Source organism: Tursiops truncatus, chromosome 19 (assembly GCF_011762595.2).
Source record: "Tursiops truncatus isolate mTurTru1 chromosome 19, mTurTru1.mat.Y, whole genome shotgun sequence".
NCBI classification, from domain to species: Eukaryota; Metazoa; Chordata; class Mammalia; order Artiodactyla; family Delphinidae; genus Tursiops; species Tursiops truncatus.
The window spans coordinates 47,730,102-47,872,704 of record NC_047052.1 but is presented as its reverse complement, the minus strand read 5'-3'; the positions used below and the strand labels follow the sequence as shown (position 1 = coordinate 47,872,704).

General features: G+C 46.3%; 6 protein-coding genes and 1 pseudogene across 31 annotated transcripts in view; 4 read left to right on the top strand and 3 right to left on the bottom strand.

Annotated features, from left to right (window-relative positions):
- ZNF404 (zinc finger protein 404) overlaps positions 1 to 9,367 on the top strand; it is a 24,612-nt gene extending 15,245 nt beyond the window's left edge. For 7 of the 8 annotated variants that reach the window (XM_033846392.2, XM_073795969.1, XM_073795971.1 and 4 more), the window contains one exon: positions 4,120 to 9,367. In XM_033846392.2, coding sequence (XP_033702283.1) covers positions 4,120 to 5,642 — 1,523 coding nt within the window. In that variant the 3' untranslated portion in view covers positions 5,643 to 9,367. Of the gene's footprint in view, positions 1 to 3,290; positions 3,377 to 4,119 lie in introns of those variants that run through there. The other variant, XM_073795973.1, reaches the window with a different exon arrangement.
- A 13,125-nt stretch (positions 9,368 to 22,492) lies between these two features.
- Positions 22,493 to 110,673, bottom strand: ZNF283 (zinc finger protein 283). Of its 12 annotated transcripts, none has more exons than XM_073795961.1 (8): positions 110,545 to 110,673; positions 108,322 to 108,467; positions 46,139 to 47,212; positions 45,586 to 45,896; positions 42,447 to 42,513; positions 42,050 to 42,137; positions 39,771 to 39,897; positions 22,493 to 29,384 (listed from the first exon to the last, which is right to left on the bottom strand). In XM_073795961.1, exons 5-8 carry the CDS (start codon positions 42,476 to 42,478, stop codon positions 27,682 to 27,684), a joined length of 1,950 nt encoding a protein of 649 aa, XP_073652062.1. In that variant the 5' UTR covers positions 42,479 to 42,513; positions 45,586 to 45,896; positions 46,139 to 47,212; positions 108,322 to 108,467; positions 110,545 to 110,673; the 3' UTR covers positions 22,493 to 27,681. The 12 variants fall into 12 exon arrangements, with proteins under 12 accessions (XP_073652062.1, XP_073652063.1, XP_073652065.1 ...); XM_073795962.1 differs by lacking the exon at positions 110,545 to 110,673 and adding an exon at positions 110,399 to 110,529; XM_073795964.1 differs by lacking the exon at positions 110,545 to 110,673 and adding an exon at positions 110,329 to 110,429.
- On the top strand, positions 67,310 to 69,383 carry LYPD5 (LY6/PLAUR domain containing 5). Its single transcript, XM_033846396.2, is given in 6 exon segments — positions 67,310 to 67,463; positions 68,007 to 68,183; positions 68,412 to 68,558; positions 68,806 to 68,944; positions 68,946 to 68,985; positions 68,987 to 69,383. Coding segments are annotated over 6 exon segments (645 nt in total). The 5' UTR covers positions 67,310 to 67,399; the 3' UTR covers positions 69,065 to 69,383.
- KCNN4 (potassium calcium-activated channel subfamily N member 4) lies at positions 81,529 to 96,906 on the top strand. Of its 7 annotated transcripts, none has more exons than XM_073795978.1 (12): positions 81,539 to 82,133; positions 85,026 to 85,121; positions 86,377 to 86,807; positions 88,858 to 88,993; positions 91,528 to 91,638; positions 91,798 to 91,916; positions 92,234 to 92,303; positions 93,479 to 93,646; positions 93,958 to 94,404; positions 95,256 to 95,354; positions 95,430 to 95,662; positions 96,766 to 96,906. In XM_073795978.1, the coding sequence occupies exons 1-8, from the start codon at positions 81,975 to 81,977 to the stop codon at positions 93,641 to 93,643; spliced, it is 1,287 nt and encodes a 428-aa protein (XP_073652079.1). In that variant the 5' UTR covers positions 81,539 to 81,974; the 3' UTR covers positions 93,644 to 93,646; positions 93,958 to 94,404; positions 95,256 to 95,354; positions 95,430 to 95,662; positions 96,766 to 96,906. The 7 variants fall into 7 exon arrangements, with proteins under 7 accessions (XP_073652081.1, XP_073652080.1, XP_073652079.1 ...); XM_073795977.1 differs by lacking the exon at positions 95,256 to 95,354 and adding an exon at positions 95,055 to 95,208; XM_073795976.1 differs by having other exon boundaries at positions 95,055 to 95,354.
- SMG9 (SMG9 nonsense mediated mRNA decay factor) lies at positions 110,613 to 129,806 on the top strand. 2 transcript variants are annotated; one of them, XM_033846394.2, is made up of 14 exons: positions 110,613 to 110,741; positions 113,402 to 113,557; positions 115,796 to 115,870; positions 115,959 to 116,223; positions 116,301 to 116,398; positions 117,902 to 118,014; positions 120,218 to 120,329; positions 123,350 to 123,445; positions 123,848 to 123,933; positions 126,595 to 126,701; positions 127,414 to 127,521; positions 127,693 to 127,821; positions 128,135 to 128,279; positions 129,290 to 129,806. In XM_033846394.2, the coding sequence occupies exons 2-14, from the start codon at positions 113,408 to 113,410 to the stop codon at positions 129,366 to 129,368; spliced, it is 1,563 nt and encodes a 520-aa protein (XP_033702285.1). In that variant the 5' UTR covers positions 110,613 to 110,741; positions 113,402 to 113,407; the 3' UTR covers positions 129,369 to 129,806. The 2 variants fall into 2 exon arrangements, with proteins under 2 accessions (XP_033702285.1, XP_073652075.1); XM_073795974.1 differs by lacking the exon at positions 110,613 to 110,741 and adding an exon at positions 115,135 to 115,169 and having other exon boundaries at positions 113,428 to 113,557.
- Positions 129,807 to 131,866: 2,060 nt separating this feature from the next.
- Positions 131,867 to 135,098, bottom strand: LOC101318658 (interferon-inducible GTPase 5-like; annotated as a pseudogene).
- A 2,098-nt stretch (positions 135,099 to 137,196) lies between these two features.
- On the bottom strand, positions 137,197 to 140,618 carry LOC101318359 (interferon-inducible GTPase 5). Its single transcript, XM_019932910.3, is given in 6 exon segments — positions 137,197 to 137,535; positions 137,537 to 137,554; positions 137,556 to 137,793; positions 137,795 to 138,425; positions 138,428 to 138,710; positions 140,562 to 140,618. Coding segments are annotated over 5 exon segments (1,350 nt in total). The 5' UTR covers positions 138,618 to 138,710; positions 140,562 to 140,618; the 3' UTR covers positions 137,197 to 137,262.
- Between the last annotated feature and the right edge of the window lie 1,985 nt (positions 140,619 to 142,603).

Sequence of the window (142,603 nt, the reverse complement as noted above, 5' to 3'; positions counted from 1 at the left end):
AATCTGCTATCTGGAATATCCACTTTTTCTACTGTATATTTTATGCTCTGTGCTAAGAAACTAGCGAAATTTCCATATTCTCAAAGGACTATTTTGGGCTTTGTTAGATTGAAATAAGCACCTTCATTCAGCACCTAAATCTTTTTTAAAATTTTATTTATTTATTTATGGCTGCATTGGGTCTTCGTTGCTGCATGTGGGCTTTTTCTAGTTGTGGCGAGCAGGGGCTACTCTTCGTTGCAGTACGCAGGCTTCTCATTGTGGTGGCTTCTCTTGTGGAGCATGAGCTCTAGGTGCACGGGCTTCAGTAGTTGTGGCACGCGGGCTCAGTAGTTGTGGCTCACAGGCTCTAGAGTGCAGGCTCAGTAGTTGTGGCGCATGGGCTTAGTTGCTTCGCAGCATGACAGCACCTAAATCTTCTCTGTCCTTCATTTACCTTCCTACCTCCTTCTGATCCATGCTGCAGTTGCTTTTTCTAAATGACCAAAGGATTGAATTCTGGGAATTTTCTGCATAACTACTGGCAAAGAAAACAAATGTCAAATTGTGTGTATTTTCATAATGTCAATAAATATTCTATTTTAATTGCCAATCCACCTACATGGAGAACAGGTAACATAGAGTCCTGGTTTTCTCTTTATTACAGATGAGACTTTGTAATTTTTACAGTGGTAGGATGAGTCAAGATCATTATCTTTTTGAGTATTTTCTGTTATAGCAGTGAGAATGTTGGCTTTCAGTAATTTGATAGATTCTACTCAGAAGTGTCTTTGTTCAGTTTTTGGACAATACTTGACCGTTCTCTCCAGTTATACCTACGTTAGATCTTTTGAGAACTTCTCTCTCTAGAAATTCACTTTGATTGTCTTTTATAACTTCCAGTTACCTGTTGCAATTCTTTTATTTACTGTCTTTTTATTACTATTTTTTATGTTTTAATTATTTATTCTTATTTATTTATTTTTGCCTGTGTCAGGTCTTAGTTTCAGCATGTGGGATCTTTCATTGCAGCATGCGGGCTCTTCATTGAGGCGAGCAGGCTTCACCCTAGTTGTGGTGTGTGGGCTCCAGAGTGAGCAGGCTCAGTAGTTGCAGCATGTGGGCTTAGTTGCCCCTCGGCATGTGGGATCTTAGATCCCTGACCAGGGATCAAACCCATGTCCTCTGCATTGGAAGGCAGATTCTTAACCACTGGACCACCAGAGAAGTCCCTGTTTTTTTTTAAATTTAATTTATTTTATTTTTCTTATGTTGGCTGCATCGGGTCTTAGTTGCGTGCAGGCTCTTCGTTGTGGCGTGCGGGCTTCTCTCTAGTTGTGGTGTGCAAGTTTTCTCTTCTCTAGTTGTGTCACATGGGCTCCAGGGCGCATGGGCTCTGTAGTTTGCGGCACCTGGGCTCTCTCTTTGAGGCATGTGAGCTCAGTAGTTGTGGTGTGCAGGATTAGTTGCCCCGCGGCATGTGGGGTCTTAGTTCCGCAACCAGGTATCGAATCCACATCCTCTGCATTGGAAGGTGGATTCTTTACCATTGGACCATCAGGGAAGTCCCTCATCTGTTTTTTAAACTCTTCCATCAGTAGTTATTTTGGAATTCTTGTATGCCTTCATTGTTTGGTATCATCTGTGGGTCTACTTCTATTGTTTCTGTTTTTTCCTCTTGTTATTTGTCATATGGTAATGCCTCTCCAAGTTACTAGTAATAGTGATCGTGTGCTGGACATTGTGTACAAAAGAACTGAAGAGATTCTAGATAGTGGTATCTTCCGCCAGAGAGAACTTAACATTTTCCTCTCTGGGTCTGATAGAATAGCAGATATTAAGCTGGGTCAGTGCTGGTTTTCAGTTTGGTAATACTCAACTACCTCTTTTTTATCACTGTGCTCAGAATCAGTGAGTTTCTCTAGGGGAAAAGCGGTGGTAGATCTTCACGGCTAATTCACCACTCCTTTAATGGCTCTTATCTGTTTGGATTTTAAATTTACTCTCCCAATGGATCTTTTATTTCCAGAAGAAATGCTGACAATTAATAAGCTAACCATCCATTTGGTAAGTTAGGAAGAGCACAACAGACTTAAAGAAAGTGGAAGAAAGGAAATAATAAAGGAAAGAACAGAAATTAATGAAATAAAAACTGAACATATAAAAGAGCAAGTCAAAACTATAAATTTGGTTATTTCAAAGAATTAATAAAATTGGTGCAACTCTCTCAACGTGAATCTATGTAAGAAAAAAGGGGGCCTCATTACAAATCCTGAAACCTTGAAAATATGATGCTAATTTTGATAAACATTATGCCAAAAACTGAAAAATCGAATGAAATAAATTATTAGAAAATTTTAATCTACAAAACAAACACTCAAGAAAAAAATTGAAAATATGAAAACTCTCACAGGCACTAAAGAAACTGCATCAGTCATCAAGAGCCTTCCCACAAATTGGAAGATTCAGGCCTGGATGGTTTGTCATTAAAGTGCAAAAGTTTGAACATGTAAGAATTTGGGGGAAATTTTCCCCATGACCTCTTATATGTGGATTCTGACAAAGGATAAAGCTACAGAAAAGTAAGAGATGACTAGAAAATAGCTACTTGAAAATACAGAGTATATTTATAATAGCTCTCTAAATATCCTTGTCTACTAATTCTATTATCTGTGTCACTCCTTGCTCTGTTTCTTTTTCTTGATTTTTCTCCTAGGAAGGGTTATATTTTCCTACTATTTTGCATGCCTGATAATTTTTGTATTAGGTGCCAGACATTGCAACGTTTACTGTGTTGGAATGCTGGATTGGGGGACTTTGTTCTGGGATTCAGTAAATGGGACTTGTTGATCCTTTCATGGTTTGCTTTTAAGCTCTATTAAGCTGGGTCCAGAACAGCTTTTAGTCTAGGGCTAATTTGGCCCCGCTACTGAGGCAATAAAGTGTGAGAGATTAGAGTCAGAGAGAGATAGTTGGTAACTGTTGCATAATTTTCAGAAACTAGATCATTATTTTACTCAGTTGCCTTCTCCACTGACCTTGATTTTTATCCTTACTTACCTTGATTTTCATCCAAGTTACCTTTTTTAATTCACTATTTTATTCTACAGTTCATTATTTAATACTTACCTTGTGGTAGAACTTGTTTTTCAGTGGTAGTTGAAAGAAGTTTTGAATTCATACTTGAGCTTTAGAATAAGAAAATAAATAGTAAGACAAATGAGACAATAAATATGTACGAGAGAAAAGCATCATGAAGACAAAGAATTAGATGTTGGAATATAGAATAAAGGATATGAATTTACTTACAGTTAGCAGAGCCAGCCTTTCTGAGGAAGTGATTTGTAACACCTGAAGACAATCATTTAGAGAAGCCACCTAAGAGGATTCCTGCAAGGTAAAGCATCCGTGTGAAGCCACAGGCAATGGGAAAAGTTGCAGTATGTTCTAGTAGCTGAAAAGATGCAGTGTGGTCAGATATAGGGGAAAAGATGTCAAGGGCTTGAAATGAATTTGTAGAAGTAAGACAGAGTCTTCTTATTTATGGTTATGTGCTTGGGTTTCACTCTAAGATAAAGACAGACCATTGAAAAAATTACATAGAGAGCCATCTGGTAGAGAATATTAAAAATGTAGATGACCAGGACCTACTCACAGATTCTGATTCACTCAGTCTCAGTGGATATCTAAAGGGTAGTATATACATACATCACGCCCTCTTTGAACCATTATTATAAAACTTCTTACTACACCCCTCCAGGTTGGCACACACAGTTTTGAGGACATTAGCCTGCTGTTGCCCCCTGTGCCTGGCAAAGCAAATAAAGCTATTCTTTTCTGCTTCAACTCTCTCAAAAGAGAAGGGTTGTATATGTAAGAAATTCCTGTGGAAATACTGATCCACAACTAAATATGAGAACTACTGATTTTTCTCTTTGCCTATTCACAAACTTTACATTCTCATGTTAGCTTTAATAATTTTCTGAGCCCTTCTTGCCTTTAAAAAATTTCATCACATTTTTTAGAATTTTATGACCCTTTTACTTCTAATGGATATACTTGTCAATTTATTATTATTCTTACTATATTTCCCCTTGTACAAGAAAAATAGCATTTGTTTGTTCTCTCATTTTCTTTCAGACATTGATTTCACAAGTGAGAGCAACAAATTATCTTCAGAAAAAAGCAGTTATGAAGTAACTTCATACCATCGGGAGACAATGAATAGAAGTAAAACCTTCAACGTTATGGCGTTTATTTTCAGAAATGACTCACAGAACAGAACTAAATTTGAAAGACAACAGAAACCTAAAATGGGATATTTTAATCACATGATATTCAGGAAACATATATCCCTTCCTCTACATCAAAGACTTCACACTAAAGAGAAGTCATATGAATGTAAGGAATGTAGAAGGGGCTTTAGGAAATATTCACACCTTATTGAACATCTGAGAGACCATAGTGGTGTAAGACCCTATGAATGTAAGGAATGTGGAAAGGTCTTTATAGTTCTCCAGCATTTTATTAGACATAAAAAAAGTCACACTGATTTGAAACCCTTTGAATGTAATGGATGTGAGAAGGCCTTTAGGTTTTATTCCCAGCTTATTCAACATCAAATAATTCACACTGGTGTGAAACCCTATGAATGTAAGCAATGTGGGAAGGCCTTTAGACGTCATTCTCACCTTACTGAACATCAGAAAATTCATATTGGTTTGAAACCCTACAAATGTAAGGAATGTGGGGAAACTTTTAGGTTGTACCGACATATGTGTCTCCATCAGAAAATTCATCATGGTGTGAAACCCTATATTTGTAAGGAATGTGGAAGGGCCTTTGGTCATCGTTCAAGTCTCTATCAGCATAAGAAAATTCATTCTGGTGAGAAACCATATAAATGTAAACAATGTGGAAAGGCCTTTGTTCGCAGTTATCTACTTATTGAACATCAGAGAAGTCATACTGGTGAGAAGCCTCATGAATGTAAGGAATGTGGAAAAGCCTTTAGTAGGGGCTCAAGCCTTCTTAAACATAAGAGAATTCATAGTAGCGAGAAACTCTATGATTGTAAGGAATGTGGAAAGGCCTTCTGTAGAGGCTCTCAACTTACACAGCATCAGAGAATTCATACTGGCGAGAAGCCCCATGAATGCAAAGAATGTGGGAAGACTTTTAAGCTCCACTCTTACCTTATTCAACATCAGATCATTCACAGTGATTTGAAACCATATGAATGTAAACAATGTGGGAAAGCCTTCAGTCGTGTTGGAGACCTTAAAACACATCAGTCAATTCATGCCGGGGAGAAACCTTATGAATGTAAGGAATGTGGAAAAACCTTTAGACTTAATTCTCAACTAATTTATCATCAGACAATCCATACTGGTTTGAAACCATATATATGTAAAGAATGTAAGAAGGCCTTCCGTTCTATCTCAGGTCTTTCTCAACATAAGAGAATTCATACTGGTGAAAAACCTTATGAATGTAAAGAATGTGGTAAGGCCTTTAATCGTAGCGATCGACTTGCTCAACATCAGAGAATTCATACTGGTGTGAAGCCACATAAATGTAAGGAATGTGGGAAAGCCTTTACTCGTTGCTATCAACTAACTCAACATCAAAGATTTCACATTGGCGAGAAAGTCTTAATGTAATGAGAGTCAGAAAGCCTTTAGCCATGACACATCCTTTAACATTTATCACTATTCTACCACCTAACGATATGGTAAAGATTAAATTATTTAACATAAAATATGATTGTTTGGAAGGGCATCTGGCACAGAGTATTTGCTTACTAAATCTTGTATCATTCTTTAATGATAATTACTAGTATTACTATAAATAAATTCATGTGGAAGGAAGACCCTGTGAGCATATTTTAAAAATCTATCATCACTCATCCATATTTCATTTCAGATAATTAATTCTGGACAAAATCCAATAGAATGTTTTAAACAAGAAACTTTTTTATTCAAAGCTCATCCCCCTGAAGATTAATAACGGTAAGAAACCCTATGCTTCTGAATATTCAGAATATAGCTGTTGAAAAATTGGAAAGTGGTTTGAAGAAATTTTTTTATAATAATTTCTATAATACAGATAACATACAATCCACATTCCCTACAACTCATGGAAATTAGAGATTAACAATGGGTAGCCAAAAGACAGATGTTGACTTGGAGAAGGTTTCCTCAAGTATTTGAAAAATGTTAAATTTACATAAAAGGTACAACAATGGTACAATGAAGGTTTATTTACCCTCCACCTATATTTAGTATCTCTCTCTCATGAAAATGTATATATACAGATTCACATATATTATAGATTTTATATATATATAATTTTGCTGTGCCTTCTGAGTGAATGTTTTAGGTATCACTTCACCTCTAAAAAAAATCAACATACAACTCAAAAATACAACTGCTAGATTTAAAGATTATCTTCTACATGACCACTAAGCCACTGTCACCTAAAAAACAACAGTAGACCTATAATATTCTGTAATATTCATCCCATTTACAGAATTCTCCAATTTTTTAAAGAATGTCTTTTGAAAGTGCTGGCTTTTTTTTTTTTAAGCCTAAAACCAAACTAAGGTCACATATTTTATATGATTATGGCTATTGAGTCTCTTTTGGTCAAACACTTATCCTCTACCTGTTTTGTGACAAACTTTTTGAAGACTCAGGAGAAGTAACCATATAATGTTGCACATTCTGTATTTGTACTAATTTTTCTCTGAGTGGGCTTAAGTTGTTTCTCTATCCCTCGCATTTATTCTGAACTGGATGTTATGTCTAGAGGCTTGATTAGGTTTCAGATTAAACATTTTTGACATGATAACTTCATAGATAATATTGTGTACTCAATATTGTAAAATAACAGGTGGCACATAGTGAAGCTATGTTTGATCTCTTGATTCATGTATTGACCACCAGCTCTCTCCATTGTATCAGTACTAGTTTTTTGGGGATTTTTTTGTTTTTTGCAATTAAGAAGTAGCCCACAGAAAGTCACATCACCATTCCACTTGGAAATTTAAACAGTCTTGAGTATTTTTAAAGAAATTAAGACCAAAAAAAACACCATCATCTTTCATATTTACCCACATATTTACCTTTTCACATGATCTTCATTCCTTCCCAATGATCTAAATTTCTATCTGGTATCATTTCCCTTCAGCTTGAAGAACTTAATTTAGCACTTCTTGGAGTATATGTCTGCTGGTGGTGAATTTTCATTGTTTCTTTTACTGAAATGCTTTGTTCCTGAAGGATTTTTTTTTCTTGCTATAGAATCCTGGGTTTTGTTTTATATATTTTTTAAAAAGATATTATATCACTGACTGCTGGCCTCTATAGGTTATGAGAAGTCATTTGAATTATTTTTCCTCTGTGTGTAATGTGTCATTTCCCTCTTTGTGCTTTCAAGATTTTCTTATTACCTTTAGTTTTCAGCTGTTTGAGCATGATGTCCCTTGGTATAGTTTTCTTTGTGTTAATCCTTTTTGGGGTTCTCTGAGCCTCTGAAATCTGTACACTCATGCCTTTCACTAAATTTCAGAAAACTTTGGCCATTATATCTTCAGATATTTTTTCTGCCCTTACTTCTCCTTCTGGGGTTCCAAGTAGTCATATGTTAAATCTTTTAATATTGTCCTACAGGTCACTGGCTCTGTTATTTATCTTCAGCCTTTTTTTTTTTTTTTCAGTTTTTCAGATTGGATAATTTCTATTGCTCACTTACTCTTTTTTCTGTCCTCTCAATTCTGCTGTTAAGCTTATCTATCAAATGTTTATTTTCAGATATTGCATTTTTCAATTCTAGAATTTTTCTTTAGTACTTTTTTATAGTTTCTGTTTCTTTACTAAGATTTCCTACTTCTTCATTGCAAGCATATTTTTACAGTACTTTTGATTACAGTGAATTTTTTCTATGTTGATTCATCTAGAAAATATGTAAAATTATTTTCATTAACTTATTAAAAGTTTCAGTTTCAACAAATGTTCCTACCCTTTTAGCTAGGTCACAAGAAACGCTTTTCCTTTCCTTGGAGTTTCAGGTTTTGTTTGTTCATATGCAGCATGATATGGTAAGAAAACATAAATCACATTGTCATTTGGGGAGATTTTGATTATGAAATACTTGGCAAGTATTTCTCTTAAGTCTCAAAGTTCAAAGTATGGTAAATCTTTGTAAAACTCTGTCATCATTCAACCAATGCGCATTGGCAAAAAACATAAATAAATTCATTGTTTCCTCTTTCAACAGTTCCATAAAGTAATAATGATTCATAATATTTATGTGTATATTCTAAACCATTACTTTTCATACTGTGAAGAAAGCAATTAGGAAGACATTAGTCTCTTGCCTTAAAATTCCAAGGAATCCACATTTTTAGTGTAACATTGTCGGAGCACTATCCATTGTGATAGAAATTATTTTTTTTCATACCTAGTGGGAACTGTTTTTTGACATATATAAAAAATTCAAAAATATCTGTGCTATGAATCTGATTTTTTAGGCTGCAAATTCACAAAATTTCCTTTTGATTTGGAAGCCTTTTGTGATACAATGTACCCAGAGTATTAAATGGGCAGTATCTCATATTGTACAACTCATCTGAAACTAAAGAAGAATATGTGTAGCTTTACAAATTTTAAGTTAATTGATTTTTGATATTGTTAGAAAGAACTTGTATTCTAAGGGCAGTTGTTGGGTGGCTTAATTGAAGATTCTTTTCACTTTTTATAAAATATAATTTTTAGTCTTTGCTCATAAAATCATAATAAAATTTCCACAATTAAACTAATCATTTATCTTGCTATCTCTCCATCTAAAAGTTGATTCCTTTTTTTGGGCAAGACCCAAAGCCATTTTATAGCTAGACAGAGTTATAAGCTCAGATTATGTTTAAAATTTATTTAAAGTTTTCATTGCACACTTAATTCAGATTTTAGGCAACTAATTTCATCTATTCCTATTTGCTTATCAAGAGGAAATTTCTCATCAAACTTACTAGTATTTGCTGAAAATGTCTCACAATATTTTCCACTTCATTAACTTAAATGTTCTTTTTTTCCATAATCAAACAGCTTTTTTGATTTGCTCTGTCACAGCAAATTGCAATTGTCATTCATCATGAAATTCACAGTATATCTTCTTCCAGTCTCTTATTTTTAACTATTCTGGCCATAGTACTTAATCCACTTGATTCTGCATCAGTAGTATGCTTTCATTTAAAATTTTTTAAATGTCACTTATTTTTTAAAACTAGAATGCTAATTTAAATTAAAGTAAGTTACCAATTATTTCCTTCATATCAGTGTAACTCATGTTGTCTTCATAAAATATTCAAATAAATACATCAATTTCTTGACACCAACTAGATCAGTGATGTGTTTATGTGTGATATTAGACACAACATATACATACAACATGCACAGTATAATACAAAAATCTATGCAGTGCAGTGACTAAAGTGAAATGCAGTCTTACCAAAACAAAGTTGTCAGTGATGGGAAAATATCTGGCACTGCTTCCGTTTTTAAATTTAGATAAAATTTAAAGGTCAGTTCTTCAGTCACACTAACCTTGTGTCTTACAAAGTTCAATCTGGTGGTAATACAGAATATATTAGACATAGTGTGGGAACGAGAGAAAAATACTGAATGCAAGGTGTCTGCAGTATTATTAGTTATTGCAATAATCCAGATTGGACATAAGGAAGATCCACTACAGCTGTGATGGTAGGAAAATGTCAAATATTTTTCATATGTTAAGTAGAATCAGCAGGACATAGTGATCAATAGGATGGGAGAGACCAAAAATTCCAGAAAGATCTTAAACACTGTAAGCCCACTGTATACCTGTAAGCCCACATTTCAGTTATCTAATTCCAGCCTGCTAGATATTTTGTACCAGTACTGGTGTCCAGGAAGTTGGGTTCCATCATTGGTATTTTAATTAGGGGCCAAGTCTGCTAATTATTCCCAATATTCATCTCCCTTTCTTCCAATAATAATAGAACCATCTCTTTTTTATTTGCTCATTTGGAGCCACTTAGGATCATGATTGTTTTTCTCCAATTTATTGGTCCATGGATTTTCAATTATGGCCAATTGGAGATAACTGGAATTGTGTGGCAGTTTGGGGAACTTTCCTTAAATGTGCCTGGTTCATCCCCTTTGCTTTCTTCCTCCATGCCTCCATTCTGCTGCCTGGATTTGAATAAGATGCACTGGAGGGCTTTGGAGCAGACCCATAAAGCCAGGGTTAAACTTCCAACCTCCAGAATTTTATGTGACATAGAAAATTTTTCCTGGTTGAACCACTGTCCTTCTGGGTCTATCTGTCTTACTCACAGCCAAACATAATCTTTGCTTATACACCCAGGTTGCTATACACTAAAATAGTCATCAAATCCCCCTATCTCATCTCAATCAAAAGCAGAGCAAAGATTTCCCGTGAATGTACCCTAAGTACTCATCCCCACCTCATCAAAAATTCAGAGTACCTGCAAGAGGGAGATACTTATATTTTCCTTCTAGGACATGTTTTTCTGGTAGGATGAGAAAAATGCTAAATGACATTTTGAAAGGTAGCATGAACTTTAGAAAAAAAGGTATTGGGGATGCTATTTGAGATTATCCCTGGGGGAAGAAGAGCAGCCAAGTTAATTTACAGAACATTGTAAGATAAGAGCCTTAGTAAGATAAACGCTCCTAAGCTTGAGAAACATAAACAATGAGCATTGGCAGAAGTCGAATTATCAAACCACACTATCCTTGGCTTTTAAAACTGAAGTAACTGATTGTTTCCCCATGCCTGTCTTTGGGAAACTGAAATAGAGCAGTGCTTTAAGGCAGGTAGAGAAAGGGGAGTTACATCCATCAGTGAACAGTCTTGTTTTGTATCTCCTAACTGACCAATTTACAATAATTCCATTCTGAAATTAGGACTTATTAAGTTTGGACTCCTACCTCCAATCTTGGGAACTCTAGGTTCTTTCAAAAATGAAGATAGAACTCTAGCCTATTAGATGCCATATTCTGATTCATTCAGTTCACAGCTTTTCTTACAAAAGGTAGAATTGAAACTAGACTGACAGAGAAGTCTGAGGATTGAGGTCTAGCCTAAGATGTCCACCCTTGACCTGTTTTGAGCTGAATTCCTGACATAAAAACCAGATATAAGACTTATATCCCTGGCACTGTAAGGATGAAGGCTTCTGCTCTAAGGCCTGGGATAAATACTCCTGTGAACTTCCAGACCCAAATTAGCCCCTGTAGACATATGATTGGCCCTTCTTCCACCCAGCCCAGAAATAAATACTTCAATTCCTTCCTCCACCAGCCTACCATCTACTAAATTTGCACAAGTTCCAATCACACCCTCTGACACTGTGATTTCACTTCCTATCAGCATGTGGGGACCAAGGACCTTCTTTTATCCTACAGATAGCCCTTCTCTGGGGTCACACAGACAAATCTGAAATGTATTTACCTTCAAAGATCTGCCTGTTGGTTTAGAAATGTAGACCAATAAAAAGATACTCATAACATATTGCAACTAAGAGCTAATGAAAGGGGGCCGAGGCAGGTAGGCACCAAAACAGAGTCTAGCAGGACCTCATGAAATAATATGGAGGCTTCTATTTGGGGCAAACTAGGTAACCTGAAAAATCTTACAAAATACTTAGAAATGCTCACTCAGTAAAATAGAGAAATTATTATTTCAAATGCTGATAGTCTATCAAATGCTTAGATAGCTGAGTATCTAAGAATATTAAAGAAATGTGCACTGGGGAAAACTGAAAAAGGAAACTGAAAAGTCAGCTCTGATGAGATGTTACAAAATGAATGGCCCTGGAGAGGAAAATGAGGCCAGAAGCACAAGGAGAGACAAATTTATACACATAGTGGACGATTTAACATATCTCTCAGTAAGTGATAGCCCAGGCAGACAAAAATTGCAAGCTAAACATATTGATCTAATGAGCATATTGTAAAAGCCATGCACTTAACATGCACTGAATACAAGCTGAAACTCATGTGGGTTTTTTTTTTTAATGGACAAAGTTTGAAACATCCTGACTTCAAAACTTATACTGCAAAGGTATCGTAATCAAAACTGTGTTACTGACATAAAGACAGACATACAGGTCAATGGAATAGAATTGAGAGCCCGTAAATAAACTCATACATTTATTGTCAATTGATTTTGACAAGGGGCTAAGACCATTCAATGGGGAAAGAAGAGTCTCTTCAACTAATAGTGCTGGGAAAACTGGTTATCTATATGCAAAAGAATGAAGTTGGACCCTTACCTCAGACCATATTCAAAAATTAACTCAAAATGGATCAAAGACCTAAAAGTAAGAGTTAATACTGTAACACTCTTAGAAGAAAACACAAGGGGAAAGCTTCATGACATTGGATTTGGCAATGATTTCTTGGACATGACACCAAAAGCATAGGAAACAAAAGACAAAAATAGATCAACTGGACTTCAAAATTAAATACCTTTGTGCATCAAAGGTAACTATAAGTATAGTAAAAAGGCAACCCTCAAAAAGGGAGAAAATTTTCAAATTATTTATCAGGCAAGAGATTAACATCCAAAATATAAAAACAATTTCTACACTTCAACAATGACAAAAAACCTAATTGTAAAATGATCAAATGAATAGACATTTCTTCCACGAAGATACACAAGTGGCCAATAAGAACATGAAAAGATGATCAACATCATTAATCACTGGGGAAATGCAAATCAAAATCACAATTAGATACCACTTCACGCCCATTATGATGACTATAATTAAAAAATAAATGAGAAAATAACAAGCACTGGTGAGGATGTGGAGAAATTAGAACTCTTGTGCATTGCTGATAGGAATGTAAAATGGTGCAGCTGCTGTGGAAAACAATATGGTGATTCCTCAAAACTTTAAATTACCAGGTAATCCAACAATTACACTTTTAGGTATATACCCAAAACAACTGAAAGCACGGACTTGAACAGATGTTTGTACTCCAATGTTCATAGCAACATTATATCACAATAGCCAAAGGTGGAAAAAACCCAAATGTATACAATAGATGAGTGCATAAACAAACTGTGGTTTATACATATTATGAAATATTATTTAGCCCTAAAAAAGAAGTAACATTTTGATACATGCTAAAACATGGAAACCTTGAAAGCATTAGGCTAAGTGAAATAAACCAGACACAAAATGTCAAATATTGTATGATTCCACTTACATGAGGTACATAGACCAGTCAAATTCAGAGACAGAAAGTAGAATAGTGGTTACCAGAGGTTTGGGGGAACAGAAGCTGGAGTGATGGGGAGTTATAGTTTAATAGGTACAGAGTTTCCGTTTGGGATGATGCAAAAGTTCTGGGGGTGGATAGTGGTAGTGTGAATGTGCTTAGTGCTACTGAGTTGTACACTTAAAAATGGTTAAAATGGTAAACATTATGATACATATTTTACCACAATGAGAAAACAATGAAAGAAACATAGACTACCAATATATTTATAAAATATAAATGAAAGCTTTCAGAATCCTGGGTGTGGCTGCATAACATCCAAGTAGAAAACATAAAGTAAATAATAAACAAACTTATCTACGAAAATAGTAAAGCTCCTGTTTTAATATCCCCTTGAGCAAAGTTAAAGCAAATTAAGTGGAAAATTTTTGTTCCAAATATGAGAAACAAACTATTGGACTGAATAATGTTTTTATATAACAATATACAGATGAATACACCAATGTGAAGAAGAATGAGCCAAGGATAGAAATGGAGATTTAATAAAAGAGGAATTAAAAATGTACATGAAAACATATGTAACTTATGAAAACTAAATACAAACGTTATAAGATATGCCATATTGGCCTTAAAACTAGCAAGTTTTTATAAAAATAATGTTCACTGTACCTTAATTTTGATGTACTATTAGTTCCTAATTCATTTTGGTGGTAAATAATTCATATACAACTTTTCTAGAGAGTACTTTATATCCTTATTTAAAATAAGCATGTTTTTTGAATTTTATTTATTTTTTATACAGCAAATTCTTATTAGTTATATATTTTATACATATAAGTGTATATATGTCAATCCCAATCTCCCAATTCATCACACCACCACCACCACCCCTGCCACTTTTCCCCCTTGGTGTCTGTACGTTTGTTCTCTACGTCTGTGTCTCTATTTCTGCCCTGCAAACCGGTTCATCTCTACCATTTTTCTAGGTTCCACATATATGCGTTATATATATATGATATTTGTTTTTCTCTTTCTGACTTACTGCACTCTGTATGACAGTCTCTAGATCCATCCACGTCTCTACAAATGACCCAATTTTGTTCCTTTTTATGGCTGAGTAATATTCCATTGTATATATGTACCACATCTTCTTTATCCATTTGTCTGTCGATGGGCATTTAGGTTGCTTCAATATCCTGGCTATTGTAAATAGTGCTGCAATGAACATTGGGGTGCATATGTCTTTTCGAATTATGGTTTTCTCTGGGTATATGCCGAGTAGTGGGATTTCTGGGTCATATGGTAATTCTATTTTTAGTTTAAGGAACCTCCATACTGTTCTCCATAGTGGCTGCATCAATTTACATTCCCACCAACAGTGCAAGAGGGTTCCCTTTTCTCCACACCCTCTCCAGTATTTGCTGTTTGTAGATTTTCTGATGATGCCCATTCTAACTGGTGTGAGGTGATACCTCATTGTAGTTTTGATTTGCATTTCTCTAATAATTAGTGATGTTGAGCAGCTTTTCATGTGCTTCTTGGCCACCTGTATGTCTTCTTTGGAGAAATGTCTATTTAGGTCTTCTGCCCATTTTTTTCATTAGGTTGTTTTTTTAATATTGAGCTGCATGAGCTGTTTATATATTTTGGAGATTAATCCTTTGTCCGTTGATTCGTTTGCAGATATTTTCTCCCATTCTGAGGGTTATTTTTTCTTCTTGATTGTACTTTGCTTTGCAAAAGCTTTTAAGTTTCATTAGATCCCATTTGTTTGTTTTTATTTCCATTACTCTAGGAGGTGGATCAAAAAAGATCTTGCTGTGATTTATATAAAAGAGTGTTCTTCCTATGTTTTCCTCTCAGAGTTTTATAGTGTCCGATCTTACATTTAGGTCTCTAATCCATTTTGAGTTTATTTTTGTGTATGGTGTTAGGGAGTGTTCTAATTTCATTCTTTTACATGTAGCTGTCCAGTTTTCACAGCACCACTTATTGAAGAGACTGTCTTTTCTCCATTGTATATCCTTGCCTTTGTCATAGATTAGTTGACCATAGCTGTGTGGGTTTATCTCTGGGGTTTCTATACTGTTCCATTGATCTATATTTCTGTTTTTGTGCCAGTACCACATTGTCTTTTTTTTTTTGCAGTACGCGGGCCTCTCACTGTTGTGGCCTCTCCCGTTGCGGAGCACAGGCTCCGGACGCGCAGGCTCAGAGGCCATGGCTCATGGGCCTAGCCACTCTGTGGCATGTGGGATCTTCCCGGACCGGGGCACGAACCCGTGTCCCCTGCATTGGCAGGCGGACTCTCAACCACTGCACCACCAGGGAAGCCCTTCACATTGTCTTGAAACTGTAGCTTTGTAGTATAGTCTGAAGTCAGGGAGTCTAATTCCTCCAGCTCCATTCTTTTCCCTCAAGACTGCTTTGGCTATTTGGGGTCTTTTGTGTCTCCATACAAATTTTAAGATTTTTTGTTCTAGTTCTGTCAAAAATACCACTGGTAATTTGATAGGGATTGCAATGAATCTGTAGATTGCTTTGGGCAGTTTAGTCATTTTCACAATATTGATTCTTCCAATCCAAGAACATGGTATATCTCTCCATCTGTTTGTGTCATCTTTGCTTTCTTTCATCAGTGTCTCATAGTTTTCTGAGTACAGGTCTTTTACCTCCTTAGGTAGGTTTATTCCTAGGTATTTTATTCTTTTTGTTAAAAGTAAGCATGTTTTTAAATCCAGCAATCCATCTATAGGAATGTATCTCATGGTAATCGTTAAACTTAAGAGAGAAAATAGTATATTTCTATGGGATTATTTATATTAACAAAGTTTGGAAATGATCAACAATCACAATTATGTATAGGCAGATAAAGTATTGTGTTTCAAAAAATGGAAAACTTGGTAGGCATTAATAATTATGTACAGATATAATGACTGATAGTCACAAGATTTTTTTAAATTGATTTTTTATTGAATGGTTCTTTAAATTCTACAGTGCTTTACAATTTTCAAAAGTTTCACAGACATAATTTCATGCAATCCCATAATAACCCTTTTTTCCCCTACCCCTATATTGCCCCTCCCCCCTTCCCTCTCCTCACTTATAACCACTAGTTTGTTCTCCTTTTCTGTGAGTCTGCTTCATTTTTGTTTTGCTCACTAGTTTGCTGTATTTTTTAGATTCCCCATATAAGTGACATCATACAGTATTTGCTTTCTCTGTATGACTATTTCACTTAGCATAATGCCCTCCAAGTCCATCCATATTGCTGCAAATGGCAAAATTTCATTCTTTTCTATGGCTGAGTCATATTCCATTATATATGTGTGTGTGTGTGTGTGTGTGTGTGTGTGTGTGTGTATATATATGTATATATATATATATATATATACATATATATATCACATCTTCTTTAACAATTCATCTGTTTATGGACACTTAGGTTGCTTCCATACCTTGGCAATTGTAAATAACGCTGCTACGAACTTTGAGGTGCATGTATCTTTCCGAATTAGTGTTTTTGTTGTTTTTTGTTTTGGATATATACCCAGGAATGAAATTGCTGGGTCATATGGTAGTCCTATTTTTAGATTTTTGAGAAATTTCCATACTGTTTTCCACAGTGGCTGCACCAATTTATATTTCCACCAACAGTGTATGAGGGTTCCCTTTTCTCCACATCCTCACCATCATGTGGTTTTTTTTGATGATAGCCATTCTGACCAGTGTGAGGTAGTATATCATTGTGGTTTTCATTTGCATTTTCCCAATGATTAGTGATGATGAGCGTCTTCTCATGTGCCAGCTTGCCATCTATATTTTCTGTTTGGAAAAAATGTCTATTCACTTCTTCTGCCTAGTTTTTAATCATTTTTTTAATGATGAGTTATATGAGCTGTTACATATATGTTACATATTAACCCTTTATTGGTCATATCATTTGCAAATATGACCCATTCAGTAGGTTGTCTTTTCTTTTTATCAATGGTTTCCTTTGCTGTGCAAAAGCTTTTAAGTTTAATTAGGTCCCATTTGTTTATTTTTGCTTCCATTTCCTTTGCTTTAGGAGACGGATCCAAAAAAAGATTATGCAGCAATTTATGTCAAAGAGTGTTCTGCCTCTGTTTTCCTCTAGGAGTTTTATAGTACCCAGTCTTGCATTTTGGTCTTTAATCCATTTTGAGTTAGTTTTTGTAGCTGGTGTTAGATAATGTTTTGATTTCATTCTTTTACATGTAGCTGTCCAATTTTCCCAGCACCAATATTGAAGAGACTGTCTTTTCTCCTGATATTCACAAGATTTTGAGAAAATAAACAGATTACATACAAAAATGCAATGTCTCTGCAATTTTGTAAAAATTATAGATATGCCCTAAAATACCAATGTCTAATATAAACACAGTATTTGTAAAGGTACATTTGATATTAGACACTAATTCTGACTGGTTTATAAAACCTTTGAAATTCAGGCATCTTTGCTCTTAAGTAGATAATAATTTCTTCTTCAATATTTATATAATACAGAGTAATTAAGCCCTGAAGGCACTGAAACACAACCTTCTCAGACCAAATCCATGTCATCCTACTTAGAAGGTGGGGAATCTTGGACAAGTTGTTTCACTTGCATAAGCTTTAGTTTTCTTTATTGGTATAGTGGCAATATTACTTACTACCACACACATAGGGTTTTGTTTCTAGATTTAAATTAGATAATTATACGAATCTTTTAGTTCTGTGCCTCACACATGAAAAGCATAAACATAATATTTTCAGTCGCCCTCCTTGGCATGTTTTCGCTGGAGTAAAACAGGCAGGGATTGTTGGGTGGGACACCAACAGAATGTTCTGCTCTAGCTCCTATTATATGAAAGCTGTGATGGGTAATTTTATGGGTCAACTTGACTGGGCCATGGGTGCCCAGATATTTGGTTAAACTCTATCTCGTATGTCTCTGAGGGTGTTTTGGATGAGATTAACATTTGAAATCAGTGGACTGAGTAAAGCAGATTGTCCTCCCTGATGTGGGTTTCACCCAATCCGTTGAAGGCCTGAATAGAATAAAAAGACTGAGCGAAGAGAATTCTTCCTCTCTGTCTCTGAGCTGCAACATCAGTCTTCTGCTGCTTTCACACTCACACTCCAACTGGAACATACACCATCGGCTCTCCTGGTCTTCAGGCCTTCAAACTTAGACTGGGACTATGCTATCCTGGGTCTCCAGTTTGTCAGCTGCAGAACTTGGGACTTTTTGGCCTCCATAACTTATAACATTGGGTTGGCCAAAATGTTCATTCAGGTGTAAGGAAAAAGTGAACAAACTTTTTGGACAACCCAATAACTATCTATTTATATATCTATCTATATGGTTATATATGGTCTATATATAGGTAGATATATGTATGTATATATTATCTATATCACCTATTGGTTCTGTTTCTCTGCAGAACCCAGCCTAATGAAGAGCAAAAGAAAGAAATCTCAGCTATGCTGGGGCTCAGACATCCACTGTATGTGACCTACAGAAGTTGTCTGAGGGAACTCTTAAGGGAGGGGACCCAGGCAAATGACACTTAAATCAGAACTAAGCTTTAAGGGAAGGGGAGATGAAGTGCACAACCAGGAATGATGCTTCTGCACCTCTGACCCTCTTCCAGTTCCTCTTAAAGTCTCCAAGCACTTTCCCTTCTTGGTGTTGGTTTGAAAACTCAGAGAAGTCCCCAGGTTAAATTCAAAACTGGCCCCCATACATGGAGGGCAAGGAGAGACCAATAGAAGAAGCAGAACACTCCGGATTGGTAGGTGGCAGTGTTAATAAGCAAGGGCACTTACATAGGAGGCTTGTCTTGAGCTGCTTTAAGTGAGTAAATCTCTACACCCACCTGCCAGAATCTTAGAAGTTTATATAGTGGCTGTATCTGGGTTCAGTCACATATACTGTCCAGATGGTCTCAACAACACATTAGCACCTCAAGGATGCATGCTTGGAATGACTCCTAGTGTGAGAACATTGGGCAGAATGTACATTCCAAGGAAGGGAGTAGGGAGGAGTCTCCAATTGCCAGGATCCAGTTTGCAGGTCAACCAGCGGTCACTTCCTCCTGATGACCTCTTCCAACAGCCTCCATCTTTTAAAAGGTTGTTGGTGGGATTCTGTATGGCCTTTTGTTAGAGCATCTCCCCGTCCAGCATTGTGGTCCAGATAATAGTCATTCAAAGGTGTTCCCTGTTTCGAGACAACCCCACGAAGTAAGAATACCCATTTGCCTGCCCATACCTTTTATTTCTTTGTCAAATTGTGCTCACATGGTGGGGGTCACATATTCAGGAAGTCTGTATGAAGAAGAAATCTCCTTAACTTGGGATATTAAAAAGCATCTTAATGTAGAGTTCTGTCACATTTTCTCCTTTTTCTCCTGTAATTTTCTCCACAATTATTCATAAACTGACATACTGTTGACTTTAATCATTCTGCCACGTCATCATAAGACTCACTTTAAACCATATTAATATAGAATAATTTGCTGAATTTTTCACTATTTTTAAAAGAAATAAATATAAATTTATAAATTCGTATAGCAACTATAAGCATGGTTATAGGAAAGGTTTATATTTTTCTATTGACTAATGTCATGGAGGTAAATTATCATCTTTGAAATTATTAACTACTGCTCAGTTACCCTGTAATGGTTGTGCTGATGCACAGGGATGCCAGCTATGTTGTTAAGAGTCTGGTAGCTTATAGCGGTTTTCCACAATTCTTCCTTTACTAGGTGCCCTTGTCATGGCTCACCCCTGCTGTTAATATTGGACTCGTCCATTTGACTTGTCTAATCAACAGAATGTGGGCTGATCAGGATGGGTGTATAGACTTTAAAGATGCTTTGGCTCAGCCTTTTGTGCTTCTGCCGTGCACCATGAAAAGAACATACCTAAGAACCTGCTGGCCAAAATGAGACATCAGAAACAGAAGGGGAGAATAACCTTTTTAACCGCATGAGTTATTTCAAAAAGCACCCCTTCTAAGAAAGCAACTGGAAGTTTTCCACCAGGTGAAAGAGTAGAAAACTAGAAATTCAATATAGGAGAGAAGTGAAAAGAATCTCTGTAGTGATGGTGGTGGAGGAGATTACAGTATCTCTTGTGCACCAGGCACAGAGGGCAACCAGCCCAGAGTGGATCATATTTTAAAATTGTGGCCAAAGACGATGCAGACCTTTTCCTCCACAGGAAACACTCAGGTATACCGAAAGTAAATTGAATTAAAAATCTGACTGGTGAAATCCGTAGTAATGGTATATGACTGACACTGAATTATGAGGTATTAAAGAAATATTTTCAAATCTTGAATGTCTACTCTGAGGCAATATAGTCTGCTATTTATATAGAATATCTCCCCAAGAATACAGAAGCTGAAAAATGAGGTTGTCTCTAAAGAGCATCATTGTGTAGCTTGGGGAAAGGGGAAAGAATAAGACTTTTGTTTCTTTTGAATTTAGCACTGTGTGTGTGTTATAAAAATGAACTGGGTAAATATATCCCCCAAATTCCAGTTACACCTTTGTTTTATTTCCACATTATAAAATTTGGCCTTCTTTAGTTTTGAAGCTAACAGAATTCCAGGAGTTAAATTTGAAAGAGTAGCCTCCTCTGACTCTGGGAGAAAAAATACCTTACAAAGATGGACCAATAATATTTCCCCTGTCCCCAACAGCTACAAAAAATCAGATAATAAAAAGCTCCTAGTAAATGTTCTCACTAATAAAATAGACTTTAATACTTCAGATTTTTTGTTGTCTTTTTGAAATAAACATTAACCTCTCAAGAGTCTGTAATTATGTTTGGTGGTCTTAATCATACATACATTTAATTTAAATTGTCATGTTTTATGAAATGTACACATGTGTAAAATTTTTGTTAAAATAAAGGATCTGGTTTATTCTGGTGTTTCTTTCATTATATATACATGCATGAAAAGTTAATGAAATGCATGGGTCTGCTAGATTTCTTATTTAAATAAAACATTCAAGAGTCTGTGACCAATTTAAAGTAACATTAGTGATTATGTCAGAAACTACCCATGACCCATTTTAGCAATTAAGAGCAGACGTACACTGTTGGCTAATGGGAAATGTTTCCTTGCTCCTAAGAGAGAGAACAGAAAATGATCTCTCCTATTTTTACCTCTGGATGTTGTCATGGCTGTGTAGAATGTCCCAAAACCTGTCAGCCGTCATGGTAGCAGCCAACACTGGGGAATACAAAGTGGAAAACGAAAGAGAATCTGAGTCTCTGAATATTTCATTTTCCTAATGAATCAAAAATCTCTGGAGCTGGTTCTCCCTTTTAAAGCCTGTTATATGACTCAACATACTTTCTCATTTCTTCAGCCAGGTTGGTATTTTAATTTCTGATTAGTATATCCTAACTGTAACAAACAACTAAAGGACATGGTTCATACTGGGAGCTGGAGATGCAGAGACAAAGCTGATTCCATCACAGCCATCAACCAGCTGTCTGGTGGGGGATGAACACACACACAGAATGGCCTAGGTGTTAAATGCTGTCCTACAAATTGTACAGATACTTTGTGAAACTAGACAAACCTAATGCATCCAATGATGTATGAGCAAGGAGAGATACTGCAAAAATATTCAAATAGCCAATAAACAATAAGAAAATTGGAAATGTGAACCACAATCGTCACAATCAGATGCCACTATATACCTACCAGAGTAGCAGAAAATATATATATATCTTAAACTGACGATGCCAAGTATTGTCAAGGATACAAACACACACTGCTGGTGGGAGTGCCAGTTGGTATATCTGTTTGGAAATCTATTTAGGAGAACTAAACTTACTAAAGCTGAACACAGGCATACGCATAACCAAACCGAAGCAATTTCACTTCCAGTATATAGAGAAAGAAATGTGTACATGTATGCTCTGAAAGACATGGACAAGTTTGGTCATAACAGTCCTATAAGGAGCTCTGACTTCCCAACACAGCATACCCAAGAACATATAATGAAGGATTTTCAATGAGAGGCAGTGTTGGAATGATGCTTTTGTGGATCTCGGCTATGAAGGTTCTTTAGAGGAACTGTGCTGGGCACTCAGAGAAATTGTTGTGTCCTAAGTAGAAATTTGAAAACAAGCAAATCAACAGATGAAACTAGAAGAGCGATTAAGGGTTTCCAAGTCAAAACAAAACAAGCCAATACAGTCCCGCAATTTTAAAGAACAGGTAATCACAATACAAAACATACAAAAATACATTTTAAAAGACAATTATCAGTCTCACTCATGAGATGTAAAAATTCTAAATAAAATAGTAGCAAATGAAATCAAGCAGTGCATATAAAAGAGACACGCGCGCGCACACATACACACATCAGTGGCTAACCTGGGTATATCCAGGGATGGGAAGAAGTCAAAAGGTCTGTCAGTATAAATTATCACATTAACATATTAAATACTACACCACTGCAGAAAGGGATAATGAAATGGCATTTGATAAAACTCAGGAGCCATGCCTACTTAGGTACAAAAGGATTTTTACTCACAAATTAAGAGAAAACGTTAGAAGGCAACTAACTGTTTGAGAGCATGATGCTGTCATCCTGTCAGCTAACAATCAGACTTGGTGACTGAAATTTCCAACTTTACAAACTCTCTTTTAGTTATGGCAGCATTTCCCAATGCAGTTTCACATCCCTAAGATGTTAATAAGTCGTGAGAATTGGTATTTCCATAGTACAGTTTGAGATATACCAATTTAAACAAAGTTGAACAGTTTTCTTCACTTGTCTTTTGATGAACTGATAAGGTGCTTTTGGTCATTCCCTAAGGGGGATTTAGAAGATGCTGCTTCATAAGCTTCTTTAACCAGAGAATTCCCCTTGTTTTTCAAGTATTTTTAAGTACTGGTGATCTTTGAGACAATTTCAGAAATGCTTGGTGGGACGAGGCACAATCTCCACATCTCCTAGTTAACATGCAACTATGGCACCCAGGAGGAGTAAAATACTGACTGGTAATGCTTTACTCTATTAAAACACTCAGAAGTATTCTCCTTTGTGTTACATTGGATGATTAAAATTGCAATTATGTGGAATAATGCTGTCAACCACTAGCCAGTAAACGACTGTACAGTGATATCGCGGATGGCCTACCTGCACAAAATGGACATAGAGGTAGGGTGCAGATTAAAACAATGACCAAGATGAACCACAGACATTTCTCAATGCAGTTTTGATGTAACTGATATTTGGAAATAGGTAATTTTTAAAGGGTTGAATTCTGTGAGTATATAAACACACTTCTATTTCATCATAACTAATATGCTTTGATGCTAGCACCAAATCATGACAGCCACCCAGATGAAAGTGAATGTGAGAAGCCACCAACTTTGAGATGCCTTCTGATTTCTAAATATTAAAATTCATCTTAGAATTAAGTCGCTGTGTGTGATTTCCTGCTCTAAGAGTCATACAGGTCTAAGAAACTATCAGAATGAATTACAGTTGTGCTGATTCCATTTTTTGTCAGTTAGCTTATATTTCCATTTAAACCAGAAACTTTTGGGTCTGGATATCCCATATATTTTCTATTGCACAATCTTACATCTTACATGTGGATTCTGCTTGCTGATATTTTATTTTTTTTTTATTTTTTATTTTTTTCGGTACGCGGGGCTCTCACTGCTGTGGCCTCTCCCGTTGCGGAGCACAGGCTCCGGACGCGCAGGCTCAGCGGCCACGACTCACGGGCCCAGGCGCTCCGCAGCATGTGGGATCCTCCCGGACCGGGGCACGAACCCATATCCCTTGCATCGATAGGCGGACTCTCAACCACTGCGCCACCAGGGAAGCCCTGCTTGCTGATATTTTAATTAGAATTTTTACATTTACCTAAATTCAGTTAATCTAGCTTTTGCTTTTTAGAGGGTATCTCCATTTAGTTTTGTTACTGGATTTATGTTGTCCAGGTAAGATGAGTTAGTAAAATTTTTAGCTATTTTCATCTTGAACTTTTTACCTAAGGAGATGACAATTTCCAAGTGTTTTTTTCTAAAAGGGAGATCCTGGACCAATTTTTTCAGCCTTTTCCTTTGTTTATTCGTCCAAATAGGTTTAAATATATTGTACTGCCTTAAATTAAAAAAAACTCCATATCTATAATTATATCTCCTTTCTTATTCATGATTCTACAATGTTGCCAATTTTCTTGATTTTTCCTTGTTCAGATTTATCAAAGTCTAGTTGAGGTTAGTGGATTTTTCACAGAGGAATAATGATCAAGGACTACTGCTTTAATTCCTAATCATTAATCTCAAATTTTAGCTATATTGATTGCTTCTGTATTTTGGTTTAGGATTTGTTATTTTTCTAGCTTCTTAGTTCAGTGTGACAGGAACCATGTAGATACTGGGGGAAACAAGGTATAGTTCTGGCCCTCCATCTGGGCCAGATGCATCTTGGTTCCTCCAAGACATATTAACAATGGTATTACTTTTCCACTGAGTAGAGCTTCAGGGACATCCTGCAAGCTCCAATATACAATCATTTCATTATCATTGTTCTCTGCAAAAACTCTAATTGTTTCAATTTTCTCTTTGATTCAGAACTTATACATACATATGATTATACATTCCCAAAAGTAGCTGACCAAGGTTCACTAATCCTACTAGTTGTATAATGGATCTTTATAATGGAGAACTCTAGCAGTCACCATCTTTTTTAAAAAAATTATTATTTATTTTATTTTATTTTTGGCTGTGTTGGGTCTTCGTTGCTGCATGCGGGCTTTCTTTAGTTGCAGGGAACAAGGGCTACTCTTCGTTGCAGTGTGCAGGCTTCTCATTGCGATGGCTTCTCTTGTTGCGAAGCATGGGCTTTAGGCACATGGACTTCAGTAGTTGCAGCGCATGGACTCAGTAGTTGTGGCTTGTGGGCTCTAGAGCGCAGGCTCAGTAGTTGTGGCGCATGGGCTTAGTTGCTCTGTGGCATGTGGGATCTTCCTGGACCAGGGATCGAACCCATGTCCCCTGCATTGGCAGACAGATTCTTAACCACTGCGCCACTGGGGAAGTCCAGCAATCACCATCTTAATGATCAAACGTAGCATTGGTGATAGTGGGGAAAATGGATATTAATTGCTTATGATGTCTTTCAATAAAATTACATGTCACCTCCTATGAACTGTTCTGGTGGAAAATGTTTAATCCTGTAACTCTAACTTGATTTTACGAGAGATATGAAGGATAGAGGTACAAATTAAATTTCACTATGAGAGAACAAACAAAATCTAGAATGTATGGCATTCTATAAAATAGCTTTCCTGAAATCTTCAAAAAGTCTGTTCAAGACTAAAATCTAGAGACATGACAACCAAATGCCATGCGTGAATATATATTCAGAAAGCAAAAATGGCCAAATGTTTAGAATTCTTGATTCCATGTAGAGAGTAGATGGATGTTCATTATACTGTCCTTTACATTTTTCTGAATGTCTAAAAAATGATCATAATAAACTTTTGGTAAAGAATTCCAAAATGGACAGTTTTCTTTTTGTTCTCTTTAATTTCTAATTTACCTCGAAAAGTGAGTGGAGAATTTTAATTACTACTTGTCTGTTGGGATTCATTACAGCAAACTGCTTCACATTTCTCTCTGATTCTTCTCCAGGCATAATCCCAACATCTTAACACTTACTAAATCCAAAATGTTTCTTTTTAGTCTTAATTTTTGATGCAGCTTAAGGGATAAATTATGAGTAAAAATTCTCTCAAATTCTTTACATTTTACTAGGTCTTTTATCCAGAATGCACTATCTGAAATTCAAATGGATGAGTGGTTATGGGTACTTTTCTTAATTAATTATACGAAATGGGCATTCCTCTCCTAAGACTTCGCCAGTAATAATATTTATGATGATGATAATAAGAATAGTATGTATTGAGCACAGGCTACATACTAAATACTCTTCCAAGGATTTGACCCATACTACATCCATCCAATCTCTACAACAGCACTATTACAGAGCTACCATCACGAGCATTTTAAACATGATGCCCAGAGGGGATAAGCAGTTTGCCCAACATCCCACAAGTAATAAGGAGGTAGAATGGTGATAAAAATAAGCATGGTTGGGCTTCCCTGGTGGCGCAGTGGTTGAGAGTCCGCCTGCCGATGCAGGGGACACGGGTTCATGCCCCGGTCCAGGAAGATCCCACATGCCGCGGAGCGGCTAGGTCCGTGAACCATGGCCGCTGAGCCTGCGCATCCGGAGCCTGTGCTCTGCGACGGGGTGGGGGTGGGGGCGCGACAGTGAGAGGCCCGTGTACTGAGAAATTAAAAAAAGTATGGCTTCTGCCATAGATAAGGTGTTTCCTACATGTGTGATATTAACAGGGTTATTCTCTAGGAAGAGTTTGCTGAAGTTTAACAAAGACTGAATAGTGTTGGAAAGCTTCTATACATTCACTAAATCAACATATCTGGTATAAATTCTCTATGCTCTTACGCGCAGAAGGAAATTGTGATTCCCACATTAGCCAAATCTTCCTATGGAATGAATATTCTGCTACTTTAACCAGGGAGGTAACAAGGGAGGGATTTCTTGTTCTAATTAAGTCACATTGCGACTTGTCTCATGTTTTAAGAAGTGTGAATGCTGTCTCTCAAATTATCTAGGAAAGGATAAACTTTTTGTTTTTAATTTCCAATCATTCATCGACTGATACTTTTGTAAAATATAATGATGTTATGGCAATATCAAATTGCTATAAAAGTTTCCAGACACTTACTCTCACTTTCTGCATTTATCTCATGATTGACAGGTAACAGTTCTGTGGACTGGCAAAAAGTCTCTGGCCAATAGTTTGAGTAGCAGTTGTCTAAAAGCCTTCCTACAATTTTAATTCAAAGGATTTCTCATTTGGATGAATTCCCTGATGTATTCTAAGATGTTTACCATGTCTACAAGTCTTCCCACATTCCTTAAATTCACAGGATTTCACAGCAGTATGAATTCTCTGATATGCAGGGCAAGAACCAAATTAAATTTAGATCCTTCCCTTAAAGAGTAATGAGCATAATTTTTCCAATGTTTATGAGACATTGCACCATGAATTAAAGATCTTTACACATTCCCTACATTTAAATGGCTTCACATCAGTATAGATGTTCAATAAGATTATACAGAAGTCTAAAGGACTTTTCATATTCCTCATGTTCAAAATATTTCTCACTAGTATGAATTTTCTGGTATCAAGTGAATTGTCCATACACAGGTAAGGCTTTTGCACATTCCCTACATTAACAAGGTTTCTCAAGAGTAAGACTTCTCCTCATGTTAAGTAAGTTGTCTGTACACACACAAAAATATGTTCTTTCACATCTCTTCAATCATAAAGTTTCACCAGTATCAATTGTCTTATTTGAGTAAGCTGTCCATATAAAGACTTCCCCACATTCTTTATATTTGTAGGGTTTATCATTATTATTAGTTCTTTCATGTTGAACATAGCTTGAGCCACAAGTAAATGTCTTTCCAAATTCCTTACATTGATAAGGTTTCTTGCCAGTATGAAATCTCTGATGAACATGAAGTTGATAGCCACTACCAAAGGCCTTCCCACAGTCTTTACATTCATAGCATTTCTCACCAGTATGAACCCGCTCATGTTTAACAAGGCTTGAACCCCAACTAAAGGCCTTCCCACATTCCTTACATTTAAAAGGTTTCTCACCAGTATGGATTTTCTGATGTTGAGTAAGGTGATAGCCACGACTAAAGGCCTTTCCACATTCTTTACATTCATAGGGTTTCTCACCAGTATGGATTCTCTCATGTTGAACCAGACTTGAGCCACAATTAAAAGTCTTCCCACATTCCTTACATTCATAGGGTTTCTTGCCAGTATGAAATATCTGATGTCGAGTAAGTTGATAGCCACTACCAAAGGCCTTTCCACATTCTTTACATTCATAGGATTTCTCACCAGTATGGATTCTCTCATGTTTAACAAGGCTTGAACCCCAACTAAAGGCCCTCCCACAATCTTTACATTCAAAGGGTTTCTCACCAGTATGGATTTTCTGATGTTGAGTAAGGTGATAGCCTCGACTAAAGGCCTTTCCACATTCTTTACATTCATAGGGTTTCTCACCAGTATGGATTCTCCCATGTTGAACCAGACTTGAGCCACAATTAAAGGACTTCCCACATTCCTTACATTCATAGGGTTTCTTGCCAGTATGAAATATCTGATGTCGAGTAAGTTGATAGCCCCAACAAAAAGCCTTTCCACATATTTTACATACATAAGGTTTCTTACCAGTGTGGATTTTATGATGCTGAGTAAGTTGATAGCCACGACTGAAGGCCTTCCCACATTCTTTACATTTATAAGGTTTCTCACCTGTATGAATTATCTCATGTTTAGCAAGGCTTGAGCCCCAAAAAAAGGCCTTTCCACATTCTTTACATTCATAAGATTTCACACCAATATGAATTTTCTGATGTTGAGTAAGGTGATAGCCACGACTGAAGGCCTTCCCACATTCTTTACATTCATAGGGCTTCTCGCCAGTATGAATTCTCTCATGTTTAACAAGGCTTGATCCCCAACTAAAGGTCTTCCCACATTCCTTACATTCATAAGGTTTCTCACCAGTATGAAATCTCTGATGCACAGTGAGTTGATAGGCACTTAAAAAGTCTTTCCCACATTCTTTACATTCAAAATGTTTTTCAGCCATATGAATTCTCTCATGTTGAACAAGTTTTGAGCCATGACTACAAGCCTTCCCACATTCCTTACAAACGTAGGGTTTCTCTTGATTATGAATTTTTTGATGTGCAGTAAGAGATTTATGTTTTCTGTAAGTGGGCACTTTTTCATAGCTGATTATCATTTGATTGAAGTATCCCTCTTGATGTCCCTGGAGGCCCTCAAATCTTCTCTTACACTTCCAATTATTTTTGAAAAGGAATGCCTCAAAGCCAAGGGTTTTACTTCTTTCCTTTATCTCCTGTTGGGGAAAATTTATTTCAAAAATGTCCTTTTTTGCAAATGTATTTTTGGTCTCATATGTTGACTCCAACTCTGAAAGAAAACAAGAAAACCACACATTTTATTGCCTTTACCAGAAAAAAGCCCTTTATAGTAGAAATAAAGACAAATTGAAAAGAATACCCATAAGTGAACTCAATCAGGAGACTTACTGAATTCCTAAGCACAAGCCTCTCCCCTGTCCAACAACAAACTCAGCTTTGATTTTTCAGTTCTTGTGATATTAATGTTCTGATATGACAGTTTTCTGGAGGATTCCACAAAGATCACTTTAACAAGTCCCTCATCTTCCTGTGTAAATGATCTCTTAAACCAAAATGTGCCCTTCCACTAGTCAAGTCACTGGGCAAAGGATATTAGGATCTGAGTTCAGGGCTGCTCAGGTGACTGGAATTTGTGGTTCAAGATTTATCAGAGAAAGAAGTCATGCAAAGAAGTTCCGGGAATCTATACAGGGATTCTCCCTTGGATCTGTAACCGAATGTCGTTATGCATCCACAAGATGCCTCTCCACAATGTGACTGGGGTACTCTCAGAGATTCTAGAGGTTGTACACTGGAATGCCAACCCAACCTGAATGGAAAGACCTCAGTGAACACCCTCAAGCATTTATCTGATGCCTCTCAAAGGCCATATACTGAAAGTAAGAACCACACCCTGGAGAAGTAGTTCTCAAATTTTTTGGTCTCAGTATCTCTTATACTCTTAAATATTGGTAAATCCCTTGCTTGCACATGCATAAGTATATTTGAAATACAAAATATACAAATCTAGTATTTTTGCCTATTGGTGATTGTATAATATTTTGGTTGAGCTATTAAATGGTGGATGAGTACTGTGGATGTGATTGTGGGAAGTAATTTTAATCATGAATTAAACTGCACTAACTATTGCTCTTTTATTTAACAATGTCTTATTGCTTTGTATACATTTACATTTGGGTGTAAAGACTGTGTGTATATCCAAAAGGAAGCCACAGTATTTAAATTGACCAACCTAATATTACAACTACTTTGAGATGACCAAATGTCAACTAAAAGGAGTACAGTTTTGTACAACTTAGCATCAACAAATAGGTCAACAAATTTGAATTGGGGGCTTCCCTGGTGGCGCAGTGGTTGAGAGTCCGCCTGCCGATGCAGGGGACACGGGTTCGTGCCCCGGTCTGGGAGGATCCCACATGCCGCGGAGCGGCTGGGCCCGTGAGCCATCGTCACTAAGCCTGCGCGTCCAGAGCCTGTGCTCCGCAACGGGATAGGCCACAACAGTGAGAGGCCCGCATACAGGAAAAAAAAAAAAATTCAATTGGGCTTGTATTATAATTACCTGGACTTGAATGTTAAGTGTTATGCTTAACAGTGTTAGTAAATGAATACAGGTTTAACTTCTTTTTAGATGTTTAAAAAAAAAGCACTGAGAACACAAAAGAGGTTTTGTTTATGTGGGTTATATCTTTTGATATTTACCACATTAGAAATTAAAATAGAAATTTAAAGATTTATTAATTATTTTAAAGTGACAATAAATCATTAAATGTTAACAAATAATATTAAATAATTAAATTTTCCCAAACAAAAAAATTAATGAATTATTGTTTTAATCTTCTGCAAATCTCTTTAATATCTGGTATAACAGACGACAACTGGATTCTCACATCTGCTTTTGCATTCAATCTGTAACAATGCTATTTTGGTTGAAGGATATGAAGAAAATCCAGCCTCTCACAGATGTGTAATTGTAAAATGGCAGAATAGTCTATGAACCTGTTCAGGTAATTTTGGGTGTTATTCTTTGATACTACAGTAAAAATTGAGACGTGGTGGTTTCTTAAAGATTAGTTCCAATGTGGAATATGCAACCATACCGGTGAACTTTTCATACTACATTACATTAAAATCCATTGCACTTTGGATGATTTTTTATCCATGCATAATTTTGTACTATGTACTGGTTATCTGAAAAACAGTGGTTCACTGAGCTATGCAGATCTTTGAAATGTTGACATATTTCATTACATGATATCAAAAAATCACGTTAATAATATCACCTCACCAGAAATTTTTTTATTTATTGGGAAGCTGTAAATCTCAAAATAATAGATATAAGCTTCATACAATTCTAATTTTTACTTAAAATTTTGAATTTTATCATTGGCAACAAATACTTTCAGTTGTTCTTAAAGTGACAGGCTCATTTACAAGAAAATGTTTTCCAAATACCCAAGCCTAAAGAACCATAGTTTGTCTCATTCTTCCAAGGGAAAAAAAACCAAAACCAAAACCAAAACTGTGTTCCATGAAAAAAGCAGCTAGTTTAACTCACAATTCAAACATCGGCACAGGTGGTTTCCCTCAAGGCAACCACTGCACCTTAGTATACAGCAAAAGAGCTTAATGGAGACTTCCCATTTCATCATACAGAATATTCTAAAAATGTATCCTCAAGGATCAAGATTTAATAAAATGAAGCCCCAGAGCAGGGTACTAAAGGTCAACCAGCATGAGGAGGGTTTCAGTATAAAAGGGTTGTCCTATGTCAGGAGTCAGAATGCAAGCAGAGTAAGGACAAGTGTCTGTGTGTGAGTGACCTGGTATGGGTTGTCACAGCCCAAGTGGGATGAGACAGGCAATCACATGATCAAGGTGGTGGTGGTGGTGTTGATAATGGAAGACTGGTTACACATAGAGAGTTTGATCAGATAAGTACAGTTGTCCCTTGGGATCCTTGGGGGATTGGTTCCAGAACCCACCTCAGAACCCATACCTGAGGATGCTAAGTCCCATAATCGGCCCTCCTTTTCCACAGATGCAGAACACATAGAAATGAAGGGTCAACTGTATACTTATTGAAAAATAATCTGCATATAAGTGGACCTGCATAGTTCAAACCCATGTAGTTCAAGGGTTGACAATAAATACATTAAGGATAATAGAACCCAGGTTTTTCACTGTCAGAAAAGGGAGTTAGAAATATGGAAAGTGAATAAGCTGAAATGAAACCTGTAGTGTTGAAATGGAATTGGAGATATCTGTATGAACTCATGGTTTCAATCTATAGATGTAAATGTGTGTGCATGTATATGTATGTATGCATATAAACATATTCCCTACTCTGTCCACTGAGAGGGCCTAGGGACAGCCATCCCCCAGCAGCAATGAGCAAATCTAGTACCCAGATTCTGGCTTCTAAATAGCATTCTCAACTAAAAGGAACCAGGACACCTTGAAGAAATGGCTGACTTTAGGGCTGGAGCAGGGAAAGTGCAAGATGAGCCTGGAACATGGTGTGGGGAAGAAAATAAGGAGGTGCTCTAAGTGTGATGGAGACATGCCAAAGGACACAGAAACCACTGCTGAGAGAATTCCCACTGGTCAAATCCAGGACCAGCTTCAAAATAAAAAATGGGAAGAACAGATTACAACCCACTGACTAGAAATCCAACATATGAGTAAGTTTAAAGTTTGAAGAGGAATACAATACTTAATAGTCTCAAAGTTCCTCCTCACAAAAGGCTCATTAAAGGAAAAAGATTAACTTCACAGGGAGGAGGCCCGTGGACACTACCATAATCACCTGCTCAAAGTAAGCATCATCAATAATGACAAATCATTTGCTCCACCTGACAGAATGCAAGGAGAACACACCATCAGTTCTGTGATACTCCTGCCAAAGATGCATAATCCAAATCTAATCACGAGGAAAGAGCAGACAAACCCAAACTGAAGAACACTGTACAAAATAACAGGGCTGGAATCTTCAGAAGTAACAAGAAATAGGTATTTTGATATGGAATGCATTAAATCTGTAGATTGCTTTGGGTAGTATGGTCATGTTAACGATATTAATTCTTGTAATCCAAGAGCATGGGATATCTTTCCATTTCTTTGAATCATTTTTAATTTCCTTTATCAATGTTTTATAGTTTTCAGCATATAGGTCTTTCACCTCCTTGGTTAAGTTTATTCCTAGGTACTTTATTTTGGACATGAGTTTAAATGGAATTTTTTTTTTTTTTTTTACTTTCTGGTATTTCACTGTTAGTATAAAGAAATGCAACATTTTCTGTATACTAATCTTGCATCCTGCTACCTTGCTGAATTTATTTTTTAGTTCTGATAGTTTTTGTGTGAAGTCTTTATGGTTCTTTATATGGAGTATCGTGTCATTTGCAAATAGTGACAATTTTACCTCTTCCCTTCCAATTTGGATACCTTTTATTTCTTTTTCTTGTCTGAATTCTGTGGCTAGGACTTCCAATACTTTGTTGAATAGAAGTGGTGGGAGTGGGCATCCTTGTCTGGTTCCTGAAGTTAGTGAGAAGGCTTTTCACCACTGAATACTATTGATATGTTGGCTGTGGGTCTGTTGTAAATGGCTTTTATTATGTTGAGATATGTTCCCTCTATACCCACTTTAGTGAGAGTTTTTATCAAGAACGGATGTTGAATTTTATCAAATCCTTTTTCTGTGTCTATTGAGATGATCATGTGGTTTTCCTCTTTTTTTTGGTTAATGTGGTGTATGTATCACAGTGATTGATTTGCATATGTTGAACCAGCCTTGCGACCCTGGAACGAATCCAACTGACCATGGAGTATGATCCTTTTTATATATTGTTGGATTCAGTTTGCTAATATTTTGTTGAGAATTTTTGCATCTATATTCATCAGTGATATTGGCCTGTAATCTTCTTTTTTTGTAGTGTCTTTGTCCGGTTTTCGTATCAAGGTGATGACGGCTTTATAGAATGAATTTGGAAGCATTCCCTCTTCAATCTTTTGGAGTAGTTTGAGAAGGATAGGTAGAAGTTCTTCTTTGTATGTTTGGTATAATCCCCCAGAGAAGCCATCCAGTCCTGGACTTTTTGTTTGCATGGAGTTTTTTTAAATTACAGATCCTACTTCATTTCTAGTGATCAGTCTCTTCAAGTTATCTGCTTCTTCTTGATTCAGTTTTGGCAGGCTGTATGTTTCTAGAAACTTGTCCATTTCTTCTAGGTTGTCCAATTTGTTGGCATATAACTGTTCATAGTATTCTCTTATGATTTTTTGTATTTTCATGGTATTGGTTGTTGTTTCTCCTCTTTCATTTCTTATTTCATTTATTTGGGTTGTATCTCTTTTCTTCTTGGTGAGCCTGGCAAGAGGTTTGTTGATTTTGTTTATCTTTTCAAAAAAACAGCTCCTGGTTTTATTGACCTTTTCTATTGTTGCTTTGATCTCTTTTTTATTTATTTCCTCTCTGATCTTTATTGTGTCCTTCCTCTTGTTGACTTTGGGTTTTGTTTGTTCTTCTTTTTCTAATTCTTTTAGGTGGTGGGTTAGGTTGTTTATTTGAAATTTTTCTTATATCTTGAGGAAAGCCTGTATCACTGTGAACTTCTTAGAACTGCTTTGGTGTATCCCATTCATTTGTAAGTTGTGTTTTCATTGTTGTTTGTCTCAGTTTTCACAGAATTAGAACAAATAATCCTAAAATTTATACAGAACCACAAAAGACCCAGAATTGAAAAAGTAATCCTGAGAGGAAAAACAGCTGGAGGCATAACTCTTCCAGACTTCAGACAATATTACAAAGCTACAATAATCAAAACAGCATGGTATTAGCACAAAAACAGACATATTGATCAATGCAACAGAATAGAGAGCCCAGAAATAAACCCATACATCTACGGTCAATTAATCTACGACAAAGTAGACAAGACATACAATGAAAAAAAGTCTCTTCAACAGTGGTGTTGGGAAAGCTGAACAGCTACATGTAAATCAATGAAATCAGAACACTCCCTCACACCATATACAAAATGGCTTAAAGACGTAAATATTAAGACATGACACCATAAAACTCCTAGAAGAGAAACAGGCAAAACATTCCTGGACATAAATCGTAGAAATATTTTCTTAGACCAGTCTCCCAAGGCAAGAGAAATAAAAGCAAAAATAAACAAATGGGACCTAATCAAACTTAAAAGCTTTTGCATAACAAAATAAATCAACAAAATGAAAAGACAACATACAGAGTGGGAGAAAATATTTGCAAATGATGCGACCAACAGGGGTTAATTTCCAAAATATACAAACAGCTCAAACAAATCAGTATTAAAAAAAAAACACAACCCCATCAAAAAATAGGCAGAAGACCTAAATAGACATTTTTCCAAAGAAGACATACAGATGGCCAACAGGCACATGAAAGGATGCTCAACATCAGTAAGTATTAGAGAAATGCAAGCCAAAACTGCAATGAGGTATCACCTCACACTGGTCAGAATGGCCACCCTCAAAAAGTCTACAAATAATAAATGCTGGAGAGGGTGTGGAGAAAAGGGAACCCTCATACAGTGTTGGTAGGAATATAAATTGGTGCACTCACTATGGAAAACAGTATGGAGGTTTCTTAAAAAACTAAAAATAGAGCTACCATATGATCCAGTAATCCCATTCCTGGGCATATATTCCAAAAAGATGAAAACTCCAATTCAGAAAGATACATGCACCCCAATGTTTATAGTGGTACTATTTACAATAGCCAAGGCATGGAAACAACCCAAGTGCCCATCAATAGACAATTCGTTTTAAAAGATGTGGTGTATATACACAATGGAATATTACTCAGCCATAAAAAAGAAAGAAATATTGCCATTTGCAGCAACATGGATAGACCTAGAGAATATCATACTAAGTGAAGTAAGTCAGAGAAAGACAAATATTATATGATATCACTTATATGTGGAATCTAAGAAATAGTACAAATGCATCTATATACAAAACAGAAGCAGACTCACAGACATTGAAAACTTATGGTTACCAAAGGGGAAAGTGGGGGGGGGATAAATTAGGAATATAGGATTAACAGATACAAACTACTATACACAGAATAAACAGCAAGGATTCACTGTACAGCATAAGGAACTATATTCAATACCTTGTAATAACCTATAATGGAATATAATCTAAAAATATATATATTCTTAAGACAAAACCCCCAAAACTGTATACTGTCTAGCCCTTGCCTATCTCCGTGACCCAAATTCTTAGCACATGCTCCTTTACTAACTCTACCCTGGCCTTCTTAGAGTTCCTCCAATAAAGTTCCTTACCAACCTTAGGGCCTTTGCCATTCACTGTGATTGATATATTCCGCCCCCAGGTATTCATATAACTTGATCCCAGGCTTCATGTCTCTATTCAAGAAAGCTTTCCCTGACCATCTTATCTGAATTGGCCCTTTCAATTCTCATCATTTTCTATTCTCTTACGCTGTTTGCCTCTCCTGAACAACATGTTTCATTACATGATACTATTTATCTACTTGTTTACTTATTTTATGTTTCTCCTCAACTACATAAAGTGCATGAGAATAAGCAACTTATCAATCTTGTTCCTGATTGTATTAATAGTGCCCAGTACAATGCCTGGCAAGGAGTAGGCACTCCAAATGTTTGAAGAATTTATGAATGAATATGTATATTCATTCACATACACACACAAATGCAAAAGAGCTGGAAAGCACCTGCATCCAACATGTAAGTAAAATGGTTCCATTGGGAACAAAAAAGAACACCTTCCTCACTGAAATGGGGGGGAATTATAAGAAGAAAAACAAGGAGCCTGGGAAATGAGATGAAGATGAAGTTCCTTTTGTAGCTCAAACTGAGATCTCTATCTCCTCCCAGGCCTTGGTCCTTCATAAGGAGTTTCCAAATACCATCCCAGCTGTTCCCCCTTCTCCTCCTCTGTGACCTGTGAGGTCGTTCCTGCACTGATGGTTCCCTCCTGCCTTTGCCTTCCTGTAATGCAACTTCTTGTACCCCACCCACCCCTCAACTACCCAGGGCTCTTCTCCTTGCTCCAATAATGTCATCATATCTGGCTTAGAAATGGAGTGTGTGTTTGCAAGAAAAGAAATGCCAAATGGTGTAAGGGTTTTGTTGTGTGTTTTTTTTTAATTATAAGGGCAAAACATTTGGTTAAATTTGCAATAAAGTAAAGGTAAAAATAATATTGATGAAGACTTCAGAGAAGAGAAGGATGGTGGGAATGAAGAACATGAGATCATATAAGTAGGAAAATGATCTTGTTTTAGACTCATTCAGGTTCTATCTCTTTAGAGCAAACAGAACACAGTGGTTAAGAACACAGATTCTGGAGCCAGACTTCCTAGGTTCAGTTGTTGCCACTGCATCCCCACCAGCTGTGTGACCTTGGGAGGGCACTTAAACTGTATGTGCCTCAGTAATCTCATCTATAAAAAGGGTTAAAAATAGTACCTACCTCACGGGGATCCTGTAAAAGTTAAATAACTTCATGTATTTGCTCTGCTTAGAACAGGGCCTGGTTTATAGTAAGCACAATGTTAACTATTATCATTATTATTGTTACTGTTGTTATTTTGCTTAAGTGGAAACAAGTTTTGTGAGACATTTCTAGGATTTAACTTAGTGTAGGATTTAACTTTGTAAAGTGCAAAGTTCACAGACTGTAACTTTCAACTTCAAATATGTTGGAAGTAAAGGAACGTATTCACTTAGTATGAATTTCTGTTCATTCAATCCACTGCTACATAAATTGGAGAGGCTCTTTTGAAAGCCAGAGTATGTCAGGATCCTGTTTCTAGCTGTACTCCCCATACATGGGTCAGAATATAACAAAGAGCAGCAATTCTTTAGTATGCATAAAAATCACCTGGGGATCTTGTGTAAATGTAGCTTCTGTTCTGCAGCTCTGGGGTAGGACTCGACGAGCTGCATTTCTAACAAGCCCCGGGGACTTCCCTGCTGGTGCAGTGGTTAAGAATCCACCTGCCGAATAAAGATGCAGACTTAGAGAACAGACTTGAGGACATGGGGCCAGGGTGGGAGTAGGGGGCTGGGGGCTGGGATGAAGTGAGAGAGTAGCACTGACATATACACACTTCTAAATGTAAAATGGATGGCTAGTGGGAAGCTGCTGCACAGCACAGGGAGATCAGCTCCATGCTTTGTGACGACCTAGAGGGGTGGGACAGGGAGGATGGGAGGGAGGTTCAAGAGGGAGGGGATATGTATACTTATAGCTGATTCACTTTGCTGTACAACAGAAACTAACGCAACATTGTAAGGCAATCATAGTCCAATAAAGCTATGAAAAAAAAAAAAAATCCGCCTGCCAGTGCAGGGGCACGGGTTCGATCTCTGGTCCAGGAAGATCCCACATGCTGCGGAGCAACTAAGCCAGTGTGCCACAACTACTGAGCCTGTGCTCTAGAGCCCACAAGCCACAACTACCGAGCCCACATGCCACAACTACTGAAGTCCATGCGCCTAGAGCCCGTGCTCCACAACAAGAGAAGCCACTGCAAGGAGAAGCCCAAGCACCACAATGAAGAGTAGCCCCCTCTTGACGCAACTAGAGAAAGCCCGCACGCAGCAACAAAGACCCAATGCAGCCAAAAATTAATTAATTAATTAAAAAAAAAAAAGTTACTCTAACAAGCCTCAGAAGAAGCTGATGATAGATATTTGTGTAATGCTTAACAATAAAAAAATTAAAACCCCACATAAAGCAAATCATGGCTTCTAACCACTAAGAGAACAATCCACATTCTTCCCCAAAACCAACAATGCTGCCTGTCACCTGGATCCTGCCTGTCTCCCTGACTCACTTCTTGGTACCCTCTCCTTCACTAACTCTGCTCTGGCCTTTCTATGGTTCCTAATACAAAAGAACCACACTTTCAGGACTTCCCTGGTGGCGCAGTGGCTAAGAATCCGTCTGCCAATGCAGGGGACACGGGTTCGATCCCTGGTCCAGGAAGATCCCACATGCCGCAGAGCGACTAAGCCCGCACACCACAACTACTGAGCCCACGTGCCACAACTACTGAAGCCTGCGTGCCTAGAGCCCCTGCTCCACAACAAGAGAAGCCACCGCAATAAGAAGCCCCTGCACCTCAACGAAGAGTAACCCTCCCTGGCCGCAGGCAGCTAGAGAAAGCCCACGTGCAGCAATGAATACCCAACGCGGCCAAAAGATAAGTAAATAGAAAATAAATAAATTTATTTTAAAAAAAAGAACCACACTTTGAGTAGCAAGGACACAGATCATCTATAGAAATGTTGAAGCTAAACACAGTATGAAATCTGGTTTCTTTGACGGTGGTTATGAAATAAAGACCCCATAATGCAAATCCAGCTCTTTGGTCATTAAAGAAGAGAGGCCATTACAGAAAGGGCCAGAGGAAGGTTGAAGCTTACTGAGGGATGGGATGATCGAGGTGCTCAATGAACCCATTTCTAAGCCAACAAATACCAAAACATTCCTTTGAGAACACGGAGGAGAAATTCACCTGGTTTCTTCAAAGACAGCCCTGTAATTCCTAGTGCAGAAAGCTGATGTTCCAGAAAGGAGATTCTAAACTATTTCAGGCAGATGAACTTACCCAGTGAGACCAAGTTGCTATAGTTCTCCAACATCACATCCACGTACAAGTCTCTCTGAGCAGGGTCCAGGAATTCCCACTCCTCCTGAGAGAAGTCAATGGCCACATCCCTGAATGTCACCAAGCCCTAAAACCAAAAACCCACACATTACTTGTGAAATTAAAGAAATTTAGAAACTATTTCCAAGAGGAAAAAAGAGGAGTACGAAGTATAAACTATAAGAAGAGGAAAATATAACGATCCAGTCGGCTGGAAGCCTGTGAGACGTATGGGGAGGGAAAAGTAAAGAAATTAGTATGACTAAAGCAGAGTGTCTACATGTTCTAAAAGAAACCTATTACAGCAGAACTTCCTGGATACTGTGAGGTAACTCAGCTATCCAGATCTGTCTGATAATGCATAAAATAATGTTTCTCTTCTATTAAATAAAAATAGTGTTGGGGGAAGGGGATGGGGGCATTTATGGGTGTCTATACATACATACAACCTGCTAAGTGCCTGCTTCATAAATTCTTATTTATTTATTTATTTATTTATGGCTGCGTTGGGTCTTCGTTGCTGTGCGCGCTTTCTCTAGTTGCGGCGAGCGGGGGCTACTCTTCGTTGTGGTGCGCGGGTTCTAGGCGCGCGGGCTTCAGCAGTTATGGCTCGTGGACTCTAGAGTGCAGGCTCAGTTGTTGTGGCACACGGGCTTAGTTGCTCCGCGGCATGTGGGATCTTCCTGGACCAGGGCTCGAACCCATGTCCCCTGCATTGGCAGGCGGATTCTTAACCAGTGTGTCACCAGGGAAGTCTCATAAATTCTTTATAAATGTGAACTGCTACACCATCTTTTCCCTTTAAGAAATACCAAAAACACATAAAAACTTTTTTTCCAAATGTTCTACAAAATCTCTTATTTTAGAAAAATGATTTCAATTAAGGATTATCATTAAGCCTCAAGTGAAGCATGCGGTGAGATTATATCATCAGCATTTTTTCTTACTATGATGAATCGAATATGTAAAATGTTTTTATTACCTGCAATTCAGTTCATCATGTGGATATATGAGATTAATGACTATTATACATTCAGGTTGAACAAAACTTCCAAGATTTTCTTAATTCTAGGAGTCTATTATCAGCCAGTACTTAAGAATCTGGATCATCTTTTTACATGGTAACATCAACCACCTGCTGCTTAACACATTCCTTGTTCCCGAGTTGGAGGATATTGATAGAGTATATCAGACACAACACAGATGTCACATCCTGGTCAATAACTAAACAGACTTTGACACTGGTGTTTACTGATAAGGGAGTCCCTGGAAAGAACCACTCACTCCCCGCTCTAATCCTAAAAGCTTGCAAAGCATGTGATCTCATACAAACTGAGGCTATGACGAAGAAATCCCATATTCCATCTTGTCTTTCTGGAAAACTCAGGTCTGTGAAGAAGTTCCACGTCTTCCTGTGTGGTCCAAAGGGACCCTGATCACTAACTCATCACACCGCAGACCTGTCTTGGGAATGAGAAATTCTGATAAGGGAAATGGGGCAGCCCTGGCCGAACAAAGATGGAAGTAATAACAAAAGGCAAGACCCAAGACAGCCTGCCATGGATACGTCCCAGTCAAACACCAAAGCTCTTCCAGATAATACACAGACTACTGAAACTGTTCTCGTGGGTGGCCATCCAGCTGGCTAAGGGCAGAGTATCCTGACCGACTTCTTTCCTAGCTGTATCTTAGCCTGAAAAAGAAAAACAATTGGGGAACTTCAGCCATTTTTTTCTAGATAGGACATGAACTAATCAGCATCTTAGCTTGAAAAAGAGAAACTGTTGTTTTCCAAATGTCTGCAGTCTTTCATTCTCTCCTCTTTCCTTCTTCTATGAAATCCTCTTTGTGCCTTTGAAAGATGAACTCAATCTACTGTTGGTTTTCCTTGTATACAAATAGAAGCGAGCTGATTGTTCTCTATATTTCTTTACATTATTCTTTGACAGACACTCAAATATTTCCCTTAAAGGACTCCATTCCTTCACTGCTCTTGATGGAAGACTGAATCGCAGGAGATGTTGAGTAATGTGCTCAGTGAATATGATGGCACTGATTGGAAAAGGCACAGAGGGAGGACGCTGGGCTCTTTGGCATCATCCTTTACTGGAACAGAAGGAACCGAGAAGCAGGTTCAGGCATGGGGTTCTGTTAAGTAAAAAGCTTTAGGGTTAATTCAGGAAAAGATTCACATGACCTAAAAATCACAACACTTCAAGGAGAGAGAAATACCAACTTACGTCAGTCATGGTTCTAGAATTGCAGGAACTAATTAATGCTCCATAGGGTTCCTCTACTGGTGAAGCACAGAGTCCAGAAAAGCCAGAGCTGCAGAAGGAAAAAGAAGCTTTAGATCAGGTGTGCTTAAGTGATCCTGTCCTGCCTTAAGCAAATGAATAAAAATACATCAAAATATTAGAGATGATTAACTCTACAGGATATAATTTTAACTTCCTTCTCTATACATTCCCTGGATTGCTGAATTTTTTGCAACACACCCGCATTAACTCCATAATCAGAAAAATAAAGATATTTCCAAAAGTAGAAAACTGAGTAACAGGGAATTCAGTCATTAGGAAAACTGAACAAACAGGCCCAACACTGAAAATCGGTGGGTCTGAAACAAATGACACCTACCAGCTCTTCAACATCTTGTAGCTGTAGCTCATCACTACAGTGAGACACTTTCACTGTCAAGATTCTCCTGTGAATGAACACAAATTATGTAAGTCCCCTTCAAAGTCGCAGCAAGGAAATATATGCATATAAACAGAACAATATTTGGCACAGAGTAGATACTTAACAAGTGTGGCTACACCTCTCTAATTCTTCACTGAATGGTCAATTTAAAACATTTGGATACAATCCTTGAAAAATGTCTTTCAAAACTCTCTCTTATTGGATGGGATCCATATATAACTCATAATATTCTTAAGTATTTTTGTCCATAACTATAACTATTGCTTGATATTTTATCATTTACATTTTCCCTTCTTTTGATTCTTTATAAACATAATGTTTATTAGGTGCATATTATTCCATCAAACGGTATACTGCATTTACTTAACTGTTTCCATGTCATTGGATTCTAAATTTGTAAAAGTTCCTTCCAAGCTATTATAATCTTATTCCAGACAAATGGAACTAGATCTTTTTGGGGTCATGCATACTCGGTAATCTCATGAAATTAGGGACACTCTGCCCACTTAGAAATTAATTTACAAATATTTACAAAAATTCTGTCTCTATTTCAAGGGATCTGTGATCACCTGGATGCTTATAAATGGAATAAGAAGACCTCAGGTTAAGATTTCCTGTTCTAGACCATTTGAGCCCCTGGTAACTTTTTCAAACTTGCAAGCACCCACCACAATCATTTTATCTCTCTTCATATTTTGATCTATAAAAAGTTGATGTGGAATGATCCAGAATCACCACATAACAGCAAATCTTAATATTTACTAAGCCTGTATCATGGGGCAGGCACTGTTCTATGGAGCTTTACACATATGAACTCAACTTACATCATTATAACTCCATTAGGTAGGTATTACTTTGTTCCAATTTTGTAGACATGGCACAGAGAGCCTGAGTCGTTTATTTACACTCACACAGCAAGTAACAGGTAGAGCTGGATCCAGATGCTCTAGATCCAGAGCCTTACTCTTAACCACAGCACAGTTACTACCTCTCAGAACCTGCACAGAATTGGACCTGAAATAACTCATGTTTGGCAATGCTACAGATTTCTACCTAAAAATTATCTGAAAGTCTCTGCCCTTGTGGGTACAAACTGCAAACCACTACTGTAATAGGGAAGAACCTTTATGTTCTATTACAAGTTAATCACTAAAGATATGTTGCCTATAAGCTTAAATTATACATAATGGCCCATCACTGGGAACCCTACCTAAACCCCCCAGGTAATGAGCATTAAGCTAAAATACCTTTGTTTAGCTCACAGGAAACATCCTGACCAGATTCACCTACGAATGCCCACAGGGAGGAAAAAATGAACACATCCCCTCCAGAGGCTGACAGGAACCAGGAAATGTTTGACTTCACTCCCTCCCCTTTCAGTATAAAAGAAGCCTGAATTCTAATTCAGGCCAGATGCTTCTTTGGGACATGAGCCCACCGTCTTCTCAGTCTGCTGGCTTTCTGAATAAAGTCGCTATTCCTTGCCCCAACAACTTGTCTCTCGATTTATCGGCCTGTCCTGGGGCAAGTAGTTTGAGCTTGGACTTGGCAACACCATGCTCAAACCTCAATCACATTCCCACCCCTGAAAGCCTCACAACATTGTAATTTACTACCTGAAATAACCAATCCCCTCCTACCTTGCCTTGCTTTGACAACCATGACTGTGGAACAGATAAAAAATAATTTGTATTCGATACCACCTAAATGCTAATCTCCTCAAGTAATCATAGTCTAAAATAAAGCCCTAACATCCCACCTCCAGCCCACCTTTTGGAGGTGGTGTGCTTCTATACCATCAGAATGCTTAGGGACTTCCCTGGCAGTCCAGTGTTAAGACTCCGCCCTTCCACTGCACGGGGGAGGGGCAGGTTCCATCCCTGGTCGGCAAACTAGGATCCCGCGTGCCACGCGGTCGGGCCAAAAAAAAAAAAAAAAATTGCTTAGAAAGGGAAAATGTACTGGAGGATTTGAACAATTTGCCATATGAACGGATGGCTACTGACTGAGGAAAAGGACAATAGGGGGCCTCTGGGAAGAGGGAGGTACCAGCATGATGGGTCATTCACCAGAAGAAAGACCCAAGATAGACACTACTAGTCAAGTGTCTTGAAAAATAGTCAAGATATTTCTGGTCAAGGAAAGCAAATAGCGCCATGATCTAAAAACAAAAGTAACTATGAATAAAAAAGAAACACAAATTCACCTGAACCTTAATTTCTAAATATGCAACAATTCTGTCCTTCTCAGGGTCCTTCTCAGAAACCCAGCAGCAACTAGGGTTGGGGGGGGTGGGCGTTAGGGACAGCAGGAGCGGGTGGGGAGAAATCACGAGACACCAGTATTTCTTGGAACACAGACAAACCTAACTAAAACCAAAACAAAATAAAACACTCCCCAGGGCCACATCTGCCTTCATCCACACATACACAAACGGAATTCAAAGGGAAACTGGAATTGAGTTGACAGCAGTTCTTGGGGACAGAGGTCTGTTGGTAGTGGAGCTGAAACAGGTAGCCGGTCCCCCAAGGAGGTGATTTTTCTAGGAATCCTACCTGTGGGACCTCCCCAATCATGTCTTTCCAGGAGCCTGTCACGAGGACACGTCCAGATGTCAAATTTTCATCCCAAGACTAGATCTGTACTTTCTTACTGGAAACGTACATTCTAGGGCTTAGTCCTGGAATTCTTTTCCTGCGGTCACTTAACTCTGGCAGCCCCTAAGAGAGTCTAGAAGGAACCTAGAGCATCCCGCCCAAGCAAACCACACCTACAAACAAGGTCACGCACTTCATGACCCCGTCACACATTCCCAATAGCACACACCGTTAGGGAGACACACCCCGGCCCTGTCACGCCGTCTGTCACACACCATCCTTCTCAGCCTCTCGTTCGCACACAGGCTTGAGGCTCCGGACACGACTCGCCCTGTCCGCTGCCCGGGCCTTCTCACCTCGAGTGCCTCCCAGTGTCACCCCCACACGCACTGCTGGTTCCGACAAGGCTCTGGCGAAGTCCGCTGAGCCCTCCCACCCTCACCCGGCGCTGATCACTTCCTCGAACGCGACCAACTCACCGCGCAGAGTCCAAAAATCTCGAAGACACCGTAAAGGGACCCAGAAACGGAGGTTAGTTTGGGCCCAGAGGCTCATGGGAAATAAGAGCAGGAACATCCTCTGAGGCTCGGAGCCCGACGCTTCCAGGCGCTCTCCGCAGGCAATCTCGCCCTGCCCCGAGAGGTCCTGTGCCCTGAGACTTCTGGGAAATGTAGTCCGCGGCAGACGAATCCCCAGAAGCTGGGAACCTGGACCTTCAGAATGCTCCCAGCATGCAACTCGGCTCCGCCTATCAGAGACGCCTTTTCCAAAGCGCACCCGAATCTCTGGTCTTAGGTGGAAGGAATAGTTCGAGTCTTGGTCGAGCCTAGTGGCTCAGTAGTCTTTAGCATGGCTCTGGGCGAATTAAGAGGTTCCCAGCGAAGGCTGAGGAACGCATTCTGGAGTCCAGAGCGGGGGCGGGGGGGGGTGGGGAGAGGGAGGGGGAGCGTGACCAGGGACTTAGGCCTCAGTGAGCGGGGGCATCCTGGGTAAAGTCCGTGAGAATGACCCTGAGCGGGGTCACGAGCTTACCTGGGCACGAGAGACTGGAGCAGGGTCTGGCAGTTGAAAAGATGAATGTGCCTTGCTTTGGGTGCGCTTGTGGGTCCAATTCGGTGTCTGGAACCCTGTGTAGACTTGTTTATTTTCATGGGATAGTCTCTGCAAATGTGAATCTTTGTTTCCTTAGGTGTAAGGCGGTTTGTATCAGAGGTTATATGCTACTGTTGGAAAGCAACAATGAGTGGTCGTGAATGGATATTGTGACCATGGAGACTTGTGAGAAGGTCTCTGTAGGACTGAGAGACTTGAGGAGGTCTGTGTCTTTATGTATTTGTGTTAATGTCAGTAACCGAAGATGACAATATTTGTAAGATGTTTTTTCTGATAGGCTTTTCTTTTGTGTGCATACCATGGTAATTGTGAAAGTGGAACACTGTCCAGCTGGGATTGAAAAACAGTACAGTGTTATCTAGCTTGGCATGTTAGTTTGATTATCTGACTACCAACCACTATATGTGCCTGGAAATTGTGACTGTGTTTTGATAGTGAGTGACAATAAACCAGTTTTGTTACGTATAAAGTAGAATAGTGTTATTACATCTTCTTGGAGAATCAAATTTAATATGCAGAAAAAGACTTGGAATTTATCTGCCAAAAGATTTGGACGTTTTATGATGAATCAAAGATGTTTTGGGAAAGACTGCAAATCAGCATAACTTTCAAAAAGAAAGAAGAAATCAAAGTAACAGCCAGTCTTGGAGTGGCTGAGGTAGGCTTCCAATCTTCATGATGTTAAGAGAACTTGAGCAAATAACTTTGAAAACCCTGGATTAAAGAAATAACTTCCCACGGGTAGAGGCAGATAGATTAGAGCAGAGCCCAGAATTAGGTAATCAGATGTCCTAGCTTATAGGTCAGACAATGCAAGGAACCTGTTTGCGACTACATAATTATAGTCAATCAGAAAACTACTTGTTTTATTTTTAAGAGTGATCATTGCATTTTAAAATATTCTAAATATACAAAACCAGGTTTCCATTTCCTAGGCAGGGCCTGTTGCAGTTGGCAGTTTTGTAGCTTCCTCTGGCAGACTTTTTTTCTGATCTGAAATGGTAGGTAAAAACAGTTAATGGATATAGTATTAGGGAAGAAGGTAAAATTCCGTTCCTATTACAAGTTCAGAATAAAGTCGCAAGTGTTCCTGAAAAAAAAGCATTTTTTAATATCTTTATTGGAGTATAATTGCTTTACAATGTTGTGTTAGTTTCTGTTGTACAACAAAGTGAATCAGCTATAAGGATACATATATCCCCATATCCCCTCCCTCTCGAGCCTCCCTCCCATCCTCCCTATCCCACCCCTCTAGGTCGTCACAAAGCACCGAGCTGATCTCCCTGTGCTATGCAGCTGCTTCCCACTAGCCATCCATTTTACATTTGGTAGTGTATATATGTCAATGCTACTGTCTCACTTCATCCCAGCTTCCCCTTCCCCCGACTGTGTCCTCAAGTCCATTCTCTACGTCTGTGTCTTTATCCCTGCCCTGCCACTAGATTCATCAGTACCGCTTTTTTAGATTCCATATATGTGCATTAGCATACGGTATTTGTTTTTCTCTTTCTGACTTACTTCGCTCTGTATGACAAACCCTAGGTCCATCCACCTCACTACAAATAACTCAATCTCGTTTCTTTTTATGGCTGAGTAATATTCCATTGTATATATGTGCCAAAAAAGGATTTTCTTTTCTAACCTTTTTTCCAAGTCTCTCTTTTGCTTCACCCTAATTGGCTTCATCACAGCTAAAAATCCTTAAAACAATTTCTCTGTCGTCAAAATCAATAGCATTGGGTAACAGGCTGAGAGGCTGTTTGCAGAGCTAGTTGAAGATGAATGTCAGAGGACTTGGATCTCAGCAAAAGGACAGTATTCCAGTTACTGAACTTTCAGCAAGTGGACCTTTTGAAAGTCATGATCTTCTTCAAAAAGGTTTTTCTTGTGTGAAAAATGAACTTTTGCCCAGTCATCCTCTTGAATTATCAGGAAAAAAATTCCAGATCGACCAAGATAAAATGAACTTTTCCACACTGAGAAACATCCACGGTCTATTTGCTCCACTAAAACTACAAACGGAATTCAAGGCAGTGCAGCAGGTTCAGCATCTTCCATTTCTTCCAAGCTCAAACCTTTCATTGGATATTTTGAGGGGTAATGATGAAACTACTGGATTTGAAGGTATTCTTTTTTTTTTTTTTGCGGTACGCGGGCCTCTCACTGTTGTGGCCTCTCCCGTTGTGGAGCACAGGCTCCGGACACGCAGGCTTAGCGGCCATGGCTCACGGGCCCAGCCGCTCCGTGGCATGTGGGATCCTCCCGGACCGGGGCACGAACCCGTGTCCCCTGCATCGGCAGGTGGACCCTCAACCACTGCGCCACCAGGGAAGCCCCTGAAGGTATTCTTAATGACCCATCAAAAAGTGAATTAATGGGAGAACCGCATTTGATGGTTGAATATAAACTCGGTTTACTGTAATACAGTGTGCTGTTCATGGAAATAGATGGGTTGCATCTTGTTTAGAGTTGTCTTTTTACTATAATTTGACATGCACAACATTAGAAGTACTGACACATGAGAAAAATCAATAGCATTGCTTTCACTAATATCATTGCAGTAACAAATCTGGAAATGAAACATGCCCATCAGAAGTAGGATGTTTAATTAGGTGTGGAGTACCTATACAGTGGGATAGTGCACAGCAGTGAAAATGACTGAATTTAACAAATACGATAAACAAAGAGTTATGGATATATACATACAGTATAATTCCATTCATAAAACTTTAAAAAGAGGCGAAACAAATGATATTTTCTGTGTAAGTGGTACATAATAAAAAACAAGAGGACTTCCCTGTTGGTTCAGTGGTTAAGAATCCGCCTGCCAATGCAGGGGACACAGGTTCAAGCCCTGGCCCAGGAAGATCCTACATGCTGCGGAGCAACTAAGCCTGTGCACCACAACTACTGAGCCTGCACTCTAGAGCCCACGAGCCACAACTACTGAAGCCTGTGTGCCCAGAGCCCATGCTCTGCAACAAGAGAAGCCACCACAATGAGAAGCCTGCGCACTGCAACAAGAGTAGCCCCCACTCGCTGCAACTAGAGAAAGCCCAAGTGCAGCAACGAAGACCCAATGCAGCCAAAAATAAATTAATTAATTTTTAAAAAAAGGATATGATAAAATTCAGGAATGTGGTAGCTACAGGAAGGCAGGATGATGAAGAGATAAGTTGGCAAAAGGATTCAAAGTTATTTTGTGTATTCTGTTTCTTAACTGGATTGTATTTACACACTTGTATACTTTTAAAATATATTTATTTTTATAAAGAATTTATCTGTGATGAAATTTTAAAGTTTTTTATATAGAAATTGAAGGCAACCATGTGTATTTGGATATGTATGACTGTATGAAGATGAAGAAAGTTATGAGATATGTATGCCAGATTTTAAACAATGCTCTACACAAGGGGAGTGTGGAAGCTTGTGAAGGTATGTGCAGAGGAGAAACTTACAGGTAAGTGATGTGAAAAAAAATGCCTGTTAAAAGTGTAAAATACATACATCTCTGTTATTTACATGTATATGTGTTAGAAGATACTAAGAAATACTAAGAATCATTATAACAAGGTAGTAAACTTTCAGGTGTTTTCACTTGGTATTTTTGTGCCTTGCTTGAACTTTTGACAAAGTCTATTTTGTATAATATAAGTATGGCCACCCTTGTTTTCATTTACAATTTGCATGGTATGTCTATTTCCACACTTTCACTTTCAGGCTCTGTGTGTCTTTAAATCTGAAGTGAGTCTCTTGTAGACAAAATATAGCTGGATTTTGTTTCTTTTTTCATTCATTCAGCCATTCTGTCTTTTGATGGAGAAGTTTAATCCATTTACATCTAAAGTAATAATTAACAGGCAAGGACTTACTATTGTCATTTGTTAATTGTTTTCTGTTTGTCTTATAGCTTTTTTGTCACTCTTTTCCCTTGCTGTCTTCCTTTCTGTTTCATTGATTTTTTTTTCTGTGTGTGTGTGTGGTGATGTGCTTTGATTCCTTTCTCATTTTCTTTTGTGTACCTTCTATAGGCATTTTCTTTGTGGTTAACATGGGACTTAAACAAAACATCTTAAAACAAGCTGTATTGACTGATAACAACATCATATACAAATGCTCAGCACTTTTATTTCTCCCCTCACACATATTTTATGTTATTGATGTCACAAATTATGTCTTCATATTGTGTATCTACTAACATATTTTTGTAGTTATTATTTTTACTTCTGTATTTTAATCTCTATTCCAGAATTAAATGTGATTTATGTACCACCATTATAATATCACAGAATTCTGTATTTGTCTGTACATTTACCTTTTCCAGTGAGCCTTTTCCTTTCATATTCTTTCATGTTGCTGTTTGGCATCATTTCCACTTGAAGAACTTCCTTTAGCATTTCTTGTAAGGCAGGTCTAGTGGTGATGAACTCCCTCAGCGTATTATCCCACTCCCTCTGGCCCGCAAGACACCTGCTGAGAAATCTGCTGAGAGTCTTATAGGGGTCCCCTTGTACATGACGAATTGCTTTTCTCTTGTTGCTTTCAAAATTCTTTGTCTTTGACTTTTGACAATTTGATTACAATGTGTCTCACTGTGGATTACTTTGGATTCATCCTATTTTGTCTCTATACGGCTTCACTTTTTAACATAAATTTATTTCTTTATTTTTGGCTGTGTTGGGTCTTCATTGCGGTGTGCAGACTTCTCATTGCAGTGGTTTCTCTTGTTGTGGAGCAGGGCTCTAGGCATGCGGGCTTCAGTAGTTGTGGCGCAGGGGCTCAGTTGCTCTGCAGCATGTGGGATCCTCCCAGACCAGGGCTCAAACCCATGTCCCCTGCATTGGCAGGCAGATTCTTAACCACTGCCCCACCAGGGAAGCCCCTATATGGCTTCTTGAATCTGGATGGCATACATTTTCCCAGATTTGGGAAGTTTGGGGCCATTATTTCCTTTCTTTCTTTCTTTCTTTTTTAAATCAAGGTAACATTGGTTTATAACATTATATGTTTCATGTGTACAACATTATATTTCTACTTCTGTATACACTAAGGCATGCCTACCACCAAAAATGTAGCTTCCATCCCTGACTCTACAGTTGACCCCCTCTTGGGAAGCCAAGATATCGAGTAATATCCTCTGAACTGAGAAGGAACTTTGAGGCTGAAATATGAAGCAGGCCACTCCATAAAGTGCAATTATGAAGATTATTATGGGTAACTTACATACAGGCGGGAAAGATCTGCTGGATGGATGATCCAGAAGCATTCGCAGCTGCACTCCATGTCATCGAAAAGGGCACAGGGGAGTTCAAAGGGGCCGAAGCTAAAAATAGAATCTGACTACCAAGTAAGAAGCATACCCACACTGACAAGAACTGGGGATTTTTCCTATCTCTGGGGGTCTCGTGACCATTGACCATCTGCACCAGCAAAGGCATTCTTCCAGTTTTCGTATCAGATGAAGGCAAGGGCAAAAATTGATAGGGAACTTATCTGGCTTGGGTGCATTCCTTGTGAGTAGGCTAAAGTTCAGTCACTCAGAAAAGGGAGAGGGTAGGACTGTGGGCCTGAGATGGAGTTGACAAAATGGAGTCAGTGTGGTGAAGCCACACACTCCCTTTAACCATTTCACCTTCCCGCACCCACCCCCTATTCCTTCCGCTCTGGCAACCACCACTCTATTCTCTATATCTAAACATTTGGTTTGATTTGGTTTGTTCATTTGTTTTTTGTTTCTTTTTCTATATCTCACATATGAGCGAAACCATATATTATTTGGTTTTCTCTGATTTATTTCATTTAGCATAACACCCTCAAGGTCCATCCATGTTGTTGCAAATGGCAGGATTTCACCTTTTATGGCTGAATAATATTCCTGTGTGTTTGTGTGTGTATCTCCCACATGTTCTTTATCCATTCATCTGTTGATGGGCACTTAGGTTGTTTCCATATCCTGGCTATTAATAATAATACTAAGATGAACATAGGGGTGCATATATCATCTTCAATTAGTGTTTTTATGTTCTTTGGACAAATACCCAGAAGTGGAATAGCTGGATCATATGGTTGCTCTATTCTTAATTTTTTGAGGAATCTCCCATCCTTTTTTCCAAAGTGGCTGCACCAATTTACATTCCCACCAACAGTGTAGGAGGGTTCCCTTTTCTCCAACACTTGTTATTTCTTGTCTTTTTGATAATAGCCTTTCTAACACGTGTGAGATGATGTCTCATTATGGTTTTCATTTGCATTTCCCTAATAATTAGTGATGTTGAACATCTTTTCATGTGCCTGTTGGCCATCTGTATGTCTTCTTTGGAAAAATGTCTCTTCAGCTCCTCTGCCCATTTTTAAGTTGGATTGTTTAGGGTTTTTTTTTTTGTTGTTGTTGTTGAGTTGTATTAGCTTTAATTATTGGCCATGTGATTGAATTTGATCTGTAGCCTCCCCACCCCCGCCAAGGTAGAACCGATATCACATGGTTCAAATCCCCAACCCTGTAATCACACAGTTGGTCTTTCCAGCATGACTAGCCCCTATTCTGAAGCTATTGAGGGGTTCCCTGTGAATCACCTTATTAGCATAAACTCCAGTGTGATCTAAGGGACTTATGAATAACAAAGACATTCTTATTACTCAGGAAATTCCAAGGATTTGGAGTCTCCCTCCCAGGAACCAGGCACAAAGGCCAGTCTACTTCTTTATCATTCAACACTGCTGCAAAGAAGACACAAATAGGTTGAAATTAAGAGGACAGAAAAAGATATACCATACAAAAAGCAACCAAAATAGAGCTGAAGAGGTTAACAAATTAATAGATCTATCAAAGGATCAAAATAAACCGTTAAGTGAAAGGCCCAAATATAATGGAAAACTAATATCTGGGAAGTACATTATTTAATATAGTAGGAGAAAGATGGTTTATTCAATAAACAGAGTTAAGTAAATGGACTAACAGTATGTGTGTGGGAGTAATTATATACCAATTTTATTTTATATATATATACACACGTGTGCACACACACATTTACAATGCATGGAATAATTAAATGACTCAGTGAAAATCAGGTAAATATATACTTAAATTCTGATATAGGCATGGATTTTCTAAGCATAACACCAAAGATAAAAACACTAAAATACTGAGAGGTTTGACTTGATAATTATTTGTAAATATCCAAAAAAAATGCCTGAATGGCAATAGTTATATTTTTAAAAATTGAATTGGGACAGAAAGTTTAATGTATATGATTGACAAACAGATGATAATTTTAACACAGTGTGCCTGCTTCACTCAGTATTGTTTTTTTGTGTGTGTGTGTGTATTTTTTTTTGTTTTTTTTTGTTTTTTAAAATAAATTTATTTATTTATTCTTGGCTGCGTTGGGTCTTCGTTGCTGCACACGGGCTTTCTCTAGTTGCGGCGAGCGGGGGCTACTCTTCATTGCGGTGTGCAGGCTTCTCATTGTGGTGGATTCTCTTGTTGCGGAGCACAGGCTCTAGGCGCACAGACTTCAGTAGTTGTGGTACACGGGCTCAGTAGTTGTGGCTCGCGGGCTCTAGAGTGCAGGCTCAGTAGTTGTGGCGCACGTGCTTAGTTGCTCTATGGCATGTGGGATCTTCCCAGACCAGGGCTTGAACCCGTGTCCCCTGTATTGGCAACCGGTTTCTTAACCACTGTTCCACCAGGGAAGCCCCAAGATCATCTATTTTGTAAAGAAATGGGATCATGCTATACATATTGTTCTGCTATTTCCCCTTTTCACTTGAACACAATTCCTCTACTTCATTTTATGTCAGGTATAGAGATTTAACTCCTTCTTTTTAATGTTGAATTATTATCTAACTGTCCACTAGTCACACTGGCTAACAAGCATTTGAAATGTGACTAGTTTGACTAAGGAACTACATATTAAAATTTTATTTAATTGTAATGATTTTAAATAGCCACAAATAGCTACCATGTTGTTCAGCATAGACTAACAATTCCTCAAAGGATAAACATTGAGGTTAATTTCAGTTCTTCAGTATTACAGACACGGCTTCAGTAAGCATTACTGTATCCACATCTTTTTCTTTCAAGTCAGCATTTTTGTAAGCTAGAATCTTATATGTAAAAATGCTGGTTGATTAAGGGTTTGCTTTCAGACATTGTGATAGATACTACCCAACTCAACTGTAAAAAGACTGTAGTCATTACCAACAGCTACCTATGAGCGTTCTCATTCCCCCACATTCTCAACAATACTGTATACTATCAACATTTGTTTTTGATATTTGTTAAGTGAAAACATGGTAAGTCATAAGTTTCCATTATCAATTAATTGCCTCAGCTCACAATGATAAGCTTAACCAAAAGACGGTGCTGGAGGGACATTGCAGGACGAGGAGGTAGGACTTTGGGAAGCTTCCCCATCCCCAGATCAACAAAACAATAAATCAGGCCCTCATTTGTAGTAACTGCCAATTCCCATGGTGTAAACAGTCCTGTCACCGCCAGTTTCTAGCTGCCAATGTGGTATCACTGAAGGTGGAGTTGGGAAGAGATGTACAGTGATACACCACGATATAATTATTTCCGCCCTACAGACACAATTGACATAATCTCAATAGCATAGATAATAGTTAGGAAGTGATGTGTTGGGTATTTATTACCTTAGTTTTCTAAATGCATTTATTGTAAGTCTACGTAACTTTTAAATACAATCAGCCCTCCATATCATGGGTTCAGCATCCGTGGATTCAACCGTTAATCAAAAATATTTAAAAAATCCCAAAAAGTTCCAAAAAGCAAAACTTGAATTTGCTTCATGACAGCAACTATTTACATAGTATTAGGTATTAGGTACGTAATACCTAATACAAGTAATCTACAGATGACTTAATATATAGAGAAGGATATGCACAGGTCACATGCAAGTACTATGGCATTTTATAAAAGGGACTCCGGCATCCTCAGCACTATCCACAGTGAGTCCTGGAAGCAAACACCAGCAGATACTGGGGGACTACTGTAATGGTTGTGTTAACACGTCTCAATTTTTCTGAGAATCTAACCGTAGGGACCGGCTCCTGAACACTGCTACATCCATCTACAGCCATTCAGTCTGTCCCACGACTGTCACAGTAACACAGAGTCACACACACACACACACACACACACACCCCACCTGCTGTGTCCCCAGTGCGGGTCCAGGAGCTGGCGCACCTCAGGGACCATCAGCCTACACTGGGCCTTCCGGAGCGCAAAGATGTTCAGGCACAAACGTGGTCAGGTAAGTACTACCGCTGCGGACTCACCCTAGACTCCCACGCCCAAGACGTCACTCACACACGGCAGGCGCGAGCCGGCGCTTGCGCGCTGCGAGCACCGACTACAACTCCCAGAAACCTCCGGGGCGGAGACGCCCTCCGGCCCTTGGGTTTCCGATGTCTCCTGCTTTTCTGGCTCTGGACTACATTTCCCACAGGCCACTGGGCCCCAATGACCGTCGGTCTCGGAAGTCCACCTAGAGCTTCCTCGTGGTTCTTGGGCTGCGCGTGTGAGCAGGTTCAGTGTAAAGAGAAATCATTGCGGGGCGTGGAGGGGAGGGCTTTGAGAACTCCGACCCTAGCCGGCGGTGGGAATGGACGGAGGGAAACGCTCCAGGTAAACGCGAGCTGTGACGGAGGTGATGGTGTGACAGACAAGAGGGGAGGGGTCGTCAAAACAGGTGAGGGTGTCTCCAGGCTGCGTGTGATGGAGAGTCAAGTATGCGACAGCGCTGGAGTGTGCTTCAGTGACGGTGAGGGACAGACGTGGTGTAGGGGTTGTGTGTGAACACTGCGCGTGGTAGAGCCAAGGATACGTCACGCTGTGTGAAAGGTGATATTGCATTTGCATGATTGTTCACGTGACGGGGCTGAGATATCCTGTGACAGATGGAATGGTGTGTGTGTGTGTGTGTGTGTGTGTGTGTAAGTGGGCATCTGTGCACACGAAATGGCCAGTGTATGTCTCTGTGACTGCATGTAAAATACGTTGTATACGTTTATCTGGTGACCATGACGGAGCTGGAGTGTTTCTCCGCGGCCGTGTGACAGACTATACGTGTGTGTGCACCAGAGAGAAGAGAGATTGCAGTTTGTGTATGACAGGATCAGGATGAATGTGTGGCTGTGGTGGAAGTGTGTTTTTGTGTCTATCATGACAGGGCGAGGGTATGAATGTGTTGTGTGGTTGTGACAGGTCTGGGGTGTATCAGTGATTGTGTGATACGTGTGTATGTATGACCATCTATGCATGTGCGTCAGCATATATTTCTGTCACTATGTGTTACAGGCATTGTGTATGTTTGTTGGGTGGGTTGTTTTTTTGAGTGGGTTTTTTTTTTTTTGCGGTACGCGGGCCTCTCACTGCTGTGGCCTCTCCCGGTGCGGAGCACAGGCTCCGGGCGCGCAGGCTCAGCGGCCATGGCTCACGGGCCCAGCCGCTCCGCGGCATGTGGGATCTTCCCGGACCGGGGCACGAACCCGTGTCCCCCGCACTGGCAGGCGGACTCTCAACCACTGCGCCACCAGGGAAGCCCGAGTGGGTTCTTTAGTATGATGTTTTCTTCTTCTTTTTAAAAAAACACACACTCAATCCAAAGAAATAAGTTCATTTCTATTATTAGTTTTCTATGAGTTTTCATTATTATTATGAATTTCTGTTGATTATTTATCAAATGTCTTTTCTGTGTCTACAAATATGACCGTAAATTTTTCCTCTTTATTTTGATAACACGGTAGAATACATGTTTTTGGTACATGGTAGAATACATAGATTTTTAAAATGTTAAACCAACCTTACATTTTTGGAAGAAACCAACTAGGGCATGACATAAGATTTTTTTTCTAAGTTGCTGTCTACCTCTTTTAATATTTTGTTAGTACCTTGATTTATACTGCCAGCATGTTCTGGGAAACTCAGGCTGAGAAATGAGTGTAAAATTGATCCTGGGCTTGGAATACCAGGGTGCTTGGAGAAATCATCAAGGAAATTCTCTGGAGGATTGTAACTTCCATTCATGCATTGAAGAGTTTTTACAGATAAACCCAAAGTTAACATAAGGAAACAAGCCACCATGTATTACAGTAGCAAAAACAGCAAACAACATAAATAGAATGCCAAGAAATTAAGGTATGAATTTTATTGGGTACAGATAAAGGTATGAACTCTGTTGGGTACTTATGACATAAGTTCAAAGGAAGAGGAAACTAAAAAGGATGAAAATTATAGGCTTTGTCTATCTTGGGAAGTTAGAAAACAAAGAATAAAAGAATGGATAAGAGAAAATGAGTCAAAGCAAATTATAAGCATAAATTAATGAAGTAGAAAACACTGATGCAACAGAGAGGCTAAACGCCAACCACTGCTTATTTAAAGTGAGTATTTGAAGTGATGCACTTCTGAGGTGATTAATTAATAAAACAGAGAAAAGGCACAAATAAATAATATTAAGAAGGGAAAAGACTACACAAAAATAGAAGACTTTTTAATTAGAATAAATTTGAAAACAGATGGGAATTCCCTGGTGGTCCAATGGTTAGGACTCAGCACTCTCACTGCTAAGAGTCAGCGTTCCATCCCTGATCGGGAACTAAGATCCCTCAAGCTGCACAGCATGGCCAACAACAACAACAACAAAATAGATGACATAACCAATTTCCTAGAAAGATACAACTTAAAGAATTGACAAGAAGAAATAGAGGGATTTCCCTGGTGGTCCAGTGGCTAAGACTCCGCGCTCCCAATGCAGGGGGCCAGGTTCGATCCCTGGTCAAGGAACTAGATCCCTCATGCATGCCACAACTAAAACCTGGTGCAGCCAAATAAATAAATAAATACAGATTTTTAAAAAGAAGAAGAAATAGAAACTTTTAATAGGCAATTAATCATTAATGATATAGTATCCGTAGTTTAGGCTCTAAACTCTAATCATAACTAGACTCAGATAATTGTGTAGAAGAATTTAATTAGGGAAGGGTTCAGACACATCTTATGTGCTATTTCATTCATATCCTCTCAGCCTCACCTGTGCCTGGGGCCTTGGGAAAATTGTTTCTCTTGATTCACTGATGCGGCAATCATCCCTGCATGAACTCTGGCCAATTCCACATGGGCACAACCCAGTGCCTGACCTCATGCCGGCACTGGGCACCTCTTGCCTCAAGCCACCTAGGCCCATCTGGTTGTGCTTTTATCTTGATCACACAAATAAAATCGATTCTCCAAAGGGTTTTAATAGATGTTGTGGCTCAAACCTGTAACTTCTTTGTGGGTAAAAGTTCATGTTTGTAAATATTTCTCTTAGTTGGCCCTGTGGGTCTTCCCGTGTTCTTCACTATTGTTGCAGTTATTGTGTGAATGGGAGATGAATGACCAAGTTTCAAATCATTTAGCCCTTTAAAAATAGCCTGAAGAACCTAAGTGTCCATCAACAGATAAGATGGATAAAGAAGATGTGGTATATATACAAGGGAATATTACTCAGTCATAAAAAAAGAATGAAATAATGCCATTTGTAGCAATATGGATGGACCTAGAGATTATCATACTAAATGAAATGTCAGAGGAAGACAAATATCATATGGCATCACTTATATGTGGAATCTAAAAAATGATGCAAATGAACTTCTTTACAAAACAGAAATACACTCACATAGAACACAAACTTATGGTTACCAAAGGGGAAAAGGCAGGGGGAGGGAGGGATAAATTAGGAGATTGGGATTAACAGATATACACTACTATGCATAAAATAGCTAGACAGCAAGGACTTACTGTATAGCATGGGGAACTATATTCAGTATCTTGTAATAACCTATAGTGGAAAAGAATCCGTAAAAGAATATATATATTTGAATCACTTTAATGTATACCTGAAACTAACACAACATTGTAAATCAACTCTACTTCAATTTTTTAAAAAAATAGCCTGCCGAGAGGGAAGAGGAGAGTCACATCAGGGAAAGATCCTTTGCTTACTACATGATTTATATTTATAAGTGAAGCAAAATGATATCTTCCATTTGCTTTTATTGGTTCAACAGTGATAGTTAAATAGAACAAAAGTAACACAAGTTATTCCCCTCCTTCTATCCACACGGTTAATGCCCTTCCACACTGATTCTGGGCAAGCCTTGTGACTTGCTGGCCAGTGACATTAGCAAATATAACTTGAGCAGAGGCATGAAAAGCACTTCCTTATTGGAGGTTGCCCTTTCTCTCTGCCCTTTGGAAACATGTCATTTCCATGTGAAAAGTGTCCAGTCTAGCCTGCTGGAAGATGAGAGGCCATATGGAGGAGAACTGAGGCCTGACTGATAGCCAGCCGACTACCAGTCTTGTGAGTGAGACCATCCTAGCTCATCCAGCCCATCAGCTGACCATAGAAACATAAGAGAGCCCAACAGAGATTGGTCAAGTCAGCCCATACCAGAAGAACAACCCAGGAGAAACAGAGGATCAGGAGATAAATAAAGGGCTTGTTGTTAACCCTTTTTGTTTGTTGTTTGTTGTGCAGCAGAAGCTAACTGATGCAGAAACGTAGATAGAATAAGCAAATGTTAATATAGTTGACCCTTGAACGATGCAGGGGTTGGGATGCCAACCCCACACACAGTCGAAAATCCATGTATAACTTTTGACTCCCCCCAAACTTAACTACTAATAACCTACTGTTGACCAGATGCCTTACCAATAACAAACATTCAGTTAACAGGTAATTTGTATGTTATATGTATTATACTGTATTCTTACAATAAAGTATGCTGGAGAAAAGAAAATGTTATTAAGAAAATCATAAGGAAGAGAAAATACATTACAGTATTGTACTATATTTATCGGTACCATAAGTTTACTTGTCAGTTTACAAGATGAATGGTCTGTCAGTACCTACATCAATATTGTCTTATATGATACAAAGCACTGTAGATGTTATATGTATTACTAACACTAGACATCAAAAATAAAAAGATAATGTGAAAAAGCAATTCATATTTATTTACAGGTATAACATTATCATGCATTGATCACAAAGAAGCAGCAATATTGCTTTATGGTAGCCTAGAGTAATTGATACAATTGTTTTATGGTAGCCTAGCCTATATACTAATGAATGAATCATTATAAAATTTTTATGGCATACAGTATTACAGTCATATTCATAATACAGTATTGAGAACATTGTTACTTTAAAAAAAAAACACCTATGATGATAGGCTGATACACAGTTTCCCCAGTTATAAGAGAGAGAGGCATACTGTACAATACTGTAATTCTTTGAAAGCAAAGTTATAAAACAGTGAGAAAACTAACACATTATTGATTTTATAATATCACTCACCTTATGCCTATGTAAGGATAGACTAGTATCTACATATATTTGTGCATCCATGGCATACCTAACTTTAATTTTTTTCAATATTTCTAGGCTACATGGTTCATCGGTTAGTTTTTTCAAACTGTTGCAAATCTCCAAACTTTTTTTCCAATAAATTTTGAAAAAAATCCAAGTATAAGTGGACCTGCACAGTTCAAATCCATGTCGTTCAAGGGTCAACTGTACTTTAGATCTAGATGATAGGTATATGCATCATATCTGAACTAATTTTCAACACTTTTGCACCTGAAATTTCTCACAATAAAATTTAGGAAAATACTCTTTATTTTCATGATATTATGATTCTCTACCATTTCATATCATCTTTTTATTTCAAAGCTAATCAACTAAGCATTGCTTATATTAAGTTGATTCAAAATATTTACCTCTTGCCTCTAATTTAGATCTTTGTTCCTCAAAAAAGAGAATATTTAATAGTTCGTTATGAACATATTTTAGAAACTACACAGGGACTTCCCTGGTGGCGCAGTGGTTTAAAATCCACCTGCCAATGCAGGGGACACAGGTTCTATCCCTGGTCCGGGAGGATCCCACATGCCACAAAGCAACTAAGCCCATGTGCCACAACTACCGAGCCTGCGCTCTCGAGCCCACGAGCCACAACTACTGAAGCTCTCACGCCTAGAGCCTGCACTCCGCAACAAGAGAAGCCACCACAGTGAGAAGCCCGTGCACCACGATGAATAGTAGCCCCCGCTCACCACAACTAGAGAAAGCCCACATGCAGCAACGAAGACCCAACACAGCCAAAAATAAATAAAATTTAAATTAATTAATTAATTAAAAAGAAAACAATTATTGCTGGATGGACAGAGTCCCAGACTACACTGATCCTTACATGCGAGCACTTTGGGGAATTTTGTCCAGTAGGTGATATATACTAAGACAGGGATGCACACATTTAGTAAACTGCTTAAACCAAATCTGGGGGGAAAGTTATTTAAGAGGCCAGGTCTTTGTAAATGTGCATGGAAATGGAAAAGTGCGTGGAAGCTTACAGAATACAACAAAAGATCCTTGAAAAATTTCCAAGGCATTCTGTAATAGGGAAGAACAAATCTGACTCCATATTGGATGTGTTTCTTTTCCTTTAACCTTTGTATTCTATTGCTTTTGCTTCAAAGTAATCACTAAAGGGATGTCGCCTGTAGCTTAAAGTATACATAATGGCCCATCTCCTGGAACCCTGCCTCCCGTGTCTGAGTGTTAAGCTAAAATACCTTTGTTTAAGCTCACAGGAAACATCCTGACCAGGCCCTGACCTGTGAATGGCTGCAGGAAAGAAGAACCAGGAACTATTTGCAACACCTTATCACCTTTTTCACTTTACCTCCTCACCTCCCCCTCTTTGTTCTATAGAAGAAACTAGCATCCAAACCTGGGCAAGATGGTTCTTTAGGACGCTAGTCCACCACCTACTCAGTATGCTGGCTTTCTGAAAAAAGTCGCTATTCCTGGCCCCAGCAACTTGTCTCTCCATTTATTGGTCTGTCCTGCAGCAAGCAGTATGAGCTTGGACTTGGTAACCATTGGACTGACCCATGTAGACGCTCAAACACCGGGCAGTTGAGGACATCCACACGGAGGCTCCTGTAGGTGGTTGGGGCTGGGCAGAGACTCTAGGTAACACCCCCGATCTGCCTCCTTTCTCTCTTCTTGAAGGAGCAAATCCTTGTGCTGCCCATCCTTTAAACTGGATAGTGAATAATGCAGCAAAAATTTCTATACCACTGAATTTTAAAATATCATTCAAGCACTCTACAGCTACTCTTCAGCTTCTAATAAATGTTGGAATATATTGAAAATACATGTATCGCAAATAAATTTGAAACTATTCAATATGCAAATATGTTGATTTGGTGACATCATATGACTAAGAATTCAACTCGAGGTAGTGGTTAAACACCCTTTTAGAAATTGTACGTTACGTTCCTGAAGATTGCATCTTAGAACATAAGCCAAAGTTACACTTTGAAAATCACCAACTTTTAAATGTTGTTTTAAGGAAAATTAGTATTTTGAGAAAATAATGAAGGCATCCAATTCAATGCCCTTAAGAGCACCAAAGGGGGTAAGAATAACATAGGATTAGTAGATATGTTAAAAATTGTTGAGTCTGGGTGGTGGGTATGCTATTCTCTGTATGCTTGTGTGTGTTTGAAAATTTCTACAGTAAAAAGTTTTAAAAATAGCTCTTTAATGGCTACCACAGAGCATCCTCCATTTTCTCCAATCTCTCAAATAATTAATCACTTAATTACAAAGCTTAATTACTGAAACGTGATTACAAAAAAAAAAAAAGAATTTCTGGGTTCATAGGGAGCTTGGAGTTCATGCTCTGTGGATGGATGCAAGAGCCCTGCCAAAATCTCTAGACCTAGATCACTGGGTCTCCATTGGATTACCTGGATGAAATAAAATTTATATTTATGGCAAGACAAGAAAAATTTAAACATAAAATTATTTTCTACCAGTTTGGGCCTCTGCCTTTCCCTTTAGTGTGTATTGTACATCTGCATTGAACAGACTTCCTTAGGGGATAATGTTCCTTCTTAATCTTGTAAGGGATCACAGTAACCCACTACTTGCTTTGTACATACAGATCTGGATTGTATAAACTGTCAATACATCATTTGTTGGATAACTCTTTGCCTCAAAAGCTTATATAACTGTGCTTTGACCTCTAATGGGCAGAACAGTCCTCAGAGCTTTCTGAAAGACTGTCTCCCAGGTTATAATCCTCAGGTTGGCTCGAATAAAATTTTCCATTTCTTTCTTAGATTGACCATTGATTTTTTTTTCATCGACAGCCTCCTGCAGTGGGGAGCTTCCCACCTGATACCTCACAGCCTCCAAAGGTACCTGAAGGCTACCAGAGTTCAAATCACACGGGCACAGCTGCACGCTCGCACAGTCACTTACACTCACACACACACACACAACACACACACACACACAGGCTCACACCCTAAATGGGCTGGTCAGCCAACTCTTCAAGCCTCAGTCTCTGAAACTGTGAATACCTCCAATGCCCCCACCTTCCACAGGGGCCTCAGAAAACCCAGCCTCCTTTCCTGGCCAGTCTCTACTCTCCAGGGGTCGTTAGCTCCACCCTCTCCCTGAAGGGCTAGCCCCTGACAGAGAGGCAGGAACAGGAGAAACAGGAAAAATAATTTGGATACAAAACAGGTTCAGGGAAGTGAGGCCTGTTGGGAGGAGCAGGGTTTTGGCAAAACGAGGGTGAGTCCAGAACCCTAGTGAGTGTCCACAGTTCCTGGGTGTTTGCTGTCAAAGAAAAATCGCACCGAACAAAGTTAAACAGGCACAGGAGACTTTATTCAAGACTATGGCAATAAGAGAGAGAGACTGAACTCAACTCCACTGAAACAAAAGGTGGGAGGGGTTTTCAGCTGGATAAGCTAGTGGGAAAATGCCAGAGACGGAGGGGAGGTTGGTGCATGGGATGGTCCAGCACCCTGACTTACTCCTGAGTTTACAAATGTTTTTCTCTGTAATTAGGCATCTGTGTTTGCTAACTGCCACTTATTCAAGTTCGGCTCCTACCCTCCCACAGAGCCTGAGGGTCAGGGGTGCTATCTTCCTTGATGATGACATTTTGGAGGGGTGGCTCCCAGGTCCCCTGAGAAAGACATTCCTGGGCTGTAAAACTGGCAAGAGGCTGGGAGAAAATTTACCTACATTTCAAAGGGACAGAGAAGGAATCGGCAATGACAAGTTTTCTAAAGTAAATGCTCTAAGGAAAGGGAGATTGGGGGCGTGAAGTCAGGAAGAAGTCCGTGTCAAGTTTAGTCAAGCTCAGGAGACCGTTAAGTCGTGGTCACCGCTATTGTGTCCCCTCTGCCCATTCATCTGGGGGTTCGTGACCCTAGGTCTCTGCACATGCCTGGTGCCCACCCTGCATGGCACGGTGAGTAGGTGTGATCCCAGCAGGCAGTGCCTCCAAGCGCAAGAAGCAAGGCAGATCAGGAGATGCCAACTTGGCATCAGCTCCCACTACCCTCGATAGCATCCATCTGGAAGTTCCCATCTCCCTGGTGTCTGAGTGTCCACATGGGTTTGGCTGAATCCTCAGGGGACAGTGTATCCCTCCAGTTGTCTGCCTGTGTCTCTATCTCCTCCGATGTTTTAAAATTCATTCATTTCAAAGTCTAATAAAAAATGTATTAAACACCTTCTGTGGGCATGTCCTGTTCATCAAGTCTGCGTTTGTCTGTGTGTCTACATCTGCGTCTGTCCACCCCGGATGTGTCTGTCTTTTTGCATCCCATGTGTAACTGCCTCTCTGGGAGTCTCTATCTCCCTGTCAGTTTGTTTCTAAGTTCCTCGATTCACTCATTCCTACAACATCACAAACATCCCCTGAGGCCTCTGAGGAGTTCACAGCCTGATGCAGTGACAGACACTAGCCCAACCCAGGGTGACCAAGGCTGGGAGACGGAGGTATTTGAGGCTGAACGTGGGTGGATGATTGTAGGCGGGCGTGGCAGGTCAGAGAAGTCTTCAAGGAGGAGGTGATGTTTGTGTCTCTGGGTCTGGAGACGTGGGCCCATATAGATGGTATGTGTTGGGATAGAGGAAGAGAAGAGAAATCAAGAGGCCGTGAGTGCCAACCTCAGACTAGAACACAGTGTTGGGGAACAGGGTAGAAAGAGAGCCTGCAAAACACGAATCCCCCCAAAGTTAAGGGTTACAGGCCCCTAGCTCCCTCCTCCCTCAGATCCAGGAGTCCAGGCCCCATCATGATTATCTAGGAGGAAACGAGCCCAAGCAAGGGAGGGCGGGGGTGGAGGAATGCCTGCCGGCCTGGGGCTTTGCTGGGAGAACCAGCCACGCAGAAATCAGAGCAGGAGCTGTCCTCGGTGTCTCCACTCAGGTCCACAACCTGGCAATGGGGGGCCCCAGAGCCACCCTGCTGTGCCTCTTTGGGGCTGTCCTCTGTCTCACAGGTATTCAGACTTTTGAGTCCAGTGGTAAGAGGGCAGTTGGGTGGGAGATAGCTGGACTCTTCTGGGTCTGAGGGAGCAGAGAGTGAGGGGCGGATTCCAGGGACTCAGGGAGGAGCGAACTAGGGGCCCTGATTCCTGGGTCTGAGGGAGAAGGGGCTGGGGGTCCGGACTCCTGCGTCTTGGTTGGGAGAGGCCTGGAGACTGTGTCCTCTCCAGTTCTCTTCCCCTCCTCTGTTCTTTCCATATCACTCATTTCCTCCAGCGTCTCTGTTCCACTACTCCAGCCTTTCTCATCCTCTTTGCCCATGTCCTCATTCAAAGGTACCTCTGGGGAGCCATGGGGGCTCTTTCCAGAACTGGCAGGAAACCTTGGCCTCATCCTCAGGCAACCCCTTCCCCTAGTTTGCGTAAGGACAGGGACATAGTCATATCAGGACTGAAGTGGCTACAAAGGCAGGGAATTTGAGAGGTGGGAAGGAGGTTATGCCTGCATATAACAACTTTGTGTGTGTGTGTGCACGCATGCACGTGCACACGCTCGTCCACGGAAGAGAGTTCGATTTCTCTGTGTGTCCATGTGTCAGGGTGTCCTGTGGGTCTCTGTGCTTGTGTGTGTTTATCTGTACCAGGTTTTGATGTCTGGGTGTTTGAACAAATGCTTTTATGGGTCTGTTTATCTCTGAGCCTCACTTTCTTTTTAAAAGAGATGTGTGTATAATTTTGCATCTCTGTTTTTCTTTGTGTTTGTGCATCTCTATGACTGGTGGGCCTGTATTTCTCTCTGTGTATGTGTGTTTGGGTATTTTGATGTGTATCTGTCTCTCTGTGTATCTGTTGTGTGTCTCTATGTATCTTGCATCTGAATACGATTTTAAATTGTTTGTTTTTGTAGCCCTCTTTTTTGTCTATCTCTAACTTCGCCTGATTTCAGGGTCTCATTTTATTTGTATGTCTGTGATTCTTGGGTCTGTATTTGTCTCTCTCTGGGTATGACTTCCTGTGTTCCTGGGTCTGTGTGTTGTGATTATTTCTGTATCCACACAGTTTTCTGTCTGTGAGTGTGATTTTGCATGTGTGAGATCCTGTGCCTTGGTTTCCGGGGTTTCTATTGGAGGGTCTGGGTGGTACTCGTTTTGCTTGTAAATGTAGAACTCAGTGTGAATGCATTCAGGATACTCTGTGAATATTTGTGAGATCTGCATGAGCCTGTGTCAATTTTGTTATTTTGTGTTTACGTCAGTGTTTAAGTGTTCTGTGTGTGTGTGTACCTGTATTGCTAGGGGCTGGCTCTGCGTGCATTTGTAGCATGAGATTGTACATCCCAGTGCCTATACTGGAGTGTTTGTTTTCCATCAGTGACCTTTTAGTGCTACTGGATATCATGAGTATAGTTGGGAAAGGGATAGGCAGGACAGGAGTGAATCACTTCCTCCTTTATCAAAATCTTGGAGGGCTTCCTGGAAGAGGATGGAGATTTGGAAGAGCCTGGGGAAAAAAAACCTGGACTGGCAGGTGCAGATGCCATTGCTGTGCCAAGAGGTAGACACAGCCATGACCAGCCACAGCAGCAGCCCCTGCTTCTTTCAAGGCAACAAGGCCTGTCTCCCCTCAGAGCAGAAGAGCCTGGCCCATGTGGCTGTCATATGCAGGGTGGAGCCTGATTCCTTGCACAGGCTCATCCTTGGCCTGTTCCACTCACTCCACCCCTGCTCCTCTCCCCAGGGTCCCAAGCCCTGCAATGCTACAGCTTTCAACACTTCTACTTCGGGCCCTTTGACCTCAGTGGCATGAAATTCCTCAATGTCTCCTGTCTCCTCGGATGCTCCGAGGCTGTCTTATCCCTGAACACTGGTGAGGGGCAGGAAACACACAAAAAAAGGGCGGGAGCGGGGGACAAGGACAAGGATGAAAGATTAGACGGGGTGGGGGGGATGGGGGTGGAGGAGCAGACAAGGGGTTGGGAAGGAACTGGGTAGAAGAGGGGAGGGAAGGTCAGGATAGAGATGCAGAAGTGGAGGCTGGAGAAGGGGTAGGACGAAGGAGGGGATGGGGGGGCAGGAGGTGGGAGGAGGAGACAGTGGGGGGCCAGGAAGAGGAGGTGGGAGAGGGGCAGAAAAGCGGAAGAGGGGAAGGAGAGAAAAGGAAGAGGAGGAAAGGGTTGGTGATGAGAGGAGAGGGGGAGGCGGTGTAGAGGGAAGCAGAGTTTGACAGGGAGCGAGGGACTAAAGAGAAGGGCAGGGCTGGAGGGAGAAGCCAGGTTGAGTGAGAAGCGAGAAGACAGAGGAGCAAGAGACTTGAGACTAGAGGGAGAGAGGTGGAGAGGAGGGAGCGTGGGAGAGGAGGAGAAGGGCTGAGGGGGAGGCAGCGCGCCAGACCCCATCCCCTCGCTCCCAGGGTACCGCGCCTCAATGACCATGGTACAGAAGGGCTGCTGGACAGGCCCGGCTACGGGCCAGATGCAGTGGAATGACAAGGCGCTGCCGCCTAACTACTCGGTGGTGCGCGGCTGAGGGACCGACCTTTGCAACGCGAACTTCCAGACCCACGACTCCCTCGCCAACCTGGGCCGAGGTATGCGAGGGGCGGGGCTGGGTGTGGGGCGGGACTGTACGGGGCTGGGAGGGGCCCCGGCCCGCGCGCGCGCCCGGGGAGGGGTGTGGTCTCCGTTGGGCTCCTCCTCCCGGCGCGCTGGGATTCCAGCGCCCCAGTCGGGCCAGACGGGAGCCCTGGCGCAATGCACAACCCGCACGACCGTACCGAGGACCGTTACCTGAGTGTGCGTCCACGCTCTCTTGCCAGCGCCCAACCCGCCGACGCTCAGCGGCCCCAAGTGCTACTCCTGAGTGGGGATCCACCCGGAGGACTGCACCCCGGAGAAGTTCCGGCGGGTCCAGTGTCACCAGGACCAAAGCATCTGCTTCCAGGGCAATGGCAGCATGACCTTTGGTGAGAGGCTGGGAGGGTGAGAGGGCCTGGGCAAGGGGTGTGGAGGCAGGGCAGGGCTGACAGGGAGACACGGCCCTGGTCTAAAGAAGGAGGCATGGTCCTGGACTGAGGGAGGAGGCATGGCTCTGGTCTAAGGAGGGGACTGGAAGTAAGTCTGAGGACCCAGTCATGGCTGTGATCTCTGAGGTGGAGGTTCAGGTGCAGCTGCCTCCCTCGGTTCTGACCCTCCTCACTGCCCGCCTCCCAGGCAATTTCTCAGTCCCTGTGTACATCAGAACCTGCCACCGGCCCTCCTGCACCACCCGGGGCACCACCAGCCCGTGGACAAACATCGACCTCCAGGGCTCCTGCTGTGAGGGGCACCTCTGCAACAAGGACTCCATCAGCCTTCACCAGCGCCTCGGGCACCGTCCCTCCTGGGGTGCCCCCCCACCGTCATAGTCCTTCTCCTCATGGCTACCCTGCTGGCTAGCACTCTGGGAGGACCCCTCGGGCTCTCCTCATAGCCCCTCCAGCCCCTTCCTGAGCAGGATGCTGGGGGCAGGGCACACGCGCCCTCTTCTCACTGCTTCAGTTCCTGGAATGTGGAAAATAAGAGCTGCACTCCCGTGTCTCTCTCTCTCTCTCTCTCTCTCTCTCTCTCTCTCCCCCTCCCTCCCGCTTCCCTACTAACGCCCAGCCCTTACCTGGTCAGCAGGCCTGGGAGAAATTGGGCAAGGTCCCTAGCATCCCAGGGTGGGGAGAAACAGCCACATCCCACCCCGCATGCAGAGCAAACCTGATCATAGATCCTGCTTGCTGAGCACCAACCAGGCCCAGGCTCACCACAACCCCATTTCCTGGTTGTGGGTTTCCTGGTCCTAGGCTCTCCCTCCAGAGCCTGGAGCCAGGCTGCATGGGTTCGAATTCCAGCTTCAGCATTTTGCCTGTGGGTGACCTTGGGCAAGTTACTTAATCTCACTGAGACTATGTTTCCTAACTTGTCAGGCAGAGGTGAAAATAAAACCTACAGTAATGACAAGGTCCTACTTCACAGTGGTTGTGGGCGGGATTTAATGAATTCCCTCTCTTTGTCATCTTGATCTGTGATCATCTGTTTGAATATTTAGTCATTTAAAAATACTCATTCAACACCTACTTATTGCTGTCTGCTAACTGCAGTGCACGAGAAATATCTGGTTTGGGTAAGAGGGAAAAGGCAGTAAAAAAGTAGAATGGGGGCTTCCCTAGTGGCGCAGTGGTTGAGAGTCTGCCTGCCGATGCAGGGGACACGGGTTCGTGCCCCAGTCCGGGAAGATCCCACATGCCGCGGAGCGGCTGGGCCCGTGAGCCATGGCCGCTGAGCCTGCGCGTCCGGAGCCTGTGCTCTGCAACGGGAGAGGCCACAACAGTGAGACGCCCGCGTACCGCAAAAAAAAAAAAAAAGTAGAATGGATGCTATTGATAAAATTTTAATTTATGAAGGAACCTTCCTACACTGTTGGTGGGAATGTAAAATGGTGCAGCCACTATGGAGAACAAAAACTAAAAACAGAACTACCATATGGCCCAGCAATCCCACTCCTGGGCATATACCCAGAGAAAACCATAATTCAAAAAGATACATGCACCCCAATGTTCACTGCAGCACTATTTGCAGTAGCCAAGACATGGAATAGACCTAAATGTCCATCAACAGATGAATGAATAAAGAAGATGTGGTATATACATACAATGGAATACTACTCAGCCATAAAAAAAGAATGAAATAATGCCATTTGCAGCAACATGGGATGACCTAGAGATTATCATACTAAGTGAAGTAAGTCAAACAGAGAAAGACAAATATATAATATGGCTTATATGTGGAATCTAAAAAAAAATGATACAAATGAACTTATATACAAAACAGAAATAGACCCACAGACGTAGAAAACAAACTTATGATTACCAAAGGGGAAAGGTGGGGGAAGGGATAAATCCTAATTTAACATATATACACTACTATATATAAAATAGATAACCAACAAGGTCCTACTGTATAGCACAGGGAAGTATATTCAATATCTTGTAATAAACTATGATGGAAAAGAATGTGAAAAAGAATATATAAATATTATATATATATCCTATATATATATAATGATGTGTGTGTGTGTATATATATATATATATATATACACACATCATTTTGCCATACACCTGAAGCTAACGCAACATTGTAAATCAACCATACTTCAATTAAAAAAATTAATTAGGACTTCCCTGGTGGTGCAGTGGTTGAGAATCTGCCTGCTAATGCAGGGGACACGGGTTCGAGCCCTGGTCTGGGAGGATCCCACATGCCGCGGAGCAACTAGGCCCGTGAGCCACAACTACTGAGCCTGTGCATCTGGAGCCTGTGCTCCGCAACGGGAGAGGCCGCGATAGTGAGAGGTCCACGCACCGCGGTGAAGAGTGGCCCTCGCTTGCCACACCTAGAGAAAGCCCTCGCGCAGAAACGAAGACCCAACACAGCCAAAAATAAATAAATACATTAATTAATTTCTTAAAAAGTCCCTTTAAAAAAAATTAATTTATGAACATCAGGACCACCACCGATAATCTTTATATAAAATAATAAAGGGAAAGAACAGGCAGGATTAAAAGATATGGATAGACAAATATATGAAAAGATAAAAATAAAGGGAGAAAGGAGGGAAGGAAGCAAAGAAGCAAGGAAAGGAAGAAGGAAAAAAAAAAGCAAAGAAGAAAATATGCATATCTAATACAGTTTGCATTTCTGTAACTGGTCACAAGGCCATAGTTGAAATGTTTAATTTCCTTCTTCCGTTACTCATTCCAAGTGTCCTTTGCCCTCAGCTGGCTGGTGTTATTTATCAAGTTAGGCAACCGAAACCCTCATTCCTGAAAGGTCTAAATCCTTAGTGGTCCTGCATGTTTTTGAGGGGGTTACATATACTATGGAACATGAAATCTCTAAGGAGTGCTCCAGAGAATGCCTTGGGTTCCAGACACGGCCTTCCTTGGATCCACTCTGCAGGAGGAACCCAATTTCCCCTTAGTAATTGAGATCAGTCATCCCAGCAAATAATCTTCTTCTTTGCCCATTGGTTCAGTGGAGTGAGGAGCCCTAAAAGGCCAGGTGAACGTCTCACCTTCCCACTCAGTGGAAGCATTGCTGTGTCCTCTAGTGGAAGCAGGAAGCATTCTTTCCTTGGGAACCAAAACCTCCAAACCAGCAGAGCTCAAAGTCATGGGGATGGGAGGCAGAAGTTCTGCAAGGGGCTTCCGTGGTGGCGCAGTTGAGAGTCCGCCTGCCGATGCAGGGGACGCGGGTTCGTGCCCCGGTCCGGGAAGATCCCACATGCCGCGGAGCGGCTGGGCCCGTGAGCCATGGCCGCTGAGCCTGCGCGTCCGGAGCCTGTGCTCCGCAACGGGAGAGGCCACAGCAGTGAGAGGCCCGCGTACCGCAAAAAAAAAAAAAAAAAAAAAGGAAGTACTTGGGCTGGAAGGGCTGGCAGGTAGAGAAAAAAAACCTCTGACTGGGGGTTAGGGCAACAGGAGTGATTTCATAGAGAACGGAGCCTGTGCTGGGTCGTGAATGATGAGGGGGGTCACCAGGTGGACAGAATGAGGAAGAGCATTCCAGACAAAAGGGCCAGCCCACACAAGCTCATGAAAGGAAATACTTGGTTTGTTTGCTTTTTATCATTATTATTATTGAAGTATAGTTGATTTACAATGTTATGTTAATTACTGCTGTACAGCAAAGTGATTCAGTTATACATATATATACATTCTTTTTAAAATATGTTTTTCTATTATGCTTTAACATAGGATATTGAATATAGCTCTCTGTGCTGAAGAGTAGGACTTGTTATCCATCCCTTTTATAAAGGCTTACATCTGCTAACCCCAACCTCCCAATCCATCCCTCCCCCAACCCCCTCCCCCTTCACAACCACCAGTCTGTTCTCCATGTCCTTGATTCTAGGAAACACTTGTTAAATGGCAGAGGGACAGCAGGACAGAAGCAGGAACAAGTAAGAGACAGAGGAAGCTGCAGGGAGGGACAGTCAGCAAACATTTATAACCTATTCTTCTGAGCCGGTGATGCCAGGGACCCAGCAATGAGTCAGACCCAACCCTGTCCTCCTGGTCTGGAAAGAGTCAGTCACAAACCCGGAGGCTGATGGTTGGTAAATCATAAAGTATGGAGGTCTAGGGGAGTTCCAAAGAGGAAGACCAGGGAAGGCTTCTGATAGGAACGAATCTCTGAGAAGACACTTAAGTGACAAGTAGGAATTGGCAAAGGAGAAGGAGGAAGGGCGGAGTGCAGAAAGGCTTGGTCTGTGTACAAAATGTGAGAAAAGATGAGGATGAAGTGATGGCAGCGCTCCTGAGGGGCTTAAAATGTCAGATGAAGCTAAAGTTTCCTGAACTTATTCTGCAGCCAATGGGGATCCATGGAAGGGCTTCGAGCAGGGGAGAGGTATGGTCGAAGCCAGGGGATGGGAAGCTCTCCCTGTGAGCACGCAGGGGACAGACTGGGGGAGTGAGAAGGTAGGGACACCAAGGAGAGGCTGGTGATGGGGTCTCTCATTCATGGTCTCCAGGGTCAGGGGCCACTTAGTGTTGAGGGGCTTGGAGGGAGAAGGAAGGAGTGAGAAAACAGTGTGTCAGGGCTGAGGAGTAAAGTCCCTTATGCATGAGGATTGTGGCTTCCTCTGGAGATTGGGAAGAAGGCGGTGGTCATACAGAAGCACACAGGAAGATTCTGGGGAGCGGCAGTATTCTCTCTGGGTGTGTGGTAATTTCATGGGGATACACAAATGTAATCATTTGTCCAATACAGATCTCTATATGGTATGCACTTTCTGCACGTATGGTATATTGCATAAAAAAAAATACTAATGCCAACAGCAAAGTTAAGGCAAGAGCCTAGGTTTTTGGACTCCCATATTGTGGCTTTCTAATCTTTGGTGACAGAGGTCAGGATGCTGGCTATCTCTGGTGTATCAGTTGGGAGACGGTTCAGGAGAACCTCCTGTGGCAATGGAGATGCTCTATGACTTGCCTGAGGTGATGGTCACACGTGTCTATACACAGGTAGAACTGCATCAATTTGTACACTTAAGACTTGTGGGGGACTTTCCTGGTGGTGCAGTGGTTAAGAATCCACCTGCCAATGCAGAGGACATGGGTTCGAGCCCTGGTCGGGGAACCAGATCCCACATGCCATGGAGCAACTAAGCCCGTGTGCCACAGCTCTAGAGCCTGGGCTCTAGAGCCCGCGAGCCACAACTCCTGAGCCCACGTGCTACAACTACTGAAGCCCGCGTGCCTAGAGCCCATGCTCCACAACAAGAGAAGCCACCGCAATGAAAACCCCGCGCACCGCCACGAAGAGTAGCCCCCGCTCGCCGCAACTAGAGAAAGCCCGCGCGCAGCAACGAAGACCCAACGCAGCCAAAAATAAATAAATTAACTAATTAATTTTAAAAAAAGATTTGTGACCTTTCCAACGTGTAAGCCATAACTCCACAGAAAGAAACAAAATTAAAATACGACATACAATTAAATGATATCATGTCTGGGATTTGCATGAAAATAATATAGGAAGTGAGGAAGCAGGTGGAGGCACAGATGAAATGCAATTAACCATGAGTTGCTTTTGTTAGATGGGTACGTGACGTTTATTATATACTCTTCTGTTCACTTCTGCTTGTTTGAAGTTTTGCATAATAATAATATATATACGTATACGTATACATGGATAGATAGATAGACAGATAGTCGATAGATAAAACAAATACCTGTTGAACCCAGTGACCCAGGCACTTCCTCCCTTCAGAACTCAGATGCCTGCTGCGCTCAGTGACCCAGGTGGTCCAGTGCTTGGATCACACTCACAGCGCCCCTCTCCTAAGATTCTGTTGCCCTCCCCAGGTTAATGCAGGTGGGAGCCTAGGTCAGCACCAAGGACAGATCCACAGCATTGGGTCTCAGAACCACAGACAGCAACTCAACTAATAGGCGAGACAAAGGACACGGAAATGAGGAAATGACATCCTTCCGATTTCCAGAACAGTGTGGAACAGGGCAGGAGGGTGGAGTCGAAGAAGAGCCAATCAGTACTACTGAATAAGAGCATTCCTTCAACAAATAGCCATTGAGCATCTCCTCTGTGCCAGGCACAGTTCTAAACACTGGAGATGGCAAAATCCCTGTCCTGAACAAGTAGGAAAATAAGAAAACAGGATCATTTAGATAAATGCCATGCGCCATGATAAAGACGTAGCAATGAAATATGATGCAGTTATTTATGGGGTGGGAGAGGAGCATTTCTGAGGAGATGGTCAAGGAAGAGACTATATTGAAAAGAGAACTGGATGAAGTAAGGAAATGATCCAAGAGGAGACTGGAGGTAAAAGCATTCAGGCAGAGGAAGAAGCAAGCACCAAGATGTTGAGGCAGGAAAGAGCGTGGCATGTTTGAGGACCAGCAAGAAGGCCAATGTGGTGGAGCAAAGTAAGTGGACGGGAAAGGGCAGGAGGGCTTTTGGTAAGATAGGAGTAGACACACAGAGAGAAAGAGATAGAGAAAGAGAGACAGGAAAATATGAAAGACAAGCAGAGACTGAAAGAGTCAAGAAAGACCCACAGGCAGAAAGAGAGAAGCAAAATAACACTAGCTGTAATTTATAAAGTGCATTTTCCATTATCTATTCTATTACCTATCCATATATACGTACTCATATATATTAATGTATACATACTTTTTTTTTTTTTTTTTTTTTTTTGCGGTACGCGGGCCTCTCACTGTTGTGGCCTCTCCCGTTGTGGAGCACAGGCTCCGGACGCGCAGGCTCAGAGACCATGGCTCACGGGCCCAGCCGCTCCGCGGCATGTGGGATCTTCCCGGACCGGGGCACGAACCCGCGTCCCCTGCATCGGCAGGCGGACTCTCAACCACTGCGCCACCAGCAAAGCCCTACATACTTTTTATTACGGAAAACTTCAAACATAAAAGTGTAATATTTATTGTTATTATTATATAACAAACCACTCCAAAATTTAGTGTCTTAAAACAAGAAGTGTATTATTTCTCATGATTCTGAGGGTTGACGGGGCACTTCTGCTGGTCTCATGCAGCTGCATTCAGATGGGGCTGGACTGGGGCTTTTGGCCAGAGTGCTTTGATTCTCCTCTGCATGGCCTCTCCATGTGACTAGCTTGGGCTTCCTCACAACATGGCAGTCTTAGAGTTCTAAGAGAACAAAAGCAAAAGCTTCTAGTTCTCTTAAGAACTGGACCTGGAACTGGCCCAGCATCATTTCTGCCACATTCTATTAGTCAAAGCAAGTCACAAGGCAGCCAGATTGAAGGAGAAGAGACAGAGTCTACCTGTTGGTGGGAGAAGCCACATACCAGCACAGAGGAGGAGGAATTACTGGAGCCAGCTTGGGAAACAATGTGCCACGAGGGCTTAATGTATGCCAGGTCCCGTGCTGAGGGCCCCACATATTCCACCTCACCTAATCCTCAAGCAACCCTGTGACACAGGGTATAATCATCCCCCCATTTTACAGGTCTCATAGGACACAGAGCTAGGGATAGCAGAGTTAGATATGAACTCAGGTCTGTCTCTAAACCAGGCTGTATGTGTGTTATGTTATTATGTTCCACCCAAAAATAAAGTCAGTGACCATGGCCATGTCAAGGCTTAACCCAGGGCTTCCCTGGTGGCTCAGCGGTTAAGAATCTGCCTGCCAATGCAGGGGACAGAGCCCTGGTCCAGGAAAATCCCACATACTGCGGAGCAACTAAGCCCGTGTGCCACAACTACTGAGCCTGCGCTCTAGAGCCCATGTGCCACAACTACTGAAGTCTGCACTCCTAGAGCCCGTGCTCAACAAGAGAAGCCAACAAAGTGAGAAGCCCGCGCACCGCAACGAAGAGTAGCCCCCACTCGTCGCAACTAGAGAAAGCCTGCGCACAGCAACAAAGACCCAACGCAGCCAAAATAAATAAATAAATAAATTTTAAATTAAAAAAAAAGGCTTAACCCAATTGACCCAAAGTCTCTAGATACCCAGATTGCGAGATATATATCTATATAGACAGATAGATAAATAGCTTAACATAATATAATACATAATTTTTAATTGGTTGGGAACACAGAGATACAAAGGATAAACTAAAAGCAGAGGGCTTCCCTGGTGGCACAGTGGTTGGGAGTCCGCCTGCCAGTGCAGGGGATGCGGGTTTGAGCTCTGGTCCAGGAAGATCCTACATGCCGTGGAGCAACTAAGCCCCTGCACCACAACTACTGAGCCTGCCCTCTATAGCCCGTGAGCCAAAACTACTGAGCCCGCGTGCCACAGCTACTGAAGCCTGCATGCCTAGAGCCCGTGCTCCACAACAAGAGAAGCCACTGCAATGAGAAGCCCACACACGGCAACAAAGAGTAGCCCCTGCTCGCTGCAACTAGAGAAAGCCCACGCACAGCAACAAAGACCCAATGCAGCCAAAAATAAATAAATAAATTTATTTTTAAAATAAAATCGGGGCTTCCCTGGTAGCGCAGTGGTTGAGAGTCCGCCTGCCGATGCAGGGGACACGGGTTCATGCCCCGGTCCGGGAAGATCCCACATGCTGCGGAGCGGCTGGGCCCGTGAGCCATGGCCTCTGAGCCTGCATGTCCGGAGCCTGTGCTCCGCAGCGGGAGAGGCCACAACAATGAGAGGCCCGCGTACCGAAAAAAATAAAAAATAAAATAAAATAAAAATTAAAAAAATGAAAGCGGAGAGGCATGCACCTGGGGACAAAGACCAGGAGACAGAAACTCAGAAGCAAGGCCAGTGAGATACAGAGAGAAGCAGACTCACAGAGACAAAGCAAAAGCAAGAGAGAGATTGACAGAAACACAGGGTCTCCCTCCTTTAGCCAGGAAGCTCCATGGGGGCAGGGATTTTGTCTGTTTTGTTATTACTGTATCCCCAACGTGTAGAGCAGGACCTGACTCTCAGCAGGTGCGCAATAGATGGATACTAAGCTGGAAAAGCAGAGAGCCTGCAGTTCCCTCAAACAGCACCAGGTGGCAGTATCCCAATGCCCCGAAGCCTCCAAAAGCCTAAATCCAAAAGACAGCAGTTGGAGGATTTGCCGCCACAGGCCTCAGACTTTCTGGACGTCTTCCCCTGGGCTGAGCCCCGCCTTTCCCTGCACAAGCCCTGGGTGATGAGTGACCTTTCCATATGAGACTACCTCTTCACCCGCTCCACCACCAGGCCGAGTTAAACAGCTCTTTCTTTGTCCTTGGCCCCTTCCGGCTGGGCACCAAGGCATCTGGGTCCATTCCAGGCCCGGAGATGGGGCTGGGATGAAGGTGGGGCAGCTGGGACGAGGCCAAGGAAAAGTCCTAAGGATTTTGGAATCAGTTTTCCTAGTCTTCCTGGACCAGGAGTATGGGTCCAGCCCCCTCCTCCCTCAGACCCAGGATCCAGGACCCCGGCCCCTCCTCCCTCAGACCCAGGATCCTGGTCCCCGGCCCCTCCTCCCTCAGACCCAGGATCCTGGTCCCCGGCCCCTCCTCCCTCAGACCCAGGATCCTGGTCCCCGGCCCCTCCCCCGTCAGACCCAGGATCCAGGTCCCCGGCCCCTCCCCCTTTAGACCCAGGATCCTGGTCCCCGGCCCCTCCCCCGTCAGACCCAGGATCCTGGTCCCCAGCCCTCCTCCCCTCCAAGTCCCTTGCAGCTGCCCTGCTCCCTCCTCTGGGCAGAGAGGTCCTCTAGTGCTCCCCCTCCCTGTCTTTTACAGAGACCCCCTCCCCCTCCACGCCCCCCTTCCAGGGTTGAGACTAAAGGTGAGTCACAGGAAGCGCTGGGGCCCTGAGTCACCAACCCCCTCTCTGGGCTGCAGGGAGCTGGCTCTGGCGCAGTGTGCTACCAGCTGACCCCCATAGCCCAGAACTTCCGTTTGGAGGCAGGTGCCCTTCCCACTCTGGCATCTCCCACACCCTGCCTAGTCTCCGCTTTTCTCTTTTAGTCGTGGGCTCTTTGGAGGCAAAATTTCCCTCTGCTCCAACTTCCCTGTCTTGATTCTGACTCCTGCTTTCTCTTCACCACTAGGTCTCTTCCGTCTCCAGCTCTTTGAGTTTGTAAAAACTTCTCCCCCCAACCTCCTCCCTCCCCTCTCTCCCCCTCCTTCTCTGTCTGTCTCTGTCCCTCCCTCTCCTCTGGCTCCAGCATTCACGGTCTCTCTGGTTGTCTCTCTCCCCTCAGTTTTTCACAGTTGCCTGCACTGGAGCACAGAGGCTGTGGAAGGCCTGGGCTGGAGGTCTCTGTTCCATGGCCACTGACCCTCTCAGGCAGCCGCAGTCTGTGTCCCTGGCCTTTGGCCCCTGAGCTTAGAGAGACCCAGAGACACAGAGCACTAGAGGCAGAGAGAGGATGAGACAGAAAAGAGAGCGCAGGCAGAGATGGAGACAGAGTCAGAGAGCAACAGACAGAGACACAGATAGCGACGAACAAAGAGAGGGACAGGGACAGGTAGCGAGAGTGAAATAGAAAAGCAGCAGGATCACAGGATCTCACTTCTATGTGGAATCTAAAAAAAAAGGGTGCAAATGAACTTATTTACAAAACAGAAAGAGACTCAGAGACACAGAAAACAAACTTATGGTTATCAAAGGGGAAAGGGTGGGAGGGATAAATTGGGAATTTGGGATTAACGGATACACATTACTGTATATAAAATAAACAACAAGGACCTACTGTATAGCACAGGGGACTACATTTAATATCTTGTAATAACCATAATGGAAAAGAATCTGAAAGAGAATATATATATTATATATACATATATATAACTGAATTACTTTGCTGTACATCCGAATCATTGTAAATCAACTATACTTCAATAAAAAAAATGTTAAAAGCAGTGGGATGCAGGGATAGACACAGAGACAGAGAGGCTGAGAGACATAGGGACACAAAGAGAGGCAGAGCCAGAGAGAGAAATGGAACCAGAGAAATGGACAGAGAGAGACAGAGCCAGAAGGTACTTAGGCAGAACGGAAATAAAGGCATAAAGGAGAGGAAAGCAGAGACAGAGAAAGACAGTCGGAGAAAGAGATAAAGACGAACCGAAAGGCTTCCAGAGCGGGAGAGACCGAGACAGCAGTCTGAGGCAAGGCCTGGGGAAGCTGAGAGGGAGGGGAGGTGGGGGGGGTCCCCCGGCTGCAGCATCTCCTCCAAGCAGACAGGCATGTGTCTCCATCACTACCCCCACTGCGTCTCATCCTGAGTGGGAATCACATGCGCACCATGGGGCCGGGCTCCAGCATAGGTTGTGTTTTTGTCACCGGGTGTGTCTGTGTGTGCGGTTTGGTGTCTCTGGGTGTGTCCATGTGGGTTGTGGTGGTGTGACGCCAAGCATGTCTGTGTGTGTCTCATTGCCCTGTGGCTGGAGGGACCATGTTCCTACATGGCATACAACTCAGGAGGGGAGAGGGGTTATGTCTGTGTGTTTCCCCAGAGAGTGGTGTCCATAGGGCCACACACCACACGGTGAGAGGGGTTTCGTGTCACCTCGCCAGCGAGTCCTGGTGTGTTGCTGGCGGAGGGTTTTGATCTGTGTCTGGATGTACGGTGTGCAGCCCCGTGCATAACTTGTGCTGCTGCGTGAGGTCGCATGCCGCATGGCTGCCACTCTGGGGGTCACCATGCATCAGTCTGCATCGCATTTGCTGTTCTCTTCCTTATGGGGTTGTGTGTGTAAAGCTGTGTATCACTCAGTGATGTGACCCTGTGTCTCCCTCCAGGTGTGTGTCCATGTTGGGGCCTCTCTTTTCCCTGCCAAGAACACAGACTGGGGACCCACACGCAGAGTGTTGTGTTTGCACGGCTGTGTATTACATTGTACCAGAGGGCGTCCCCCGGGGCTGTGTGTGGTGTCATTGCAGGCCTAAGTGATGGCTGTGTCAGTGGGTCACATCTACTGGTTCATGAGACAGTGTTTGTGCTGGGAAGTAGTGTAGTACGTGTTTTGTGTCATTGTGTTTGTGTATTCCACTGTATATGTTGTGTTTGTGTGGCCACCTGTGTTGGAGTGTATCATGTCCCAGGCTGTGTGTGGGTGTGGTTTATGGCGTCGGTCCCAGGCGATGGTGCACGTTTTACTCTGCTCACGGTGCTCTTGGGCATCAGGGTCCATGTAGCCTGTGGCCAGCCCCCCTCCCGGGGCACCATTCTTGGTTGTGTCCTGTGTGACGCACCAAAATAGATCAAAATGTCTTACACGGGGCATGTGCCGCTTGGGTTTCTGTGTGTGTCACTGTGCCTATAGGTCCGTTCCTACACGCATCCGTCCATGTTGTCCTCTGACTGCATATATGAATGGCATTGTGCACCGGGGTGTATCGTCTGTCAGGGTGAATCCATGTGTGTTGTGAATCATTCTATGAGCATATGTGCTTGAGTCACCACGTGCCGTGACGTACGTCAGTGTGCATTTCTCCACGTGCTGGGCGATTGGAGACTGCCATGGGTGTGTCCCTAAGTGCTGTGTGTCTGCACACGTCGTGTTTTGTTCCACAGGTGTGTGATGGCTGAGTGCTCTGTTCACATAGATATGTTGTGTGTGGCATTTGGGGATTGCGAGGTCAATACAGATTGTGTGTTTGTGGAACACCCGTATATGTTGTGTTTGTGTAGCTACGAATGGGCATCATCCTGTGTGAGGCGTCTGGGTGTGGCTGTTTGTGTCAGAAGATGGCGTGCCAACTTTGATTGCAGTGTTTGTGCCTGCGTGTGGACAATATTTAAGTGGCCGTGTGTGCCACGGGGCGCTGCCTGCCTCACTAAGTGCCGGTGTGTGTCGCATCATGTGTGTGGTGTCCGGGTGTGGCTGTGAGTTTCAGAGCTTGTCGGGAGTTGTGAGTCACTCGTTGTAGGTTGTGTTGTATGCCCATGGGTGTTATAGGTTCTGCCTCCGGCCATGCTGTCCATGGTTGAGGGTGTTATCACCGTGTGTTGCATGGTGTCCGGGTGTGGCTGAGTGTAGGTGTGTATCACACGCTGCAGACCGTTGTGTATGACAAAGCCCACTGTGTGTTGGTGTGTGTCTTAATCCATGTGGACACACGCCTCTTCCTTGCTCTGCCCCAAGACACACCCAGCCCCTCCTTAGTCTGAGAAGGGGGGTTGGGGAGCCTCCCCTCTGCCCAGGGGCCTCCCCAGCACCTCCCCGCCCTGCCCAGCAGTCACCACCCCCCAGAGGGCACAGGCTCTGCTGTGCCTCAAAGCAAGAGTCCAGAGCGAGGGAGCAGAGCAGGCCGGGGACCTGCAAGCCATAGTGGCTGCTCTTTGTGTGCTGCGAGGTGGGGGACTCTGGGCAGGAAGCTGGCTGAGCCCCAAGACCCCGGGGGCCATGGGCGGGGAGCTGGTGCCGGGCCTGGGGGCCCTGCGGCGGAGAAAGCATCTGCTGGAGCAGGAGAGGAGTCTGGCAGGCTGGGCACTGGCACTGGCAGGAATCGGCATCGGACTCATGGTCCTGCACGCGGAGATGCTATGGTTCGGGGGGTGCCTGGTGAGTGGAGGCTGGAGGGGCTGGAAGCTGAAACTGCTGGGTCTGAGGAGGAGGGGCCTGGGGGCCAGGACTCTCGGGTCCTGAGTGAGTAGAGGCTGGAGACCCCTGGGTCTGAGAGTGGAGGGAGCTGAGGGCTGGACTCCTGGGACCTAGGGAGGTAAATGCTGGGGGCCCTCTCTGCAAAAGGAAGGGAAGAGGGGTCACAGAGTGTCAGTTTGAAGGTATTGCAATTAGACAGTTGGAGGTCCAGGAGCCCTGCAGGCCAGGAGGTGGCTGGTCAGATACTTGAGCAGATTAGGGGAGAGGTAACCCCAGGTTCAGTGAAGGGAGGGTGGGGAGAAAGGCTGACTTCTTCCAGTAGGCAGCAGCTCCTTGGTCCTTATCTAAACTCTAATGTTTGCACAGTATCTCAGAGGCAAAGGGCAGAGACCAAAAGAACTGGCTGGGTGGGGGGGTGGGAAAAGAAAACAAAGCACCGCCCCCCTCCCCCCTCCATCTCCAACATTAAGAAGCTCAGCTTCCCCAGAATCTATGGGCTATTTAGCCTGGGAAATAAGGGAGAGGTAGGTTTATGGTAGCCTGGACTCCTGGGTCCCAGGAGAGGAGAGGCTGGGGCCCGGGTTCCTTAGAGGTGACTTAGAGCATTTTTAGGGGGAGAGGGGCTGACTTTGAGGATAGTGTGAGTGGGGAAGGAAAGAACAAGTGGGGCTAGGACAGGTCTGAGCAGGTTCCCATAACATTCCAGCCCTGGTCCGGGCAGTGGTGGGGGCAGATGAAGGACACGGGTCAGAACTGGCGGCTTGAGGACGTGACAGAATTGCTCAACAGGAAAGGAGGGGTTGGAGATCTGTCTAGGGTAAGGGACGTGGAATTGGGCTGGTTGGAGGGCACTGATTTGAGGATCGAGTTGGGGGGATTTCTGGGGGACAACACTCAGGCTTGGATCTGGGGGTGGGAGAGGCAGACAGCTTTGAAGTGACCAGGAGCCACACGGACTGTCAGGGCAGGCTGGCTTCCTCTGGCCGGGTGGCCAGGCGAGGGCAGCAGGCACTGAGGGGGTGGGGCCGCCGAAGCCCATGCCAACAGGAAACATGGTCAGGCCGACCCGCCGCTCCCACACTTCAGCACCCCGCCCAGCAGGCGAGGTGAGGACAAGGGAGCCCTGGCAGATGGGAAGGGACAGGGGGTCTTTCCTACGCCACCCCATCCCTCCGCTGCCTCACCTCCAATTGCTTCCCTCTACCACCTGCCAGGCTGCTGCCTCCAGCACGGGGACTCTGGAATCTGCGGCAGCTCTCTGAGCCTCAGTTTCCCCAACTGGAAACCGGTGGTGAGGGTTGAAATACATGATCCGAAGGGTCCTCCTCGGCCCCCTTTCTATGCCTGCCTTGACAACACCCGTGTCCCCTCCCCACCTCCATCGTAATCTAATAAACTCATTTTGCAGGGATCCAGACACCTGCTCGCCAGGAGGGAAGGGCTGGAGGAGAGGCAGGTGCCAGACCCCACCGATGCAGGGGAACGTGATAGAGATAGTGGGGCGGGAGAGGGAGGATGGTGAGAGGTACCGAGAGGCAGAGATACACAGAGAGACCGAGACAGAGAGAGACCAAGACAAAGATGCAGTAAGAGACGGAGTGGTACAGACAGAGAAGGGGGTCGGGGATTCGGGGCAAGAGGAATTGGAAAGGAGAGAGGACCACCAGAGAAGTGGATTGCAGAGTCGGGAGGAGGTTGGGTCTAGTGGGATGTTCTTTGGGACAAACTAAAGAGCGGGACAGGGAACTGGGGAGGCACAGAAGGATGAAGGGGTGGGGAGGGCTAGGGACAACAGCACCATTGTTCGGGGAAGGGGGGCAGGTCCCATGGGGCAGGAAACTGGCCCTCTTCCCCTGCACAGAGGGGGGCCCTGGCCAGGTCAGGGGAGCTGGCAGTGTTTTAGGAGAAACAGGTGCTGAGCTCAGAGTGGGAGCCCAGGTGGCCCCTTCCCCCTGACACCACCTCCCAGGCAGGGATCCACACACACACCCCCTCCTAGGGAATCCAGCAGTCCCAGTCCCCTCTAAATCCCTTCCTCAAGAATTCTAGATTCCTCCAAGGTATTGCCACACAAAGACAGGGGAAAAAACTTCCTGTGGTTTCTGGAGGCCATGTGCTTCTGGGCAGCTCTGCTCTGGGCTTAGAGCCAGGAGAGAACGCAGGAGGTGGGGAGGGGAGGCAGAGGAGACACACGGGGCAGCAGGACTGGGGGGCCTTTCTCAGAGCTGGGGCTGGGGTCTTAGGAACCCACCTCCCTGGATGAGGGCAGGGGAGGGTGTCACTCATTCCTTGGGGCCTGAGTGATAGTTTCTAGGCTCCTCAGGAACTGCGAAGGGCAGGCGGGGGGAGGGGAGGGAACTGAAGTTGCTTTCTAGGGCAGAGACCAGCTGGGTGGGAAGGGAAGGGGAGGGACTTTTTAGAAGCTAAATGTCTGTTTCTAGACACCCCCCCATACACACACACACACACACACACACACACACACACACACACACACACACAGAGCTGAGGAACTATTATTGATGGGGACCAGTACAGGGGAATTAGGAAGGAATGTGAGTTTCAAGGTCTTCCCTCAGGGGTGTGGTCCTAGCAGAAGAGCTGAGGAGGAGGGTGAACACTGGCACCTGGGCCAGGGCTGTCCCCTTGGGAAGGAAGAGGGCACTCTCCCTGGGGACCAGATGATGGTTTTGAGACTTCCCCAGACCTGAGGCATCAGGGGGAACTGGGCTGGGGGCTGGGGGTTAGGAGGCTGGGAAATTGGGACTGGAGAAGGGATGGCGGTTTGGGAAGAGTGCAGCGGGGACTGAGGGAGACCTAGGCTCTCACCCCTCTCTCCCTCCCTCCCAACAGTGGGCGATCCACCTGTTCCTGGTGAAATGCATGATCAGCATCTCCACGTTCTCGCTCCTTTCCCTTATTGTGGCCTTTCACGCCAAAGAGGTCCAGGTAGGCCCCCAGCCCCTTCCTAGCTCCCCTCAGCCCACCCCCACGCCCTGTCGGCTCACACTTCCCACCTCCTGGGCTGAGTAATGAGCTTCCTCCACCCTGAGATACATCCACACCCTCATCCACCCGGAGGGGATGAACCACGGACAGACAGACAGCCCCCCCCACCCCGAGCAGCCCTGACCTTCCTCCACCTGCTGCCCTGTCTCACCCTGCACACCTGTAGATGCTGAGAGTTCCCGCCCCCAGGCCTCTGTCCACTCTGTCCCAGGTTGCCTCACACAAGACACAGCCTCCCAGATCTCACTTTTCCATCCCTGAGTCCCTACCTGTTCCTGTCCCAACAACCCAAGATCCTAGCCATGTGCCCGCAGGTCCTTCCCCACTGCTGAGCTCCCCACCTCTGTGCCAACGACTCCACAGACCCAGAAGCCCTTCCCACCCGTATCCCCCCCTCCCATCTCATGTCTCAACCCACACTGGACTCTCCACCCCTTCCCCTCTCATCCCATCCCCCACATCCCCAGATCCTGTTTCCTTCCCCCCACACCTCTGCAGTATAAAATGAGGGTTATTGGTCGAGTGTGGTGACGCCCCTTGCAGTGCCTGGCACACAAGATGTGCTCAGTAAGAAGTACACATTATCATTAACGCAGTCGTTCGAATAGTTAAGTGGCCTGAGAGCCCTGGGCCTCAGTTTCTGCATCTGTAAAATGGGGGTAAGAATATTTTCAATCTCACTGTCTTGTGAGCATTCGCTGAGTCACACACGTACAGAGGACAGCGCAATGCCTGGCACCTCCAAAGTGCCCTGTAAATGTTGGCTATTATCATTGCTAATGGGACGATGGCAATTACTACTGCGTCCCCAGAAACTGGAGTTAGGACACAGCTCTATGGATGTGGAATGTAAGTCCTCGGAGAGGCAGGGGTTTTGTTTCGTTTGTCTTGTCCACCCATATCCTCAATGTATCTCAACATATGGAACAACGTCGGGCATACAACAGGCACTCAATAAGTGTTTCTGGGCTGGAAGTTCTGGAAGTGGGCTGAGACTAGGGGGAGAAGGTGGAGAGATGTCTTCCTCGGGTCCTGCCCTGCCCCTTCCCACCCTCCCGGGCCCCATGCCCTGCGCTATCTGCCTCCCTCTCCGGCCCCGCGGGCGCGCCCCCCTTATCTCCCCGCGCAGGCTGGGGAGCGGGAGCCTGACCTTCGTGTGACCCCCCTCCTTCTCCATCCGTTCCCCTCCCTGCAGCTGTTCATGACGGACAACGGGCTCCGGGACTGGCGCGTGGCGCTGACCGGGCGGCAGGCGGCGCAGATCGTGCTGGAGCTGGCTGTGTGCGCGCTGCACCCGGCGCCGGTGTGGCGCCCGCCGTGCGCGCAGATCTCGGGGTCCCCGCAGACGGCGGTCACGCAGTCCTGGCCGAGCTTCCTGGGCCAGGCGGAGGCGCTGCTGTCGCTGGCCATGCTGCTGCGCCTGTACCTGGTGCCCCGCGCCCTGCTCCTGCGCAGCGGCGTCCTGCTCAATGCCTCCTACCGCAGCATCGGCGCGCTCAACCAGGTCCGCTTCCGCCACTGGTTCGTCGCCAAGCTGTACATGAACACGCACCCCGGCCGCCTGCTGCTCTGCCTCACGCTTGGCCTCTGGCTCACCACCGCCTGGGTGCTGTCGGTGGCCGAGAGGTGAGGGTGCGCGGGGAGGGGAGGGCAGGAAGGGACGGTACCTGGAGCCTCTGGAGGAGACGCTTACAACCACCATCGCCCTGTACCGTGGTGCAGGTTGGGACTCCCTGGGACCAAGAAGTGGAGAAAGCCTATCGCCCCAAAGCCTTTCCTCCACCTGCAGTCTCCAGTCTCCCCAGACACACACACACACCATAGGAAGCCCTGCCCTTCCTGCTTCCAAATCTCTCCTGCCTCAGGTTTCCAGGCACCTGTTCAGTCTCAACACGCAGGCTCTGGGCCCTGGCCAAGGGTTGCACCTGCTTTGGAGGAAGGGGACATCTCTTCCAAATTAGCACAGATGCACCGTAGGTGCTCCCAGTGACCCCCGGGCTGCACCAGAAGGGAGTTCCGTGCAGAGAATTGGTACGGGAATTCGAGACCCCCTGCTGGACTTTGACCTGATGCTGGAACTGTACCCCTCAGGGCCTCCACTTACCTTACAGATAAACAAATTGGGGGTAATCTTAGCCAGTGGTTCTCAAAGTGTGGTTCTGGACCAGCAGCATCTCCTGGGAACTGGTTACAAATCCAAACTCGCAGGCCCCACCCGGATCTATGGAATCCAAAACTCTGGTGGGTTGGGCCCAGCAATCTTTTTTAACAGTTCACGCTGATGCTGGCTCAAATTTGAGAACCTCTGGTTTCGTACGAGGGGAGATGGAGAATGGCAAGAACTGGCCTTAGATCTCTCCTCTCTGAGCCTCTGTTTCCGCATCTATAAAATGGGTATCAAAATCCACCATCTTTAAAAAAAAAAAATCCACCATCTTTAAAGTCTCCCTGGCAATTCTAATCTTTCATGATTTTAAACTCATTCATCTCACAGGATCTCAGTTTTCTCAGTTGGGAAATTGGTCAGGATCAGTAAATGATCCTCCCACCAATTTTCTCACCTGAAAAATGGGAGGATGGGGAGGGAGCCAAATTTCTAAATCTGTTTGAGGCAGAAGTCCTCAAACTTGAATGTATTTTGGGATGAAGGGGTTGGAGCTTAACAGGGCAGATTCAGTCGCCACCTCCAGACACAATTTAGTGGGTTTGAGGTGTCTGGGGCCCTGGTGAGTGATGCTTTCCCTGCTTTGGCCTAACTGTGGGTCAAAGTTAGACAAATCCTGATTATCCATCCTTTCCACGGCTGGACCTAAATGTCCCCTCCTATGAAGTGAGGGGAAAAGAGGCAGAGTCTGCCAAGCCTTTTTATTTACTTTTTTAAAGTGCATTTATTTCCTTATTTTAAAGATTTATTATCTATTTTATTTTATTTACTCTTGGCTGTCGGGTCTTGGTTGCGGCATGCGGGATCTTTTGTTGCGGCGCGTGGGCTTCTCTCTAGTTGTGGTGCGCAGGTTTTCTCTTCTCTAGTTGTGGCATGCAGGCTCCAGGGCACGTGGGCTCTGTGGTTTGCGGCACACAGGCTCTGGTTGAGGTGCGCAAGCTCAGTAGTTGTGGTGTGCAGGCTTAGTTGCCCTGCGGCCTGTGGGATCTTAGCTCCCTGACCAGGGATTGAACCCGTGTCCCCTGCACTGTAAGGTGGGTTCCTTACCACTGGACCACCAGGGAAGTCCCCCGTCAAGCCTTTTTAGAGTCCCACCTTTTTAGTCCTGATAGGGCCACCTCTAGGCCATAGAGCATCTTTGCGGAAGTTAGAAAAAGGTGCCCCTTCCTTTGAGTGGATGCAGCCCCCTGCCGGGTCTGACAAGTGGACTTCAGGCTGGGTGTCTGCCCCCCTCTCAACCCCTCAACCACACGCTCTGAATGTAGCAGCCCTGGTAGCCTAGCTGAAACCAAAAAGGCTTTGGAATTGGTCGGATCCAGGTTCAAATGCCACAGCCCAGAGTGGTTGAGCATCTTGCCCAGGTCACACAGCAAGGAGGAGGCCAGGCACGCTCTCCAAAGCCCAGAACTTAACTGGCTTTTTCTGAGTCCTTCTTGCAACTGTGGGTGTATGTTAAGAAAGAGGGTATCAAGCATCACAGGAACCCCAGAATTAACCCACTCTTCCCCACAGACAGACCGTTAATGCCACCGGGCACCTTTCAGACACACTGTGGCTCATCCCCATCACATTCCTGACCATCGGCTACGGGGACGTGGTGCCGGGTACCACATGGGGCAAGATTGTCTGCCTCTGCACTGGGGTCATGGTGAGTACAGCCACTCAGGGACCCTGCCTTTATCCCACACTGCTCATCCCCTGGGCCCCAGGAAACCACAGAGCCAACTAAGGCACTCAGGGACACCCCCAAGAAACTCGGGTGTCTGGACCCCCACAGCCCCATTCCCTGTCCAGGACACAAACACTAGCCTCATTTCCTTTGAAAATCCAGGAATCCATCCCCTGAGTCCTTGCTCTCTCCAGAACCTAGGACCCAGCCCTCGTCCTCCTCGGGAACACAGGCCCCTGACTTCCCAGCCCCATTTCCTCCCACATTCCAGGAGTCCAGTCCCAAGCCCCACCAAGACTCAGGTATCTTTGCCTCTCCACCCCCCTTTACCCTCTCAATCATCCAGGACTCAGGTACCTGGTTTCCCAGCTCTAGGCTCTTCCAGAACCCAGGAATCCAGTCTCCCAGCCTCCATTAAAGCTATTTAGACATCAAGAGCATGCCTGTGGACTCAGGCTGCCTGGGTTCAAATCCTGCTTCTGCCCATTTCCTAGCTGGGAGTCAGCCACACAATCTTTCTGGGCCTCAATTTCCTCATCTGTAAAATGGGGATGCTGATACTAGCGTACTCCTCACGGGGTTCCTGAGAAGACGAAATGAATTAAACCATGTAAAGGGTCTCAAACACAGAAAATGCTCAGTAACTGGGTCAGGGGGTGGCGATGCGGAAGCTGTTGTTGTAACCGGTTCCAGGCGTCCGGCTGCCCCTACCCCAGCTCTTGTGCCCTCAAGGATGAGGCAGAGGCTCCCCAAGCGCCAGACTCCAGCCTCCTCCCCAGAGTCGGCCTCCTCCTACATCTAGACACCTGCCCCCTTCCCCTCATAGACCCAGCACCCAATGCCTTGGCCTTCACCTCCCTGTGAGATCTGGCTCCCTTCACCCGCAGGAATTCAAGCCTCCAGCCCCAGCCCTGATTTGTCCCAGGAAGGACATGGTGAATCCCCCAGTCCTGGGTCCACAGGTGATGCATGGGGGGAAATGTGACAGCCCCCTTCCCTCCAGCAGTGAGTCTTTGTGACTAGGAAAGAGGGGCAGAGACTCAGCCAGGCACACACTCCCAAAGGGAGATAAGGCGATTTGCACTCGAGCTCACAACCAACTCCTAGCTGAGAGGTTCCAAGGTACAATGAAATTATAACGGCTAACTTTTATTGGGCACATACTCTGTGCCAGTCTCTGCTCTAAAGGTGTCAACTTATGGAATCCTCGGAGTAATACTGTGAGGGTGTGCACATTTTACAGATAAGAAACTCAGACACTAAGAGATTAGATAACTTGCTCTGAAGCTGGGCTTGAAACCCAAGCAGTCCCAGAGCCAAGGTTTACAGCTAGTAATTATTCTGAGGGTCAAGAGTTGAAACATATGGGGTGGGGGAAGACTTCAGGAGATTCATTCTAACTCCAGGTGCTACAGAGCAGTTGGGATTTGTTGGGGCCTTGAAGGATCAGAGGCCTCGAGAAGGAAGGGAGAAGAGTGAGACCAAGGTGCTCAGGCAGGTGAGGGCTGAGTTGCCTGGGACGGGAGCTGGGCAGAGGAAGAAGAGCGGCCTGGACCTTGGAAGGCCTTGAGAGCTGCGCTAAGAAGTCTGGGGCAGTGGGAGCCTAGAAGGAGATTAGGGTGAGGGCATCAGGGACATAACTGGATGTTCGATCTCCCTGGGGTCAGAGTGGAGTGAGGGAAAGGCTGGAGACTGTCCAGAAGGGAGAGGATGTGGCCAGAGCTGGGCAGAGGCTGTAGGGGTGGGGAGGAGGGGAAGGACACCCTCGCTGACCTGACGGCCCACTGGACCGTGGGGAGGAAAGGGTCCCGCAGGAGCCTGAGGTCTGCTCCTTGCCCAGAACCAGCCCTTCTCCCCAATCTCCAATCACACTTAACCGAAGAGAACATGGGCTTCCCTGGTGGCGCAGTGGTTAAGAATCCACCTGCCAATGCAGGGGACACGGGTTCGAGCCCTGGTCCGGGAAGATCCCACATGCCACAGAGCAACTAAGCCTGTGAGCCACAACTACTGAGCCTGCGCTCTAGAGCCCCCGAGCCACAACTACTGAGCCCACGCGCCACAACTACTGAAGCCCGCGCACCTAGAGCCCGTGCTCTGCAACAAGAGAAGCCACAGCAATGAGAAGCCCGCGCACCACGACAAAGAGTAGTCCCCACTCGCCACAACTAGAGAAAGCCCATGTGCAGCGACGAAGACCCAATGCAGCCAAAAATAAATAAAATAAAATAAAAAAATTTCTTTTTTTAAAAAAAGAGAGAGAACATTGTGATGGTGTAAATACCACACCTAGGAGTTGGACTCGGACGCATGATTTTATGATCCCAGCTCCACCACTGGGAGCTGTGGGACCCTGGCTCTCTCTGGGCCGGTTTGCTTGTCTGTCAACTAGCGGTGGTGGTGCCTGCTGTCTGTGGCTGGTGGGAGGGCTCAAGGAGAGAGAGAGTTGGTGGCACACGGCTGGTCCTCAGATCCCCACGGGCCTTGTGTCATAGTGCCTACTGTGCCCACAGGGGGTCTGCTGCACAGCCCTGCTGGTGGCCGTGGTGGCCCGGAAGCTGGAGTTTAATAAGGCAGAGAAGCACGTGCACAACTTCATGATGGATATTCAGTATACCAAAGAGGTGAGGGGGGCCTCCAGCACCCAGAGCACACCCCTTCCACAGCCCCAGGATCCAGGCCCCCGGCCCCTCCCACCTCAGATCCAGGATCCAGACCCCGGGCCCCTCCTCCCAGAACCCTAGGAGGACTATCTCGCTTGACACTGTGAAACCCACCCCCAGATGAAGGAGTCGGCCGCCCGAGTGCTGCAAGAGTCCTGGATGTTCTACAAACATACACGCAGGAAGGACTCTGGAGCTGCCCGCAGGCACCAGCGCAGGCTGCTGGCCGCCATCAACAGGTGAGGACCTCTGTGCGTGCGTACGCCATGTCCAAGTCTCTTCCTCTCTGCAGGGTGCACGCACACGCGCGTGTGTGTGTGTGACCAAGCATGAACGTGTGCCCAGGTCAGGATGCCCATGTGTTGTTTCACTGAACGGATGCCCACCTGGACCTCACAGTGACTCTGCGTGATGGTTTCGTTTACATGTCTCAGAGTGTCTGTGGGCCTGGATGCCCGGGTCTCTATGTGGGAGGCGGGCTCATGGGTGCAGCCACCCCCTCTCATCCCACCTCTGAGCTAGGGCCACTCTGACTCCCCCACTTTTTTCCCCCCAGTTTCCGCCAGGTGCGGCTGAAACACAGAAAGCTCCGGGAAAAAGTGAACTCTATGGTGGACATCTCCAAGGTACTGGGATCCCATGAGAGGGGGTCTGGGAGAAGAGGGAGGTTGGGGGCAGCTGGTAAGGAGATCTGGCCCTGGAATAGGGAACGCTGGCACACACAGGCACTCACTAAAGGTTTGTGGCTGAACGAACAAATGAATGAATAAGTGAATGATGCAATAGCGTTTCTCATGTAAGGTGCAACTTGTACAAAGAACTCCAGTGTTCGATGTGAAATTATCTCCATTGTCAAGTTACTTACATGTGGACGGATATAAAATTCCTTTCAACTATGACTCTTATACAACAATAAAACCAAAGCAAATTGACAAACCAAGTTCAGACACAAAGGGCAAAGCAATAAAATGCGAATTAACAGCACTGACACACGGACAGGTGGAAAACTCAATCTGTGTTGCTATTGTGAAGAGGGGGCCCAGGAGCGCTGGGCAGCCTTGCCTGGCCAAGGGGTGACTCAGCTTGCCCTCCTTCTCCTGGGTCCCCTTGATTCTGAAGTGTTCGAGTAGGTGACATCATGCACCCCGGCTTGGCTCACAGCACCTCTTGCTTATCCGGTAGCCTCTGCTTTTTTCTCATTAGTCCACGACAATTCAAACAGTGGCCCTTGGCCCCAATACCATGGTAAACACAGCCACAGATGCCGGCCCCTAAACTGCATGGTGGTGGCCTAAATCTGCCGAAATTGGCAGGTCATGATTTCCAAGATTATCCACCCGGCCCAAAACACGGAAGTCAAGAGTTCTCATAGAAAGCTCACACACTCTCAAGGACGAAGCTGTGAATCCTAGTTTGAGAAGGCAGAGAAAGGGCTCTGTGGATTGTGAAGTCGGGCAGTCATCAATTACACAAAGATTTACGTGAGCACCTACTAAGTTCTAGGGCCTCCCTGATCCAGGTGCTGCCTTGGGTGTGTCATTTAACTGCTCCAGGCCTGTTTCCTCAGCTCTTAAAAATAGAAACAGGATTCCCACTGCCCACACTTTTAGGAGGATTTTAAACTATAAAAAGCACCGGGCCAAGTTGCTGGGCGGTGGCAGGTGGTTGATCAGGTACCTGATATTATTGAGGATAGTCCTCCAAGGCCTGTAAGGACTTAGTAAATGCTGGTTCCGCTGCCTTACTCCACGGGGCAGGGAGAGTCTCCCCCAGCCGATCCCTCTGACCTCTCTCTGCCCAGATGCACATGATCCTCTGTGACCTGCAGCTGGGTCTGAGCACCTCACACCAGGCCCTGGAGAAGCAGATTGATGCGCTGGCAGGGAAGCTAGACACCCTGACCGAGCTGCTTAGCGCTGCCCTGGGTCCACGGCAGCTTCCAGAACCAAGCCAGGAGGCCACGTAGCTGGTAAGGGAGCTGGGACTTGGGCAGGAGAACATCCTGGAGGAAGGGTGCCTGTGGCCAGCACTCCATGTGACTAAGGGGGTGGGGGATGGGTGGCCTGGAGGTGAGGCCACCCTTTCTCTTCCGCTTTGGCTCTGTCTGGAGGGAGGGACTCCAAGTTCGGGGCTGGACCAGCAGCGAAGGAAACAGACGTTCCATCCCCCCTTCACAGACTCTCAGTACCCGCTCTCTCTTTCTTTGCTTGGTCTCTGTCTCTGTCTCTTCCTCTGGTGTCTGGCCTGCTTGTCTATCCAGCTCTCTGTTTGTCTCCCCAGGACCCAGCCAGGAAGAACCAGGCTACTTTCCCCAGGATTGAGGTCAAGGACACTCTCTCTGCTACTCCTAACCCAGCCCCATGCATAAAGCCAGTTAAGCGTAAGGACCCAGGGGGGCCACACCTTGGGGTGGGTTGACTCCATGATGGCTGCTGGCGGGGACACTAGCTGAAGGAGGGAGGCCGTGGCCCATCCCCACCGAGGCCCCAAACAGGAAAATGGTCACCCCTGTCCCACATACCCTGTGTCTGGGGACTGGGACTCCTGAGTCCCAGAGGAGGAGGGGAGCGGGGGCCCAGAGTCCAAGATCCTGGACTGCATCAGTTACCCGCTGACCAGCACAGATGAAGGAACGAGGCCCGAGGCAGAAGGCAGAGCCCCCTGGCGGGAGATCGAGGAGGACACCAATTCTCCAGAGCTGCAGAGAATTATCTGGTGGGGGAGAAGGTGGGACCTGGGGGGAAGGGTGAAGCTCACCAGTCTCTGCTCTTATACTTTGTAATAAATGTTAAACAAAGTCAGAAGAAGTTGCTGTTTCTTTCGAAACATCCACACTCCAAACAGGCAGGTCAGCCAGTGGAACGCCCTTGCCCTGTCTGAACCTGTTTCCCCATCTATAAAACAGAGGCCTCTAAGACGTATCCTCCCAGGTCTGTAGGCTGGGGAGTCCTCAACTCCCACCTGGCCCCAGCCCAGATCTGCGGCGAAGAGCAAGGGCTTTCAATTCAGGCCCAGGAGCCCAGCCCCCCAGCCCCTCCTCCCTCAGACCGAGGAGTCCAGGCCCCCAGCCCTCCTCCCTCAGATTTGGATCAGGGTCCAAATCCTGGCTCTGCCAACCACTGGCTGTGTGACTTTGGGCAAGTGCCTTCACCTCTGAACATTTCACTTCACCTGTAAGATAGGGCCACCTTCCCATGGGTCAGCTGTGAAGATTAAAACTGGGAGTGCACAGAGGGTCAGGTATTTAGTAAGAACAAATACAGGCGAGAACTTAATCATTTTTATTAGTGCTACTGATTTTCAGACACAATGAATACGGGGCTGCCCTTTCTCTTTTTTCTACTGCCCTTTAACCCTCTCTACTCATATCCCACCAGAACCTAGATGAAAACTCACCTATCAGGAGACTAACAGGAATTCCAAACCATCCTACGTACTTGTTTCGTACCTGCTAGGACTAAGACAGAAAAAGGAAAGGGGGCTGGCACTTACAGAGGTCCTCCTGTATGCCCAGCTCTGCGCTCCTGTTTTGTAAGTCACCACCACCACTGCCCGCCCCACTCCACCCCATTGTACAGATACAGAAACTGAGGTTTCAAGAGGAGCAGGGCCTAGAGGGCCTGGATTCACACCCAGCTCATCCCACTGCAGAGCCCTCCCTCTCTGCCCTGCTTGAGGTGAGTCAAAGACAGAGCAGCCTTGGACCCTGAACCTAGGTCTCGTTTCCCAGAGCCGCTTCGTTCCACTTGCAGAGGCTGATTCATCCTCGCTTCCGTTGATTTGAGGGGAAGCCCAGGCTGCGAGTCATCCTTCTCTGCTGAGCTATCTTTGGATTTCCTTGCAAGTCCACAGCCAGCCTCCCCCTCAGCCCCAAGAGCTAAACTGGGGTTTGCACCACCCACTGCCGCAGACAGCCCTTCCTCTGGACACCAGCCCATCTGCGGGGAAGAGGAAACAGGAACATTTCCAACACCCTACCCCTGCAGTAAGCCCTCCTTAGTGATGCCAGATACCCTGCCGAACTCATTCCTCCAGGACCACCCTTTCCTAGTTGTACTTGGCTTCAGCGGGCAAACTCCTTCTTACTCCTCCTTTGGGCCCCTGCTTAGATGCCCCCTCCTCCAGGAAGCCCTCTCTGAAGCTCCCATAGCCCCACGAACCTGTCTCTATTACGATAATAATATTTATTGGGCAAAGCCCCAAGTTAAGTCCTTTATATAAATGATCTCACAAAATCTCTACAAAAGGAGACAAGGTGGTATTATTGGTCCCATTTTACAGATGAGGAAACTGAGGCACAGAGATTAAGAACCCTGCCCAAAGCCACAGCAAAGAGATGGGGGAGCTGGGATTTGACCCAGGTGGCCGGGCTCTGGAGCCCCAGCACTTAGCCAACCAGCCCATTCATTCGCTCAGAGATCCCTACACCCTATTTTAATTTTTACTCTGTTGCGTCTTCAATGTCTAGGGCCTGGCATATACCAGGCCTCAGTGAATATCACTGAATGAACACACTACCTGGGATGGCTGGAAGCTTCTCACCCTCTACCACATGTTGGTTTCTTCTGGGACAAGGGACGAACTGGTTATAAGGGGCTTTTGACTAAGAAACTAAGAGCACACATGCGAGCACTCCTGTTCTGAGTTATCTCAGATCTGCCCCCGCCGCCCTGCCCCCACTCTCCACTGTGGAGCTCAGGTCCTGACCTCTCCCTCCAGCAGTCTCTGCTCTCCCCCTCACACAATCAGCACTTCCTGAAGGCCCTGCACCAGGGGCAGGGCTGCAGGCGTAAGTCAGAGGGCTCTGCCCCCAGGGGCTCAGTCTCATGGTGATTTTGGCAACTTCCCCCTCCTACTTCTGTTTGCCTCCATGCCCACGAGAGGACTGGGTGGGGAAAAGTGGGTCCAGAGAGGGCTGGAGGGCTTACCAGGGTTAGAGAGCCAGTCAGGAGCTGGGGCCACCCCACCCCCCACCCCAACCATGCCCCAGACATGCCCTTCCTCTGCTCAAAACCCTTCCATGGTTCCCACCTGCCCTTCTCTCAAAGTCTGGCTCCTAGTCCTAGCTCATTTTTTCTCTTCTTGCAGGATCTTAGCTCCCTGACCAGGGGTTGAACCCGCACCCCCTGCAATGGAAGCGCAGAGTCTTAACCACTGGACCACCAAGGAAGTCCCCACTCAATTTTCTTTCATTGAGATTTATTTTACATAAACAACACACATTTTAAATGTGGCCTCAATAGATTTTTTACAAAAGAATTTACCTGAGCAACTACCACTCAGCTCAAGCTTGAAGTTTCTGGGCCCCTAAAAACTCTCACGCCCCTCCCACCTTGATTCCTTTTGCCCAATTTTGAACTCTGAAAGGAACCCTGCTGCACACCCTGGTGTGCACCTGCTTCTTGGTACCAGCCAGGTGCACATTCGTTTTTACTACAGAATGGTGTTACTACGCGCACAGGCCTCCCCTGGGGGGGCTCTTCAGGCTCTGCACCCCCCTGCCCCTGCCTCTAGCCTCCCCATCCCCTCCCTGTCATGGCTGCTAATGATTCTGCAGCCAATTCCAGTGTGTGAGGGTTTTTTTCCCCCATGCCAAGCAATTCTCAGACACCACAGTCGACTCAATCCTGACACTGTCTACCTGGAGACAGCGTCAGATTCCACAGGGTAAGGGTTCAGTCCTACAAGACTGCCCCCTACCCTCACCCCTTCAGATGCCAATTTCAAGTCCAGGCTGTCACCCATGCTTCTGACCGACTGGCTACAGATCCAACAACCCCCTTCCTTGGGTTCGATGAGTGGCTCACAGAACTCAGAGACATGCTTGATTTACTAGATTACTGGTTTCTTATAAAAGGATATAACTCAGGAACAGCCAGGTGGAACAGATGCATAGGGCAAGGTATGGGGAAGGGGCAGGGAGCTTCCATGACCTCTCTGGGCACCACTCTCCCCAAATCTCCATGTGTTCACCAACCTGGAAGATCTCCAAACCCTGTCCTTGGAGGTTTTCTATGGAAGCTTCATTACATAGTCATGACTGATTAAATCATTGAACTTCCGTGACTAATTCAACCTCCAACCCCTGTCCCCTCCCTGGAGACCTGCAAGTTCTGACCCTCTAATCATCCAGTCGGGTCCCTTGGCACCCAGCCCCTATCCTTAGGTTACCTAGGTGCTTTCCAAAGCCACCTCATTAACATAACAAAACACACCCTTATTACCCCGTTCCAAAGGGTTTAGGAGCTCTGTTCCAGACTCAGGGGACAAAGACCAAATACATATTTATTATAAATCACAGTATCATAGCTGCTCCAGCCACAGGGCTCTTCCCTCCCAAAGATTCTCTGCTGTAATTGCCCACCACTCTCCTGGCCCTTTTGCCCCAACCATGTAGAACAAACATGGCCAGTATTTGTCCAGTTCTTTATGATGGTTGGTGAAGGAAGCTGGATCGTCTACATCAACACCAGACTGCAGTCCAAGGACCTGTTTTGAGCTTTGCTGCTGTGTGGGATTACTGCTAACATATAAAAACTAGGAGAGTGCTTTTCACAATTTGGAGGCAATGTCAAATGGTAACACTTTCTTCTACCAGGATGAGCTGGCCCTTCTTCAGTTCAAGTCCAAGCCCTGTCTCCACTTGTAACCAGGCTGCACCCCCTCTCGCCTCCTTGAGGGCCTGGGTCCTAAGTCTCCTGCCTCATCCATTTTCCCTGCTATTGAAACAGGAGGCAAGGGGCAGGGCACAACCTTTAAAAGAATGACATAGCCAAAGGACGTTAGAACCAACTAAGTCCAAGATGGCGGAAGATTCAACTTCCAGTGGAACTTGAGCCTCATTATACGCTCATTGTAATACATTAGCATATGTTAAAGGACACACCCACCAGCGCCATGACAGGTCTGAGGACAAGCATAAAAGGTCAAAAAGTGTGCTGTGGTGCAATTCCTGGAAATCCACGCCCATTCCCCTGAAATAGATGGAATAATCCTTCTACTCATTAGCCTATGAAATTACCCAGTCCATAAAAATTAACCACCCCATATTTCAGGGCCTCTCGCCTTCTGAGATGGCCCACACTCTGTCTGTGGAGTGTGTTTCTCTCTAAATAAATCCACCTCTCACATATCACTTTGTCTCTCACTGAATTTTTTCTGCAAGGAGACATCAAGAACCTGAGCTTCATTAAGTCTTGAGACCAGGTGTGTCATCTCAATTAAAAGGCCATGGGGAAGATGGCGGAGTAGAAGGATGTGAGCTCACTCCCTGTTGTGAGAGCACTGGAATCACAACTAACTGCTGAACAATCATCGACAGGAAGACACTGGAACTCACCAAAAAAAGACACCCCACATCCAAAGACAAAGGAGAAGCTGCAATGAGACGGTACGAGGGGCGCAATCACAATAAAATCAAATCCCATAACCGCTGGGTGGGTGACTCACAAACTGGAGAACACTTATACCACAGAAGTACACTCACTGGAGTGAAGGTTCTGAGCTCCACGTCAGGCTTCCCAACCTGGGGGTCTGGCAACAGGAGGAGGAATTCCTAGAGAATCAGACTTTGAAGGCTAGTGGGATTTGATTGCAGGACTTGACAGGACTGGGGGAAACAGAGACTCCACTCTTGGAGGGCACACACAAAGTAGTGTGTGCATTGGGACCCAGGGGAAGGAGCAGTGACCCCATAGGAGACTGAACCAGACCCACCTGCTGGTGTTGGAGGGTCTCCTGCAGAGGTGGGGGGTGGCTGTGGCTCACCATGGGGACAAGGACACTGGCAGCAGAAGTTCTCGGAAGTACTCCTTGGCACAAGCCCTCCCAGAGTCCGCCATTATCCCCACCAAAGAGCTGGGTAGGCTCCAGTGCTGGGTCACCTCAGGCCAAACAACCAACAGGGAGGGAACCCAGCCCCACCCATCAGCAGACAAGCCAATTAAAGTTTTACTAAGCTAGGCCCACCAGAGCAACACCCAGCTCTACCCACCACCGGTTGCTCCCATCAAGAAGCTTTCACAAGCCTCTTTGAGAACTTCATCTACCAGAGGGCAGGCAGCAGAAGCAAGAGGAACTACAATTCTGCAGCCTGTGGAAGGAAAACCACATTCACAGAAAGACAGACAAGATGAAAAGGCAGAGGACTTTGTACCAGATGAAGGAACAAGATAAAACCCCAGAAAAACAACTAAATGAAGTGGAGATAGGCAACGTTCCAGAAAAAGAATTCAGAATAATGATAGTGAAGATGATCTGGGACCTGGGGAAAAGAATGGAGGCAAAGATCGAGAAGATGCAAGAAATGTTTAACAAAGACCTAGAAGAATTAAAGAATAAACATCTAGAAGAATTAAAGAACAAACAAAAAAAAAAGAAAAAACAAACAGAGATGAACAATACAATAACTGAAGTAAAAAATACACTAGAAGTAATCAAAAGCAGAAGAACTGAGGCAGAAGAACGGATAAGTGAACTGGAAGACAGAATGGTGGAAATCACTGCCACAGAACAGAATAAAGAAAAAAGAATGAAAAGAAATGAAGACAGCCTAAGAGACCTCTGGGACAACATTAAACATACCAACATTCTCATTATAGCGGTCCCAGAAGGAGAAGAGAGAGAGGAAGGACCCGAGAAAATATTTGAAGAGATTATAGTCAAAAACTTCCCTAACATGGGAAAGGAAATAGCTACCCAAGTCCAGGAAGCGCAGAGAGTCCCAGGCAGGATAAACCCAAGGAGAAACACACCAAGATACATAGTAATCAAACTGACAAAAATTAAAGAAAAACAAAAATTATTGAAAGCAGCAAAGGAAAAACAACAAATAACATACAAGGGCACTCCCATAAAGTTAACATCTGATTTCCCAGCAGAAACTCTACTAGCCAGAAGGGAGTGGAACAATATATTTAAAGTGATGAAAGGGAAGAACTTACAACCAAGATTACTCTACCCGGCAAGGATCTCATTTAGATTCGACGGAGAAATCAAAAGCTTTACAGACAAGCAAAAGCTAAGAGAATTCTGCACCACCAAACCACCTCTACAACAAATGCTAAAGGAACTTCTCTAAGTGGGAAACACAAGAGAAGAAAAGGACGCACAGAAACAAACCCATAACAATTAAGAAAACGGTAACATGAACATACATGTCGATAATTACCTTAAACGTGAATGGATTAAATGCTCCAACCAAAAGACACAGGCTCGCTGAATGTATACAAAAACAAGACCCAGGGCTTCCCTGGTGGCGCAGTGGTTGAGAGTCCGCCTGCTGATGCAGGGGACACGAGTTCGTGTCCCAGTCCGGGAAGATCCCACATGCCGCGGAGCAGCTAGGCCCGTGAGCCATGGCTGCTGAGCCTGTGCATCCGGAGCCTGTGCTCCGCAATGGGAGAGGCCACAACAGTGAGAGGCCTGCGTACTGCAAAAAAAAAAAACCCCAAAAAACCAAAAAAAGAAAAACAAGACCCATATATATGCTGTCTACAAGAGACCCACTCTGAAGACCCACCTAGGGACACACACAGACTAAAAGTGAGGGGATGGAAAAAGATATTCCATACAAATGGAAATCAAAAGAAAGCTGGAGTAGCAATACCCATATCAGATAAAATAGACTTTAAAATAAAGAATGTTACCAGAGACAAGTAAGGACACTAAATAATGATCAAGTGGTCAATCCAAGAAGAAGATATGACAATTATAAATATATATGTACCCAACATAGGAGCACCTCAATATATAAGGCAACTGCTAACAGCTATAAAAGAGGAAATCGACAGTAACACAATAATAGTGGGGGACTTTAACACCTCACTTACACCAGTGGACAGATCATCCAGACAGAAAATTAATAAGGAAACACAAGCTTTAAATGACATAATAGACCAGATAGATTTAATTGATATTTATAGGACACTCCATCCAAAAACAGCAGATTACACTTTCTTCTCAAGTGCATATGGAACATTTTCCAGGATAGATCACATCTTGGGTCGCAAATAAAGCCTCGGTAAATTTAAGAAAATTGAAATCATATCAAGCATCTTTTCCGACCACAACACTAAGAGATTAGAAATCAATTACAGGCAAAAAAAAATATTAAAAACATAAACACATGGAGGCTAAACAATACGTTACTAAATAACTAAGAGATCACTGAAGAAATCAAAGAGGAAATAAAAAAATACCTAGAGACAAATTACAACAAAAACATGATGATCCAAAACCTATGGGATGCAGCAAAAGCATTTCTAAGAGGGAAGTTTATAGCTATACAAGCCTACCTCAAGAAACAAGAAAAATCTCAAATAAACAATCTAACCTTACACCTAAAGGAACTAGAGAAAGAAGAACAAGCAAAACCCAAAGTTAGTAGAAGGAAAGAAATCATAAAGGTCAGAGCACAAATAAATGAAATAGAAACAAAGAAAACAATAGCAAAGATCAATAAAACTAAAAGCTGGTTCTTTAAGAAGATAAACAAAATTGATAAAACTTTAGCCAGACACATCAAGAAAAAGAGGGAGAGGACTCAAATCAATAAAATTAGAAATGAAAAAGGAGAAGTTACAACAGACACTGCAGAAATACAAAGCATCATAAGAGACTACAACAAGCAACTCTATGCCCAAAAAATGGACAACCTGGAAGAAATGGACAAATTCTTAGAAAGGTATAACCTTCCAAGACTGAACCAGGAAGAACTAAAAAATATGAATAGACCAATCACAAGTAATGAAATTGAAACTGTGATTAAAAATCTTCCAACAAACAAAAAGTCCAAGACCAGATGGCTTCACAGATGAATTCTATCAAGCATTTAGAGAAAAGCTAACATCCATCCTTCTCAAACTCTTCCAAAAAATTGCAGAGGAAGGAACACTCCCAAACTCATACTATGAGGCCACCACCACCCTGTTACCAAAACCAGACAAAGACACTACAAAAAAAGAAAATTACAGACCAATATCACTGATGAATATAGATGCAAAAATCCTCAACAAAATACTAGCAAACAGAATCCAACAACACATTAAAAGGGTCATATACCATGATCAAGTGGGATTTATGCCAGGGATGCAAGGATTCTTAAATATACACAAATCAATCAATGTGATACACCATATTAACAAATTGAAGAATAAAAACCATATGATCATCTCAATAGATGCAGAAAAAGCTTTACACAAAATTCAACACCCATTTATGATAAAAACTCTCCAGAAAGTGGGCACAGAGGGAACCTACCTCAACATAATAAAGGCCATATACGACAAACCCACAGCAAACATCATTCTCAATGGTGAAAAACTGAAAGCATTTCCTCTAAGATCAGGAACAAGACAAGGATGTCCACTCTCACCACTATTATTCAATATAGCCACGGCAATCAGAGAAGAAAAAGAAATAAAAGGAATACAAATTGGAAAAGAAGAAGTAAAACTGTCACTGTTTGCAGATGACATGATACTATACATAGAGAATCGTAAATATGCCACCAGAAAACTACTAGAGCTAATCAATGCATTTGGTAAAGTTGCAGGATACAAAATTAATGCACAGAAATCTCTTGCATTCCTATACACTAACAACGAAAGATCAGAAAGAGAAATTAAGGAAACAATACCATTCACCACTGCAACAAAAAGAATAAAATACCTAGGAATAAACCTACCTAAGGAGGTAAAAGACCTGTACTCAGAAAACTATAAGACACTGATGAAAGAAATCAAAGATGATACAAACAGATGGAGAGATATACCATGTTCTTGGATTGGAAGAATCAATATTGTGAAAATGACTATACTACCCAACGCAATCTACAGATTCAATGCAATCCCTATCAAATTACCAATGACATTTTTTTATAGAACTAGAACAAAAAAATCTTAAACTTTGTGTGGAGACACAAAAGACCCCGAATAGCCAAAGCAGTCCTGAGGGGAAAAAATGGAGCTGGAGGAATCAGGCTCCCTGACTTCAGACTATACTGCTAAGCTACAGTAATCAAGACAATATGGTACTGGCATAAAAACAGAAATATAGATCAATGGGACAGGATAGAAAGCCCAGAGATAAACTCATGCACCCATGGTCAACTAATCTATGACAAAGGAGGCAAGGATATACAATGGAGAAAAGATAGTCTCTTCAATAAGTGGTGCTGGGAAAACTGGACAGCTAAATGTAAAAGAATGAAATTAGAATACTCCCTAACACCATAAACAAAAATAAACTCAAAATGCATTAGAGACCTAAATGTAAGACTGAACACTATAAAACTCTTAGAGGAAAACACAGAAAGAACACTCTTTTACATAAATCACAGCAAGATCTTTTTTGATCCACCTCCTAGAGTAATGGAAATAAAAACAAAAGTAAACAAAGGGGACCTAATGAAACTTAAAAGCTTTTGCAAAGCAAGGAAACTACAATCAAGATGAAAAGAAAACCCTCAGAATGGAGAAAATATTTGCAAACAAATCAAAGGACAAAGGATTAATCTCCAAAATATATAAACAGTTCATGCAGCTCAACATTAAAAAAACAACCCAATCAAAAACTGGGCAGAAGACCTAAATAGACATTTCTCCAAAGAAGACATACAGGTGGCCAAGAAGCACATGAAAAGCTGCTCAATGTCACTAATTATTAGAGAAATGCAAATCATAGCTACAATGAGGTGTCACACCAGTTAGAATGGGCATCATCAGAAAATCTACAAACAAATGCTGGAGAGGGTGTGGAGAAAAGGGAACCCTCTTGCACTGTTGGTGTGAATGTAAATTGATACAGCTACTATGGAGAACAGTATGGAGGTTCCTTAAAAAACTAAAAATAGAATTACCATATGACCCAGAAATCCCACCACTCGGCATATACCCAGAGAAAACCATAATTCAAAGAGACACATGCACCCCAATGTTCATTGCAACACTATTTACAATAGCCAGGACATGGAAGCAACCTAAATGCCCATTGACAGACGAATGGATAAAGAAGATGTGGTATATATATACAATGGAATATTACTCAGCCATAAAAAGGAACAAAATTGGGTCATTTGTAGAGACGTGCATGGACCTAGAGACTGTCATACAGAGTGAAGTAAGTTAGAAAGAGAAAAACAAATATTGTATATTAACGCATATATGTGGCAACTAGAAAAATGGTACAGATGAACCGGTTTGCAGGGCAGAAACAGAGACACAGATGTAGAGAACAAACATATGGACACCAACGGGGTGGTGGTGGTGGTGGGATGAATTGGGAGATTGGGACTGATATATATACACTAATATGTATTAAATTGATAACTAATAAGAACCTGCTGTATAAAAAATAAAGAAAATAAAATTCAAAAAAATAAATAAAAGGACGTGGGTTCAATTCCCAGTATGGGTTTGGCCCTGGCACGTGGGTTCCAATTTGAGTTGCAAGGTTTCCCTATCACTCCCAGCAGCATACAAACATGCTGTCATTCCTCCCATCTCAAAAACGGCCCACAGGAACTTGAAGCACTTTACATCCTCCACTATGTATTCTCCAAACTGCAAAACATCCCGAATTCAAATTCAGAGTCTTTATTTTACACATTGTAAAATAACCTGTATGTGGAAATCCTTTAAAAGTAAGTTCTTATAGAACAAACTCCTGATACATTCAACAGCAGCAAAGACTCTCACAGACCAAAGAGCTAAAGAAGGAAGACAACACAGAAGACCTGCTGTAAGATTTCATTTATATCAAGTTCAAAAGAGCAGACACAACTCACGTATAGTAACCAGAATTAGATCAGTGGCTGCTTCTGGAGTGGGGGAGCTGACAGGGAAAGGGTCCAAGAGAAATTTCTGGGGTGTTGGAAATGTTCTCTACCTTGACCTGGTTAGTGGTTACACGATTATATATATTTGTAAAAATTCATTGACCAATACTCTTAAGATCTGTGTCTTTTCTGCACTTCGCCACGTCTAAGTTACACCTCAACAACAAAAAAGATAAAGAAAAGTAAGTACCTGTAAACTTTTCCTTATAGATTCCATATTACGATATTGAGACGTTTCCATGACATAGTGAGACTGAGACAGGAGGGAAGGGGGCAGGACACAACCTTTAAAAGAATGACACAGGACTTCCCTGGTGGTCCAGTGGTTAAGACTCCATGCTCCCAATGCAGGGGTCCTGGGTTTGATCCCTGGTCAGGGAACTAGATCCTGCATGCGTGCCACAGCTAAAGACCCAGCGCAGCCAAATAAATAAATAAGTATTTAAAAAAAAAAAAAAAAAAGAATGACACAGCCCCTCGAGGATACGACTAAAACTGTTTAGAACCTACTAGGCCCAAGTTGGCAGAAGATTTGACTTCCCTAGACCTTGAGCCTCATTATACGTTTGTTGCAATACATCAGCATATGCTAAGTGACACACCCACAGGCACCATAACAGTTCTGAGGCTGACCATAAAAAGCCGAAGAGTGGGTGGTGGCCCAATTCCTGGAAATCCCCGCCCCCTCCCCAAAATATTTGGAATAATCTTCTCACTTGTTAGCCTATGAAATTATCCAGCCCATAAAAACTAACCACCCCCGCACCCCAGTGCCACTCTTGCCTTCTGAGATGGTCTGCATTCTGCCGATGGAATGTGTATCTCTCTAAATAAACTTACTTTCACTTTACTGTGGCTCGCTCTTGAATTTTCCTGAGTGAAACCAAGGACCCTCACTTGATGGCCCGTCCCTGGGACTCGCCTGGGACATGACCATCTTCTTGCACCCCCTTCTCCTGCAACAAGACTGGGGGATGAGACAGCCATGTTTTCTCCATGGTGGACCCCACGTCCACCTCCAGCTACTGCTCTGTATCTCTGCTCCCTAGTCGATCACCATCTTTTTGGAACTCTGTTTCCTCGGTCCCAGTTTATCACCTCTCCTGATATTCCTGCTCCATCTCTAGGATGCTGGTCCTTTCCCCGATTCCTAAATGTGGGAGGCCCAGGGCCCAGTCCCTGCTCAACCTACTCCCTCAGGCTGGATGGTTTCAGCAAATTCCGGGGCTTTAAATGTCATCTATATATTAACGGCTTCAAAATTTAGCACACTTGTATAGTTATTGATAAGATGACAGGACATCTGAGGTTTGCTTAAAAGCTTAAAAAATAATACAGAAACTCCAGGAAAAAGTGTGCTTATATGTGGGAGAAGAAAATAGAAGAAATAAGGTAAGTAAAATGTGATGGCTCTCCACACTGGGTGGTGGGTATGTGGGAGTTCTTTATACCAGAAAACTTTTGTGCGTGTTTTTAAATTTTCATAGTGAAAAGTCAGTAAAAATTCTGTATCTACAAACCCTGGCTTCGCCCTAGTGCGACCACTTACTTGGACCACTTGAGATGTCCAATGTGCATCTCAAAGTTAAGCAGTTCAAAGCTTGTCAATTTCCCGTCAAGTCTACTCCTCCCCATCTTGGTAAAAAGCATCACTCTTCACCCAGTGGGTCAGGCCCAAACCTTCAGGATAACTTTTAAGTCATTCCTGATTCATGCTTCCTCTCACATAACCCTCTTCCTGAGTCATCGTCATCTCTTGCCCAGGGAAGAGACAGCAGCTTCCTCATCTCCTGCTTCCACTGCTGCCCAGCTGCAGCCCATTCTCCTCATGGCGGCCAGTGCTGGTTTAACTTTTTTGTGCATAGATAAGAGTCACATAGTTCAAAAACATGAAAGTCTTAAGACGTTTTCCTCCACATCTACCTATAACCTTCACCCCCACAGGGAACCACTGTTACTACTTTTTGAGAATAACACTAGAGAAATCTTTATAAAACATACCTCACAACATGCTTGTCCTTGCTCACGGCCCTCCAAAGGCTTCCTGTTACACTTGTAAGTAAATTCAAAAGCTCTTACCATAGCCCACAAGACCCCATGTAACCTGGACCTCTCTACAGCTATATCCCTAAATAATTCTACCCCTTTTCCACTCTGCTCCAGTCACTCTGGTCATCTTGATAATCCTTGAACACCCAGGTCCATTCTCACTTCGGGATCTTTCCACTTACTGTTTTTTAGCATCTTCCTATGGTTCATTCCCTTACCATCTTTCAGGCTTCTGCTCAAATGTCACCTCAGAGCAGCCTTCCCTGACCACCTGTCACTCTCTGTGACCTCTGTCACTCTCACTTCCCTTATCCTGATTTTTCCAAGCATCTTTTACCTGACATCATCTGCCCCTACTAGAAGATCCATTCCTGAAGGGCAGGTGCTCTGTCCTGGCAGATGACTAGAGTTCCATAATTCGTTCAGTAGATACAAACGAATGAATGAAGTGAACAGAGAAGTGACTTGAGAAATGAATAGATCGTTTGGCAAAGGGCTCTTAAAATTCCCTGTGCAGGTACCCTTTGACTCAGCAATTCTACTTCAAACGAGATATTCTATTGATAATACTATCATCTACATGCAGTCAGATGTACAGGATATTCATTGTGGCAAACGTTTGTAAGAGCAGAAGTTCAGAAACAACCTAAATGTTTATCAATAGGGTAATGGTTAAGTATGGTACATCCACACAACAGCACGCCATCCCATTTATATAAAAGCAGCTCTCTGGGTGCTTGATTGCACCACTGACTCACCGCTAGGCAGGCTGCCCAATGCCAGGGAAAAAATGTGGGCTCGCCCTAGAGTGAGACAGGGTTGGGTTTGAATCCAGGCCCTGATGCCTCCTGGCCCTGGGTACTTCAGTAAGGCCCTTCTTCTCTCTCAGACTCATTTTCTGCATCTGTTAAATGAGGAGGGGAGAAGGTTACAGTGATGTATATAGTATACAGTGGGCCCATGGTCCAATGCCAAGCCCCTTCTTTTCCCTTAAGTCAAATCTCCACCTCTGAGGGTTGCCCAGAGGTGAAACTGGCATTTGTGAGGCTACTCTGGGGTTGAGAAATTCAGGTAAGAAAAACAGATTCGACCTAACAGATGAAGATGCTAAAGGGGATAACGTCAGACATAACACAAAGATGGCCTGTCATGTGTATCTATTCCAGACACCCACAATCTTCTGGAGAATCCAGAAATAACAGGACTCTCAACTCAGTCTGTGTGATGGTTGTTTTCACCCAGCCTGTGACAGCCTGGGGAAATGGTTCCACCTGCCACCTGTGCTGAGAAAATGGCAGCAGGGATGAGGCCTGGACGGGATGGGGGCAGTTCAGACTCAGTCACTATCACTGTCATCGTAAACCACAAAATAATGACAACAGGGCTTCCCTGGTGGCACAGTGGTTGAGAGTCCGCCTGCTGATGCAGGGGACACGGGTTCGTGCCCCGGTCCGGGAAGATCCCACATGCAACGGAGCGGCTGGGCCCGTGAGCCACGGCAGCTGAGCCTGCGCGTCCGGAGCCTGTGCTCTGCACAGGCCATAACAGTGAGAGGCCCGAGTACCGCAAAAAAAAAAAAATAATAATGACAACACACAGTGCTACTATGCACCAGGCACTATTCTAGGCACTGTCACCCATTTAACTCTGCCAGTATCATCATTCAGTGCCCTCATCTCCATTGTAGAAACAGGACACAGACGCAGAAAGGTTAAGGAACTTGGCCAGGCTCAAGCTGTCAACCCCAATGCTTTGCTCTAACAGTAGCTCCAGAAGGAAACTGAGAAGCGGTGCTCTAGGAATGGAATATGGGAACCAGAGAGGAGACGGACTTTTCTTGTCTACCCCATGGACTTCTCGACTTTTGTCAGAATGTACATGTATTCCCTGTCCAAATATAATTTTGTTGTTTGGCCACGCCACGCGGCATGTGGGATCTTAGTTCCCCGACCAGGGACCACCTGTGTCCCCAAGCAATGGAAGCCGAATCTTAACCACTGGACCTCCGGGGAGGTACCCAAATGTAATTTTAAATGAAAAATGGTAAATTCCTCACTCACCTATATATCTATGAATATATGTATATGTATATATACCCTTCTCTCTTCTCTTGAAGCATCTATCGTTCCCATTGGCAACCACCCGCTTCAGCTAAGTCGCGGAGGCCTTTGGGCTAACAGCGCATGCGGTCTTTGCGGGCCTCACTCTCCGCCCGGTATTCATCTTAGGCGCACAGGGTTCTCACCGCAGGCGTTTGAATTGTTGACTCTTAGCACTGTATCCCTCCTCCGCAGCCCCCGAAGGGTTTATACGTGCTCTTCTTCCCACCAGTCCACGTCTCACATCTCTTCAGGATCTGACCTGCCCATGTCTGCTGCCTCACCTCCCACCCCAGTGGAACTCCATGAGTCCAAGCCAGTTTGGACCTTTCTCCCGGGGTTCCCTCGCCTGGAGTGTCCTTGCCTGCCCTTCAAGGTCCAATCGTATCCGCATCCTTTCCTAAGTGATTTGATTCCCTAGCCGTCTCCCTCCACAGACCGGCATCCCATCCAGGGCCTACGCCAGTTCTGATTCATGCCTGTGTTCTCAGCACTCACTCAGCGCGGGACACTTAAAATTCTTTCCTGCCGTCCCACCCCACCGCGTCCTGCCAACACCACAGCTGAAGCGGTACTCGAACCCAAAGCCTCCGGCGTCCCCGCCCCGCCCCGCTTCCCCAGCTTCTCTGCAAGCCCACGTACGCCCCCTGCGATGAGCACGCGTACTGAAGCGGAGTCGCCGCGCACTCCCAACTGCCCTCTGCAACCCGCCGGCTTGCTGAAGCCAACCACCTACATCAACGCACGCTCAGCCCGGCGCTCACGCTCGATTCTCGCGCGCCCAGCCTGCGGCGCATGCGCACGGCCGGCAGCCCGCGAGACGTGATCTCGGTTCGGCCCCGCGAGATCTTCTCGACTTCTTCCTCCCTCGGACCGGCCTACCTTCGGTGCCGCTTCCGGGATGCCCCCACCGGTTGTGGGTTGACCGGTACCCGTTCTCTCCCGCCACGCTCCCGGGTTCCCAGACACCATTTACGGGCCGGTGGCTTGCAGTGGAACCTCCCCGTCCCCACCCCACCCCCATCTCGGAGAGCGCGCGCCCCCCTTACGCCCCGGGAACCAATCAGCAGCCGCCTTAGGTAAGTGGCCCGCGTGCCTGCGCTAGGCTGGCGCCTCGGCGGGGGGCGGGGCACGGGGCGTGTTTCGGGGCCCGGCTCCTCCTTGACCGCTAACTGGTCGTTCGGACGCCTGGCGGTTGTGCGTAACTAAGTTCGGAGTCAAAGCAAGGCGTTAAAAAGCGCGTTACCGGGAGTGGGGTGGGCAGGAGACAGATAATGTGTATATTGGAAAAATTTCAGTTCTGGGAGACCATTTATATTGAGGGCCTGTAAACTGGCGGTAAAGTACTGCGAAATCCCTCCAATAACGTGCAGAGCCCTGGGGACACTCGTAGAGGGCCTACAAACGGATTTTTAAACAGTGGGGAGGTCCTCCAAATTCCTCTAAATACAATGTAAATAGAAACTTAAGTTCTGGGGTTCCCTATAGGAGGCCTGTAAACAGGTGCCTAATTATGCTGAAGTCCCCTGAATAAAACACAGACTCAAGTTCCAGGGGAGACCCCATATGAGAGGCTGTACATATACATGTAATTGCTGGAGAGTCTTGTAGAAAAATAGTGTGAATAGACCCAGGTTCTGGGGTGGGAGTGCTCCATTAGACCATAAATACGGAGTTAGGAATTGGGAGTCTCCCCAAATAACTTGCAAATAGATTCTGGGTGATCCCCCAAAAGGAGCATGTTAAGAGATGCTTAAGTACTGAGGAAGCCCCCCAAAGAATTTGTAATAGGGGAATTTGTAATTTGTAGTTCTGGGAGGTCACCTTAAGAGTCCTGTAAATAAACACAAATAGACTGGCTTTATACTTTTGTGTGTGGGGGGGGATCCCCAGAGGAGCCTGGAAACTATTGGGAGTCCCCAAAATGCTTGTAGGTGAACTCTTAAATTCTGGGGAGCTTGCCATAGGGGCTGTAGAATAAACTCAGGTACTGTGGAAGTTCCCAGAATAACATGCATGGGAAGAAGGTCCTCATGGGTTATGTAAACAGATACTTTAGTGGTGGAGCAGAATCCCTATTGAGGCAAGAAAACAGACAATTAAGTGCACTGGAGGCCTCCAGGATAAAGTGTAAACAGAACCTTAATTGCAAGGCGGGGAAGAGTCTCGATTTCTGAGGAGGCTGTCCTTCAGGAGACTGTAAACAGTCACTTAAGTGCTGAATCAGTTTGCATAAGCATCTGTAAACTGGCCTTGCCCTCCTTTGTCTCAGAAGGCAGTCTTCCACCTAGTTTGTGGCTAGGGGAGAGGTCACGTAGAGCAGTGCTGAGAGGAGCTAGACAAGCCCCTACCTGGCTAGCAAAATTACTCCTGCATCCTGTAAACAGATACTTCCGTTCTGGGGAAAGAGTCTTACACAAGGACCTCTTAATGTCACTGTACTGGGGTGGGAGGTGGAGGGATTCATAGAATGATTTGAAGGCACTTCAGAGCTAAGCAAAGGTCAGCAAACTTTTTCTGTAAAGGTCCAGAGAATAATTACTTTAGACTCTGCAGCCCATAATATCTCTGTCTCAGCTACTCACCTCTGCCATTGTATCAAGAAGGCAGCCATAGACAACTTGTAAAATTGATGGATGTGGCTGTATTCCAATAAAACTTTATTTCCGACAACAGAAGGCAGACCAGATATGGACCCGTGAGCTATAGCAGTTGGCTTCGGAGTCCTGCAAACAGACATACTCAAGAGACTTCCCTGGAATGAAGTGTAAACAGCTGGGGAAACTCCCTAGGGGCCTATAAGCAGCTAGTTAAATGGTAGAGAGTGGGTTATATAGGTAACCATACATTTTATAATGTCTTAGATGTGAGACATATAATGACATATAATGACCCTGGTGAGGGACATATAATGTTCCTGGTGAGGCCTTGGAGGGTGAGGGATGGCAGACCGTCAGTAATGGAAGGTGAACACACTGAAAGTAGAGGGACACCCGGTGAAAACAGGTCCTTGAATACAGGTGCCCCACCCCCACATGTGCCAGTATTGGGTAATCAAAAGGGTAGTTGTCGGACTGGGGGTCATGTTACAGATTTGTATGGAAATGCTTTGCTGCACTTTGGGAAAGAGTATGTTCCATTTTTATGTGACCTTCCCCCATGTGTTAGTATTTATGTTGAGAAAAGTGATTAACAGTTGGGAATAGTTTTGGCTACAAGAGATAGAAGGGGATTTGTTTGTCACTGCATCCAGAGATAGGCAATTTAAGGTTAATAGGGAGTCCCCGAACCTTGTGTTTTGTCTCTTATGCCTTCCTTCCATTAAGCTGCCTCACAGACCTTAATGGCTGCTTGAGCTCCAGCCTCCACACCCGCATTCCTTTCAGCTGGTAGGAGGAAGGGACAAAAGGCAGGTGCCAGTGTCTGTGAAGAAAAGTTTCTGAACGCTGCCAAAACACGCTTCTGGTGTCATACCGTTGGCCAGAAAGAGCTTAGTCACATGGCCGCAGCTAACTGCAGACTAGGCTGAGAAGTGTATTCTGGATAGCCAGGTGTCCAGCTCAGAACTGAGGGTTTTATTTCTTTGGAAGTAGTGAAGAATGGCTATTGAGATCCTGCTGGCAGTCACTGCCACAGCCACAGAGCTCTCTTGAAAGGAAGTGCCTTATAGTCCAGGGTAAGCCAGATAGAGTGGGGAGAGACTTCTTTCATCCTGGAATCAACCTCTTTCTACCCATAGGTGACCATGTCTGAGTCTGGGCACAGTCAGCCTGGGCTCTATGGGATAGACAGGCGGCGGCGGTGGAAGGAGCCCGGCCCTGGCGGCCCCCAGAATCTCTCCGGGCCTGGTGGTCGGGAGAGGGACTACACTGCACCTTGGGACAGAGAGAGACGGGTGAGTATCTGGGCCCAAGGGCAGCATTCATGTGTCCACTCATTCCACCAATGTTTATTGAGCACCAGCTAGGCACCGGGCCCTCATCTAGATGCTGGGGATATATAACTGTGGACAAAACGGACTGCTCTCAGAGTGATAAAGGGGCTGTCTTAGATGAAGCAGTCAGAGAAGGCTTCTCTGAACAGCTGACTTTTGAGCAGAGACCTGAAGGAGGCAAGGGGACAAGTCCTGACAGAATCTGAGTGAAGAGCATTCAAAACAGAAAGAACAGCAAATGCGAAGGCCCTGAGGCCTTATATCTGGTGTGTTCAAGGAGTAGCCAGGAGGCCAGCGTGACTGCAGTGGATGAAGAAGGGGAAGTGATAGAAGATGAGATCAGAGAGGAAACTGGGGCCAGATCATGTGGGACCTGATAGGCCTTGGAAAGAACTTTGGATTTCACTGACTGGAATTGGCATTGGAGTTTGAGCTGAGAGGTGCCAGAAGCCCCTGTTTTCCAGAGTTGTGTCATGATAGCAGCCTTTTTTGTTTATTGAGCAGTGTGCAGTGTGCTGGTGCTCTGCAGAGTGCTTTCCATCCTTTGGGTCTTGCTGAGCTCCTGCAGCTGTCCCATGAAGTAGAGCCTATGATAGATGCAGTTTTCACTAATGAGGAAATGAGTCTTAGAGGGGAAGGGACCCACCCAAAGTCACAAGTCAATAAGCTTTGGGGCCAGGCCTTGAACCCGAATCCAAGTGAGCCTCAGGCGCAGCACCACTGTGTCTGCTGTAGAGTGTCCTGGACCGGGAATCGGGAGTCGGGAGCGTCGTTGTGGGCCCGGTCCAGCCTTGCTCCTCTCCTGTGTGTAGGTGACTCACTGCCACAGCCTGCCCCCCGGGTTCTTTCTCCAGGGCCCTGCCCGCCTCTAAGGGCTGTTTATTTGGGGGGGGGGGGAGTGGAAGAAGATAATGGTTGGGACAGTTTCTGAGCCATAAAACTGCAAAAATCGTGAAGGAAATTTATTCACAGTGAGCTTGGCTCTTGCTTACTCCTTCCCTTGAGCCACAGCATAAATGACAACACGCAGTCTCTCCTCCTTCCACACACATCTTTCTGGGGAATGTTACCATCCTCCTGCACCTTCAGCTTCAGTCCCTGAACAAGCAGCTCCCAGATGTCTTGTCTTTGAGACCCTGGCAGCCTCCTAACTGGCCAATGGACTCCTCACGTCCTCCATGTCTCCTGCTGACCTCAGCGTCTTCCTGCCAATTCTCTTCCTCCCACTACTAGTGACGGCCCATCAGGTCTCATCCTGGTCACCCCCACGCCCATCGGGCACCAGTGCTGTACATGGTGCCTCCTGACTGTATCTCCTATCCATCCTCATCTCTTCACCCTCACCTGTTCTTTGCAAAGCACGTTCATATCCTTTGGTTTGTCCTTCGTCATAGGCCAGTGAGTGAGCAGGATTTAAATAAGTATCCTCAATATGTAGGTGAAGAAACAGACCTACTGAAGGGTCAGGACTCTCCCAGGGTTACTCAGGGTACCACAGAAGGAACAGGATTCAAACTCAGGTCTCTCCCCTTTCTTAGGCAGGTGGGGGTGAGACAGAAGAGGCATGAAGAGGGTAAGGCATGGGAATCAGTCCGCTGACTTGGCGAGCCCGGGTGGGGCTGGGAAGCGGAGGTTGGGACAGCAGGGCTGTCAGGAGAGCAGCTCTAGATACTGTGCACCTGCCACGTGCCCAGTGCTCCGTGGACGGTTTGTGAGTCCTGTCTACTTTCAGCCTCTTAACAGTCCTGTGAGGAAGGAATTCCTATCCCCATTCGCCAGATGAGCAAATGGGCCTAAGTGAGGGTGATTCCTTATCCATGTTCACACAACCAACAAAAGCCAAGGCCAAGTTCAAATGCAGATGTCTCTCGCTCCAAAGCCCCAGCGCCTTCTGCCTGGGCTTGTCTAGCAAAGGCAGCTGAGTGGAGTGGCTGGCAGCGTGGTTCTGGAACCCGGCTGTCTGGCTTCAAGTCCTGGCTCCACTGCTTAATTGGCTGTGTGGCCTTGGGCAAGCCAGTTAACCTCTCTGGATCTCAGTTTTTTCATTTGAAAAATGGGGATAAAGGTATCTCTCACAGGGCTGTTGGTAGGATTGGAGGAGTTTATGTCTGAAGGCGTTTAGAATGATACTTGACACTTAGAGGGGTGTCCAGGGAGCTAGGGGAGTCACTCCTGAGTAACTGCCCTCCCTCACCACAGGATGGCAGCGAAGAGACAAGCACGGCGGTCATGCAGAAAACCCCCATCATCCTCTCAAAGCCTCCAGCAGAGCGGGTGAGTGGGGAAGACGCTTTGGAAGGGGAGGCTGGGAGCAGTTAGGGCAAGGATCTCTCCACTGACCGGAACCTTCTCACGCCCGTAGTCAAAGCAGCCACCGACTCCAACGGCCCCTGCCGCCCCGCCTGCCCCAGCCCCTCTTGAGAAGCCCATTGTCCTCATGAAGCCACGGGAGGAGGGGAAAGGGCCTGCGGCCACAGCGAATGCCTCCACCCCCGAGGGCACTGCCCCACCACCCCCTGCAGCCCCTGCGCCACCCAAGGGGGAGAAGGAGGGGCAGAGACCCACACAGCCTGTGTACCAGATCCAGAACCGGGGCATGGGGACTGCCGCGCCGGCAGCCATGGACCGTGAGTTGGGGCCGGGCGGGATCTGGTTGGGAGCCGGAACCCCCTCGCACAGACCGTCAGCATGTCCTTGTCTGCAGCTGTCGTGGGCCAGGCCAAACTGCTGCCCCCAGAGCGCATGAAGCACAGCATCAAGTTGGTGGATGACCAGATGAATTGGTGCGACAGTGCCATTGAGGTACTGGGGGGTCAGGGCTCTCTCCCTGCTCGACCTTCTCCGGGCCCCACACCCTCACCTCCTCCCCGCCCCCCAGCTCCTTGGCAGGCAGCACCAGACTAGACAGCTTTCGGGCAATGGCAGCAGTGAGAGAATGGATCAGAACGTTCTCACCTAGCCGGGCCGAATTTCAGTGGCTTACACTAGCTCAGCTGTGCTGGTTGCTAAAATGCTGAAATACTTTGATACTGGTTGGCGGAGAGGGACCCATTACCACCGCAGAGGCCCTGGGATCTCCTGCCCGCTCTCGCACGCAGCAGGGCAGCCTCCTGGGCCTGCTCCAGTCCTCCTCCTGATTGGTCAAGACCCATGCAGTACCAGTGTGAACTGGTTTGAATGTTAGCCCCCGGAGGTTCCGCCTCCATCCCACCAGCCCTCACTGTAGTCCACACCTCACACCTCTGGACCATCATATCTACTTCCAGTGTCCCAGTCTTCATTTCCCCCCGTCCTGTTTTTTCCCTCCCAGGCTTGTCACATTACTCAGATTCTCCCAGGTATGCTCCCTCTCCTTCTCCAACAGCTTGGATTTACTAACAACATACCAGGCCCATCTGTTACCACTCTCATGTTGATATCAACTGGGAAGCTTTAAAAAAAAAAAAAGAGCCGCTGTCCAGGCCCTGCTATAGAGCACTTACCCACAAATCCCCAAACGTGGATCGTATAACTGAGGAACTCATTTGTAGTTTTGTTAAATTTTAATTAATTTAAATTTAAGTAGCCACATGTGGTCAGTGTCTACCATATTGAACTGGGCTAGCCCTCGATATTCTGCTTTAGTGGGTCTAGGGTTCAGCCCAGGATTAGAGGGGTTTTTTTTAGAGCTCTCCAGATGATTCTAAGGTGCAGCAGCCACATTGAGGACATGACTCTTTTCCTTGAGGAGTGTCTCTTATGCCCCCTGGTGGTGAAAATCAGCAGAGCTGGCAGCCCAGAGGTGAAGGTCTCAGGATTCTGTAGGACTCTTAAACCCCACAGACAGAGCCAGGACGGGCTGGTCTCCCCTTCCTGCTTACTGCTGCCTTTATCACGCTTTCCCATGTTTTCCCAACCTGCCTGAAGCCCAAAGCCTCCCAGGAGTCTGCTCCAGTGGCCCTCAGTTACTCAGTCCTGGCTTCTTCCACCCATCCTTTTGTTCCTATGCCTCTCCCCTTCTCCCCAAAGTCAGGCGCCCCTTTTCCTCTGTGTTCTAGCCACTCTGACTTCCTAGTACCTTCTTGACCAGGGAGGCTCTTTTCTGCGTTGGAGCTCTCACAAATGCTGTTCTTTGTGCCCAGAACGTTCCATATACCCCCCCTTCCCCCGCCCTTTGCCCAGTTGAGGGGATTTGGAGCACAAACGTTTTTCTTTATATCTGAGAAGGTAGGTGGGCGAGCCATGGAAGTCTTTAGGGCCCCTTCCTCACTCCCACTCCATCAACCGACAGATTTTTGAGGGTCTCATTCCTGCCTCTTCCCGCAGTACCTGTTGGATCAGACTGATGTCTTGGTGGTTGGTGTCCTGGGCCTCCAGGGGACAGGCAAGTCCATGGTTATGTCGTTGTTGTCAGCCAACACTCCTGAGGAGGACCAGAGGTGAGGGGGACGTTGGGTCTGCAAGGGAGGTGGCACCCACCTAGGTCAGGGGAGGGTGGGCCTGGATATTGCAGGTGGTGTTTGGTGTTCCCCTACCTTGACCTCAATGTCTCTGTCGGATGAGGATGGTGACCAGTCTGGACCAAACTTTCGTGTAGCTCCAAGGACACCAATCCTGCACCTCCCTCCCTCCCTCCCTTCCTCGTTCCAGCAAATGGACAGGACCAGCCAGGAGCTGGCATGGCGCATCCGTTAAGTCTTTGGATTTAGGTTCACCCCAGTCTCAGCCCTGCCGCTCACCAGCTGGCTGGTCTTGGGCAGGTCCCTTCACCTCCTGGTATCTCACTTTCTCATCTGTAAAGTGCATTTTTGGAGGATGAGACAAGATCGGGAAGGCAAAAGTTAACAAGAACTTGGCACAGAGCGAGTGCTCACAGGATGTGGCTGATGTGGCCTGGGAAACACTGGGACAAGAGACCTGGGTGAAGGGCGTGGGTTCTAGACCAGCCTCAGTCCTGCCTTGCTGAGTAAGGACAGGGTATGATTGTGAAGGTAAAGGAGGGAGTCCTTTGGGGGAGGAGGGAGCTTGAGCACTAGAGCCCCAAACTGAGGGCAGGGAAGGAAAGAGGGAAAGGCAGGGATTGGGGAGTCAGGTAGGGAACACAGACAGTCTAATTAGGGAAGAATCAAGATGGGGGGTGAGCAGGGGTTGTGGCCACTTAGGGTTATCTTAAAGCGTAGGAGTTTGGTTTTTATAAAGTCGGTGATGTCACCCTGGACACCATGGTTGGGCCTCAGGGGTCCATGAACCCCCGAACGGTATATGCAGGATTCTACACACATTTACAGTCAGGCTTCTCTTCTAGGGAAAGTGTCCATAGTTCCCACCAGCTCTCAGAGGGGCCTGAGGGAAACCCGGAACAGGTTAAGAACCCCTGTGGTGAGAACGTACATCTCCAGACCCCGAGCTGCGGTGCCCCGCCTCCCAGGTCGGCTCCGTCCCCACTCTTCTCTGCTCACTCATGACCTCAGCTCAGCTGGGCCGCGCTCTGGCACAGCTGCAGCTCTCTTGGCCGGCATCCTTTCCATCTCAGCTTCCACCCCCAACTAGCAAAACTTCCCTGTGGCCGTCGGCTCAGATACTTGAGCTAGAATCCTGTCGGCCTAATGTGTCCTTCTGAGGCAGGTCCGCCTGTGACATGGCAGACGTTGGTACCAACTCTTGTCATCAGGTCTCATAAGTTTTACCTCCTAATTATCTTGAGAATTCATCTGCTCCTCTCCTCCACGCCCATCTCCTGGTCCAGGCCACTGCCATCTCCCCTGGAGGAGGCCAGGAGCCTCCTAACTGGTCTCCCTGCTTCAGTTCAACAAATATTTATTGGGTGTTTACCACGGGCCAGGCCCTGTCCTGGGTGCTGGGGCTACACCAGTAAACAAAAGTGGCAAAAATCTCTGTCCCCGTGGGGCTTGCATTTTAATGGGGAGCTAGTAAACAAGCACATTAGAAGATGATAATCAAACAGGAAGGGGTTATGGGGAGGTGGCTGGGGCCAGGTTCCTGTATAAATCAGCTGGTCAAGGGGCCATTTGAGAACAAGCAGACGCTGAGGAGGGGGAGCAGGGAAAGCGCTCCAGTCAGGGCAAGAACTGGGAGCCTGGATGCCCCGCACCCTCTCACCATGGGGTGGAGAGTATTCAGTGCTGTGTGTCCCATACCTGGCACATGGCAGGTACACTTGATAATTAATAGCTAGCTATTTTATATCATCGTGTATCAGGCACTCTTTTAAGCGCTTTACGTATATTAACCTCACAGTCACTCTGAGAGATTGAGACTATTGTTGTCCCCGTTTTACAGACGAGGAAACCGAGGAGAAAGAGATTAAGGAACTTATTCAAAGCCACACAGCCAGGAAGAGGCAGAGCTGGGGTTTGAATCCCAGCAGTGCAGCAAAGGCCTTGCTCTTAAACACCTCAGTCTATTGATTTTGTTAAGACTTAACAGGTCTACCTATGGGTAGGGGTAGGGATGAAGTCATGTGATATAAAACACAGCCCCCTAGGCAGCAGGGGCCATGAATGGAAGGCTTTGCGGGCAGGCGGGAATCACATCTCATGGTCTCACTCACAGGGCCACACTCTGGAGGCGGCAAAGGCCAAGAACCTGACCTCTAATGCCCCCACCTGCTCCTTTCCACAGGGCCTATGTCTTCCGGGCCCAGAGCGCCGAAATGAAGGAACGAGGGGGCAACCAGACCAGTGGCATTGACTTCTTCATTACCCAGGAGCGGATCGTTTTCCTGGACACGCAGGTGCTGACCCCCACTCACCCCACCCTGCTGCGTGCAGCACTCAGCTTCATCCCCAAATGTGTTTAAGCCAGAACCTTGCTTGGATTCCATGGGGCTTCGGCCAAGCCACGGACATGCTAGTGCCTTTGGGCAAGTTGTGTCTCTTTTTGGCCCTTAGTCTCTTCTTGTCAGATTTCACCCCCTCTCCACTCCCATCCATCCGTGTACACAGGAGCCTAAAGAATCTTATAGCATAGCAGTTGGAAGTGTGGGCCCTGGAGTCAGTCTACAGCCAGAGCTGGCCTTTAAGTAAGTTTTAACCCCCCCACCTCCATTTTTTCATCTGTAAATGGGGGTGATAGTTTTCTCAGCTTCATAGGAGGGTTGCAGGGAGTCAGTGGAACAGTCCAGGCAGAGTGCTGGGCACGGGATGGTGCGTGGCGAGCCTTCAGGCGCCTCACTGTCACAAGAGCTGGCCTGTCCTGCGTTACCTGGCAGCTTTCCTCAGCTTCTCCAAGATCCCTGTTCCTTAGCTAGGCAGCCGGGGCCTGTGCGGCTCGCCTGTCAGACTCCCTGGACTCCCCTCTCTGATGTAGACACCGGCCCCACCATACACACCTCCAAGCCTTGCCATAGTCTCGCTCCTGAGCTCTGCGACCTTGGCCAAGTTGTTTAACGTTTCCACTCCTCGGTTTTCTTAAGTGGGAAAAACAACATTGCCTCCCTCGTGGGGTTTCTGTGAGGTGTCAGTGAATTAACACAGGTGAAGTCCTGGCATGAAGTGGGTTCTCAGTACTCTTGGCTGTCAGCATCGTCACCATTAGAACATTCTCTCTCCCCTTGCTTTGTTGCTTGGCTGTTGCCTTCTCCTCCCTGAAGACTCCACAGGGGCATTGCCTCCTCCCGGAAGCCTCCCCCTCCTCTGAGCGCCCACCGGTGCCCATGTGCACCCATGTGCACCTCCCAGCGCAGCACGTGGCTTACCACAATCTGGTTCTTGCATTCTGTGCCCGCTCCTATCCGGTCTGCAGCTCCTCAGGGAGAGGCCTGGCCCACAGCTGATGCTCAATGAATGTTAGTGGAACAAAGTTCTGGCCACCGTACACATTGATGGGTGGAAAACCTTCCACAAATGTGGTGTGAGACCTGTGTGCCAGGCCCTGTGACAGGACCACTGAGACCTTGTGCCGAGCTGAACCAGCTGCGGGCTGGTCCGGGGCCCCCATGGGGCAGAGCAGAAGTTAGAACAAGACAGAATGGAAGGGACTTTCCTGGTGGTGCAGTGGTTAAGAATCCGCCTGCCAGTGCAGGGGACAGAGGTTCGAGCCCCAGTCCAGGAAGATCCCACATGCCGTGGAGCAACTAAGCCCGTGCGCCACAACTACTGAGCCTGTGCTCTATAGCCCTCGAGCCACAACTACTGAGCCCATGTGCCACAACTACTGAACCTGTGCTCTAGAGCCTGCGAGCCACAACTACTGAAGCTCTTGCAGCTAGAGCCCGTGCTTCACAAGGAAGCCACCACAACGAGAAGCCCGCGCACCACAAGGAAGAGTAGCCCCCGCTCGCCGCAACTAGAGAAAGCCCACGAGCAGCAATGAAGACCCAATGCAGCAAGCAGACAAGCAAGCAATAAATGAATGAATGAATGAATGAATGAAAAAAGACAGAATGGAACACTGCAGTGTTTGGGGTTTTAGAAAGTGAGCCACTGGATTGACGAAAGAGGAAAGAGGAAAGCCTCTTTTTTTTTTTTTTTTGCGGTACGCGAGCCTCTCACTGCTGTGGCCTCTCCCGTTGCGGAGCACAGGCTCCGGACGCGCAGGCTCAGCGGCCATGGCTCAGGGGCCCAGCCGCTCCGCAGCATGTGGGATCTTCCCGGACCGGGGCACAAACCCGTGTCCCCTGCATCAGCAGGTGGACTCCCAACCACTGCGCCAGGGAAGCCCCAAGCCTCTTTCTTAAAGTTAATTCCATCCAGGGCAGGAAGAAGTGGATAGATGATCCACTAATTTAACCTCTTGTATTTTTAGTGGGATGTTCCTTTAAGAAAAGGTGATGAGCTCACAGATGACTCTTTTACACCCACTGATGCAGTTCTTTGTTTGTTTGTTTGTTTGTTTTGGCTGTGTTGGGTCTTAGTTGCTTCGTGCTGGGTTTCTCTAGTTGCAGCGAGCGGGGGCTACTCTTCGTTGCGGTGCGTGGGCTTCTCATTGCGGTGGCTTCTCGTTGTGGAGCACGGGCTCTAGGCGTGCAGGCTTCAGTAGTTGCAGCACTCAGGCTCAGTAGTTGTGGCACACGGGCTTAGTGGCTCCACGGTATGTGGGATCTTCCCAGACCAGGGCTCGAACCCGTGTCCCCTGTACTGGCAGGTGGATTCTTAACAACTGTGCCACCAAGGAAGCCCTGATGCAGCCTTTTAAATCCTCACTAGTCTTCACATTAACCATTGTTATTTGACCTGAGTGATTATCCTAGTGAAGTTTTGAAAGCATTTGATACTTTTTTTTTTTTTTTTTTTGCGGTACACGGGCCTCTCACTGTTGGGGCCTCTCCCGTTGTGGAGCACAGGCTCCAGACGCGCAGACTCGGCGGCCATGGCTCACGGGCCTAGCCGTTCCGCGGCATGTGGGATCCTCCCGGACCAGGGCAAGAACCCCTGTCCCCTGCATCAGCAGGCGGACTCTGAACCACTGCGCCACCAGGGAAGGCCTGACAGCATTTGAAACAACAAAATAAGGGTGTCGCAGGGACACGACTCATTCAAGTGGATGTTCGATTTTCCAGCACTAGGAGCGCTCTTCTGGGGCACGCAGCACTTGGGAGCAGTGGGGACTTGTGAGAGGGCTGGGGAAAGTGTGTCGGCTTTGAAACTCTTTTTCTGTCACCTCCTCTTACTGACTAGTTCTGCCCGTGTATCTGACATTATTTTGTCCTGAGAGGTGATGTATCTGCAGTCATCGGGTGGAACTTGGTGGCCGTGTCCCCTGGGATCCTGACCCGCGGCCCTTCCCTGACACCTTGCTGTCTTCCTGCTCCAGCCCATCCTGAGCCCCTCCATCTTGGACCACCTCATCAACAACGACCGCAAGCTGCCTCCAGAGTACAGCCTGCCCCACACCTACGTGGAGATGCAGGTGAGGGGGCCGAGCCAGGCCTGGTGGTCCAGGATGGAGCGCTAGTGGATACGGGTTAGGCTAGTTTCTGCTTCATAAGAGCCCTGGGTACCCCAGAGCTGGAGGGAGAGGACGGCACCAAGAGTCAGACCTGACTCAGCCCCTGGCTCTGCCTCTCGGCAAAATCATCCCCCCTTCAAGCCTCCGTATCCGCCTGTGTAAAAAGGGGCTGATCATTGCCACCTGGCCCATTTTAGGGATGGCCTGGAAGGGAGGTGCCCGTGCAATCTGGGCGCATAGTAGCTGCTTATAGGCTCAGAGGCGCTTTTGCCCTGCGGCCCCCTCAGCTGAGTCCTGAGATCAGGGACCTCAGTCTGGGCTGAGGGAAGCTTCAACTCTGTCGTCCCTTCCTGCCCCCCTCAGTCACTCCAGATCGCTGCCTTCCTCTTCACTGTCTGCCACGTGGTGATTGTCGTCCAGGACTGGTTCACGGACCTCAGCCTGTACAGGTGAGGCGCTGTCGGGAGCGGAGCCAGGCTAGGGACGGGGGCCCCGAGACTCAGCCACTTGCACAGCTCTCACCACTTCCACACGGCAGCCACAGGGACCCTTTGAAAACGTGAGTTGGAGAGGATCACTGCCACCTAATCCTCTCTCAGCACACATACACACTTACCACCCTCCACGGACTGTGCACATCACTCAGAGTAAAATTCAGGGTCCTCCCCATGCATGGCTAACAGGGTTCTACGTGATGTGGTCCCGGTCACCGCCCTGACCTCCCCCAGCACTTGCCTCACTCCTTCCATCAGAAGTGTGGTGGCCCCACGGCTGTCCCTCGTGGCGCTTAGGACCTCTGCACGCCTCACCTCTCGGCTGGAAACACTCTCCCCGCGGCTGCCAGGCCCCCTCCTTCATGCCCTTCACATGCCCCTGAGGCCTCCCCAACCTGCTAACTGCCTCTCCTGTGACTCTCCCGCTCTTACCCTGCTGTGTTCTCCTTCACTGCACGTATCACTCCCTGACAGGATGGTGTGGACCTTTTTATGGTCTTGTCTCCCTCGTTAGAATGTAAGCCCCAGTGGCTCACACAGTGCCTGGCACAAGGTGGATATTTAACAAGTTTGTTGAATAAATAGCACGCTGAGGAACTGCTCCTTAGAGCCTCGTGGTCCATCTCCCGGCATAGGTGCCATTCCCGCGGGTCCCTGGTGGGCAGGGAAGGGAGGGAGTCAGGATCTGGCAGGAGTACTGCCTGAAGCAGCTGGAGGTTCCAGAAATGCCCCCAGATAGGACTGGCTCCGATCCTCTTGGCCTCAGGCCCCAGGAGGTAGCTGTGGGGAGGCCAGCAGCCCTGGGCACGGGGCCCAGACAGACAGATGGAAGGAACGGGAGCTTGTGGGGAGGGGAGAGCCGAGCTGAAGGAAGCAGATGTCTCCGGAGTCAGGCAGCCCTGTGTTTGAATCCCAGCACCCGTTAGGCGAGCGGTTGCTTTTTCCACACTTCCTCATAGGCAAACGGTGTCCTGCAGATGAAGTGAGTTAAAGAATGTAAAGCACTCAGCACAGCACCTGGTGCTTAGTAAGCAGTAGATTAAGTGGGAGCTTAAGGTTTGTGTTAGTAACTCTGGGGGTGGGTGGGAGCTGAGGGTCTGGCCAACAGTAAAAAAACAAGCTGCTGGGGGAGCCGGCTGTTGTGACCAGATCTAAGTGACTTCATTCTGAAACACCCCCTCCTACCACCGTCGTCTGTTGGAATTCATTCAAAAGACAAATATATTGGGCATTTACATAGGCTGGTCTCTGTCCTGGGCTCTGGGGATACAGGTGTGAACAAACAGGTAACACAGGCTGCCCTGTGGAGGTCACATTGTGGTGGGGTGTGGCCTCAGGCTGGCCCTTGCAGAGCCTCGGTTTTAAGCCAGAGTCTACAGGTGGCCTCCCCAGAGCAGGTGAATCCCTGGAAATTGTGGATACCATATTTGTGGCCGATTTAGGGATGGCCTGGAAGGGAGGTGCCAGTGCAATCTGGGCGCATAGTAGCTGCTTATAGGCTCAGAGGCGCTTTTGCCCTGCGGCCCCCTCAGCTGAATCCTGAGATCAGGGACCCCGGGCTGGTCTGAGGGAAGCTTCCACTCTGTCGTCCCTTCCCGCCCCCCTCAGTCACTCCAGATTGCTTTGTGTACGTGTCTGTACGAGGAGAAGGGCCATAGTTTATCAGATCCCGTTAGCCCTTATCTCAGGTTTATTTTATTTACTTTTATATATACTTTTCTATATTTGGAAGAATTACTTTAAGATAGCATAAACTGGAAACTTACATCCATACAAAAACCTGCACAGCTTTATTCATAATTGCCAAAACCGGGGGCAGCCAAGATGTCCTTTGGTAGATAAACGGATACATAAGTTATGGTACATCCACACGATGGCATATTATTCGGTGTTAAAAAGAGATGCGCTGTCCTGCCATGGAAGACAATGGAGGAGCCTCAAATGGAGATTATTAAGTGAAAGAAGCCAATTTGCAAAGGCTTCATACTGTATGATTCCAACTCTGTGACGTTCTGGAAAAGGCAAAACTATGGAGACCAGTAAAAATATCAGTGGCTGCCAGGGTTGGGAGGGGGAGGGAGGGGTGAATAGGTGGAGCAGAGAGGATTTCTGGGCCCCGAAACTACTCGTGTGATACAAGTGGTGGATTTATGTGGTTTTTGTCAAAACCCATAGAGCATACACCACCAGGAGGGAGCCCTAATGTAAGCCACGGACGTCGGGTGGCAACGGTGTGTCACTGGAGGATCATGGGAATGTTGCCAAGCGGGAAGGCTGTGTGTTGGGGGCGGGGGGGAGGGTCCGTGGGAATTCTCTTTGCTTTCCACTCAGTTTTGCTATGAACTTAAAACTCCTCTAAAAAGTAAAGTACTTTTCTTGATGGCATAAACTCGTTAAAAAAATACATACGTGTTGACATGGGTCCATGGATCAGTGTCTGAGAGGGTTGTCTCTGGGTTCCCTAAAACTGTGTGAGGAATATGGTGTGTATGTGGCATTTTTCTGAGTGTGGCTGTAGCTTTAATCAGATCCGTGAAGGGAGCCCCCTCCTTCCCCAGGCTGTGGGATATGGGGGGGCCGGCAGCAGAGCACCAACCTGTCACCCCAAACCCCAAGGTTCCTCCAGACAGCAGAGATGGTGAAGCCCTCCACCCCGTCCCCCAGCCATGAGTCCAGCAGCTCGTCAGGCTCCGATGAAGGCACTGAGTACTACCCCCACCTGGGTGAGAGGCATTCCAGGGGCTGCACTGGTGGGCAGGGGAGAGTGGGGGGCGGAAACCGGGAGTACTCTGCGGAGGGGGCGCTGGGAGGAGCACCTGTGGGGCTTGTGAGGAGAGTCAAAAAGGATTAGCTGCCACTTCCTCTGAGGGTCCCCCTGGCCATCAGGGCGTGACCCCCGAGTCCAGCTCTGGCCCCTCGATCAGAATGGGAGCCCCTTGGGGGCAGGACCCTAGTCTGCCTGCTTCTGGGTCCATGGCACGGGGCTCAGGGAGTGTGGCGTCGGCCCCAGTGGCGCCACGCACCCTGTTCACCCTGCTTGGGCCCCTACTCGCGCATCCTTGGTCCGCTCTGTCCTTGCCCTGCGCTCTGACGCACTGCTCCTCTGCAAAGATCCGGCTCGTTTATGACACCCCAGGCAGGGTCTTCCCTGCTTCCTCCACCTGGCCCAGCCCCTGGTCTTTCTGCCAGGCTCCTGAGCAGGTGGCCATCAGACTGGGGACTTCCTGAGGGCAGAAACAGACTCTGACTCATTTCTCTGGGTCCCCAGCGCTGCCCAGCACAGGGCCTGGTACTAAAGGGAAGTTACTTATCATGTAAATACAAGTGATCTGAACTCAGGGGCAGGGCTGGTCTTTGGTGTGAGAAGGGGAGTCTGAGTGGCGAGTGGCGAGTGGCAGTGGCGAGCGCGAGCTCCCCGTCTCCTCCCACCCGCAGTCTTCCTGCAGAACAAAGCTCGCCGGGAGGACTTCTGCCCTCGGAAGCTGCGGCAGATGCACCTGATGATTGACCAGCTCATGGCCCACTCCCACCTGCGGTACAAGGGTGAGGGTCCCCCAGCCACCCCCCAAGCTGGCCAGTGGCCTTCTGGCTCCCAATCCAGTCCCAAAGCCCCGGCCCCCAGACCCATCCCCTGACCCCAGTTTGACCACCCTGCGCATACCTCCCCCGGCCCTGCAGCACTGTGCCTGCAGCCTCACGGGTTCCCTCCACCAGGTACGCTGTCCATGTTACAGTGCAACGTCTTCCCTGGGCTCCCACCCGACTTCCTGGACTCCGAGGTCAATCTGTTCCTGATGCCCTTCATGGACAGCGAGGCAGAGAGTGAAACCCCCCCAAGAGCAGGTACGGTTCCGCCTCGAGGGGATCTGGTCTGTAGGGAGACACGGCCCACCTGGTTAGAGGGAGACACAGGCTGCCCCGGTCTGGGGGTGACAGGGACCCGCCCTGGTCTGAGGGGAGACTCAAGCCTGTCCCTAAGGTGCTCAGACCCTTCCTTCCGTGGGAGCACGTTTCCGAGTCACGGAAGGACGGGGGGACCTGGGCCGGGGCTGAACTCAGGCGCTCCTGGCAGGCCAGGATGCTGTTGACGGGGAGGAAGGGCCTCTCTCGGCGGGCTGTCCCCCTTCCCCTCCCCTCCTAACTTCTGACTTTCCAGGACCCAGTTCCAGCCCCCTCTTCTCCCTGCTCCCTGGGTACCGAGGCCACCCCAGCTTCCAGTCCTTGGTGAGCAAGCTCCGGAGCCAAGTGATGTCCATGGCCCGGCCGCAGCTGTCACACACGATCCTCACCGAGAAGAACTGGTGAGAGCGCTCGGCAGAGGAGTCAGTGTGAGGGCCCCACCTCCACCGCGTTGAGGGTCTCGGAGGTCTCTCCACACCGCAGCTTCCCTTCCTGGAGCACTGATGAGTGCTACCATCTTGTTGCCGTTCCATGGGATTTTGAATCCCAATCAGCCGGGAGGGTGTGGAGCTTGTCACCAGTTTTACTAGTGGGGAGGTTCAGCCTCAGAGAAGGAAGTGTCACGTGGCAAGGTCATGCACTGTGGTTGGGTGTCCCTTGACTGCAAGGAGTAGGGCCAGTGAGCCCAGTCAAGTTTAAAGATTTATTCTGAGGCCCTGAGTGCAGAGAGCATAGCTGCACCGGAGAGGAAAGCGGAAAGCTGTCGGGAACCACGGGAGCCGCGTTCTCCAGGACCCCCCTCCCCCGACTAGCCCCCTCCACTGGGAGCCTCTGCCTCTGGCTTTCTCCACCTTCCTTCACAAAGCCCTGTGCTGCCTCCCCAGCCCCGACTCTACGTGGCTCTCTATGCCCAGAGCCCACAGCAGTGCTGCCACAGACCCGGGGCTGCCTCTTCTCATTTTCCAGAGAAACAGAAACTTGAGAAGTAGCTGCAGCTTGGCTCCCCTGGGTCTGTCTGCAGTCGGCTGTGGGCAGAAGGGGCAGGGAGTGCAGACACAGCAGGAAGCCACTCTGGAGCTCTGTTTCTCTCTTTGGTCTAAACCAGGGCCCAGCGGGGAGGGGAGAATTTGGGAGGTGGGGGGTTATGCAGCTGCTAGACGTTTCTGATCATCACAAGACTCTGGAGGGATATAGAGATAGACCCCTACCCACAAAGGCCAGCACTGAGTGGAGCGGGAAGCAGTTTGGGCCCAGAGGTGGGCGCTCGAGGACTTCACCTTCGCTTCCCCTGGGGGAGGTGAGGGGATCAGGTCACCTAGCATCGGCGTTGGCATCTTCCCTGTATCCCAGGCGTTACGGTCATGCGGGGGCCACAGCCAGGGCAGCTCTGACTGTTGACCTCCCCTCACAGGTTCCACTACGCCGCCCGGATCTGGGACGGGGTGAAAAAGTCCTCCGCCCTGGCCGAGTACAGCCGCCTGCTGGCCTGAGGCCAAGGGGAGGAACGGCTCGCAGAGAACCCCCTTCCGGGCCCCCAGTGGGTGGCGAGGGGCACCCACGTCCTCTCCCCGCGGGGCGGAGAGCGGCAGCAGGCCTGATGGACAAGGGACCGTGACTTCCTCACCCGGAGACACGAGGTGTCCAGGGCCGGTCCCCCATCCTCAAGGGAGCGTTGTTCAGGGGGTGACTTTGAGATCCCGCCCCCAGCCTGGACGAGGTAGCCCATCATCAGCCCCCACAGGGACAGGCGGCGGGAGGAGCCTGAGTGGTCACCAGGAAGCCCAGGCTCCGTGTCGGCCTCCTTCTGCAGGGACAGGAGCAGCAGGTCCCTCTGCCCTGACTCCAGGCCCCTGCCCGGAAGGTGAGGCAGGGTCTGGGAGCTCTTTATTGGGGCAGATCTGGTGGCTGGAATAAAAACAGTCACGCAAGCCTGTTCTGGCGCTCATCTTCTTCCCCCTCCCCAGTGTGCTGTCCTGGGAATCCCCCCAGTTCTGGGTCCCAGCCCTTGGGGGCAGGTTAGCCATGGCCTCCCATTGGAGCCTGAATGAACTTCCCGTGGGCACATCCACTGTAGGTCAGAGAGTTGCCAGGGGTAGTTAAAGACCAGTCTTTGCTATGGAGGAAGCCTCTAGAAAGGGGTATTCTATTTCCTGGGGTGATATCAAGCCTCCTGTCTCTGTGTGCCATGGAGAGGAAGGTACAGGGCCCTCGTTTTCTGCTCACTTGAAGACGGTGCCTTCCCTTTGGTGAAATGCCTAGTTAAATGCAATGCCTAACTCAATTCGTTAAAAAATAGAACACGTCCTTAGTTAAATACAATTAGTCAATATAGTATACTGTCACTCGGTATCCACAAGGGATTGGTTCCAGGACCCCCCGTAGATACCAAAATCCTTAGATGCTCAAGTCCCGTATATTAAACAGCACAGTATTTGCATGTAACCTACGCACATCCTTCCATCTACTGTAAGTCATCTTCTAGACTGGTTAAAAAACCTAATCCATGGGCTTCCCTGGTGGCGCAGTGGTTAAGAATCCACCTGCTGGGCTTCCCTGGTGGCGCAGTGGTTGAGAGTCCGCCTGCCGATGCAGGGGACGCGGGTTCGTGCCCCGGTCCGGGAAGATCCCACATGCCGTGGAGCGGCTGGGCCCGTGAGCCATGGCCACTGAGCCTGCGCGTCTGCAGCCTGTGCTCCACAACGGGAGAGGCCAGGACAGTGAGAGGCCCGCGTACCCGCAAAAACAAACAAACAAACAAAAAAGCCTAATCCACCAGTCAGTGCTGTGTAAATAGTTGTAAATACAACGTAAATGGTATATAGATAGTTGCCAGCACTTGGAAAAGTCAAGTTTTACTTTTTGGAACTTTGTGGAATTTTTTTTTCAAATATTTTCAATCCAAGGTTGGTTGAATCCACGGATGTGGAACCCTCGGATACAGAGGGCCAACTGTACTTCCCCTTAGTCAAAACAGGTTCTACCCTTGTTCAAATACTCATATGTTATCCTTACACATGATGTTACCCTTACACATGGTGGCTTCCTTCCTCTCTAAACCTCAACTGCTCTTGCTGAGAAATGGTCCCTCCCTTTAATCCAGAACCTACCCTCAATTAAGTACACCATACAGTTCAATGTAGTACCTATCCTCACCTGCTCAGTTAAATATGGTATATCATCCTAGTTTAGTGTTTCCCAAAGTATGTCTCCAGATTGGTCTGTTCACCACACCCTAATCCCAAACTAGTCCTGGCCCTCAAATCATACCACTCCACCCTTCAGTAAAGCAGTTGGTTCCAGTCCAACCAGCTGATCTGGTCAGTCCACCACCCCCCATGCCACTTTGGTCTCCCTGGCTTCCCCCTGCCCTCTGACATACCCTGTATACAGTCCTGGTGTCCAGGTCATGGGAATCCCGGGGTCTTTTGAGAATAAAAGCACAGCTGAAGAGGGTAGAGTAGGGGTCAGTAAAGAAAGCAGTCAGGCCAGAGAAGGTCTGGCCAGAAGTGGGGAGTCTGCAGACCCCAGGTCTGGGAGGTACGAGGCCCAGGGCAGGCTCTGGCCCTGCCACCACTGGCTGAGACCTTAGGCGGGAACCTCCCTTCATGACCCCGCAGGCCCTTGAGAGCTGTTCACTGCCCTCTTATGGAAATGCTTCTGCATCCTTTGCCGCCGTGCCGATCTGCGGGGACAGCTTTCTGGCCACTCTCTCCAGCCTGACAGCTGGCTCTTCTCTGCCTTATCAGAACTTAGCACTCCCGTGTGCTGTTCCCTCCCCTTGCTTCCCAGGGCAGTGCTGGTTGGTGTGTGGGTTCACCAGAGTAGGGAAGGTGGGGGCAATGCCAGCGAGAGTGTGAGACCCAGAGCACAGAAGCACGAGAGCACACAGGCGCAGCCAGGAGAGCTGCTGCTGAGTTCCTTCCCGTCCCCCAGTGCCACCCAGCCTGGGCACAGATGGAGCCTGCGTGCTCCCAGCCCCTCACTGCCACCTCCAGCTGGCCCAGGCTCAGGGCTGGGATCCTTGACTGGATTTATCTGGAAGCTTGTGTTCGGGGTTGTCGAGGGAGGCCTCAACCAGCACGCTCTAGGTGTCCACATCCAGGGAGGTGCGGAGCATCGGTAAACAGTGGCGAAGGAGAGTCCGCAGGCGGCCAGGGAGCCCAGGATGGGCACGTTGAGGGGCTCCTGGCTGAACGCCGAGGCATCCCCGGAGGCCTGGCCCAGCAGTTCCGCCACCAGCGCCTCGGTGGTCTTGGTCTTCGGGCCCTGTAGCGCCTCCAGGATCTTGTGCACGGGCCGGCCCATCTGCTCCGCCAGCCTGACGAGGGAGTCCTCGTCCAAGCTGAAGCTGCGGCGGTAGCCCTCCAGGGAGTGGGTGAGCGTGTGTGTACAGGTCACAGGCCACTGCCGGCACGCCCGGCACGGGACTCGGGTTGGCCCCGCAGGCCACCATGGCCACCAGCCAGATGTGCTGCCGTAGCGAGGCCGCCTTCCGCTCCAGCATGGGCTCGGAGGCGTTCGTTGGGCAGGGCCACCAAGAACGTGTGCCGCTTGTGGCTCTCCAGGCCCCTCACCATCGACTCCTCCAGCAGGCGGAAGGCGTACTCGCCCAGTTCAAACATGGACAGCAGGAAGACTTTGGGGTCCTTGAGGCCCTCCGCTGCAGGAGACAAAAGCACTTTCAGTGGGTCCCCGCGCCAAGCCGACCCAGCTGTCCTGAGAGCTGCCTGGGTGCAGGCTGGGTCTACACAGCATGTGGCTTAAGACCGTCAGCCCTGGAGCTAGGCTGCCTGAGTTCAGATCCCAGCCTCGCTCCCTACGCCCTGTGTGGCATCAGGCTAGTTACCAGACCTCTCTGGACTTTCCTGTACTTACCTGTAAAACCAAGGGGTGCTTGTAACCTACCTCCTAGGGATGGCATGGTGGTGAACTGAGCTGCTGAAGGTGGTCCGTGGCCGCTGGTGAGCCCTCAAGAAATAGCTGCCGGCCGCGACGCGTTGCCAGCATCCGCCTGGGCACGGGCGGATAGCATTTGCACTGCTCTAACTTGGCCAATACATAAGCCAGTACCTACCCTTTTTTTTCCTTAATGCAAGTGACTGGTCTCCATCACAGGTGACTGAAATGGCAGCTGTAAGCAGCATTTCACCATGGGGGCCATGTGACCCTGGGCGACCCCTCACCCCACTGTGGGCCTCGGTGGGAAGATGAAGGGGAAGGGGGAGGCAAGCCCTCAAGAATCCAGCCCCCCCCAAAATAAATAAAAATTAAAAAAATAAATAAGGAAATAGATAGGAATTTCCTGGCAGTCCTGTGGTTAGGACTCTGCTTTCACTGCCAAGGGCCCGGGTTCAATCCCTGGTTGGGGAATTAAGATCCCGCAAGACGCTCGGCCAAAAAAACCCAGAGCGAATCCAGCCCTCCAGAGCCTGCCCCTCACCCTCCAGCCTCCGCACACAGTCGTTCCGAGGCTGGATGAGCACCCTCTCCTCCGAGAAGGAGCTGAGGCGGCGGCTGCACGAGGCGGCGACGTCCACATCCACCTTGGAGTGGATGCGGTAGAAGCGCTCGCCCCGCCGCCCCGGATCTCAAGGGCCAGCTGGGCATGGTCAGCGGCGAAGCTCTCCAACGTAACGATGAGGAAGAAGTCGTACCGGCCCAGCAGCGCCCGCTGGAGGTATTTGTCAGCCCGGAAGGCGTGTGCGCCTATGCCCAGCAGGTCCCAGATGACGATGTTGGGGTACTTGGGATGCGGGTATGGCGTGGGGTCCACGGTCATTTCCACCACGCCCGTGCAGGCCGAGGTGGGGGTCCTCGCCCCCCCAGCCCCTGGATGGCGTTGACAAAGGTCGACTTGCCTGAGTCCGTTCCCCCGGTAACACCAATGTCCAGCCCGACGTTCTCCAGAGGATGAAGCGTAGATTGTAACGTGGCAGCTACTGCTGGCGGGTCCCCCGCCTCCTTCAGAGCCCTGGTGCCCTGCGAGAGCTCCAGTATCTTGGACTGGCTGAGGCATGATTGGAAGACTTTGCTTGCCATGGGCTACCTGACCCCCAGCTCTCCGTCTTCAGGACTTGATGACCTTGGACAGGACAGGTAAGGGAGTATTTTCACTCTGAGTTGCCCTCCCTTCTCTACTTCCCTCAGCTTGCCTGAAGTATTTGCGGCATCACCAGTAATAGCACTGAGCGTGTTACAAGATGCCAGGCCCGGTGCTAAGTGCTTTATTTAAGTTCGCATTTATTCATCACCACCAGCTTCTCCTCCTGGAGTATCTCATCAAATCCTCAAAACAGCCAGAAAAGATTCCCTCCCTTCCTCTCCACATTTGGCACTGAGACGATAGATCACTTGCCCAAGGCCTCCAGCTGATTCCTGGGGATATCGGGAATGGGGCTGAAATCTTTTGGTCCTGGAATTCAAAGTCTTAAATTTGGGGGGCATTTACCATGCACCAGGCACTGGGATCAACCATAAAGGGCAGTGATTAAGAGCTGGAATCTTCGTCATTGCTGGTAATCATAGATCAGGTTTATTTGATGTTTACTCTGGGCCAGCCACTGTTCTAACCATATACATGATTTCATCAAGTGCCCATTCTACAGAGCAGAAAACTGAGGCTCAGGGAGATAAAGGTCCCTTGCTAAATGTCTTACAGCCTGCACCAGAACCAGGATATGGGCCAGCTCCCTCTGATCCTTTAGCCATACAACCTCCCCCCACAAATCTTTGCACAGCTAAGCCCTCAGTACGTGCCAAGAGTGCTGCATTTCCAGCACTAGCAAAACAGACGGGTCTAGTGCATTTGTGGAAACATTACTCATCCTCGTTGCCTGGCTCCTGAGTACGTGCATGTGCTCGGGAGCCACAGGGCACACCTAAGCAAGCCCCGTCCTGCCTCTAGGCCTCCGAGGCCTCACCGGTGTGATGGACGGGGCAGCCACGTTCACATCCTGGGATTGCGTGACGGCGTCTAATCCCAGCCGTGCCAGGGACTTGTGGGGTGACATGGGGCAAGCCATATCCCCTCTGGAGCCTTCATTTTCCCCTCTGTGAGGGGGGGTGGTGTCAGTTTCCTCACCTGTGGAGTGGAGAGATGACTCCTCCGAGCCCTCCCAGCTCTGCTTTTCTAGGAAGACTCGGGGTCTTACTGCTGGCGAGGTTCAGGAAGAGGCCAGCTTGGGAAGGGCTTGGAACATCGGGCTGGGCTTGATCTTTATCTGTGGGTAGCCATGGAAGGGTTCTGAGCAGGGAAGGGAGGGGTCCGAGGTGGACCTTAGAAAGAGCCCTCCTGGGAAAACCCTGACGGTCCAGTGGTTAGGACTCCGCACTTTCACTGCCGAGGGCCTGGGTTCGATCCCTGGTTGGGGAACTAAGATCCTGCAAGCCATGTGGCGTGGCCAATAAATAAATAAATAATAAAAATAATTTGAAAACGAACCCTCCGTGGCCTTACGGTGCATGAGACTGGGGCCTGGGAGACAAGGTGAGGGGCTGGGGCAGGACCTAGGTGTGGAGGGGGAGGCCTCAGCTGGAACAGGGGCTGGGGGTTGAGATGGGAGGTGGGAAAGGGAAAGATGGAGGCAGAAGGGATAGGATGAGGCCACCAGTTGGAAGCAGGAGACAAAAGTCACCCAGGCTGTCTCTCTTAACCTTAGGCCCAGCGTAGTGAGAGCAGGCCTGACCTTTCCATCTCAGCCACTTGGGGTTGGTGAGTCCTGTGCTTAGGATGATGTCTGAGGGTCCACAGGTATAGGGATGTGGGCTGTGTTTTTGAAAATGGATTTGGAAGGGACCTTCTTTCTTGTGCATCTAAGGGAACCTACCATGGTCCCTCGCACCTCCTTTGGTGCCAAAAGGTCCACATGAACCCCAAGTAGTCCATGCAGAGCCAATGGGAGGCCTTCTGGGAAGAGGGGAATCTTTTGCAAAGCACAGAGCTCTTCAGCAAAGAAAATTGGCACCGCCATTAACCCTCCAGGTAAAAGTGGACCCTGTTAGTCTGTTTCCCAGAGTCAGGGGTAGTTTGAGGCCCCCAGATGAGGCTAGAACCATCACCAGGTCCTGGAACACCCTCAGGGAGTATTAGTGAGGCCACCTTCACAGCACCAGAGCTGCCTTCTGAATTCCTGGAAACTCGCCCTTCTCTGCACCTAAATCCCACCTTTCCCTGACCCTCATCCAAGCCCACAGATGCTCTTGGGGCAACCCCTGTCCTGTCCAAGGCCCCCAGTCTGGTGGTCCGTTTTTGAACATGCATGACCCTTGACTCGGCATGTGAGTTTTGGCTTGAGCAGATAAGGGTGTCAGGTTCCCTTCTGCATCCAGCCAAAAAGCCAAGCACAGAGCCAGAGGATGTGCCAACCAGTTGGGTTCCCAGGGTCTCCTGGGCCAGGCTAATACCGTCACTCAGTGCGTTACACACCCTCTGTCGTTCAAAGCCTCGCGCAGAAATCCCAACAGGCGCCCTCCCTGTCAGACCCGTGGCCTTTCAGCATCATCCCCAACATCTGCGCCCAGCCACGCAGCCACGCACACACAGACCCGGAACCCCAGTCTCAGCCAACTATTCACCATCTTAGACCACAGCATCCAAATCACAGAGACGTACCAAGATTCCTCCCAATCACAGATACACCAGCAAGCTCACCGCCACACACATCCACACGCGGACCCACTCACCATATTTCTGAAACGAGACTCGTTCTAGGTGGCCGGTTGCACCCCTGCCTCTTCCCTCTTTGCATGCTTACAGAATTGCCCACCTGCCCTCTCACCACCTCCGCTCTCATTCTGTTCCCCCAGGTTCCCCACGGTTCCCCGTGGCCACCTGGCCTCCCCTCTCCCTGCCACCCACCCCCCCACCATCACTCACAGGCAGCAGGGCTGGCCCAGGATGTCCCATCTCCCCCTCCTCTGTTTAACCCAGTTGCTAGGCACCATCGTGCCGATCCCGGGCACGCGTTGGCCGCCCCTCTCCCACCAGAGCAGGCCTTTGGGACTCTGGGGTTCTCAGAAAGGGACATGAGATTGCAGGCCCCAGTGCCCACTCGGCCACCCACCCAAGGTGACAGTGGGCTCCTGTCCTGGATCCAGGCCGGGCTGTCCTGTCGCCCCCAAATCCCTCATGGTCACTTGGGGACCAGGGAGAGAGAGACTGTTAAAGAGCCCTGACCCCCCGCCCCCCGTCCATACCTTGAACCTCTCCCTCCCAAGGTCAGTTCCTATCCCAGGTTCGGGACCTGGACTTGGGCCCACCTGCCACCCTCAGCCCTCCACACCCCGCCCCTTAGCAACTGCAGCTCTCATTTTCAGCCTTTTTTGTCTGGTAGGTTTCGATAAGGCTTGGTTTGTGGGTGAGGCAGGGGGTTGGGGGCCGCACTTTCATTTGTCTTCCGACATCTCGCTTCTTCCAGCTGTGGAGAATGTACTTGAGGAGGAGGCCGAGCTTCTGGCAGGTCGAGAGCGGGTCTTCCTCGCCGCTCCCCTCCCCGGATCCCCACTTTTCCACGCCGTTGTCACCAGCCGCCTGCAGGCTGACCTCAGGCTGGGACCCCTCCTCCTCCAAGGCCTTGATGCGGACCTGCTGGGCATCCTCGGCCATCTCGTTGAGGCAGCCCCGGAGCATGGTGTAGACGGTGCTGAAGCTGATGCCCCCCGGCCACCAGCGTTCCGAGCAGGGGGATGCCCTTCTCAAAGGCCCCGGCCTCCCTCATGGCACCGTCGGACGACTGGGAGTAGAGCCGCAGGACAGTCTCGGGCGAGACCTCGTTAGCCAGCGGGGAGAGGATGTCCGAGCGCAGATCGCCTGCCTGTTTGCCCACCTGCTCGGCCAGCTTGGCTAGCGAGTCGTCGTCCAGGCCGAAGCTGCGGTGGTAGCCGCGGACGAGCAGCGCATTGTCGTAGCGGCCGCCGGCCGGGCCCGGGCAGAGCCTGGATGACGCCCAACACCAGGGCCGTCTTGAGCACCTGCTCCTGGAGCATGTCCGTCTTCTTCCGCAGGGCCTCCAGCGAGACGTCGGGCAGCGACAGCAGGCCGGCCTGGCGACAGGGCGCGGGCAGATCGTGCTCCCAGGCGGACACGAGCAGCGGGAAGTCGTGGCGCGCGGGCGAGAGGTTGGACACGAGGAAGACGCGCAGGTCGTTCACGCCGGCCCCACGCAGCCGCTCGGCGCAGTGCTCGCGGACCTCCTGCAGGGCCGCCGCCTCGCTGAAGCCCGAGGGTCGCTGGGTGCGCGTGCGCACGAAGTAGAACTGTTTGCCCAGGCGCAGGATCTCGGAGGCCAGGCGGGTCTCCACGGCGCCGCAGCGGCGGGGCGAGACCAGCAGGAAGAAATCATAGCGGCCGAAGTCCACCTGCTTCAGGTACTTGTCGGCCGGGCAGCCTGGAGAGCCGGCCCCCGGCAGGTCCCACAGGGTCACGTCTGGCAACTGCGGGTGCGGGTAGGGCGAGGGCTGCATTGTGGTCTCTATGACGCCAGTGAGGGCCGCGCCGGGGTCCTCGGCGCCCAGGCCACGGAGGGCATTAATGAGGGACGACTTGCCTCCCCGGACTCGCCTGTGACGCCCACCTCCAGCCGGGTGCTCTCGAAAGAGGCCAGCAACTCCCGGAGGCAGGAGGCGGCCTGGGGGATGTCGCCCGACTCGAAGGCGGTGCGCAGGGCCTCCAGCTCTTCCTTGGCCATGAGGATGGTGTTCTCCTCCTCCGCGGGCACCGCTGGCAACTTCGCAGTAGCCATGGTGACCGGCGGTTCAGAGGGCGCGGGGGCTGGGGGAGAGTCTCGGCGTCTGCGGGGGAGCGGGGAGAAGGGAGCCGTTCACGCCTCCCGGGCCTTGGCGTGGGGCAGGGAGAGAGACACACCGAGGATATAAGGGGAGTCCCTCTGGAGCCCCGCAACCCTCTCCTTCTCAAAAACCCGGGGTACGTTTTGGACACGAGGTAGGGGGCTTTGGAGTTTGGTAGGCCCAGGTTCCCATCCCATCTCTGCCACTAACTTGCTGTGTGGCCTGGGGCAAAACGAGGCACCTCTCTGAGCCTGTTTGTTTCTCCGCTTAATGGGTGTAATGACTGACCTGCCTACTGAGGGGCTGAAGAGTCTTGGGGATAACCTAGGAACTCGGACCGTTTCATGGGCAGCTTGAGACACATGCAGTCACACGGGGCTCCACGCTTAAAAGGCCCAGCTCTTTGCTTAATACTCTGATGACACTGATGAAAATTATAACTCTTTGAAGCAGGGGCCCTGCATTTTCATTTTGCACTGAGCCCCGAAATTTACTTAGCCAGACCTGCAACGGAAGGGGCTTCAGCTCAGCTCCTGCCGACCAGGCAAAGAGAGCAGCTGTTCTCCTGCTGCTTCTACTGTGATCGGAAGCAGTGTGAAGTGATGGCCAAGGGGACCCAGACCCTGGAGCCACACTGCCTGGGATCCAATCCGGGGCCAACCACATACTGACTGAGAGATTTGGGGCAAGTTCCTTAGCTCTGCCTCACGTTCCTCATCTTACACATGAGGATCATAACGATCATAGTAGCAAACCACCTCCTAGGGCTGTTGAAAATGAAATGAGTTCATACATATAAAGCACTTAAAACAGTGCCCGGGGAATTCCCTCGTGGTCCAGTGGTTAGGACTACGAGCGTCCACTGCAGGGGGCCAGGGTTCGATCCCTGGTCGGGGAACTGAGATTCCAAAAGCCTCGAGGTGTGGCCAAAAAATATAATAAAATAAAATAGTGCCCGACCCAGAGCAGGTGGTCTGCGTTATCCGCATCACCGTCATTGTTCTGATCATTATTAATATTCTGAGCTGTGTGACGTCCCTGCCCTCTCTGAGCCTCACCTGCAGCATCTGCACCATGGAAGATAACCTTGCCCACCTCACAGGGCTGCTGTGACCATCGTGAGCCTCATCATCTGTCTTTCTCTAGGCCATCTTTGAAGACATTCTCGGGTGCAGCCGGGCACGGGAGGTGGTGCCCCCCCACACCGGGCGTCTCATTAAACACCCAGCCCTGTTTGGCAGGCCTTGCAAAGCCAAGTCCCCTCCCACCTCGCAGAGCCCGTCATGATGGTCTCTCCTGTGACCCCATCCTCCTCACCCTGGAGTTTCCCTGGCCTCCCTCTTCCCAGTCACACGCTCTTCTTGTCCATCGCCTCTAAAATACACTTCCTCATTGACTAAGACTCTTCAGAGAACCCTGGGAGAGACGCTCAGGTCAGGGACCACTGTCTCCATCGGACGGAGACGGACTGAGGCTCAGACCAGACAAGGGATGTCCCCGCTCAGAGGCACAGCCGGGACTCAAACCCAGGTCCCTCTGAAGAGCTGCTCTCCCTTCAACCACACGTCTTTGCCTCCCCCTTCTCTCCTCGGCTGCCCCTGTCCCCAGCCGCACCCAACCTCCTACAGAAGACCGTCCTTATTCCATTGTTCCCTCCAGGTCTGATCCCCCAGCCCAGGTGGGGGCATTTCCCCCAGGCTATACCCAGTCCCTCCTGTGCCCTGTCCCCTTAACCCATCCCAGGGCATGGCCTGGGTAGAGGAGAGGGGGATCCTGGGACAGGTCCCAATGCAAGGGGCGGACAGGCCAGTGGCCCCTGGCGTGGGCTTAGGGTTGAGGGAGCTGGGACTGGGATTGGACAGGGCCCAGCTGGAGAGCCCTGCCCTTGGGGAACTCACCTGCCCTGCAGGCTCTCTCTCCCCTCTCACTCTTCCCGCTGCTGGCTCCCCCCCCCCCCCCCCCCCCCACTTAGCACAAGGTCAGGACCCACCCATTATAATAGCAAACCGCAGCTTATTGGTCAGCCAGCCCTGATACAATAATGTGAGGGTGATGTCAGAGGGTGGGGTCCCATGGTAGGCCCGGGACCCCACCCCCCAGCTGCTCACGGGACCGCCACTCCACCACACAAACACAGAGACCAAGAGATGAAAAAATATTCTCAGAAATTCCCAGACAGCAAACACGCAGACTAAGTTTCCTCCCCAGAATCCACAGCAACGCAACCCTGGCCCGAAAGGGGAAGGAAAGACACAGACCCTCAAATACAGTCATTACAGAAAAGCCAAACGCAGGCAAACGTACAGACATAACAGCCACGCAAGCAACACACATTCAGGCACACACAGACTTGCAGACCGGAAGAGACACAATTACACACGCAGACAATGTATACAGATGGCATCCCCTGAAACCCACCACATCCATTCATTCTGCTCCAGCTCCTAATCCGTGATCCGGGGCCCCGGAAGTACATCAGGCTAGGCTTGGCCCTTGGAGGCTCCAGGTTGGAGGAAAGGGGGATGGCAGCAGCCCAGGGTGACTGTGGGCCAAGACAGCTGCTGGGCACCTGCACAAATGCATCTAATGCAGGCTGGCACGCTGCCAGGGGCGCTTCTCCCAGCTCCTGAGAGCACCAGCCAGAGAGAGGCTGAACCCACGCCTGTCTGCCAAGTCTCCTCTTCTCTCTTCATCCATCAAACATTCAGCACCTCTCCAGGCCTCGTCCTGGGCTAGGTGCTGGGAACGCAGCCATGACCAAGACAGCCCCGGCCTCTGTCCCCACAGGACTCACAGTCTACTGGCAGCGTCAGATCCATCCCCACACAGTGATGGCCCAGACGGGGCCAGACTGGGATGGGGGACCCCAGAGGACTGTGGGAGTACCAAGGGGCCACCTGACCCAGCTCAGGATTCAAGGAGGGCTTCCTGGAGGAACAGGCATCTGAGCTGAGATCTGAAGGATGAGTAGGAGTGAGCCAGATCGCCTGCTAGGGAGTTGCATCCAGGCTAAGGAACAACCTGTGCAAAGACGCTAAGCTGAGAGGAAGCTCTCATTTGCCCAGTAATTCACTCAGTTATTTGGCCATTCCACAAACATTTGTTTAGACCTGACCAGTCCCTGTGCTGGTCCAGAGATGTGACTCACACTCACCCCTGCTCCTACACACCTCCCGGGCTGGTGGGTGCGCTGAGTCGCTCACACGCTAAGGCTGAGTGTTCGCTTACTGGCATTTATGATGCGCCAGGTGTGTGAAGCCTGTCAGATGGAGTAACTCACTTAACCTGGTCTAGAATTCTGTTCTCCCACCTGAAAAAGAAAGAATATATATATATGTATAACTGAGCCACTTTGCTGTACAGCAGAAATTAATGCAACATTGTAAATCAACTATACTTCAATTAAAAATATTTTAAAAAACGAACAAAAATGAACAAAAATACCTTTACTGCTAAAACTGCTAACCATCAAAAACAACAAAAAAAGAAAAGGCACCTCCATGATGACACCCAGGCAGGGCCAGCTACACCACAATGGCCGCCTGTCTGTAAAGCACCATTGACTGGGACTCTTCCTGATTTCAGAATTGCTAAAATGCAGGGGGGATGAAAGGGGTGCATCTGAGAATCGATGAAGGTGTTTCCTGAGTGCTCATGCTGCGTCTGCCAGTCCGGGAACACCGCAATGACGCAGACGATATTTCCCGCAGGGAGGAAGTTTGTGCGATATACGTTTACTATGGGCCAAGCCCATTGGTCGATGTTCGGGACCCAGCAGTGGCCAAGGCAGCCCCAGCCCTGTCCCCACAGGACTCAGAGTCCCGTGGGGAACACAGACCCACCCCCTGGCCGTGACAACCCACAGCGGGTGAGGTGGGGATGGAATGGCCCACAGGGCTGCGAGAGCCAGGGGATGCTTGACCCAGCAGTGTGGTGAGGT

What these genes read in the sequence shown, in the direction of transcription:
- KCNN4 (XM_073795978.1), top strand. Translation starts at nt 81,975, where the DNA reads ATGGGCGGGGAGCTGGTGCCGGGCCTGGGGGCCCTGCGGCGGAGAAAG. An exon ending in TTCACGCCAAAGAGGTCCAG is followed by an intron (nt 85,122 to 86,376) that starts GTAGGCCCCCAG and finishes CCCTCCCTGCAG; the next exon opens with CTGTTCATGACGGACAACGG. An exon ending in GTGCTGTCGGTGGCCGAGAG is followed by an intron (nt 86,808 to 88,857) that starts GTGAGGGTGCGC and finishes TCTTCCCCACAG; the next exon opens with ACAGACCGTTAATGCCACCG.
- SMG9 (XM_033846394.2), top strand. Translation starts at nt 113,408, where the DNA reads ATGTCTGAGTCTGGGCACAGTCAGCCTGGGCTCTATGGGATAGACAGG. An exon ending in CAAAGCCTCCAGCAGAGCGG is followed by an intron (nt 115,871 to 115,958) that starts GTGAGTGGGGAA and finishes TCACGCCCGTAG; the next exon opens with TCAAAGCAGCCACCGACTCC. An exon ending in TGAGTACTACCCCCACCTGG is followed by an intron (nt 126,702 to 127,413) that starts GTGAGAGGCATT and finishes TCCCACCCGCAG; the next exon opens with TCTTCCTGCAGAACAAAGCT.
- ZNF283 (XM_073795961.1), bottom strand. Translation starts at nt 42,478, where the DNA reads ATGAGCTACAGCTACAAGATGTTGAAGAGCTG. An exon ending in TACAAGATGTTGAAGAGCTG is followed by an intron (nt 42,138 to 42,446) that starts GTAGGTGTCATT and finishes TTCCTTCTGCAG; the next exon opens with CTCTGGCTTTTCTGGACTCT. An exon ending in ATTCTAGAACCATGACTGAC is followed by an intron (nt 39,898 to 42,049) that starts GTAAGTTGGTAT and finishes TTTTGGTTTTAG; the next exon opens with GGCTTGGTGACATTCAGGGA.